Source organism: Sciurus carolinensis, chromosome 8 (assembly GCF_902686445.1).
Source record: "Sciurus carolinensis chromosome 8, mSciCar1.2, whole genome shotgun sequence".
NCBI lineage: Eukaryota > Metazoa > Chordata > Mammalia > Rodentia > Sciuridae > Sciurus > Sciurus carolinensis.
Genome location: NC_062220.1, coordinates 2725665 through 2848195, shown reverse-complemented (window position 1 = coordinate 2848195; position 122531 = coordinate 2725665). Strand labels below are relative to the sequence as shown.

Here is a 122531-nt window from a genome sequence, read left to right as displayed (position 1 = left end):
GTGATAGATGATAGACAGGTGGTGGGTAGGTGTCTAGATAGTGACAGGTGATAGACAGGTGGTGGATAGGCGTCTAGATAGTGACAGGTGATAGATGATAGACAGGTGGTGGGTAGGTGTCTAGATAGTGACAGGTGATAGACAGGTGGTGGGTAGGTGTCTAGATAGTGACAGGAGATAGATGATAGACAGGTGGTGGATAGGCGTCTAGATAGTGACAGGTGATAGATGATAGATAGGTGGTGGGTAGGTGTCTAGATAGTGACAGGAGATAGATGATAGACAGGTGGTGGGTAGGTGTCTAGATAGTGACGGGTGATAGATGATAGACAGGTGGTGGGTAGACATTTGAGAGGGAGGGAAACATTCACACCATGGAAAGGTGAGCAAGGCTGCTGGCGACTTCTTCCTCCAGCCCTGCTCCAGCCTCTCCCTCTCCACTTCCAAGAGTCCAGCTTCCCCCCAGGACACACTAGGGTCTGGGGATGGCACCCACTTGTTGGAAGCAGTCGGTGTCAAAGCTGGTCTTCTCCATCGACCGCATTCCGCCTAGCCGAGGGCCAGGCCTGGCTAAGTCAGGGAACTGCTTGGTGACATTGGGGGAAGGCCGGAGGGCAGCCTTCTCTGTCTGCTCCTGCTGTCCTGGGCCCTGTCCTCCCTGTCCCCAACCCCACACAGCCCTTCCCTAATGGCTGCCCGTCGTGTTGGGTGGGGTGCTGCGGGAGGCCCCTGCTGCCCTCTGCTGCCCACACCGCCCGCCTCTTCTTTCAGGGTGCTGTCTTGTCCTCTGGCTGCAGATGCTGAGATGGAGTTGGCAGGAGTCCTGCGGGGAGGCTGGAGCAGGATGGGCAGGCAGAGGCATGGCGAGGTACAGCTCACCCAGCCTCCAGCCCCGCGGGAGCCCGGGCCGTGATACCCGTTAGAGGTGCCACGTGCCACAGCCAGCTGCTGGCGTGGACCTCCTTGGGGAGGTGCCCCTGAAGGTGGAGGCGTCTGGGCTGCCCTCCCAGTGGCTGGGAGCAGGGCTGGGGGCTGTGTTCTCAGCGTGAGGCTTTGTGGAGACTCCGACCCCGGAGGCACGTGGCCCCCGCCAGGGCCTGCCTACTGTGACGGGCCCCGTGCACTCTGTGCTTTACTCTTTCCTCCACTGGTGCCTGGTTCGGGCAGTGAGTCTGAGGTGAGCTTGGGCATGGTGCTGCACAGCCTGGAGCCCCTTAGTGGCTCCTCTGCCTTTTTCCCGCCTCCCCCGACAGTGTGGCGTCAGACTGCTCCGAAGCTTACGTTCAACATGCTAAGACAGTAATTACCGATGACTTGTGAATTTGTCCTCCAAACTGCCGAGAGTCCCGAGGGGCAGGCAAGTCCCTTGCTTCGTCTTGTTTTTAGCCTCCTTTTCCAAGAACTGGGGCTCACTGCTGCAGAAAGGGGTGCTTCTCCTCCCAAGAATGAACCTCTGGTGAGATCGTGGCTGACTGCCTTGCACCTGGATGGCAAAGGGTGCGGGAGACCTTTGCAGCGTCCCTCCAAGGCCCCAGAACCACCTGACACAGGGCTGCCCTCTGCCAGCATCCAAGGCCTGCTCCAGGCCCAGCAGGCTGAGCTCAACCTGGGGCAGGTGTTCGCTCGCCGGATACGAAATCCATCCTCAGCGGTGCCAACTGGCCCGTCCCCATCTCTGTGGAAGGTTGGGCCACCAGCTCTGCATGCAGGGCAGCGGGGGCGGAAGGGTGTCTATTCCCATATGGACACGCCGAGCTGTGCCTCCTGATCCCATTATCACCAATCAGATCTGCATGAGAGGATCGCCCTCCACCTAGAGAGGGGGACACATGAGGGGGGCCGTGTTATGTGCCACATGGGTGCAAGGCCAAAACCCACGCACACATGTACCAATGTACCTGTGTTTGTGCACACCACAGGACACACACATGCAGACCCACACATGTGCTCACATGAACAGGCGTGCTTATACACACACGTGCACATACAGCCATGAATGTGCTTGCACACATACACCCGTTCACATGTGTGCATAACACTCACATGCACAAGGTGTGCACATTCACGTACATGTATATGTGCACACAGATATCCATACGTGCATGTATACTGCACACTGTGCATCTATGCACTCACGCATGCACATACATGTGCACACACACACACACACACACACACACACACCAAAATGCTCTAAGCTCCAAGAAAGCAGAGCAACTAAACAAAAAGCATGAGGCACATTTCAGAGACCAGGGTCCTTGGCACCAGTTAAGTCCCCGGGGCCGGCAGGGCGGCACTGAGCCGGGGCCGGGACTGGCAGCTGCGGGAGCCTGCAGCCTCTTTAAGAACTCAGCAAACCGGGACGCTGGGTATTTCGTAAGGAATTCTATTGCATTTTTTGAAAGATACCTTTCTTCTGTAAGGCCTCCAGTTTAATAAATATCCAGGGCTTACCCTCAAATTCACCAGGGCTCAGTGCTAAGGACTTTATGACAGATCTGCCACTCGTCTGAGAAGAGGCCTGAATCCCGGCTGTTAGAGCTGATAGATTTATCAAAGCTCACTGGGCTCCTGAGCAGGAGAGGAGCACCAAGAGCCCGGCAAGACGTGAGCGGAGGTGTGGGACAGCGAGCGGCCAGACGCAGCCACCTGGCAGGAAAATGGGCCAGGGAAGGGTCTGAACATGAATCTCCGGCTGCCGGGCAGGACGCAGGCTTCCCGCTCCCTCTGAGGCATCTCCCGGGGCTTTGGCAAGCCTGAGCGCCTAGGTCCAGGGTTCCGAGATGAGCAGCTCTGCAGACCAGCCCCGGCAGGGTCTCTGCAGAGGCCAGGATGCAGTGCTACGGACCCAGCAAGGCTGCCTCTTGCCCGTGGCTCCAACTCCACCACCCAAACCCCAAACCCCAGGGACCCGGGGCCCCTCACAATCAAACCCCTCGGGGTGGAGAGGCCCCTCTTGCCCATGGTCTTCTGCACACTTCTGGCTCAGTCATGGGTTGGTCCTATCCTCCCGCCACCACTGCCCGGTTCTCTTGCCACCAGCACCTCAGAACCACACGGACATGTGCAGGCACACAGCACACGGTGCCTCTGTGCACACGCATGCTCTGAGAGGCCTTCACACGCCCACCAGCCATGGGGCAGCTCAGCTGACGTCTCCGCCTGGACCCCAGCCTCCTGCGTCTCCTGCCCCTGCGGGTGCCCAGGGAAGCTCTGCCTTCCACCTTGGTCTTCTCTTCCTAAGCTGCTCCTCTGCCCAGCTTTGCCAATGACCCTGTCCTCCAGGGCTGTCCTCCACAGCAATCTCCTTCATCTCCCCAGTCCAGACTGCTTTCTGAGCCACGTGGCTGGGCCTTCTCCATCTGTTCTGCAGACGCCCTGCAGATCCTCAGGTCCCGTGCTGCAGGACAGTGGCTGTCATCAGATGTGGACACTGGAGGAGGCAAACGGTGCAGTAGACCTGTCCTTCTCGCGTGTTCAGTAACAATAACCATGACAAACCTGAAGCCAGCACCTGCCCTGTGTGGGTTGCTTGTCTTCTGTCCCCAGCTAGCCTTGCTCTTTTGTATGGGGAGCTTCCTCTGAGTTGTGGCTTCAGGCAGCTTTGCAGTCAACAGAGGCAGGGACAGAAGACCCACAGCCACTAGGATTTTCAACTCTGGAAACAGAAGGGTCTGGATTAGGCTCCTGCTCACCAACTGTGTGAACGAAGTCAGGTAGTTTAAACCTTCAGAACCAACAACTTCCTTATTAGGGGGAATAATAATAGAAAGCCTGTGAGGCTGAAACAGTCGTGTAGAACATTCTTGCTGTCTAGCGCGTAGCAAACACTCAGTGGACACCAACCACCATGCCCACTACCATCATGGCGTCCACAAAGGACTTGGGCAGCTAACAAGACTAACTCAAGTCCGCCCTACCCTGCCTGCTCACACAGTCACACTGTGCTTGCTCTTGTCTAATTGTAAGTTTGGACCTGTTTCTGGGGTTTCCCTGAGGGTTTTGGTGGGAGCAGGAGACCCACATCCTGGTGGAGCAGCATGGACTTTCACAGACCAGCAGCATGGGTTCCTAGGATGTAAGAGACCATCTGAGCCATTACCTCCACAGTGGAGAGGCGGATGTTGAGGTCCCCAGGAGGGACAGCTAGTATGAGAGCCATATCTCCTCTGAGCTCCACGATTTGTATGAGCCCCACAGCAGTGCTGGCCAAACTGTTCTGAGGGCCTGGCATCCAAGGTGCCCAACAGCCCTGTGGGAGCACTGCCCAGCTGTAGGCCATGCACGCAGGGAAGGAGCAAGTGCCTGTACCACCTAGACCCTCAGCCGCTGTCAACGTTACCCTTCTAGCTTGTCCAGAAAGTACCGAGGCTCCTGCAGGAGACACTGCCACCCGGGGCTCCCAACTCCTCTGAACACAGAACCCTTCCTTATGAGGAGCAGTGTGGGGTCCTGCGTCCAGCAAGACTCCAGGGCTCCCACTGGGAGAGGAAGGGCAGGACGGCAAGGCCAGAAGCACGTCGCAGGACACGGCTCAGCTGATTCTGCTCCCAGACGGAGTGGTCTGGGAAGCGCGGCTGGTAGCTACCACAGCGCTCTTCAGCAGGGCCCTCTGAGCCCTCCCACATGGCACCAGACGCTCGCGGGGACACGCTGGGAAACAGCCTCTACTCCAGAGGGCACACTCCCAATGCTCAGGTTGGTTCCCATATTTTGAGTCTTAAGGCATTTTCTGGGTTATATTTTGGCTGGATTCAACAAATGTAGTTTGGGTGCTAAGTGCTGGGGTGCTCTGTGCCTCCCGGCAGGAGGGCCTCCTGAATTACAATCCTCCACTGAGATGCTCGCTCGACATTTGGAAATTGAGATGTCAAACTGGGTGCATGTCAACATCCATGGTCATCTCGGGGCTGCCCGGTGGAAAGAGGCTAACGGTGGATTGCGTCACCCCCACCTCTGCGAGCCACAGAGAGCGTCCGGCCAAGCCACCTGCCAGCGGGCCAGGCTCCCCACTCCCAGGCAGCCCAGGCACGCTCAGCCCGGTCCCCAAATGCTTCCTGAACTGTACCTGCTGCCGCAGCATCTCGCTGCTGCCATCCCTGTGTCCTGCAGAACCCCGTGGAGCGTGGCCGCTGGGCTGGAAAAGCCTGGCTGGGATTCTTTAGGAAGGCAGTCGGATAGGGGCCCCGCTCCAGCCACACTCTGCAGCCAGGAGGAGTGGGTGGGGGAATCGGGGTGCAGATTCGAGTTCAAATCCTGGCCTCGCTTCCTGTAAATGAAGTGACCTTACACTGCTCACTTCACCTCCTGAACCTCAGTTTCCTCGTCTGTAAAATGGGCGGCAGATGCTGAGGCAAGGAGTGGTGTGCAAGTGACAGATTCAGAAAATGACCACCAGGACACTGGTCAGAGCATGGGCACAGAACAGGAAGGAAAGGGAGCTGGGCAAGGGACCTGCAGAGGCACTCTGCCCAGCCCTAAAGAACTCTGGGTAAGCAATGCCCAGGGCTGTTCTAGGGGAACGGGGAGGTGACTGGACACCCACAGCAGGCAGCACCTGCCATCATGGGTCAAGGGCTCCTGCTAGGGGGAGGAGAGAGCTGGTCAGGGGTTCCCAGCCACCGCCAGAGTGACTGAGAGGCTCCAATGCCTGAGAAGAGGTCTCCAGGGAACTGTCCCAGGTGCTGATTTCCAGAGCAGAAAGCTCAGAGGACCCGACCAGGAGACAAAGCATCAGGGTGTCATCTGGCATGTGGCACTGCATGATGCTGGCCAGGACTGTGACAAAAGCCAAGGAAGTGGCATGGCCTCTAGCTGAGAGCTGGCAAGCGGGTGCCCCCCCTCGCCTTTGGGAACTGCCTTCACCTCCGGGGACACCTCGATTATTCCAGGCCAGCTTCACCCAGATTAGCAGGTCAGGGTGGGTGAGCCCTCGCTTCCCAGCCTGCGGAAGTGAGTTTCATCCCACCAGCAGGCTGACCTGCGCCTCGGTTGCCCCCTGCCCATCGTGGGTGTGCTTGATGGAGACATAAGCCCACCTGCCCTGGATGAACACCTCAGCGACAGTTGGGGCCTTGGTCCCACTCCATGGGAATCACAGCTGCTCCAACAGTCCACGTTCCAGGAGGGGGAAGCTCCGAGCAGCACAGACCCGGGCTCTTCTCCTGAGCCCGGCTCTGCCCCCATTCCCTGAACGACCTCATCACCATGGCTTGCTTGTAGACCACTCCACAGACGGACCACCACCAGTGAAGTCCACTGGGAACCCTGCCAACCTCCCATCAGTGTGGGCTCCGGGGAGCACGGTGTCTGAGACACCTCTGCCTCCGGTGTTTGCGGGGACGGTCCCTGGGCTTAGGGGAGGGGCTTCTGGGTCCTGGCCCCAGGTTGGTCATGAATTGGTGGTAACGTGTGGTGGAAAATGATGGCAAGGCCAGGGAACGGAGGCACTTCTAACCCGCAGCCTGCTTTCTCTTTACAAGAATGAACAGTAAAGGTGAGCATGCTGCTGCACACCTGTGATCCCAGCTACTTGGGAGACTGAGGCAGGAGGGTCGCAAGTTCTAGGACAGCCTTGGCAACTAGCGATGCCCTATCTCTAAATAAAATAGAAAGGGCTGGGGATGTAGCTTGGAGGTAGAATGCTCCTGGGCTTAATATGTTCAGTATGAGAGAGAGAGAGAGAGAGAGAGAGAGAGAGAGAGAGAGAGAGAGAGAGATGGAGAGAGAGAGAGAGAGAGAGAGATGGAGAGAGAGAGAGAGAGAGAGAGGAAGAGAGAAAGAGGGAGAGAGAGAGAGAGAGAGGGAGAGAGAGAGGGAGAGAGAGAGGGAGAGAGAGAGGGAGAGGAAGAGAGAAAGAGGGAGAGAGAGAGAGAGAGAGAGGGAGAGAGAGAGGAAGAGAGAGAGGAAGAGAGAAAGAGGGAGAGAGAGAGAGAGAGGGGGGGAGAGAGAGAGGAAGAGAGAAAGAGGGAGAGAGAGAGAGAGAGAGGGAGAGAGAGAGGAAGAGAGAAAGAGGGGGGAGAGAGAGAGAGAGAGGGAGAGAGAGAGGAAGAGAGAAAGAGGGAGAGAGAGAGAGAGAGAGAGAGAGAGAGGGAGAGAGAGGGAGAGGGGGAGGGAGGGAGGGAGGGCGGCAGGCTGGCGGGTGAAAGCAGATGAACTGCCAGGACCTCTGCAGTCCTGCCGCTTGGGGATTCGATCCCAGAGCTCCGGCTGCTTCAGATCCCTGTCTGGGGTGGAGAGATCCCATCAGTCGTGTTCAATCAACCAACAAACACACCCTGTGAGAACGCTGACTCGTGGCCTTGCTCCCCGATAGTAGACCTCGCTGATGGCCTCATGCGACTTGTCAGGGCACCACTGAGGGGACTCAGGCACCCCCAAGGCAAGAGCTGTCCTGGCTCCACCCGCACACTCCTCAGTGAGAGTGTAGGACCCACGTCGAGGGCGTACAAGACCTTCTGCTGTGCTGCTTCCCTCAGGAATGGGCTGTGAGTCTGTCCTGTCACTGTCCAAAGTACCGCACAAAGCAGGAGGCGACGTCCATGCTGGGCTCACAGGTTCAGAGGCTCAGTCCACAGTCAAGCAGCTCCACGGCTCGGGGCCAGCTGAGGGCAGTGCGTCCTGGAGGAAGGGCAGGCAGAGGAAGCTGCTCACGTGCCACGGCCGGGCAGCAGGCGGAGAGAAGGAGCGTGGGGAGGGCCAGGGGCAAGACAGGGTCCCAGGGCCCTGGCCCAGCCACCTGCTTCCTTCAGCCACGCCCGCCTGCCTGCCGCTGACACCCAGGAATCCATTCACATCACTAATCCATCAGCGAGTGATCCACCCACCAGGTTACAGCTCTCAGGACCTCGTCCTTTCGCCTCTGATTGTCCCTGCATTGCCTGTCACGGGCGCTTCAGGGGGACGCCTACCTTCCAAACCATAACGTGACCTGACCTGAACACAGATGCCTGAATGCCACCCACCCCTCCAGCACCTGTTAACCAAAGGAGCACCTGCCACCGGCCTCTCAAGGTCCGGCCACGGTGGTACACAGAAGGGCACCGAGGCTGTGTAGCCTGCTGGTCTGGGATCGGGAGGGCCCGCCTTCCTCCACCATGACCTTACCTTAACTAATCACATCTGCAACAACCCCACCATCCAATCATTCCTGTGGTTTCGAGCTGCCAAGTTTGTGAGTCTAGGAAACTAATATCAAGTTTCCCAGAACCCCGTGGGGAACACATTTAAAATAGTGTCCAAGCCCAGCTAGGGATCCTGCCTGACGGCTGCAGCTGGGACCAGGGTCCTGCCTGCTGCGTTGCTCATCTGCAGTCGGAGGCAGCGGGCTGGGTACGTCGTGATGAAGCACGGGCCCTCTGCTGGGGGAGACCACCCATTGGCCTGAGTCTGAGGTTTCCTGGTGGGAGCCAGTGCCCCTGCCCTGTCTTACTGTCCACCCAACTCTCTCTTGGTTCTGACCATGGGTCACTTCTCAGCACCACCCAAGCCCCCACCACAGCCCAGAGCCACAACACTGTAGATTCCTCTGAGATGGTCTGAACTGGCTGATCTGTCCACTCCTCCCTCTGTGTATTCAGGAACCATATCACACCTAACCAGTAGGTGCCTCTGTGCCCAAAACGGAAAATTAATTAAGTTTAAAGGCTCCAGGTTATGTAAAACAAATTAAGTCTCTGCTTCATCAATTTAAGTCCCCAAACCTTGACACTAAGTTTACATAGGATGTAATATCTTTCAGTAAAATAACACAGAGCTTAAAAAATGGAAACCATGTGTATATAGAGATTACGTGAACCGATTCAACTTTAGGAACTAGGTCAAAAATCAGGTTTTTACCCCATGTGTGGGAGAACTGCTTGGCCGTTGAATTATTCATGCTAATGTGTGCGCCACTGTTTTACACAGACAATGGAACATTGGTTTGGAAGGTCATTAACACCCAGGAAAAATGCAAATGGTTTTTCCTTCTTTTTAATTGTCACAGCCTGGAATTGCCCCCACATGGAAATGAGATGAAAGCAGGTTCCCTCCCTGGTGGGGAGACGGCTCCTGCATCGGCTCCTCTTGGATGAGGCCGGGAATGTGTTCCCGTGGGCGGCTTCTCCGTGGAGACCCGCTTGATGGGTGAGGAGGTACTATTTAAAGCCTGTCCTAATACGTGACTAATAAGGACTCTTCTTCTCAGAGAGGGTGGAATTGGGGGCAAAGCTCAATTAGCCTAGAGACTGTCCCCTCAGCCTGACCACTGTGAGCTCCAATGATCCCGGTGGGATCCCTGCAGGGGAATCTTCCCAGCCCTTCATTCTGGAAACCCCAAGACGGGGTGGGACTTGCTTGGGGCCACCAGCAACTTAATGACAGGGTGGGAGCCAGAGTCCCTTCTGGTCCCCAGTCTAGTGCTCTCCTCTCCCTGCTTTCTGTCCCCGGGGAAGCTCAGACCTGAAGATTGTGCCTATTAACACCTAACATCAGCAAGGGCAGCTGGAGAGCTTCCTTTCTGTGCCCCAGTCCTCAGGAGGGATTCGGAACAGGAATCAGGTTTTCGTCCCTCAGGGCAGTGGTGGAGGGGTCCCACGCCCTGAGCGGGCCACACAGCTCAACCTCGTTGGGGTCCCCAGCTGGGATTTCCTTTTCCTCAGCTGCCATTGCCAGCCCTGGCAGCCAGGAAGGCGGGTGTCCATGAAGCACCCTCTGGGCAGCAGGTGAGTCTCCGTGGACAGAGCTGAAAAGACCCTTCCTCTCCTGGAATCACAACCTGGCCTCCAGAGACAAACAGAACCACAGGCAGTGGGTGCCTGGGGTTGGGAGGGCCCTGGGATTGCGAGATTCAACCCTGCTGGTCAGCAGCTCCTTCTGCCCGGAAGAGCAATGGCCAGATCTGAATGTGCCCAAAAACTGCCCCAGAGGCTTGTTAACAATGCAGATTCCTGAGGATTCCCAAGACTCAGGAGTGGAGCTTGCGGTGCAGCGGACCTTTGGGGAGACCAAGGTCCTGCTTCCTAAACAACACCTGGACCCTCCTCCAGGCCCAGCAAGAGTTCGTCCGAGGGTCAGAGAGGCCACAAGAGCTCTAAGCACTCTGATGGCACCAGGCGGGAATAGGAGAGACGTCCAGAACACTCCCCGGGTCCCCGCAGATCCACCATGAAGACAGAATAACGGCCCCCAAATGTCCACGTCCCAAACCCCCAAACCTGTGACGGTATCGCCTGGCACAGCAGAAGGGACTTTGCAGCTGTGACAAGATGGGAAAATCATCCTGTGCCTCCTCACCGATGTGACCTGCTGTCCCAATGCCAGCCAACCCAATGGACAGGAGGCTCAGGGCCCACTGGGCAGCGAGCTCTGGAGCTCCAGGATGGGAGGCGGCCGAGACTGGGGCACAGGTAGAGGGTCGGCGGATTTTACTCAGCACCCAGTCACTTCACATGCACTAAATGAGCCATTTCAAGCTCCCGTGGGCAGTGCGTCAGAACGTGTCCCCTGCAGGCAAAACAGCTGATGCGTGAAGGACTGGGGTCACTTGTCCCCCATCGTGGTTTATATTAGGTGTCCCCCCAAAGCTCGTGTGTGAGACAAGGAGAAAGTTCAGAGGTGAAGCGGTTGGGTCCTGAGAGCCTTCACCCAATCAGCGCATCAGTCCCCTGATAGGCGTTAACTGGGCGGTGACGGGGTAGGTAGGGTGTGGCTGGAGGAGGAGGGCCACTGGGGTGTGCATTTGGGCACGTGTTTTGTGCATGGTGAGGGGGTCCCCCCCTCTGCTTCCTGGTACCGTACTATGAGCAGCCTCCTCCACCACTCTCTTCTCACAAGTCCCAAGGAATGGAGCTGGTCACCTGTGGACTGAAACTCTGAAACCCTGAGCCCCAAATAAACTGTAAGATTGTTCTTGTCAGGTCTTAAAGTCACAGCAGCAAAAAAAAAAAAAGATGACTGAATGTCCCCGCAGTAGGCAACAGGGACTCTGATGACAAGTATGTCTCCAAGGCCAGCCTGGACAGAGCCACCAACCCCACATATAGGTGGCCTCACCTGGGGTCCTGCCAGGTGGTGCTTCAGGCAGGAGCCACCCTGACCTCAGGATTCCTTGGCCCAATAGGGCAAGTTTTACCTGTGTCCACAGCTGCGCACACACCTGCCTGCACACTACGCTGCCTTGCCCTGCCCGCCCCGACCTGAGGGTCCGCTAGGTTATTCTCAACAGCATTCAGAATACGTCTGACCTTCAGGCTGTGCCCAGACTGTCTAATGGTGAGTGAGGCTCTTGGGTAGCACCTGCTCTGGCCACTGCTGTACTCCAAAAGGAACTCCAGCTTCCAGACTGGAAGCACTTTGCTCAGGTCTGCTGTGCCCCCAGAGGGCCGGGGGTGGGGGATGGGGACCGAGGGCATGAGGTCACCTTCCAGGTGTGTTCATACACCTGGGCTCCTGTGGATCCCTGTGGACCCAGGGACCTGGATCTGCAAGGGCCCCCTGCCCTTCCCTTGCTCTCCATCCCTCTTTTGGGTAGACATTGGCCAAGTCCCACCAGCACTGTCCACCAGCAATCATGATTACTTTTGGTTTGGATTAACACATGTTAATTGTACATATTAATGGGGTTCAGGGCAACATGTCCACACATGTGTACAATGTGTGCTGATCAAACCCACTCCCCCACCTTCCTAACCTTTAGTAATCACTAGTCTGTACTTGAGTCTCCTTTTTAGCTGGCATGTATTAGAGGGACCACAGGGCACTTGTCCTTCTGATGACCTGTCTCATTGCACACAAGGTCCTGCAGCTTCGTGGTTTGGCTGCAGATGTGGGACTCTGCTCTCTGGAGCTGGTTAATATCCCATTGTGCGTGTGAGTCACTTCTTCCTGATCCATTTCCCCACTGAGGGGCACCGAGGAGGACTCCATTCTCGGCTGGCATGACACCATGGGCATCTCTCTGGTCTGCTGCTTGCGTCCTTTAGATATATTCTCAAAAGTGGGTAGCGGGTCGAATGGTCCTTCTTTTTTTTGTTTTTTGAGGAACCTCCATACTGTTCTCCCTGCTGGCTGAACTAATTACACTCATTACTTTTAAGAAGTTGGAACAGGGGCCTGGGCATCCCTCAGGCAGTGTGTCCCCCTGGACTCATGTGCTCTGGGGCCTCGCGTTCCCCGAGCCGGCCCGCCCCTCCTCCAGCCTGTGAGACCTGCAGGTCCCAGAGTGGGCACAGGCTGGGGCAGCAGAGGATGGGGTCACAGAGACACAGCCTAGCTGGAAGGGGCAGCCCCTTCCTCCTGATTTGAGAAGCCTGCGCCCCTCCTCCACCCCCGTGTCTCCCCAGCAGAGCGGGTGGGGGGCTTTGACATGAGTCGCCAACTAACGGAACTGCTGGAGGCAGTGGGGCTGAGGGTTGAAAGCAGCCAGGTGGGGGACGGGACAGGCATGGGCCCCCCACATAGGTCGGACAGCCCCAGGGACGTGACCAGCCCTTTCTGCCTGAGGCGGGGAAGCCGGCTCCTCCGCGTGGCCGTGGGGACACTAACTGGGCATTCCCAAGACAGTGGCAAGCCTTCAGAGGCACAGCCCAGCGCTGTGGACAGTGCAGGACAAGCAGAGACACAGGCGTCGCCCAGCCTGAGGCCGGGGAAGCGCTGTGTCCTGAGGCTGTGGGGAGCCGCCAGTGCTCGCGGAAAGCTGCAGCGCAAGGGCAGCCCCGGCCTCACTTCTGAGCGCCTTGCTCTCCCGGTTTCCCTGGCCCAGTCTCGAGACCTGCCCTCCCTGGCTGGCCTCCTGGGGACCTGCTCCTGGTCTCACCTAACAGGCGCTTAGACCACGGAGGCCTCCTGCTCAGCTCTGGTCTGATGGGTCCGCCTGGAAAAGCCCCTCCCTCCGTCAGAACGCCGATTTCCACCCTCTCCTTTGCTCTGCTCTGAACTCCACCTCCTGCCTGGGCTTCGCCAGAGTCCCTTCCTCTGCCCTCCCCAGGGCCTGCTGGGGCTGCACCAGCCCACCACACTGGATCTCTTCAGAGCAGGCTGCACTCCCGTGTGGCAAGGACCTGGAGAGCAGCCTTGTCATTTGCCAGGGACAGGATGAAAATGCAAATTGGAATGTGAGAGGAAACGACGGGCACCTGGCCTCCTGCCCAGGACTCCTCTGCGGGTCTGCTCCACCTCCAGGCCGCTTCCGCGCCCTCGGCTCAGCTCTGCTGTCGCCCCCACCCACCAAGACTGAGCTCCCTGGACGGCCGCAGTGCAGGCGGCTGCCCACCCACTCCACCCCTGGCACGGACCCACCTGGCAGGGTCCCTCCTTCGCAAGCATCTCTACATTCCTTGCTTCCCTTGCTCCAAAGGTTTCCTCCTACCAACTCCAACAAAATGCCCTCTTCTTCCCTGGATGCAAGCGTCCGGTCACAAGACCTAAACCCAGCCCGGCCTCTCATTCCTGGCCCAGGTCCCTGCTGGGCTCTACGTGACCTGGCCCCCACGCTTCCCACCCTGCCTCTGCCACGCTCGGCTTCTCCGGGGCCTTCTCAGGTCCCACGCCAGCCTTAGCTGGCTCGCTCTCCCCCTCCGAGCCTTTGGGACCTGCTGCCCTCCTGCCTAGAGTAAGTTAGCCCTCAGGTGTCCCCACACCACCTGGACGGCCACTGCTGTTCCCTTGCTCCTAAGCTCTTTGCTGCATGAAGCTGCCTCGTCTGCTGGTTTCCTCGCATGCTATCTGTCAGGGAGCAGGAGGAAACCAGAGGAGGGGCCGGTCTCTGGAGTGGCCCCGGTGGCTTAGGCAGCATTCAGCAGCTCAGAAAGCTCAGAGGACGAGCGAGTGAGTGAGGGGTGGCTCTCCTGGCCCCTCGCCTGGGGACTTCCAGGTACAGCGAGGAGCTGCACTGCCCAGCTCAGACGGTGCAGTTCTCACCCCGAATTCTCCCACAAAGAGCCCCGCAGGAGGCCCCCACAGGATAGAAACTTCACAGCCGGGGAAGGGTGGTGACCTTCTCCCGGGGGACACAGGTTAGCGAGCAAGATCAAGCTGACCAGGGCCAGGGAGGGAAGCCCTGGCTTGGCCAGACCACTGGGCACAAGCAGGGAGGTGGAGGCAGGGCCGGGTCGGCGCTGGGTCATCGAGGCAGGTGGGGAGCGCGTACTCTCCGTGGGTTGTTGAATGTCTGTGGCCAGAAGAGCACGGCCTTGGGATGGGGGGTCCCCGATGCAGATGGGTCAGACTCCTCTTGCCTCCCAGCCCTTGAGAGCAGGGCCCGATATTTTCAGGGCTGGTCACCATTCTCAGGTTCCATTTGCAGCCTGAACCTCGGCCGTGGGAGCCGGGGGGTGTCATTTTCCTTCCCAGCTCCTCCTTGCTGAATTGTGGGCTTGACTGCGATGTGAAGGGCCCATGCGGGCAGCAGGGGATGGGATTGGCCCATCCTATTTGTCTCCTGTGTCCCCCTCTCTTCCTGTTTGACTTGTGTGTGACCAATGGAGTCCAGAGGGCTGGAAAGAACCGGATCCTTGGTGCTACCCTGTAGCCACCAGCTCCTGATGAGGGGACTCGGTTTCCTAAGGAAGCCACTATTGAGCCTCTGCTGCTAGCAGGTGACAGGTTCCTGAGTGGCAGGTTACAGAACGCCCACTTCTCTGCAGGACCAGAGCCATCGCAGTTTTCAAAGATGGAAGCCCTTCAGCAGAGGACAAGGGAAGTTCTGGAATATCTTATACCGGCTCTGTGGGAACAGGCCCAAAAAAGACTTGAGGGCTCATAGGCTCTCCCCAAGCATGTGGACACAGTGAGCCTTCAACAGGAAACACTGGAGGGCCCCAGGAGTGCGCAGACCTGGGCTCCCAGCGCCCTGCTGTGTGTCTGAGCAAGACTCTGTGGCAGGCAGAGAGCCAAGCCTGTTCCCCCCTAGGGCCTGCAATGAGGCCCTGAGGCTGCCGGAGGAGAGGGATAAAAGGGGACATAGGACGGGTGCAGGGGGCGCAGAGCGTGGGGGCGGGTGGGCCGGCTCAGGGTTCCCGCAGCCAGTACACCAGGAAAGTACTTATCCCCTGGGACAGAGCTTCGCGGCAGGCACCCTGCTGAGCCCGGGAGTGCTTAGGCCTGAAACCGCGAGATCACAGTGGAAGGTCTGGGCCGCCGTCTCCTGGTTGCATCGTTGCCGAGGGTCTTTGCTCCCTCCCAGCCCTGCACCCTCCCTCAGAGGACGCTCCCCTCCCACCATCAAATTAGCGGTGTGCCCTGCACACAGCAGGCAGGTGCACGCTGGCACGCACACAGGCTGGCCTCTCCCGCCCCGGGGCTGAAGACGCCTCTGGGTGAAGGAGTCCTTTTCCTCATCGTAACTGCTTCCCTTCGTCCCCCTTGTCCTGGAGCCGAGCTTGGTCTCCTCTAAGTGTGCGCCTGTGTCTTGCTCTGACAAAGGAGCCCCGGAAGGCGGGTCCACAGTGCAGAGCCTGGAGTAGCCAGAAATAGGGACCCTCCCAGGTCAGCACCTCTCTGTCCACCAAGGAAAGAGTCAGGCAGGGGAGCAGGGACAGAGCCGGCAGGTCTTCCCAGCCTCCTGAGTCCACAGCCCTTGTTGGCTCTTCTTGGCTGATCATCACGGCCAGGCCTTGGGCCAGGCGCTGACCTTACCTTGAGAAGCCTGGCTGGGGGGAGGAGCAAGCGGCCGGATCTAAGCTCATATTCAGTTCTTGAACCAGATGAAAGCCAGCTCAGGTGGCCACAGGACAGGCGGGCCAGGTAAGGAGGGCACGAAGGTCAGCTCCAGGCCCTGCAGGGGAAAGCGTGCTGGTCCCGAGCTGAGGATTTGCAACCAGCCAAGCTCACCCGGCCAGCACGCCAAAGGGCAGAGAATGAGTCCTCCTATCTCCAGCCCTCCCGGCCACAGTGGAGGACTTCTTATTCACTGGAATAGCCAGTGAAATGCATCAAAACTAAAAAGGATGGCCACCCGGCTCAGTGGTACAGTCCAGGGGAAAGGCGGTTCAGAACCACGCTTGGGCGTGTCTTCTCACTCTGACCGGCTGGCAGGCCCCGCCAGGCTCTGGCTCTGCAAGCTGGGAGCCCCACTGTCCCCTCACCGTCATTCTTGGGTGTTTTAAGTAAACATGATACCTTCACAAATAATCCAGAACAGTTTGCTGCCAGTATACACCCGGCCAGAACGGAACCCTCTTCAGGGGACAAAGCACACAGCCCCATTCAGCCAAGCTCAGACGCGAAGTGCTCAAAACAGACACAAAGGCAAAGTGCGCACAGCTGGGCAAGCGTGGACGCCGTGTGCTTTTTTGGTCCACAGCAGGTGACCTGCTCCAGCAGTGGCCTCCTCCTTCACCACCGCCTGGAATCCAGTGTCTGCACAGAGGAGAGGGACCACCCCCCACCTGGCCAAAGGCCATTTGATTCAGAGGAGACCTGGGCTCCCAGGGACGGCTCCCTCCTCTCCACCACAGAACAGAGCAAGCAGAGTCCTTTGGAAGGAGTGGATTGGCAAAGCCTCTGCAGGAGACAGCTGCCGGTGCCCGGGGCCACCGCTGGCCTCTGCCCTTCCCTCTTTTCCTGAAGTTAGGTAAGGACATAGCCTGCACATGTGGGGACACTCAGGGGGTGTCAACAGCTGGTCCCAGGGAGAGCTGCAGGGGCAGGGAGCCATGCTGTCAGGGGACCTGCTCCCTGGTGTACACTGGGCACAGGGAGAGACCTGAGAGCCACTTCGGGTCTTCGAATCCCTAATGTGCTTTGAGGAGGAGTGTGCTCTGGGCAGGGGAGGACTTGGTGTCTGTCCTCTTCCAGGCCCCTGACTCCAATCGGCCCAAGGACCCCTTTCTAGCAGCCCCTGCCTTGATGACAGCCATCAGGAGTATTTGAGGGAAGTGACCCATTTGTAGAGGAGACCCACCACAGTTTCGAGGCCCAGCACCACCAGACCCTGTGGAGAATGAGGTAAAATGAAGGTCTTGTCTCCCCCAGACAGGGAGCTCAGAGGTCTGGCTCGCCTCCCCTCCTCCGTGCAGACCACCAATGCTCTCTCCCACCCTCATCCCAACTTCTGCTGCAGCTGGGGAGGGCTCCAGAAAGCCCGAGCAGAAGACTCGGCCCCATGAGGCCAGTGTCCTGCCCGCATACAACCTGGGAGACCCTTTACTATCCTTACATGGATAGCACAAAGAATGCCACCACCCGTGTGCAAGTCTTTTGAAAGCCACACGCTGGGGGCTGGAGGCATGGCTCAGGGGCAGAGCACTCGCCTAGCATGCTTTAGGTTTTGATCCCCTACCAGCACTGTGAAGAAAAATCATGTTATTATTTGCAACAAACTATTGAAAAATGCCCTCCGTCCCTTAAAATTAATGAGAAATACTTGGTTACACTGCTTTTAATTCTATGGATGTGCCTGGTCCTTTTAAAGTTTTAACAATATTGGATTGAGAAGTAAGAATACAATCTACTTTTGTTCTATTTCAAAAAAAAGTAACATTTTCTCCACAAAAATCAAAATATTGCATTAGCAATAGTATAAAGGACAAAAAAAAAGCAACTGGTAATAAAATAACAGATAAATTCTAATGCATGAAACTTAATTCACACTGGACACACATTTCCACATGTAAACACTCAGGCACGTTCACATCAGAGAAAGAGACAGCCTCAAGTGCAGAAGGACCCAGGGCTGTGCTGGCCACTCAGGCCCTGCAGGTCTCATAGGTGGAGAAGGACCTGTGCAGAATGACTGGCAGCCCTGTGTGGTTCTAAGAGAGCCAGGACCATGCCCAGCACTCTGACCATGTGTCATGAGCACCATGTTCCCTCCTCTAGTGTCCATGGGCCACCCATCTGGATGCCAAGCAGGTCTCACTGTGAGGGTCTCCATGCATTGCTTGGAAGAGGCCCCACCTGCTAAATGCCACCAGCACCTCCCATAATTGGACAAGTCTCCCTAGGACTCATGTCTGGATCTTGCCTTATAAGGCACCTAATTCACTGTTCCTCGTTCCCTTGGCTAAAACATGGACTCAAAAATAGAGCCCTCCTCACAGGTGGCAAGGAGTACACCTTTCTGCCAGAAAGGTTGGACTGAGTCTGGCCGCAGGCATGCTGCCCTTGGTGAATGCTAGGGTTATAACTGCAACCACCCCTAGGTGGCCAAGGGTCCATGGGAATCCCTGTCCCCCAACTGCTGCTCAGCAGCAGAGCCTGACCCCTGCCAGGGTCTGCACCCAGCTCTTCAGGCACCTCCCCTGGGGTGTCCCACACGCACAGCAAATTCCAGAAGCCAGAGGTTCATGGTTGCACCCGCCCCGCCCCAGGGCCTAAGTCTCTGTTATCTCCTGTCCCAGGGCGGGTCCTGAGAGCTCTTCTTTCTGCTGACGGGCATGCTCTCTGTCGGCGCTGTCCAGTACTGCAGTCACCAGCACATGTGGCTACTGAGCCCTTGATGGCAGCTTTGAGACTGAGCGTCTGACTATGATTTTATTGTGTAATTAAAAGGTAATCAGCAGCTGGACACGGTCGTGCATGCCTGTAATACAGCAGCTCAGGAGGCTGAGGCAGGAGGATCATGAGTTCAAAGCAATTTATTGAGGCTCTAAGCAACTCAGTGAGACTCTGTCTCTAAACAAAATACAAAATGGGGCTGGTGACGTGGCTCAGTGACTGAGTGTCTCCGAGTTCAATCCCCAGTATGCATTCCCCCCGCCAAAAAAAAGTAATCAGCAGCAGGTTGCTAGTGAATCATAGCATGGGACAGTGCCTCTGAGAAAGTGACCTCTCCTCTGTGCTGCTCCCTCTGGCTGCTGGGAGGTGTCCCCTCCTTAGCAGAAGCAGGGGCAACAGTAACCAGCCTTCCTGCAGCACTCGCCATGGCTGTGCGCGTTGTACACAGCCTTCTCCCTGCATCCCATCGGTAGAGGCAAGCGCCAATGAGGAAACAACACAGAGGCTAAGGAATGGGTCACAGAGGGTGACACCAGACCATAGGACTCCACGTTCTGCCCAGCTCCCTGTTATGGGTCTAGTTGTGTCTCCCAAAGTGTTGCTTTGGAGTCCTGACTCCAGGGCCTGTGAGTGCCAATCCACATGGAAACGGGGTCTTTGCAGCTGTAATGAGGTAAGACAGGCACTAGATTGGGCCCCATCCCATGCAACTGGTGACCTCTTAGGAACACAGGGACACACAGGAGAGAGCACCACATGGCAGGAGCTGGCACTGGAGTGCTGCCACCAGCCCAGGAAGACAGAGGACCCACAGTGGGACCAACAGCATCCTCCAGCGGTCAGAAGAGCAGGAAGCAGCCTCTCCAGGGCCTTAGGAGGGAGCAGTCTGTCAACAGCCCTCCGACTCCTGGCCTCCAGACTTGTGAGAAGAGAATGCTGAGAGTTTAAGTCACGCTGTCTGTAGAACTTGGTTATGGCAGCACAGGAAGTGAATGTGCTCCCAGAAGCCACAAGCCCTACTCCCACCTCAAGCGGCAAGCACGCCAGACCTACATGCTTCACCCGAAAGCCCACTCAGCCTGAGCCCCTCTGGTGTGCCGCAGCCTGCCTTCAGGTGTTCCTGCCTAATTCCTAATTCCTCCGGAAGGAGCTGTCCAACAGAAATGAAGTGTGAGGTGCACGTGTGCTTCAAGGAGAAAACCAGGAAGAAGCAGGTGAAGTTAATTGTAGCAATATGCTTAGTTAACTTGATATATCCCAATATTATTTCAACAAGTAGTAGATATAAAAGTTAATGAGATCATTGACATTCTTTTTTCCTTCTAATTTAGGATTTCCAGCATGCATTTCATATTTTTAGCATTTCTCAACTTGGTGCTAAGTTTTCACTGGAAATAGTAGATGTGCACTTACACTTGATAAAGTTTACAGGTTGAAAGTGAACTCACATCCCCAAGTTGTTTCAAACACACTTGGGAGTTTCCGGGGACCTGAGCTGAAAATCGGGTTTCAAAGCTGCACTTCAGTTAATTAGAATTGAACTTCAATTCTTCAGTCCCACCTCTGACGACATTCCAAGAGCTCTCTGCCACCTGTGGCTGGTGGATGTGCTGTTCTAGACACACCACAGGTGTGACCACCCTTAACAGGCCCCATGAGGACCTCCCACCCCTCTCCCCAGTGCAGCAGATGGAGTGTGTACTGTCTGTCTTGGAGCTTGGAGCTTGTGCACGGCTCTGGCACTCACAGTGCAGAGCCACCAGGCTTGGATCTCAGCAGCCCCCAGCTGGGATGCCCCCCAAGGACAGGCTGCACAAAGAGTGTTGGAAGCACAGAAGCATAAACTCTCCTGAAGAGAGAGGAGAGGGGCAGGCATTGGTGCAGGGTGCTGGAGCTGGGCTGGGACCGGGATGCTCCTCAATCAGGGGCATGGGGTGTTTCATATAGAAGGAACATCGTCTGCTAAAGTCTGGAAGTGGACGTCAACTCACCCCTATTAAGATGATCACCAGCTAAAAAAGAAGGGAAGAAAGGAAGGGAGGGAGGGCAGCCTGGGGGGTGTAGTTCAGTGGTGGAGGTACAGTGTGTGTCTAGCATTTATAGGTTCGATCCTGGCACGGGTGCACACACACACACACACACACACACACCACCACCACCACCACCACCATCACACACAGCATTCAAAGTGCTGGGGAGGTCAACAGGTATCAACGTAATGGAGTTCACTGACATGGTTTCAGATTCCATCCATAAACAACATTTAAGAAACTGCCTCTTGGTGACGAAGTCCAGTGTCACATCAAGGAAGAACATCCACAGCTATCTGACAAGGCAAATGATATGCTCCACCCTTTCCAACTACATACACGCAAAAGCCTGGACTTTCTTCCTATGCTTAATCCAATCAATGAATTCCACCAGCAGGAATAAGAATCTAGAAGGCTTAGGATGTGTGTAGAAATGTAAAACATAAAAAAAAGAAGAAATTTTTTTAAAGAAATGTAAAATCACATTCTTCACTCTAGAACTAATTTTGGTTTCTTAATGTAGTCAATACTCATTAAAATACGGTAAGCAAACATGGAGTATGTTTTTAGTCATTGTAAATGAATGAACTGATCAATATAATTTTCATTTGTTTCTAATACAGGATGTATCAATAGACAGATTCCAAATAAACAAAAGCTCTTTAGGGTCCTCAGTAACTTTCAAGGATGTGAAGCAGTCCTAAGACAACCGGAGTGTGAGGGTGCTGGCTTGGTGCACCAGCTCTGCTTCCAGGTGCAGGGCCAACGCCAGCAAGGACAGAGCCAGACAGTTAGCCAGAACACACCAGGGGCGCTTCAGGAGCCTTAGCACGAAGAAGACTGTGACTGGGGAAGCAGGTGTTTTAGACAGCCTTGGACGGTGGCCAGTCTGTGTCCACAGATCTGAAGAAGGTTCCAGACAAAGGAAAGAGCTAGGACTAAAGAAGCCCCCTACAGGATCAGGGTGCCTGGGTTTCCTCAGGGAAGCAAGTGGTATGGCCTCCATGCAGCAGGGGGCATCTTGCTGGTCCTAGAAGGGCCTTGGGAAAAGGTGTGCAGAATTTTCACTGTGTGTGGAAATCACGAATTCTAGCCAAGCATACTGTGTGGTGTGGTAGGGAACACAAGTTAGGTGGAGAGCTGGCCAGGACACTGTGGTGGAGGCACGCCCTGGACGATGGTAGAGGAGGAGGCCGTGAGCTGTGGGACACCTGCGGAATGTGGAGCCAGTGGGCTGGAGCAATGGACTGGGCACAGCCAGGAAGGGAAAGTGAGGAGCCCAGGGTGTGCCTAAGTTTCGCCAGAGCAGTCCAGGAATGGGAAAAACTGGAAAGTCGGGGGACAGGACTCAGGTTCTGATTTGGACAATGAAATTCCAGATGCCCTCTAGACCTCCCAAGGGAGGTGAGCACACACAGGAGCCACTTCAAAGGTGGAGACAAACCCTGGTAGCCATCAGCACTCAGGTGGTAAGGCCAATCCGTTCCCTGCTTGTGGAAAGTGGGCAGAGGAGTGGGCAGGGCAGTGGGCAAGAAGGAGGGTCAGCTGCAGGAGGAAACATCAGATTCGAATTTTCTTCTCTCTCATCTGGGCTGCCACAGCATCAGAGCCCCTCTTGTGGCTGAGAAAGTGAGAGGGGCAGGTCAGTCTCCTGCAAGAATTGATTGTGGGGAGCCTGGGGAGGGGAGAAGCACAGAGGAGGGGGTGCTCCCAGACACTGCCCAGCTGCCCAGGAGGAGGCAGGACCCCTTGCAGGCCCCTGGAGAGGACCCTCTGTTCCCTGGGCAGGGCGGGGGCTGGGTTGTTCTGAGAGGTAACAGGAGGGAAGTCAGTCTAACCTTCATCCTGCAGGGGAGGGTGCCTCCTGGGGTGACCTTATGTCTTCTGGGGCTGCCTGGTGTATTTGCCAATCCTGAGGGCCTCTACTCCCCTTCCACTTTGCCGCCTGGCATTTAGGCATTTAGACTTTACCATGTGTGTTCATTGGACACAGGCCTTCCCAAAACACTCATTTCTACAAGATGTGGGATCCCTTGCTACAGTGATTTCCCCCTGGGCCACTGAGGATGAGAGGGGTCACTGAGCAGTAATCCTTCCTAACCTCTGACCTGTCCCTCCTCCCCTCCCCCTTCTCCAAAGTTCTCCCGAAAAGCAGCGCACAAATTCAAAATGTGGGTAGGGCATGCTTAGGCAGTGAAGGAGAAACGCCTTGCAGGTGCCAGCCTCAGCGGTGCCACCGAGCCCTACGCAGCCCCTAGCAGAGGCCAAGCACTTACGCGCGCACTCGCTTGGGTCGATATTGCTGATCGATTCCTCTCTGAAGAGGGGGCTCAGTGCGTCTGGGCGGGTGAGGTGGAGAGGCAGCGCCCCGGCTCCAGGCACACTGGGGTTGCGGCTCCTCCCGTCCCCTCCCCAGCGCCGGGAACATCAGGGAGGCCGCCGAGACGCATATGACAAGGTGGGAGCGTATGATGGGCGACCTTTCAGTGACAGGGCTACTCAGGAAAACGAATCCAGACGACCCACCGGCCTTGGAGACCCGCGCCGCGCCGGGAAGCAACCGAATCACGTCTCGGGCGGTGATCGCCCCCTGGGTGCCCCGGGAGGCGCGCGCGTGGGGGAGCCGAGGAGCCGCAGGAGAGCTCTCAGGGACAGCCGGGAGCCCAGAGTCACCGTAGCGGCTAGGAGCGCCTTTGGCTTTGCCGGTGGGTGGGGGTGGGAAGCGATTCTGCACACCTTGCCGCCCGGGGCGAGCCCACCCTCTCCCCGCGCTCGCACTGTCGGCTTTGAAGTCGCTGCCTGTGCTGGCGCCCCCCCCCGCAGTCCCGCCTGCGAGGAGCAGCACCGCCGAGTCCGAGCAGTGCCCCCGCTTTGTCGCTAAGCACTTATTGCAGCCGCTCATTGGACCACGTTGGTGGGGCGATCGCAGCCCTCTGATCTGTGAGCTGCAAAGAGCTCAGGGGTTCATTCACGAATCTGCGCCCGGCGTTCCCCGGACGCTCAGGGCGCTGGGGAGGGCCGCTCCCGTCACGCCCTTCGCCTTGGGGAGCGCCAGGCCTTCGAGGCGCGGGATTTGGGGGATGGGGAAGCAGGATTTTGCCTCGGAGAAAAAGTTCTCCAACCAAGTAGCCTTAGATCCTAGTTCTGACTCCAGGGCCTTCCGCGTCAAATCTAGTCCCCTCGGGGCCCCGGGGCCCTCTGGATAGAAGACGGGCCGCGGCCCGGGCACATCCTCAGGGTCCTTCTCCAAGCCAAGAGGACGCAAGTCGAGACACCCGCCTATAGCTCCGCCCAGTCACGGAGCCCCCTCCCTCCTCAGGGCCTCCGGGGCACACAAGTCCCTGGAGTTACCCTTGAAACTGTGCTCATCCTGGGGTCTCACGCATGGCTCGGGGTGGAGGCGAGGGTCCGATTTCCTCCACGCTTACAGGAAACCGGGGACCTGCTGGGAGTCTAGCGCTGGACGTTTCGGTGCAGGGGCCCCCCGCCAACCCGAAGCCGGGGCGAGGAGGGAAGGGGAGTTTGGAGAAAGCGGGGCCGCGTCTCCCACAGAGGCTGGGTCCCGACGCTGTGAGCGAAGGCCGGCGCCTCCACCCACCCTCCACCCGCACACCCTTCTGGCGCCCAGCGGACTCTGCCCGCTTCCGCCCAGTGTGCAATGCAGCCAGGCAGAAGCACTGAGCGAAAGCCCAGCGTCAGCCCCGGCACCCGGGCCTCGAACGCTGCCTCAACGGTCCCGGCGGTCTAGCTCCCCGCCGGCGGAGGAGCCCTGGGTGGTGTCCGCACAGCGCTGGGTCGTCCGGGCCATGCCGGCCCCTCCCCCTCCGGCTCCGCGGAGCAGACGGTACCGCCCAGGGTGCCGGGGGATGCACCTCCCCCTACCCAAGGCCCACAGGGGCTGCGCTTGACGACACGAGCCCTCTCCCCACGCACCCCGACCCCTCCCGCGAGCCCGCGAGCGCGCGGAGCCGGGTTCCCGAAGCGGGAGCTCTGCCTGGAGCAGACCCACACCGCCGCTTTCTTTTCGTCTGGTTTTGTTTTCGAGGAGTAGTTTCCACTGCGGAAAGGAGATTCTCGCCCGGGCAGAAGGACTACAAGCCTGCATTCGGCCCAGCCTCGGACCCTGGCAGATGCTCCTCTCTTTGGGGCTCCTGATCCGAAATCCATTCCTGCGGCCGACTGCGGAGAATGTCCCCGGAACGAGGTTTGCAACCCATGGAGACACGTTTCCAACTTCTGTTTTCAAGCCTGGGATCTCAGGACTGCTTTGCATGAAGCAGAGCTGAACTTGTATCTGCGAAGACAGAAAATCTCAAATGTCGCCCAGTGCCTATCAAAGTGAACTGCGTTTTGCCCTGAGAACGTGCTGCCAAGTCTTGGGACCAAACTTTCCCGTCCAGGCCCATGAGTCCTCCTCCCACGCCACCCCCGCACGCACCCCGCCCCCCAACATCTGTAACCCAGAGGCTGCGCGCTTGCTAAAGTCAGCCCTGGCAGTGCGGACTGAGAACTAAAAGCGAGCAGTTAATTAAGAACAGCTCGAATTTCTCGCCCCTGGTAGATGGAAAAGTGTAAATCCAGAGGAATTTAAGGGCATTAGCTACATACGTGGGGAATCCTTGCTCAGATCCCGTTTCTTTCTCCTGGCCTGTGTTAATACTCCAAATGGTGTAGAGTTGCTGAGCTTTGCGGCGTCACAGAGACTGTTGTGTCTTAGGGGATTAACTGATGTGATACACTCACAAAACCCTGAAACTCCACAACATAAAGCGCAGCACAGAGAGGCTTCCTGGAGAGAACTGGAATATTTTTTGGAGGGACAAGAGAGGGGGGAGGAGGTTTTGGGAAGAGAAAGAGCACTTCCAATACTGGACTTTGCCTTCGGTGGAGCCAGAAGTGCTGAGTTGGAGGTGGAAGGACCCGTGCTGTGGGAAGGAGAGAGGGGTTCTGTCCTAATGCCTGTGCGTAGGGATGGCTGCCCAGGGAATGGTAATTGGGCCTTGGTAAACACTAAGGATAGGTGCCCCAGATGTGGGTGTGACATCCAAGTGTAAGTCCATGAAGGTCATTGCTGAGGCTTTGTGCTTGTGAAGTGTCGCTGCGCTTCAATCCAGTACACTTCTGTAGTTAACGAATAAATTGATGGGGTGCAGGGTCCCCCCACATTCTACACATTTAGGAATGCATGCCAATCAAAGATACTCATGCTAAAGAAATGACCCGCCTTGTTGAACTCAGAGGAATGGATCAATATTTTAATTAAGTGCAGGGGATGTCTGAATTTAATTCACAATTTAGTCACCTTTTACATAAATGTGACTATTTCTATTTGATAATGGAAAAAGAAATCCATTATATTGTTTGTTTTGTTTTGCTTTGTTTTTTCTTTTTTGGTACCAGGGATTGAACCCAGGGGTGCCTAACCACTGAGCCACATCCCCAGTCCTTTTTATATTTTATTTTGAGACAGGGTCTAGCTGAGTTGCTTAGGGCCTCACTATGTTGCTGAGGTTGTCTTTGAACTCATGATCCTCCTGCCTCAGCCTCCCAAACCGCTAGGATTACAGGCATGCACCCAGTTCATTATATTGTTTTAACTTATGCTTTTAAAAAATCTATCTCCCCGCAAGTTACCCAGGATATAGCTCTACACGTTAAGTTCCCCTCACTAAGCACTCTTCAGTTGGTGCTAATGTTGGGAGTGAGGAGGTTGTTTAGATATTGACTTCCTTACATGAAACCTACCCTAACTGGTTATCCACTAACTGTAGTAGTTTGGCTGGTCTGATGTAAACCTGTACTTACCTAAAATTCTGGGTCTGTCGTCACTCAGATCATATTTCACAAAATGTGGAAAGTCAGCACGTATGAGTTCATGGTACCCTTACCTCTGTGACACCTGTGGTCTTCAGAGACAGAAAGCAAAGGAAAGAAACCTCATATTTTATTAGCAAAGCAGTGTTTCAGGCGTTTCTTTTGAACATCTTGTATTTTTCCAAAGGTCAAAAGGAAGATGGTGAGTAGACACTAGAATTTCTTCCTGCTATAAACAGTCGTAAGATTAGAGAAGGTGCTAATTTTTTCAAAGCTCTCCACCCTTTAGATGTCCTCCTTCCTGTTTTGGTATGCTAAGCCAGCTCAAGCCCTAAAGGCCACACTTCAAATCCCTTTGCAAACCAAGTTTACTTAATTCAACTCTAGATTATTTGAGAGAACCACTTTCTTCTGGGTGGATGCAATGGGGTTGGGGCATTTTCCTTAAAGTTGAGGCATTAAGGTCAAGGAATTATCTGTGCACTCCTGACCACGACCCTCCTGGAAGATGCAGCCAGATTCCCACACCAGATGCCAGAATGGAGGTGTGTTTGAAAACACGGTGCCCACTTTCAGGGGAAGTGGGCCCAGCTTCCGCAGGGGTCCAGATCTTATCAGGATGAAAACTAGCAGTTAAATAGCGTGATGTGAAGGGAAAGGGAACAGGGAAGTCAGACCCTCCCAGGTCTGCCCAGGGATCCTGGGTGGTGGCCCAGGGAGGACTTAGTTTAGGTGTGGGGCTTTCTAGCCCAAGAAAAGCAGGTTGTTTTCACATTCTCTTCTGAAGCATCTGCCTTGAGGAGGAAAAAAAAAGAAAAAAGAAAAAAGAAAGAAAGAAAGGTTCTGCTCCTTTCTCTCCGCTCTGGATAAATGTCCATTGTGGGCATCCCCTGGCTCTCTCTGGCCAGCACTCGGTGGCTAGGAAAGGAGGGCTTCCCAACACCGGGAGAGCTTTGAGCACAGGCAGCCAGCTGGGACGCAGGCGGCAAGCCTCCCCCCCCAGCACCCTGACCTAGCATTTCTGCCAGCATTGGTGCCCCTGGCAGGCCTGGGTGAGAGAGGCAGGGGCCTGGCGTGGGGGTGTGTGTCCCCAGTCCCCAGGGCGTTCGGGTCCTTTTCCAGACCGAGCCACTGCTGCATTTAACCCCTTTCTTCTTTCCGGGCGGGGTTCCTGACCCAGTCTCTGAGTCCGCCTGCGGTCTGTGGGCCTGTGCTTCCCTCACAGGTGAGCAAACAGGCCGCCTCAGTGCCCGCGGCCCACACCAGAGCCATGCCCCTGCCCCTCCGTGGCCCTTCGTTTTGTCCATTGTCTGCAGGCTGGGTGACTGTCCAGGGCAGCCTCGTTTCTCACATTCAGCCCCAACTGCCTGCCTGGCGCCTGGGACTCAGAGGTTAGGGGTTTTTCCGGGGTCCGGGCATAGATCTTGCCTGGTCTGGATTTTTCTGGAATCAAGATTTTGCTCTCTGCAACTGTTGGGCATCTCTACCGAGGAGTGACCAGGAGCGCTGTGACTGAAAGCTGCTCAGTGCTTTCGTTATTTCCTACTGTTCCCATATCAATCTAGAGAATCCGGGGAAGCGTGGGGACACAGGAAGGGTCGGGGAAGTCACCCTCCTCTGGCTTCCTTTCCAGAGAAATCGTGCGCTGGATCGGGAGCCAGGCACCCAGCGCCTCCAGAAGCACTTGGACGCAGAAGCCGGCGCCAGGGTTTCATCTGCGGCACCAGCGTCAGCGCCACTGAGTACCGGGTGTGTGGGCGCCTGCTTCCCTTTTGTGCCCTCCCAGCCCCTCTTTGTGCAGCTGGTTCACAAATGTGGAGGACACTTCTGTGCATGCGGGTGGTTTGCGGGCACACTCCTGGCCCCCGGTGAAGGTGGAAGGGAAACCGGGCTTGGGGGGCCATAGCGTCACCCTTAAGTGAGACGAGGAACAGATGTCCTGTGCTGGGTGGTTTCACGGAGCAGCGAGGGCGGCGGCCATTCGCTGCAGAAGGCTGAGCAGCGGCAAGCCTGTGCAGGGCTGCGGGCCCAGAGGCAGCTAGAACTGGCACCCCAGCTCCACCAACTGCGTCTGGAACTGTTGCCTCCCCAGAAAGCAGACCCTGCCCCAGAAGGAGTGGGAGACGGGGCTGGACCTCAAGCACACTTTAGAGGCTCCCTGAAACAGCTCCTAGAAATTCCTGTTGGGGAGACTTAGGAACCCCCAGACCTTGGGTGGCAAGCTTCATCCTAGACCCCCCTCCTGCCTTTGGATGGTGCCTCCTGCCTTTGAAGGGTCACCCTTCCCCAAAGTTCTTTTCATTTTGGGGCCTGTTTTGGGTGGCTCCATACCTCCTCTAATCCTCTCCTTGCTCCTTGCCCCCACCCCAACACACACCTTCCACCTCTCTTCTCCCTGAAGTAACCTGGGAACTCCTCTCCTCCTGACAGTAGCCTGGAGCCCCTGGATCCCAGCCATGCCAGGCCAGGTCTGCCTGCAGATAGCACTGCTTTGCGGAATTCATGCTACAACCATGAGCTGGGGCGTGGGGCTCCCAAGAGAGCATGACTCAAGTCCAGCACCTTGGGCTCATCCAAGGGGAAGGCAATCAGAGGCAAAGTCCCCAGAAATCAGGAAATTCCTGTTAGGAGATGGCCTCATTGGTTTTCATGGGATAGGTGAAGAAATTAACCTGGGACAGCTTTGCAGGGAACTCACACCTCTGGGTCCTCCCTCTGCCCCTCAAATTTTAGGAGAAGAATTTGGACTCTTCATTCCCTGACTGGTGGTGATTACAGTCCCCAAGAGTTGGCAGGAAATTTCTCCCAAAGTCTAAGCGTGTGTAACTCACCCTTACCAGTTCCATTTTCCCGGAGGCAAGTGGACTATGGGGTTTCATTTATATAAGAGCCAGGCAGGACGCCTATCAGGCATGTGCCTAGACACAAACTTTGGTGAAGACCACTCCAATGAGGAAAGTGAAGAGGGCAGAAGGGAAGTGGGCATCACCCAAGCAAGGACCGAGGCACCTATCTGCCTCCAGAGCCCACTCACATGCAGGCCCCTCAGAGCCAACCCTGGGCTTCCTTCCACTGACCAGCCCCTGGGGAGCGGCACTTGGGGCACTGCTGCTTCCTGTCCCACCCCTGCAATACCTTCAAGCCTTCCTTGTGGCAGAGGGGTGCAGAATGAGGACAGCGGCTGGGTGTGGGCTTGAGAACAGTTGGGGAGGACACCACCTTCCAGCCTGAAGAGAGCTCTGCCAGTCTCACTGCCTGGCAGTGGGCTGCCTGCCCCAGACCCTCGCCTTTCACTGAGGGCCTGTCAGCTTCCTGCTGGCTGCCCCAGCCTGGAACTCAGTTAAGGTGGGCACCCAGGGTCAGTCTGCCCAGAGAAGCTGGGCTGGGGTCTCCCTCTGCTCCCCTCCCCATGCTGGTCCACCAAGAGTACTTTCATTGTACCGGTGCACTCAGAACTGCCATTTTGGATGTTTCTCAAAGTTCACAAATTTCCATAAAAATGCATTTTAAATGATGGACAGGCGAGCCTGAGCTAACAAGACTGTTCGGCGGGAAGAGCAGAGCAAACAGGAAGGTGCCTGAGGGAGGAGGGAAAGAGAAGAGGAAAAAGCAGTTTGAGTTGGACATTCTGACAGCAGCTGGAGGGAGTTTAGACGGGGATAAAGGAAAAAGCAGGGCGACAAATCGGGCCCCCACCCTGCCATCAGATTCCTGTTCTCCTTTCAATTGACCGGCTTTCCTACGAAACTAGTTTAAAGGATTTAAGACAAAGAAAACGAGATGAACAGCCTGGTGTGTATGGAGGGGGGGGGGGCGGGCGCTGGAACGATTGGACCGGACCAGAATTGCGGGGCCAGCTGCCCTCCGGAGTATTTTTCCTCCCGATGGTTTTGAGGATTTGGGAGAAGAATCGGCTCGCCTCTTCTTTCCAAAATAGATTTAGTGATAACCGTCTATGCTCATTTATTTCTCCTTCGATGAACGGCGCCCCAAACTGTGTGCCCACACTGCTGCGGATCTACGTGCATGCATCCATTGGACCGGCGTCGCCGGGTACAATTCCACCGTATGCTCGCGCCTCCCTGCACACGCACACGCACACGCACGCACATTCAGAGTGTCTGCAGGAGGAGTGTCCTGAGCACCCGCTCCGCGTTTAAGAAGGGATGCTGCCGGGTTACCAAAGTCAAACGTAAGTGATAATTTTCCTCTCCGCCAGCAAGGAAAGCGGACTACAAAAGTCCCTTTGTATCACAGCAGCTCATTTAATATTATTTATGCATTTTGTGCAAGGAATTGTGGGATTTCTCCCCACGGTAAACAATATGGAAATGTTAAAAATAGCAGTCTTACAGCGTGTGTCCACATATACGCACCAGGATGACCTGGCCAGGCTGTCGTACGGTTCCTGGGATTCCTGCACCAAGAAGAGACAGGGAAAAAGCGAGCAAGCGCAGAGGACTTGTTCTGGGGTCTTTCTGGGTCGGGGATTTCTGCGCCAGGAGCCGGAGAACACGGCCACTTTAAGGGGGGGAAGGGAGGTGGTGGCGGGGGAGGGGCAGCAGGCGGCTCCTGTCACCAAGCGGCCGCCGGCGCGTCACGTGGGTGCGCAGCGCGGCAGCCATTGGCCCGAGGCACGTGTCCAGGAGACCGGCCCGCGACGTCACTCGAGGGGGCTCTGTTAAAAATAAGAACAAAAATCCAGAGTGAAAGTGTCTCAGGTTGCGCTAAGTGGCCTGGAAATTTCCTAAGCCCGCGCGGAGGCCGAGGCGGCGAGCGCGCGCAGACGGCGAGGGAGCGCGGGAGGCCCAGCCCGGCCCGGCCCGCGCCTCCCGCCCCTCACCCATGCGACTCGGGCCGCGGAGCTCCGCGGGGCTCGGTGGGGGCGCAGCCGCACGCCGGTGGGGCGCCCCGGCCCGCAGCGGGGCGGCGGCCGTGCGGAGGGGGCCCCGAGACCGGCCGAGCGCAGCGCGGGCCCGCGGGCCTCCATGTGCGTGCTGGCGGCTGCGGGCGCGCTAAGCGCTCGCGCCGCGCACCCTCGAGGGCCGGCCGGGGCGCGCGGGTGGAGACGGCCCGGCGGCGGCTGCGGCCGGAGCTGGCCCGGGCGGGCGTGAGTTCCGGGGAGCGCGCTGCCTGCATGCGCGCAGCTCTAGCCCAGGGCGGCCGAGGCGGCGGCGCCGGAGCCCGAGGCAGCTGGACGTGTCGAGGAGCGCGGAGCCCGGGAGGCGACCCGGATCCCCACAGGACTATTGTGACTATCTAGAACCGGGTGACCTGCTTCTTTTGAATCTCCCGGCATCCTGGAGAGAAGAACGACTCTTGGTGTTTTCTAACCCGCTCGTGGATTCGAACGTGGCTCTGCTCGTAGCGCAGCCGCCCATTCGTAAGATCCTCGCCCTGGCGGTGGCCGCCGCGCACACCCTCAGAAGACTTGTTGGGGCAGGAGCACTTGGGTCTCCCTGTGCGCCGCGGGCGGGCCGAAGCTTTCTTTGGAGGAGGGTCCCAGGAGAACCAATTTGGGATTTACTGTGAAGCATGGAGGAGAATGATCCCAAGCCCAGCGAAGCGGCGGCGGCGGAGGGGCAGCGGCAGCCGGAATCCAGCCCTAGCGGCGGCTCAGGCGGCGGCGGCAGCAGCCCCAGCGACTCCGACACCGGCCGCCGGCGGGCTCTGATGTTGCCCGCGGTCTTGCAGGCGCCAGGCAATCACCAGCACCCGCACCGCATCACCAACTTCTTCATCGACAATATCCTACGACCGGAGTTCGGCCGGCGAAAGGATTCGGGGACCTGCTGCGTGGGCGTGGGTGTAGGAAGAGTCGGCGGATCCGCCGCCGAAGGTGGCGCGAGCGGCGCAGAGGGAGTCGGCGGCGCAGGCGGCGCGGAGCAGCTCCTGGGGTCCGGCACCAGGGAGTCCCGGCAAAACCCTCCGTGCGCGCCAGGCGCCGGAGGGCCGCTACCCACCGGTGGCGGCGACTCCCCGGGAGACGGAGAAGGCGGCTCCAAGACGCTCACACTGCACGGCGGCGCCAAGAAAGGCGGCGACCCTGCGGGCCCCCTGGACGGGGCGCTAAAGTCCCGAGGCTTGGGTGGCGGCGACCTGTCGGTGAGCTCGGACTCGGACAGCTCGCAGGCCAGCGCCAACCTTGGCGCGCAGCCCATGCTCTGGCCGGCCTGGGTCTACTGCACGCGCTACTCCGACCGGCCTTCTTCAGGTGAGCCCGCGAGACCCGGTGCCCCAGCCCGCCCTGGGGAGGCCAGCGGGACTGCAGGGGCGGCCCTGGCGAGGAGACTTACCGGAGGAAAAAGACCTGTGTCCTCCTCCCTACACACCCAGCGACACTGTGTGGTTCAAGCTGGCCTGGGCAGTGGCCAGGCGGCGGGAACAGGGTTGATTCCAAACAGACTCCCTTAGGATGGCAGAAGCTTAAAGGCCTTCGCTTTTTCTTTACCCACCTCTCTGGACCCCTACTCCCGCATGCGAGCGGCCCTGTGCTCCCCGTTTAGTGGAAACAGGGGTTGCTGGAAGACAGGCCCAGAAGGGTCGCACTCTCAACCCCTTCCCCCATCGTCCAATTCGGTCCAAATTAGGACGTCCCAGCCACCCCCAGGCCCCGAGTTTTACGACCCAGTTACCCCAGGTGTAGTCATGGAAGAAAGAGCTGCTCTCATTTGGTATCTTCGACCTAGGCTGACCAGGGGAGAGGAAGAAGGACTTGCAGAGAGAGGGACCGAAACAGAGGCGCCCTTCCCCTGTGCTGGACCTTATTTGCCGTCAACCTTCCTGCACAAAGCTTGGAGCAGGGGAGGGGCACGGAGCAGGGACGCAACTGTCCCAGTACCTGTTATCTCCCAAAAGGGGACCTTCTCCGAAAGGTTTGCTAGCCCTGCCTGGAGGGGGAAGCTGCAGCCTTGGGGGTGTGCAGTTACAGGGTCTAGTTTTTCATAGAACTGTTGGTTTCCAAAAGCTCAGTCCTCGTCCTTGGAGAAGTCACTAGCTGCACTGGACACGGGCTGTGACTGGGAAGTGCCATCAGGAGAGGCTCCATTTGTCCCGAGCTGGCAGCAGACCCGCTCTGCCCCCAACCCTCCACTATTTTGCGGGAGTCCTTTATCCAGATCACAGCAAGACTTAGTCACCCTTCAGCTCCTTCCCAACGAAATGTGTGTGAGTGTCTTTCTGACGAAGTCCACATTTCTCCGGCTAGACCTGAAATTTGCTCCATTGTTCTCGCCTCCCTCCTTTGTTAATATTTAATTAACATATAGGCTCACAATGTCGGTCGGCTGGGAGCCGCGGCCGGCTTTGTGCAGCGCCCGCGCAGGATCCCTGCCGGGCGGGCCTGCGCGGCTCGAGCGAGCAACCCAGGCGCTGGCTTTGCTGGGCTTCAACAATCCCGCCGCCCCCCACCTTCCAGGAACGTTTCTGTTCCGGGGTGCTTAGAAAAGAAGGGACAGAGAGAAGGCTCTTGGGGGGTTCGGTTCTGTTTCCAGGAATCCCGTGTTTGCATTTGAAAGAAAATCAAGACAGAAAAGGGAACTAAAAATTGTGATTTTAAGGAAATTTTCTTTCCATAAAATCATGTCTTTCTGAGGCTGTTTCATGTAGTCGAGAACCAGAGTGCGGCCAGAGGAGTTTGAAGGACAGGAACTGTGCTTTTGGGGGTGAGGGAAGGAATGGAGACCCAGGATTTGATGGGGAAGGCGGGAAGGCGATGCTAGGGTCGCAGAGGCCGGGCGGGCCTGGGAGACTCTTGCAGTCCCCTCTTCTTGCCCCTTCACGGTCCCTGCCAGGTCAAGCTTCCTCCCCTGAATCCCCACCCCCACGTCAAAGCCGAGCAGAGCCCGCGCCCTCCATGGAAGCGCGACAGTGACCAGCCGGTGGGTGAGTGTAGGTGCGTTCTACAACTAACGGGGAGTCTGTGAACGGCCCTCACACCCCTCTCATGCCCATAGCCCCTCTTTCCGGTTTCGCCTCTTGGAGAGGCTCCTGCAAGGCTCAGGTGGCAGCAGGGGTTCTCCGGCCCACCTTGAGCTTCCATTTGGTTGGCATCTCGGGAGGCATGGCCCTGCTGCCCTGTATACCTCCAACCTGGCCGGGATGCAGCCCTGGCCACCTCCTAGAGAGGTTTCACCTCTGCCTCTGCTGCATGAGGGGGCAGTTCCTGGCCCTGGCAGTAGAAGGGGCCCCCTGTAAAGCTGAGTGTCCCCAAAGTTGAATCATACACCTCCCAGATGGGGAAACCCAGACCAAAGGCCACCACTACCCCAACGACCTTACGGAGCACAGGGGACCTCCTGGGTTTGAGCTTCCTGGCACCAAGGGAGAGAAACCACTTAAGCTGCTTCCCTTTGCTCTTGTCACCCTTGACCCCTAGTTGCCACGTCAGAACCTTCCCACCACCCTCCACCCCTACCTCAAACTCTTTGGGGAGTAATGGGTGGCATCTGGTCAGAAGTTGGGATCTGTTCAAGGTGAGCTGGGCCATCTGTGGCCTCCTGGGAGGTATCCCCAGGTGGGGGGGATGAAGATGACCAGTCACCGTGGTGAGCACACAAGCAGAGGCCCGGCCCCCTCTCCTGGACAGGGGACTGGGGAGACCTGCAGTGGACGACGAAGGGCTGCCAGGGGCTCAGTGCGCCTTCCCTCCCTGGGAAGGATGCACTGGTCCCAACGGGTCCCAAGGGAAGAATGAACTTAGACCCACAGGGCCACAGGGGGCAGCCAGGAGGGCTCTGGGCTGGTGGCCGGGGGGCTTCTGTTCTCAGGAGCCTCTGCCCCTGGCTCCTTGTGAGGTCTTCCCTGGGGATTCCCCTCCTTTTCTTGGGTGCCTCACCCCCTTTTTCAATCTTAACCCCTCACCTCTCTCTCAGTACCTGCCCCACCCCTTATTCCTGGTCTGAGATTCAGGAAGGACTGGGGGTTCAGGCAGAAAGTTTTGGCTTTTTTCTTTCCTCTGGAGGCCTCAGTGTGTTGATGGCCTTTCTACCAACTCTTCCCTGTACCTCATGCCCACCCCACACCCACACGTGCCTCCTCTACTGCAGAGTCGGTGGCTGCCATGGCCGGCCTGACTCGTCTGTGCTCTGGCTGCTCAGCCTGGAGACCTTGGGTCAGTCACTTCCCTCTGGGAGTCCGTGCCCCCACCTGGACGAGGAGATAGTTTGCTGCCCACCTAACCTCTGTTTTCTGCCTTCCATTCCCACCCAGGTCCCAGGTCTCGCAAACCAAAGAAGAAGAACCCCAACAAAGAGGACAAGCGGCCGCGAACAGCCTTCACGGCGGAGCAGCTGCAGAGGCTCAAGGCGGAGTTTCAGACCAACAGGTACCTGACGGAGCAGCGGCGCCAGAGTCTGGCGCAGGAGCTCAGCCTCAACGAGTCCCAGATCAAAATCTGGTTCCAGAACAAGCGCGCCAAGATCAAGAAGGCCACAGGCAACAAGAACACGCTGGCCGTGCACCTCATGGCCCAGGGCCTGTACAACCACTCCACCACGGCCAAGGAGGGCAAGTCGGACAGCGAGTAGGCGGCGGGCGGGCGGCGGCTCTCAGCCGAGAACACAATGCAATAATTCAAAATCGTACATGAAGGGCCAGTGTATAAAGATTATACCAGCATTCACAGTGAAAATATCGTGTATTAGGTATGGTTCTGCAATATTCTCTGTATATATGATTTACAGGTGGTGTAAAATCCAAAATATCTGACTATGAAATATTTTTTGAGTTTTTTTGTGTTTACGAGATTATGCTAATCTTATGATTTTTTTTTTTTTTTTTTTTTTTTTTTTTTTTGCAAAGGGGGCTGCTTAGGGCTTCATCTTTTTTAATCCCCTAAGCTCCATTATGGGACATCGGACACTTTTATTATTATTATTATTTCAAAAGAAGAAAAAATTAAAACAACTTGCTAAAGTCCAAAGATTTTTATTGCTGCATTTCACACGACTGTGAACCGAATAAATAGCTCCTATTTGGTCTATGAGTTCTGCCACTTTGTTTGTGTTGGCGTGATGAGGACAGCAAGAGGCCCCGAACTCGGAGCCTGGGCCAGCACCCCAAGGCCCTCTCTCTCCTGGCTGGGAGAGGAGCCGCCCAGTGTCTTTGGACAGTTCCAGGTCTCAGCCTAGAGAATCTGCCACTCCGCGATGTAGGGCCTGCCCCCAGCCCAGGCCGGCAACCTGCGGGTGCCTCTCCTGCCCTGCCTCCTGAGGTCTCTCTCCCCTGCCTCCTCTGAGGCCTGGCCCCAGCCCTCACCCTGGTGTATGCTTGTACTTCTGTCTGCGTCTGTGTCGCTGTCCCATCCCCTGTCCCACCGCAACCCCGCGGCAAGTCTCCAGCGCCAGCTCTCCAGCCCAGGCCCGGCCTGAGGCTTCCTGCTGCAGTGACAAACAGCCCTGGCCCAAACTAGACCAAGGTCTGTGCGGATGGGCGGGCCCAGGGAGTTGGCGTGGTCTTCCTTCCCTTTTTCTTTCCTCCTTTTTCTTTTCATTTTTTTCTTTTGAGTGCCCACTTTTGCTATAGTGAACGTTTTTCCAAGATCGATGTATGTGTGTGTACACACTTGTGTGTGCATGTGTATGTGCACACACCAGGCACGTATGGGGCCTCAGTTTTGGAACCTGTGGCTATGCTCACTTTCAAAGGAACTAAGAACATTCCAGGATCTGGAGGAAGGAAGAAAGTCTGTAAATAATCATTCCTTATCACTTTTTTGTCTTTTCTTGTTTTTTTCTTTTAAAGAAAATATACATTTTATTTTTTGAAGGTGTGGTACAGTGTAAATTAAATATATTCAATATATTCCCCACCAGTTACATATATATATAAACAAACACATTATCTCTTTATATAAGTCCACACTGTCTTCTGTTTGTTTGGGGAAAAGGTGTCCAAATGTCCATCGGGCCAGGAGGGACAGCCCAGGGGGTGTGCCCATGGCCAAGCTGGGGTCAGGCTGCCTCCCTGAGGACTGGGGGTGGACTTCTCTCTTTGCCTTAAGCCTCTTTATTTCACTGCAACAATAGTTTCATTTTGTACATAATAGTGTAAACCTTTTTGAAAAGGAAACTATAAAAACAAGAGTTGTAATTTAAAATTCTGTGAATAACCATCTGCTGCTTAGGAAACTCAATGAAATGATATGCCTTTTTAGCAGGAAGCAAATCTTTTTTTTTTTTAGTTTATAAAATGTGCATTTTACAGTTTCAGTATCAAATATTTATAATCTTATGAGAAATGAATGTTTCTATTTACAACTGTGGTTATCAAAATTGTGAACATTCCCACCCCTGCATTTTTGTGTGTTTAAATTCTTGAAAGTTACATTAAATAAAAAGAAACACCTCTTTATTATAAAGTACTGATGGTCCAAGCTGGCATGATGCTTTTCCTAAGCTGTTTCTGAGCCAAGGGGATTCCGCTCAGGGCTGCCTCCCCAAAGCTCAGGTGCCCCTGACCTTTGCTCCAGGCAGAGTGGGTTCAGGGCCTGTGCTTGTAATAGCATTATTATTTTAATGACATTTAAAATATCCCGCATGTGAGCACGGAACCATGAGAATTGCGTCCACATTTCAGCACGAGGAAAGTCCTTGGAAAATGGAACTGACATTCATCGACTGAATTTTTTCCATCCTGCAAAGTTCAACAGGTTCAAAGTCCTTCCTCTCGCTGCTCACTGGCTGGCTCAAGGCTCATGCGCGGGACTGACCAACCCACCCTGTGGAGGAAGAACTTGAGCTCGCTTGCTCGATGTGAGACAAAGAGGCTCCTCAAGTGCCATTTTTGTTTACTTTTTTTTTTTTTAACTCCCCAAAGCAGAGGATATGTACATCACAGGCAGACTGGGGAAAGGACTGGCTTTACGGGTGCTGACCCTCGCCGGGAGGGGTTGAGCACCTGAAGGCCAGGGTTCGAGGCCCTTGCCCCCACCTGCTGTATTTCCAAACTTTCTTGGCTTGAGGGAAAAAAAAAAAAAGTTTTCTTCTCCCAGTAAAAGAAACGCAGAGGCCCTGGAAGATCAGCTGTTGCCAAGGGCGACCTTTTAGGCGTTTTCTATTTGGCGCCGGCCAGCTAGGCCACTGAGCTCCCCAGGCGGACACTGGGCTGTGGCCAGGGTGGCGCCGGCAGAAGAGGCCTGTGGGCGGTAGCGGGAGGCTCCTGGGACAGGCAAGGATGGGTGGAGGGAGAGCTGGGTCCCGCAGTGAAGGCTGAGAAATCCCCCTACCCCAGCCCAGGAGCACCCAGGGTCACCACGAGGGGCCAGCATCACGCAGACCACCCCCAGACCCCGGCTTCGGCATACCTCTGAGGGTTTTTAGGTTAAAGACAAAAGTACCAGCACACTCCTACTGCCCTCTTGACCTCCCCTCATTTTAGTGAAAAGACAGTATAGTGACACAAAGCCATCTTTTTACTTTAATTTGTTTTTAAATCATAACACTGGTGAGTTGCGTGCAATGTACAGCTTTGTGGGGGTAATGAGTTCCCCAGTCCCCAAAGTTCTTCAGGCAAAGAGGCTCATGGTGACATGGAAAGTTTTTCTTCCGCGGCTCTGATCCGGGACTTGAACTGAATGAGTCCTCAGATTCTTGAAATGCTGATTCTCTGCTCCTACAGGTTACTTTAAAATTCAACAGCATGTAACATAAGCCCTCCTGGAGAACCCCTGCTGGACCACCACCAGCTCACCAGGGGAATGAGGACCAGCGTCCAGCCTGCAGTGGGGAATGAGGCTCCTTCCTGAGATCCTGTGGGCCTCTGGGTTCCACCCAGGCCCCCAGGGCGTGGAATGCTTGGGTCTGGATCCAGAATGCTGCACTTTGACATCAGGGAGTGGGCGGGTTTCCCAAGTGTGCTAAGAGGAGAGCCCTTGCTCCTTTGAAGTGAAGGACCGCCTGCCCCAGGCTGGAACTGAGCTCACAGCCCTTCATAGCTCAGCACAGACTAGGTGAGAGCCTGGGATGCCCGGCCTGGGAAGACCCGCCTGTGGTGCCCAAGCCTGTTGGAGTAGGCGCCCCTCCAAGGGTGCCACCCATAGGGTCCAGCAAGACTTCTTGGCACTCAGATGCCCTTTCCCCTGCTGTTGAAGGCCTTGCAAGCAGGAATCGGTGGAGTAGGTCTGGCCCCCAGGCTGAAGTCAAGATCCGGTCAATTTGGCCAAAGCCGGCAAGTGTGGACCAGCCTTGCACCGTCTCCAGGAGACGCGGGAAGGAGCCACTCTGGGATCTCGGCTTACTCAGTAAGAGGGCTCTACCTCTTGCCCACCCGCCTGGAGTGAAAAGTGCAGTCGACGGGGGGTTCAGGCCGCAGGCACAGGTGCGCCAGGGTCACAAAGGTGTGCCGGGGACGACAGCACACACCCAGACACTACGCGCGCAGAGGGCGGACTGGGAGGCAGCATTCGTTTCTGTCTCTCGCCGGCCTACTGTCCGACTTCCTCCGCCTCTACTCTCCTAGGCAGTCCTCCAAGCGCCCCGGGAGGGTCCCGGCTCGGCCGAAAACTGCAACCTGCCAGGCGGAGCCGCGCGCTGGGAGGTTAATAGCGACTGACCACAAAGAACCTCCGCGAAGTTCCGTGGCACCAGCCCGCCAGGAGGTGCAGAAAGCACACTGCGGAGGCTGGTTTTTCCCATCCGGACGCCCCCTATTCACACTACATCCCCACCCCGCGGGGCCTCAGAGCCGGCAGCGAATCTCTGCGAATCTCGAATCTCGTTGTCATCCCAGAGGAAGGCCTGGCTCTGGCTTGGCCTTGAAGTGGGGAAGGGAATAGCGAGGTGGGTACGCGAAGCCGCAAGCGGAACACGGTACTTGTGCGCAGGTTCCTGAGCGGTGCAGGTGCGCCTGGCAGCTGAGCAAGGTGAACCCGAGTAGGCCTTGCTGTTATTAGTAATCTCAGATACCTCGTTCTACTTCTGTTGCCTGCCCATGGAAAAGTCCATTCTTGAAATCTCTTGAAATGTAATAATGTTCATTAAAGTAGCTCCTAATTATGTGATTTAATCAAGCGTGGTGGGCACACGCTCTTGGCTCTCCTCGGTAAGGAAAATGATGATGGTATTATTATTGTTGTTGTTGTTGGTAATGGCTTCGTACTAGCCGCGGGGGTGACAGCCAGCTCTTCGGCTTGGGCCCAGTCCCCTCCGAAGGATTTGGGGAGAGCTCCACTATGCTTCTCCTGAAGGATTCTGCAGCTGCGAGGAACAGGTGAGCCCAGGCCTTCTCGGGCCCCAGGCCTACACCCATGCAAGGCCCAAGCAACTCCTGACGGAGGGTAGGGCTTTCCACAGAGTTTTAGGACCCTCTGTGTTCCCCGGGGACGCCTGCGAGGCTTTCTGGGAAGGCGGAACGTTGGGTCCAGAGCCCAGGACCCGCCCCATCGGCTGTCCCGCCCCCTCCTGCGCTGAGCTCTGCGCACGGCCGGGAGCTTTAGAAACAAAGAGTCTCCGAGATCTGTCTCCCAGGCTGCCTTTTCACCCTCTCAGCCTGGAAGGCGTCCCAGAGAGGCCCCTGGCCCCAGCCTCCCCGGAGACCCCGGAGGGCAGAGGAACCGCAGGCCCAATGGGCCTGCGCTGCCACCCCGGCCGGCGGCACTTTCTCCTCCTAGAGGGGGTTGGGTGGGAACGCTGGCGGGAGGGACCTGCTCTAGCAGAGGGTCCTGCGTGGGCCGAGGAACCATGAGGATCACTGTTAGCACCGACCGTCTGGAAGAAATCGGGGCGGGCCACGGACTGACCCATCTGTCGAGACGTGAAACTTGGCCGCTCGGCCCGGCGCGCGCTGCCTGCGGAAGGGGCCGCGAGCTCCTTTCAGCGAGCGCATTCGGGGTTCTCGCCTCCCGCCAAGCCCTTTGTCTAGAAGGGGACTGTCAGGCTCTGTCATCGTGCTTTTCCCTCCTCCTTTCCTCAACCTCTACCCCCTCCACCAACTTTCCTTTCTTCCTTTCTCTTTTCTTCCCTCTTTGGATGGGTAATCACAGGCTGCAGCTGCCAAGCCCTGCGAGGAGTTGCCGCCGGGTTGCTGTGTGCCGCCCCTCCCAGCAGCGGCCTGGCCGCTTCTCCAACTTCTCCAGGACTCCTTGGCCCTGCTTGGCCTCGCTTAAGGGAGTCCTGGGATGGGGCACCTGAGTTTTCTCTTTAGGCCAGAACTTTGTCTCCTAGGCTTTTGTTCGTTTGTTGATGACTTTGCTTTCACACTCTCAACGTGTGATTTCCGAAAACTGGCCTTTCTTTAGATCTGAACAATAAGAAAAATGGAAGAGCCAACTGTCCTTGCAGAATTCTGGTCCTGCCAGGGCTGGTACTATCACCACACCCCCCACACCCCCGCATTTCTCTTTATTGTGGTTAAATACACTTACCAAAATTTATCACTGTACACTTCATATAAACAAGATGCCACCGCGACCATAGCCACCATCATCTCCATTATTCTTTTCGTCTTGTAAAACTGAAACTCTGTCCCTTCTAAACACTGGGTTTCCCCTTTTCCCTTCCCACCCTCAGCTCCTGGCAACCACCGCCCTAGGTTCTGTCTCTATGACTTTGACAACACCAGGTACCTCCTACAGTAAGTACCACTTAAGCACGCCTGCCAGGAGATTCCCTAACAGAGCATTTCCATTGCGACGTGAGGGTGCATCCCTGCCTTCCACTGCTCACACGGAGAGAGAGACGAACACGGGACTCCCGGTCCCCCACAGGAATGCTGAATGGCTCACTCTCTGACATACATCTGCTCAGGGAAACATCAGGTTGAGCTCATCTTCCAACATGCACAGGCTCTTTGCCTCACACATTGGCTTTCCAGCAATTCAGGTTCCATTGTGTGTGTGTGTGTGTGTGTGTGTGCACGTGCACAGATAATTCTATAGCATCCCTTGGCATTGAAAGAACTATGGTTCAGTGGAAAATACAGAGTTTTGACAACAGACAGCCCTGTGTTCAAATCGCAGGTCCAGTGCTCACTAACCGGGCAAGCGTGTTATTGACTCCCTGGGAGCCCACCCATTCTTCTCTCAAACAGAAAGAACATCTACCTAATGGGTTTCCTGCAAGGGCTTTTTGTGAGGTAATGAAGACAAAGGCCTGGCTCTGAATGGGGCCCGGCAAGTGGGAAGCTTAACCCTGCTCTGCCTGAGCCTATGGACTTGCTCAGCACCCGTGCCTCCAAGCACTGGTGCCCTTGTGCTTCGGGCATCCATGCCTTGCTTGCTTCCGCCAACCAGTGAGTTCTCTGTGCAATTGTTTGGGCAAAGGCCGAGAGAAGGTAGGATGGCGATAAGAGGCAGTATCTGCGTGGCAATAGAGAGTGGAACAGCGATGGGGGTGAGGGGAGAGTAGAAAACGTACTGCCAGCGTAAGTTCAGGACTTTCACTGCCTGCCCCCAACCAGCGACCTGTGTGTTTTGTGAATGCAGGTGCAAACATTGCACCCCTCTTCATTTCAGGATGTTTTGGGAGTGCTGGGAATTGAACCCAGGGTCTTTCTTGTGATAAGCACACCTCAAACCATTGAGTTACAGTCTCAGCCCTGTTTCAGGTTCCCCCCCTACAGTTTTTCTCCACCTCAGAATATGCAAGACACTCTGCCCTGGGTTTCTATAGAAGCCCAATAACTTTTTGCATACCCTATTTTCTGTTCTGAACAGTGAGTGTCATTGAGATACAGTGGACCTGACTCAGCACAGCAAAGTGGGCTTCTTCCCCATCCCCAGGCCCCAGAGAGGCAGTGAGGGCTGGAGGTGGCTGTGGGCCCTTCCCGCGGGTTACAGTAGTGTGTGCACACCCCTCGCGTCCGCAGCCCCGCCTTGTGGCTCTTCCTCCAAGAATGAGTGGGCGTTCTCATGGCGTGATGAGCTATTTTGTCTAAATAGCGAAGGGTCTAAGTAACCCTTTTAAATTAATTGCTATTCCTATAGCTAAAAGCATAACAGGCTTTGATTACATGCTAACTAGAATGAAACATAATCCTGAGTTAATTATGTGGAGATAATTTTATAATTATATCATTCAATTTAAGAAGCAATGTGTTGTTCACCTCCAATTTTAACAGGAATGACGATTCAAAACAAAAGCAGTCACAAATCTACACCTTTTAAAGGAGCTCTCAGGGCCGTCTGTCCCTTGTCCTCAAGTGGCTGACAGGGAGCCCCAGTTACCTGTGTGTGCTCCGAGAACATGGAAAAGCTGGAAAATCCCAGACAAAGGGGCTGTCTGAGGAGAGCATTTCCCAGCGCTGACCTGCTCTCAAATGCTAAAGAAGCCAATCTGCATTTCTATTCTGTCCAGCTTGTATGTGGAAGTAACGCCCAACGGTCGAGCTCCTGAGCCCAGGGAGACTCTCAGCGGGTGTGAAAGGAGTCTGAGGCTGGGAGCTTGGGTGAAAGTCAAAGCCCAGCCACCCAGCAGTGGCCTGTTCCCTGTCCCAGACACTGGTGCCCTGGGAGAGGGTGGCCGCTGACCCACAGGACAAGGTCTGCCCAGCTCTGCCTCTGCCTTGCCATGGATGGTCCTCCCCCCTCTCTCCCTCCCCACCACCCTATCCCTTAAGTCATACAGGAAGAAGCTTCCGGTGCTGCTGGAGGCCAGGTGACATAGCGTAGCGGGTGCCACACTGGGGCAGACTCAAGGCCCACTCTGATGGCTGGCTGACCTTTCCAAGAAGTTTTGGGAGATTTATGTTGAGCTGGAGAGCGGACTATCAGGTTAAGTGACCTGTGCATACACAGGGAAAAGATGCCTTCCGAAGCTTTGGAGGGGAATGCGGCCCAGACCCACCAGAGGCACAGTGGACACAGCCCACCATGCGCTCCAGCAGGGGCAGGACACTGGCCCTGGTGCCTGGCGCCAAGTGGAGAAGCTCCGCCACTGGGGCCTGCGTTTCCACCCAGGTAAGGACATCAATGGGGCACACCAGTGCTGGGCTCCTGAAGTTTGCTCCATGAAGATCTGCAGCCCCCAGCCCACCCCTCCCCTCCCCCCACAGGGGGGTTTCATGTGCACTTTTTTAAAAAATGCTTCCTAGTCAAACTTGAATATGCAATGAGGCGCTAGAGCTTTGTGGCGGAAATATAATTAAACTGGTGAAAGATGTAAAAGATGAAGAATGAGGATGACATCAGGCTGATTTCACACTTGGCAGTCGGATAGCTGGGCCCAAGCCGCGCTCTTGCCACGCAAGGCAGATCAAAGTGCCCTGCCACTGCTGAAAAGGCAAAAGGAGACTTAAGTATGCTAATCCCCAGGACAAATATATTTTAATCTTGTTAGAATACAAGTTAATGCTGCAGCGCAGTGGCTGAACTTGGTCAGAGGTAGAGACCCATTTTTATTTTAGCTATGAATGAGATGGACCTCTTGGTTCATTCATCAGTAATAAAGTAAATTCACGGAAGGAACCCCTCTTTGGGCTGTGTCACCCCCACCTTGAGCTTTGCTGGCGCGGGGGCGGGGATTCCAAGGCCTCGGGATGGGACTGTCCTGACACCGTTCAGTCCTCCCCTGTCTTTCTGCAGAGGGTCCTAATGGCCGAGAAAGAGCTCAACTCATTTGGCAGAGGAAAACGGGGAATCTCTGAAATTAATTAAAAGATTCTCCAAAGCAATCTGTTTCCCCGTAGGCCTGAGGTTTGACAAGCAGACCAATTCCTTTCTATCAGCCCTCTCACTTTAATTTTTACAATGTCGATTTTCATTACCATTAAGTATTTGCTGAGCTCCAACTGTCGGTGCGGCGTGGCGCTGCTCACCGCGCGCTCGGGTCCTGCCTCAGAGTTTCCATCCCGTGTGTGCGCGTGTGGGCGAGAGGAGAACCGTGGACACGCCTGGAAGGAAAAACAGCCGTCTGTGGTGCTCCCCAAAAGGTTGCGGGCAGCCACGGAGCCGCCCGAGCCGCCGAGCGCGGGCGGGTGTGCGAGGGGGAGGCACGCGGGGCCTCCGGGTCGCGGAAGGTTAAACTGCCGCAGCACCTGCCGCCGGATATTGCTGATGGCAGCCGGTGACGGCGATCCGCGGTCTCTGCCCCAGTCTTGCCATTCCCTCCGCCTGGGGCTGAAAGCCTGACTTCCTCTAAGAGTGCGCATCCTGCATTCCAGGCGCCTCGGCCCCAGCAGGGCTCGGGTGCGCCAGACTGAGGCGTCGCCCCCAAGGCCAGACGCTGTCAGGCCGCGGGGAGGGGCGGCGGTGCCCGCGCCACCGGGCCTGGTTTCCAAAAGTCCATTCCTGCCCCGATTCTCCGTGCGAAGCACACATGCGCCATAATACTGTAAACACACAGCTGGAGACTGGCAGTCTTCAAAAGCCCTGGGAAGTCAACCAAATGAAGCACGGTGGCCAGCAGCCAGGGACCCCGGAAGGGCAGGGAATGTCTGGACTCCCTTCCGCCGGCCCTCCCCTTAATCCCATTAGGGCTTGGTCGCCTTCAGGACACTCTGTGCTTCTCTTGCCCCAGACGTTGGTTGTTATACCTGTCACAACAGTAATGATACCGAACATTTATTGAGTCCTACTATGCGCTGGAGTCTTGGTTTGCGAGAGCCGCTATAACAAGGCATGGAAGAGCGGGGGCTTGAGAAACAGGCCTCCCCTCCGTGCCTTCCGCAGTGCCCACCGCTGTCCTGCCTCCTCCTGTCTGCGGGTGTGGCGGGCAGTTCCTTGGCTGGCAGACCATCGTTCCAGTCTCTGCCTCTGCGGCAGCATGGCCTTCTCCTGGGTCTGGGCGCACAGTTCCCAGTCATGTTGGACGTTGGGTCTGCCGAGCTCATGACCTCCTCTTAATTCATTTACGTCTTCAGGGCCCTATTTTTACGTCATTCACAAGTTCCAAGGGACATGGATTTGAGGGGATGCCACTGAATCCAGGATGACCAGCACTGGACATCTAACGTAGACGGCCCTAAACTAACTCTCCCTATCATCATGGCCCTTGGTGGGGACACCGGAACTCAGAGAAATGACATTTTGCTGGCACCCATCGAGCAGCAGTCCATGTGGGCTCTCAGTCTGTGTCCTGTCACTCTCTGCATCCTTGGAGGCCCTCTGTCACCTGTGGCCTAACCCTGGCCTGGCCTGTGGGCAGTTAGACTGTATAGTGGGTCCCGGCAAGACAGGGTCCCTCCCGTGGAGCATGTATATGAAGTGCCTCGTGATGTGCAGGGGCTGCGGGGATGCAGCACCCTGCTGTTGTGCCCGGGGTTCCTGCTTCTCCTCTCTGTGCTTGGGTCTCCTCATCCGGAGCCTGAAGATAACAGACCCCGGCCAGCGGGCGTGTTGTGAGGATCACGGAATGCGCATGCTCGCGCCCCATGATCTGCCCAGCACACCTTGCGCTTCACCGAGGGTCCATGCACAAGGCTCCTGTTTCTGTTGGCCACTGTCAGCCAGTGTTCTCTTTGTAAAAATACGCAACTGTAAGCCCTCGTGTGTCGTCCTCGAGCCACTCCAGGGTCGTGTGCAAGGCAGCTCCTCCTCTTGCCTCCCCGAGAAGGTGGAGTTCTTCACGTGACAGTGGGCTGGGGCTGGGCTCCGGCACAAGGCGGACCTGTCTGAAGTCTGTCCTGCTCTGGTGAAGCCCCCCCCCCCCAGGGCTCTCCCCAGTGCAGGAAGGAGAGTTAGACCTGCTGCACGTAGTGTAGACATGATGCACAGAACAAGCCTGCCACAGAATGCCTGCTCAGTTCACACAGCAAGGACTTCCTGAAGCAGGGTCCAATCCTTATCCTCCCATGCAGCAGGTCCTGCAGATTCAGGGTGCTGCTGAGCTCCAGGTTGAGTGCACCCAGTAAGGAGCACACAGTAGGCACTCAGCACATCAGCAATATGTTACTATCCCTTATCCTGCTTGACTACCTTCCCGGGTGAGGCACCCAGTTCAGATGAACAGACCAACAGAGCCAAGGCTCCTGGTGGTTGGGGCGGAGAACAGAGGCAGATGCTTGGCTAAAGCACTCAGGGAAAGCTCAAGGTGGAGGCCTCCCCTCTGGGCTCCTCAGATGCCCTGGTGCGCATCTAATGTAGACGGTTGAGGGACATCCTTGTCTGTGCTCTTCGGCTTCTTTAGGGCTCTGCCAAGCAGCGGCCTCTGGTGCCAAGTGACCAGAAATGATGCATTCACCCCATCAAGTTCAAAGGGCCCCAACATGATCCCCAAGAGCAATGCCCCAACATGATCCCCAAGAGCAATATGTGTGAGCATTTGTCAAATGTTTGGGACAAAACACTTTCCACAGATTGTGTTGCTTCATCCACATAGTCCAGGAGCTGAGTCCTGGGGCTAGCATAGTATTAGAGAGGCACGGAGGGACAAACCAGCTTCCCAAAGCGACAGAGCAGTAAATGATAGACCTGACTTTTATCCCCCAGGAGTGACCATGGATTTTTACAGAGAGGTGGCAGGGGAGCAGGTGCGGTGCTAACCTGGGAGTGGCCAGCCTGCAGAGGTCAGACATTGGCCAGCGGACCCTTGGGCACCTGCATACTCCTCATCCTCCCTTGTCATTAGAGGATTCTGGGTTTTACTGCCCAACAGTCTGGGGAGCATGGTGACCCTCTAGGACCCTCCAGTCAAGGCCCTTAAGAGCAGTGTGTGTTCTCTAAGTTCTGCCTCCGCAGCTCTGGACACCTCAGGTTAGGTGGTGGGTGTAGGGCCGTGTGGCCCATAGGGCCTGGACCCCCGTGTGATATGGAGGTACACAGTGCCTTCCAGGCTCTTTGGACACATAGGCCAGCAAGATGGTGCACCTGTCTCAGTGCAGCAGAGGCCACTTGCCGGGCCATGCATGACCCAGCTGGAGCCCTGCACATCATCCTCAGTGACGAGGCCCCGCCCCATGTTGAGAGAGGACAGGTGTCCCCCTGCCTCTGTCTCCTCATGTCTGTGTTCTTCCTCTGGTCCTTTCCCAGCTCTCCCTAGATACCCAGACCCAGGCACTGTCTGTATGCAAGGACGACAGGGCCGCTGAAGATTTTGCTTCTAGGCAGAGAACATAAAGCGAAGGACTTTACATTAAGGAGTTAAGGACTATGGAATGTGAGTTCTGCTCCCTTCAGAGCCGGCTGGGTAATGGCGTACACTCTCCCTCAGTAGGGGCTCTGAGGCAACACTTGTTGATTCCTACAACTCCGGGACAGTGAAGATTCAAGACTGACCTGGGTCAGTGTCATGCCTGTGCCCATCACCCTTTGCCAGTGGAGACTGCTCAATCTGGATGATATCTGTCCAGATCAAAGAAGTTGGCAGTTTTGTTTCCACCCACTTGGTGTTTGGGTGGACTTTCCTGAGCCTTCCACCCTAAAATATGAAGTGGTTACACACTACTAGATGCTGAAGCCCTGAGACTCTGCTTTGTGTGTTTAGTTTTTCTAGTTTTTCAGAGAGCATCAGTTGACCAGCATTTGGAGTTGCATGTTATCTTGCAGGACAGAGACAGGAGGTGGCAGAGTGACGGGCTACCATGTATGGTGGAGCTACCTGCCCAGGTGCTTAGTTAAAACCCAACCTGTGTCCTGTTTGCTGAGCTCTGTGTCCTGGCCTAGGGTCGCCAACACCTCAAGGAAGGAGTGAGTTTCTCCATTTCCGCCTTTTTTCAGTGCGAGGTGCCGCTTCCCACAGAAATCAAAACTACCACAGAAGAAACACTGGCGTCTTCAGGAGACAGCCTGAGCGCAGTGGACGCCACGTGGAGATGGTGACTCTAGGGTGGCTGAGCACTGCCTGGCAGGTGGAGATGGTGGCTCCAGGGTGGCTGAGCACTTCCCGGCAGGTGGAGATGGTGACTCTAGGGTGACTGAGCACTTCCCGGCAGGTGGAAATGGTGACTCTAAGGTGGCTGAGCACTTCCCGGTAGGTGGAGATGGTGGCTCCAGGGTGGCTGAGCACTTCCCGACAGGTGGAGATGGTGGCTCTAAGGTGGCTGAGCACTTCCCGGCAGGTGGAGATGGTGGCTCTAAGGTGGCTGAGCACTTCCCGACAGGTGGAGACTGTCACTCAGGGCACTAGCTTGGCTGCAGGAACTGCCTGTGCCAGACGCTGGCTTCAGCCCAGAGCAGGCTGAGGGGTTGGGAGGCTTCAGGTGTGTGGAGGTCACGTCCTGTGAGGTGCCAGGGAGGGTAGCTCAAGGTCACACAGGAGGACGAGGTCTCTCCCTTCACCCCAATCCTCGCGTCCTTCATTTCTTTGAAAGTCAGACCCAAATTTAGGGCGACTTTTTCTTCCCACTTCTTTTTAAGGCCGTTCTTATCATAAACTGAGTCCTGGCAGGAGTCCCCCACCCTACCCACCTCAGTCCCAGCCCCCACGGTCCCGTGTGCTCCCTCGGTACCCTTGGCCTTCTTCCCCACAACAGGGCTCTGTCTTAATGCCTTCTTCCCAGTCAGGGGGCTGCAGCCAGGTGGGAGCACTGGGCAAGGACATGGGGAGCTGTTGGCGGGTTTCCTTCAGCAAGACCTGCCTCTCCGTTCAAGTAGGAGCAGATGTGAGGGGAGTCCGACCAGAGGCAGCCCCTCCCATCTTCACGATTTCAGCGTTTGATGTAGGTGATGCTCCGATCCCTGAACAGCGAGAAGGACCAAGTTCCCACTCATCACCTCCAAGCCTCGTTCTACGATCCTCAGGCAGGGCTTCTGGGGTTAGGCACATGGGCATGTGTGAGAAGGGCCTGAAGCCACCCTCCACTGACCCCACAGAGGACGAACAGGGCGGGCACCCAGGCCTGTGCAATATGGGAAGGAAGCAGCCCCAGGACCTCAAGAAGTCAATCCAGGGAGCCCAGCAGACTGCACTTCAGAACTTCCTGGTCCACCCAGCCTTTGACACCCACCCACAAATGCAGGCTCTTCCTAGGGGGACGAAGACCAGAGCACGTCATCCTGTCTATTCAGCTATAATTCCCTGGGGCCATGAGATCCACCCAGGCCAAGCACGGGGGTCTGTGGTGGGCACCATAGCAGCCTGGGCTTCCTCAGTGCTCCATCGCTGAGCTGGTGGCATGCGGTGCAGCCTGAGGGCGGGAGATCTGAGGACACTCAGCGGCAGGAGCACAGCAGGACTGGGGTGGGGAGCGTCAGGCAGCCTCAAGATCAGGCCACAGAGAGGTGGCATCCCGCCACCCTGGAGCAGGAAGATGGCCCCTGTGGGCACAGCAGATCCCGGGCGCTTGGCAGGCTGTGTGTGCAGAAGGCCATGTGTGCGTGTCAGGCTCTGCTTGGTCTAGTGCTTGTGTTTGGGTCACTTTGAGTCTGAAATCAAAGCCATTTTGTAGTAAACAGGGGAGGACGCCTCATTTTCCCACCAGCGTTTTGGTGACGAAGAGGATGCTGCTTAGAGTCCCTGAGATTAGAACATTGGGATCTCACTGTTTCAGGACCAGAAGGGACTGAGTGACCACCCCAGTCAGTGGGGCTGGGGTGCAGGTCCCAGGACTGACACCAGGGGCCAGGCCTCCCGTGGTATGGTATCTTGGGGAGGCCACAGGGCTCACTTGCTGGGCTGGGCCCACAGCTCAAGCATTTGGCTGAGCCCCTAAGCCCCCAACTTTGGGAGTGGGGAGGAGAAATCAAATTTGGAGACAATTCTGTAAAGTAGCAATGAGTCCGCCTTTTTATCCTCCTATATGAATTCTGTTTTTCGCCATCTGGCTGACTCTGGCTGCTAGAAAGTAGGCCTCCCAAGCATCGAGGACAGGAGGGCCACAGCACAGGCAGCTGTCCTTCACCACCTGTTCAAAGGAATATGACCACGCAGGGTGACCATCCATCCGAGTGAGGATTTAAAGGCTGTGATCGCAACAGGCAGCCTCCAAGGCCACGGACACAGCGCTGCTGTCTGAAGGAGAGGCCTTTGTTCACCAGCCTGGAGGCACAGCTTCCTGTCCAGTGATGCTCCCAGTCAAGGTCACAGAAAGCCCAGTGCAGACCAGCCTAGACAGCAAAGGGGGTGCTTATCAACCTTCAAGCCCTCAAGTCTAGCAGTGGGATGGCTGCAGGTGGGGCTTGGCCAAAGCACCAGGGTCACCAGGGCTGGTTTCTTTCGGGCCCTTCCTTCAGTCTTCATCCTATGGCTTCTCCCTGCATAGATACACGTTGGCTTTGGGCGAAGCTGAGGTCGTGGACTTCCTGGTTCACGTGAAGTGGAAAAAAAACCTCACCAGGTTCCATCAGCTCCCCGGAACATTGCTCCATGCCTTATTGGCTCAAGTGGGGTCATGTGCTTTTCCTGAACCACAGACTTTGGTGACGTGTGAACCTGATCAGGGACCTCCCCTGGGCTGGAGGCAGGGCCACCTTTGCAACCCCCAGTCTTGCTTACAAGGAGGCTGACCTGTGACTGTCAGAACCCTCGGTCCTCCTCTCCAGTGCCTGGAGCCCCTGCTGCATCTCAGAAGGAGCAGAGTCCCTTTCCACCTGCATTTAGGCTCAGATTTAAGGACACTTTGCGGACCTATAAAATTTACCTGGCCAGTGCTCCACTAGGACTCTCTTTGACTTTAGGAAGCCAGCAGGTCCTCTGTCTCCTGGTGCCCTGAGTCTGGGGGTTCCCTACAGCTGGCTTGCTGTCTCTGGGGGTTGCTTGCCGTCACCAGTGCACTGCAGAGCTGCAGAATCTGTCAGGCCAGATGGAATCCCAAACAGGGTCAGAGAAGAAAGTCCTTCATGAAGGAGAATTCTTCTGGGGCATGCAACACCCTCATCAGGTCCTCTGACCCAGAAACTGGCTGCTGGGGCTCCAGGCCTGAAGGAGGTGACACACAGACAGGGCATCAGTGAGATGCCCCTGGACAGAGCTGGGCTCCGTGGGTGGCGTGCTTGTCATCAAAGCCCAAGAAGGACGGTGAATTATCGTCACTTAGCAAAGGTGTTTGGTGACCTATACAAAATTAATGTCCTGTCTGTCGCTGCAAATTCCCAGGGGGTATGTTCACACATCAGAGAGAACCAAGCACACAGTTCCCACGTGTGACAGCTGAGCAAAGGCCTGGAGGCGGGTGGGACGCAGGGATAAAGGGGGAGTCTGACTTGGAAGTGGCAAGGCCTCGAGAAACCAGATGCCCTCTGTTTAGAGCTCTCCACTCTGCCCTGCCACCAGGGAGGCCAAGGGCACAGGGGTCAGATCATCTGACTGTGAATCTTGGGTGTAGCTGTGTGACCTCAGGAGCCGGCCTGACCCTATCTGTGCCTCAGTTTGCCATCTGTGAAATGGGGGCTAGGTTGTAGTACTTCCTTCATGGAGCTGTTGGAGGACCTGGACACCTGGGGACTCTTGCCTGCTTCAAACATCTGCCTCCAGAGCCAGGCTGGGGCCTCCTGTCCGGGACCCACACCCTGCAATAGCACCAGGGGCCAGGGCTCCCAGCAGCTGCAGCAACCTCCTCTGTCCTCCTGCAGGTCCGCTTCGCTCTCAGCTGGCTCAGTGGTCTCCACCTTTCCAGGTGGAAAGAAAGCCTCCGAAAACGTTGAGATCTGTAACTGGAAAGGATTATGCTCCCAGAACTCCAGGCCCTTCCCAGAACCTGTCAGAAGATGAAAGCGGCTCCAGGTTTGCCTTCCGTGGATCGCATGGCACCGTGTGCATTCGAGGCCGAATCCGCAAATGCGTAGATGCCCCCTGCCCCGCCACGTGCATTTCGGTAAAGCTGGCGGCCTCCACCAAGGGGCCCCAGGATGCTGCGACTCAGGGGACACCCCAGCTTATTTCTTCCTACACTCTTGCTGTCCACAGGCCCCAGCCTGGGGGTGACTCTGACAGGGGTGACTTAGAAACCCTCCCTTGCAGCATCGTCCAGTAGAACTTTCCACATGATGAACAAGTTTGATGGGACTGTAGGACATGGTTCCCACTACCCTTATGGCTACTGGGCACTTGAAACGTGGCCAGCACAACCAGGGAAGTGGAATCACTTCAGTGAGCTTCATGGGGCTCACGGCTGTGGTGCTGGACCCTGCAGCTCTTCCCCATCCTGGGGCTCAGGCCCAGCTGCCTGTCCAGAGCTGGGAGCTACCTCCTCATCCAGACTCACCCAGCTCAGCAGGCAGAGCACAAGCCCAGCATTTTAAGGCTGCTGGAAGGGGCTGACCTTCCATGGGAGGGTCTGGTCACAAGGTCAAACCTCGAGGAAGAGGCCAGGAGGTGCTGTCCCCACCACACCTTATGGTCATGCACCCTTCTGTGTCTGGTGTCTGCCTTTCTTCACTGAGCAGTGGACATGGGCGTGGAACCCAGTCCCGGGTTGAGCCCAGCCATTGGTACTGGGCCTCTGACAGGCCACCCTGCTGGTGCCTTGGTCTCCTCAACTGTAAAGAGGCACAGTAGTGCTACTTTTGCAGATTACTTTCATAAACCTGTGCAGGTGGAAGGCTCAAAGATGCTGGCTGTGGCTGGGGCAGGGCTCTCGTGCCCTGCTTGGCATCCCCAGGACCCCCCAACCTACTGCCCACGAGTCCCTTCTGCTCCCTGGCCTGCCCTGGGGTGGGGCACTCATGCTCCTGGCCCCCACCTTGGTCTTGCCCTCCCTCTCACGTGGGTACCTTGCTTTGAGCCTCAGTTTACTGACAGTCTGGTCTCCTGCTGCACCTTGAGGAGAGCTCAGTGAGGGATCCTCTGGTCACCCACGCCCTGCTGGACACTGACTGCAATGCTCTGTTAAAGGGCCTGTGACCCAGGAAGAGACCCCTAACCCAGCCCAGGCCAAGGGGGTCAGCATGAGTGCATATTTGGGTTGGGGTCGGCCTTGGGCAAGGCACACAGGGCACCAACCAAAGTGGTCTTCTTTTCCCTGAAAAATCAACTTTTTTTGATGATAGGTGCTGCTGGGCTGGCGAGAGGCTGGGGAGAGGCTGGGGGAGGCTGGGGGAGGCTGGGGAGAGGCTCTGGAGAGGCTGGTGGCTGGCGGGCTTTGTAGCTCTGGTGGCGGCTGCAGCTTCTGCCTGCCCCAGGAGTAGGTCTGGGATGGTGGCCACAGGCATGCAGGAAAGATCCCAGGCGTCCCTGCTCGCCCCTTGTGGACCAGGTGCTGCTGGCCCTGGACCTGCTGCCTCGGGGACTCACCTCAAGGCCTGGAGTCAGAAAGAGGGCGTGAGAGCTTCGGGTTTGCTCCGTCTTCTGCTCTTAGGCCTTTTGTGGCCGGCTCCTTCCACCCTCCTGCGGCTGGGAGGCCCCCTTCCCGGTGAGGACAGCCTCTGGGGCTCCGGGGCTGTGATGCCGTGCGATGGGAAGCATCTCCAGCCCCAGACACACTGCTCTCCGCCGGCTGCCTCACTGCTTCCTTGGCACCTCTGGCTATGCCCTGCCTCGGTCCTCCATCGTCCCAGAGCCCTGCATGCCTGCTTGCTCGGCTTGCCCTCCTGCCAGGCCCGAGGGGGCTGATGGGAAGCCCCGTCGATCACAAGCTGAGTCCATGCGTGCAGCCCCTGCGTCTTCAGTAACCAGCGCCAGGGAGCCTGGTGCAGGTGGCTCAGCCTGTGCCTGCAGCCCTGAGGTGACCAGCAGCCCCCAGGAACAACGGACCTTGCCGCCCCCATTCCAGGTTTGGGCTGTGCTTCGCCATTATCTCCTTGGACCCAGATGCTGTCTCTGTCCTGCTGGAGTGGACACTGAGGCCCCAGTGTTGGCTGGGATCTGAGGGTGGGCCTCCCTCCTGGTAGGCCACATGTGTGCTGAGTGGAGCCCTGGACCAGCCTTCCCCATGGGATGCTTTGCAGGGACTGGGCCTTGAACAGCATCATGGCCGACCCTGTGGGTTCCTGAGCTGGCCCTCATGAGCAGGGCCCTGGACACCAAGGGTGGACAAGGGTCTGTACTGTGGAGGTAGGCTGCAAGGCCAGGAAGGGGCAAGGAGGTGCTGCCTAGGGAAGGTCACTTGGAAGACTGCAATGCCCGGTGTCTAAAGGTGACACACGGAAAATAAGGCTGGAGGAGGGAGAGGAGGGAGGCTTATTTGGGAGACACTGAGAGCCACGGTGGGCTTTCCAGGGCGCTAGGATCAGAGGCATGCTTCTGGGGGCTTCCGGCAGCAGACCGAAGGATAGATGGGATGGAGGTGGCCCCTGTGGGGATTGGGAGGGAGGAGTGAGGGTCTGAACTGCATGAAGGCATCATGGCTGAGCGCAAGGACACCAAGGGCCATGGGCAGAGCAGGGCTTGGTGGCTGTGGGGTCGGCTGGCTCCTGCAGAGCCCTGGGCTGTCTCTGGGTGTGGCTGTGTCCTGTTTCCTGGAGAGTGGGAAGGCCTGCTCCAGAGCCCCTTCCCGTTCCCCTGTGGAGCAGCGCTGGAATATTTGTGTCACAGTGATGTCAAAGGACAGCATTTTGGGTCACTGTCATAGGTGTCCCTGCTCCACGTGAGCAGGCTCTCCCAGCCACAGCCCTGGGCTGTCAGGAGCAAGATGGGAATCCTGCAGGACAGAGAGCAGAAGCCCGGAAGCAGGAGCCCCCAGCCCCTCAGCAGGAGGGAGGCCCTGGTGCTGCCCCTTGCAGGATCGTCCTGCACATCACTGCTGGGCTTCAGGGTTCAGAAGTCCCAGAGGCAAGGGGTGCTCGCTGGGAAGGGGCTGCACGCACAGCTGCGTTTCTGTGTGCACTGTGTCTTAACAAAGGAAGCGCACTGCCCAGAGAGAAAAGGACGGCGTCTCAGGAACCAGAAGCCAGGGCTGCACTGTCCTGTCCTGCCCAGGGTGGAGTGGGGACGATGAGGGGGTCTGGGCTGGGCTCCCCCAAGGAGAAAGCCAGGGAGCAGATGGAGCAGGCAGGACGGGTGCCCTTGGTGAAGGCCTGGGTTCTCCCCGCCCCTGGGTGGTGCCAGTGCTGGCTCTGCCCCGTGCTGGCACCGAACGTCACCTGCAGACACTCACAAGGACCTGTGAATTTTTAGCACCAAATGGCAATGATGGGCCAGGCCTGTCTGTCCACCGTCTGAGGCTCCCTAAGCCTCGCAGCTGCCTCAGTGTCCAGGACGATCTTCCTTTGTCCCCTGGGAGTCCGGGTGCTCCTGTAGCCCTCTCTCCACGTGGAGGGAGGCTGAGGCGGAGGCTGTGCCGCACAGATGCCAAGGCTGTGCGCACCCCCGGCCTGCGTTGCCATGGCTGGCGGCAGGCATCCGGCCGCTGGGAGGAAACAGGGCTGTGGGCTCCTGCAGTAGGAGGGGACGTCGTAAGCAAGCACAGAGACAAAAGGAAGACAAGAAGGGAGACACGCACCCAGGCAGCAGAGCAGGGAGGACGGACGGGGCAGGAGCGTCCTGACGCGGTCCCCAGGATGGGGCATCAGCACAAGGAGGGTAGAAGTGGATGTGGGAGCAGAGGCGGGGGGACTGCACGTCCAGGACTGGGCAGAGGCGAGGGAAGGACCAGGAGGGAGGCAGATGGTCCAGGATACCAGTGTGAGAGTGGGCTGGGAGTCAGAGCTTGTGGTGATGGAGGAGCCCAGAGCCACCCTGTCCACCTGCACTTACCAGGGAGGACGGAAACCAAGGCTGAGGGGTCAGGGGACGGCTGAAGCTGCCAGGAGCCTGCCCTGGGGCAGGTCTCTGCTGCCCACTCCTCCCCTGGCCCCCAGACGGGGCTGCACGTTGGGATGGAGACACTGGAGGGAGAAGGCGCAGGGCGAGCAGGTGGCGCCAGCTGACCTGGGAAGGAGCACGCGGCGGGACTGGAGGCGGAGAGGGCAGCGCTCTGTGGCTGCAGGGCCGTCTTCCCACATGGCACTGGCTCCCGGGGTGAGCTCACACCCCTCCAGGATTAGTGTCACCAGTGTGCATCTGACTCGGGTCCCCCCACTGCCTGGCGGGGGCAGGGATGCCAACACCCCGGATGGGAGAGCGGCCACCAGAGAGGCAGAGCCTGGGTGGGGGCCTCCCCTGGAGGAGGGGGCTCCAGGCACACTCTCGGCCACCGTGACGCCACGGAGGACAAGTGCTCCCTGAGGACAAGTGCTGGACGGGGAATGCCAGGGACATGCCACTTCAGACTCATGCGAAGGGCGAAAGAGGCAGGTTCACTGCCCTCTCAGGGTTCCTGGGACAGGGAGTAGCCACGTGCTGCTGCACAAGGTAGGGTGCACCTTCCAGGGAACTGAACGGGTCCTCCTGGGCCAAGAACTCGGGCAACACAGGACCCCAGGACCCTGTGCTCACACCCCCTGCCAGCAGATGCAGCAAGTGGGACTCATGGCTACTCACTCGCTGTAAAGACCTTCCTTCTGCATCTGGCAGCTGGCTGGAGGGTTTCTCTAGGGAGGCTCCTTACTGACTCTTAGCACTTCCAACAGTGAGTGCCAGAGATGAGGTGACCGAGAGTCCCTCTGGCCCAGGGAGTGTTCTAGGTCCCCACTCAACAATTCTGTTGTGTGGCTCAGGTTTTATATCATCAGTAACTCTCCCCTGCTTCCTAAAAGGACTTCAGAACTTGTCATTTTTACCAAAAATCTTCATTGTTTTAGTAATAAATGTCATCAATTAAAATTTTGGAAGCATTCTGGGACAGAATCTTCAATCTGGAGTGCCATCCTCCTGGCACCCTGCTCCTACGCTAGACCCGAGGACCGAGGCACATCTAGGGCCGCGGCACATCTAGGGCCGCTGTATTGAAGGGACTTTCCACCCAGGGAGGCTGGCACCAGGTGCTGCAGCCAGCAGGCCTGGTCTTCAACCTTAGCCACTCCAAGCCCCAGCCACTCTGTCACAGGATGGAGGGAACAATGGTTAGAGTAAGGATGGGATAAAGCATGGCCTGCAGGGTATCTGGGAGCTGGAAGGAGCAGGACCATGCTCAGTGCCACCGCAGTGGCCTCAGAGCCCTGCAGCGCTCACGGAGCTGACTCACCTGGCAGGAGGCTCAGGACCCTCTAGGCAGGGCTCTGGGCCAAGGCTCTGTGTCCTTCACCTCAGGATAGGGGATTTCCCAGCAGAGGCAGGACTGGTACAAGTCCTCTTCTGACACTGGGACACTCTCACTGAACCCTCAGGAACCTGAACCCAGGTCTCCTAAGACCTTCCTAGAAAGTGAGGAACCTGGGCAGAGCTGCTGGGCAGAGCTTCCCCTGCTGCAAACCCAAGGCCTCCCACAGCCTCCCACAGCTGCCCACAGCCGTCCACAACCTCACTCAGTCTCCCACGGCCTCCCACAGCTGCTCACAGCTGTCCACAACCTCCCACAGCCTCCCACAGCCTCCCTCAGTCTCCTACAGCCTCCCTCAGTCTCCCACAGCCTCCCACAGCTGCTCACAGCTGTCCACAACCTCCCACAGCCTCCCACAGCTGCCCACAGCCGTCCACAACCTCCCTCAGTCTCCCACGGCCTCCCACAGCTGCTCACAGCTGTCCACAACCTCCCACAGCCTCCCACAGCCTCCCTCAGTCTCCTACAGCCTCCCTCAGTCTCCCACAGCCTCCCACAGCTGCCCACAGCCTCCCACAGCTGCCCACAGCCGTCCACAACCTCCCTCAGTCTCCCACGGCCTCCCACAGCTGCTCACAGCTGTCCACAACCTCCCACAGCCTCTCACAGCCTCCCTCAGTCTCCTACAGCCTCCCTCAGTCTCCCACAGCCTCCCATGGCCTCCCACAGCCTCCCCGGCTGCCCCATGTTGCCAGGGCAGCTCTCCCACATCTGCAATGCCAGACCAGGGCAACTTCTTGAATTTGCTAAGAATTTGGCTACAAAAGTGAATCCCTCCACTGTTCTTAGTAGTAAAAAATGAGAATAATCTCAACAAGTAATGTAGGAGATCGGCTTTTTAAATGTGGTGTGTCATATGTGAAATAAATACTTTGCAGCCATCAAAATGTGTGCTGTAGAGAGCACCGAGGAGCCCGCCACACACTGAGCCAAACGCCCAGCCACGCACTGTTGGAGAGATGTGACCCAGCTCACAGGCACATGGGCCTGGTACCTACCTGCACAGGATACGGGCAGTGACCTGGGCATGGGGGCCAGGAAAAGTCTTGTTCCATTATTTTTTTTAAATCCGTATTTTCTAAATGCACATATTCTTTTGTACTTATAAGAAAAATAGAAGGTTCTTTGCATTTCCCTTTTGTTCGGTCAGACTTTAAAGGAAGAAACCTAAGCTGAGGAGGCTGGTCCCTTTCCTCTGCAGCTTTCCTGCCTGGGGCAGCAGGAGGTGGTAAGGGACCTCAGGCATGGCTAGGCCTCCAATGGCCCCATAGCCACGCCCTGGAAGGGGCCCAGGAAGGGTCTCTGAGAGTGTCCAGGACAGGACATCCCCATGCGGGCGAGGGAGACCCCTAGGTGACAGAGCATGGTGCCTCTGATGAGTGGAGGAGAAGGAACCAGTATTAAAAATATCACCCGACAAAAGAGCACCCACTGGCCATGAGGCACTCACCTAGTGGTCCTTGGGAGGGAGAAGACAAGTCCCATGCCTGCATGAGATGGCCACACAGCACACGCGGCCACCAGAGCAGGGCTCCGTCTCCTCTCTGCACCTTTGCCCAGGACTACAGGGTCTGTCAGAAACAGTGAAATGGTTCCACTCTCCTGACCAGCAGCAAAAATGCGTGGATTCCATCTGCAAGGAGAGCTGGGTTGAGTTCGGGATTCAAATGACACCCACACTCCTCAGCACGGGCAGCCAGCGGCACTCCTCGGGCACACCCAGCTCACGCACGGCCCCGGGATGCACACCGGCTTCCTGGGGAGGTGTGGGGATCCCGATGTTCCCAGTCCTCTGAAAAGTCAAGAACCAACCTGGAGCCTGGAGAGCTGTCATGCAGCTCAGGGAAACGCTGGAGTGGGTCCCTCCTCTCCCCGACAGACTCCTGGGCTTTCTGGGGGGCCCCTTCCTTCTCAGAACAAGAGATGCAGAGGGACAGCACTGCCTCTAATGGGGACAGGTCTCGCCTGGCTTCCTTCCCTGGCTCCTCCTGCTGGCCCTGACCATGGCTCTCCGAGACGCTCACCCAGGCTTGCTCCTCTAGCCCCCGCCCTCCTCTGCATCCACCCTGCCTAAAGCAGGGCGGCCGTCCAGTGTGAGCTGCATCTCGCCAGGTCTCTGTGACTCCCCACCCCTGCACATGCCTGGCTGCTGAGGTCGTCACACCCAGTATGGCCTTGGAGGTTCCTGCCCCACAGGGACTTCACGGCCTGTCTGTGGTTCTCCACATCCTTCCTGGACTCGGCACAGGCCTTTCCACACCAGGTGGTCTGTGAACATGGGCCCACATGAGCACAGAGCCAAGCAGGACAAAGGGCCTTGTCTCAGATCCCTGGTGTGGGCACCCAGAGCTGCACGGCATTCAGGATCTTCACGGGCAGAATTAAACACACAGGGATCGGGGGCGACGGCCACAGAGCCATCCACTGCTTCCCAGTACTGCAGCGAGACCCCAGCGACCTCGCTGCGGCCGCCCCCAGCAGGCCTCCTCGGGGCAGGCTACACACGCGACTCCAGGAAGCCTTCCTCCAGCTGCCGCCTATTGATAACTCCCATCACCACTCAAGGCTCGGACTTAAGCGGCGAAGAGCGCCCAGAGCTGTGCTCAGGGCTTTTCCGAGGTGCAAATCGATGAGAGAACACGTGGGAAGGAGAGGAGGCGGCCCCTCGCTCCTCCTCAGACAGGCTTTGTGCAAGCCTGCCGCCGCACTGGCTCCTCTGGGACCACATTGACCGGCGAGGACAGCCTGTGCCCTTGAGAACAGCTCAGAGCAGGACACAGGCAGCAAGGGCACCGCGCAGCGCAGCAGCACTGGGCCGTCCAGGCTCCTGCTTGCTGCAGGCAGGGCTGTGGTGGCGGCCCTGGTCCCCTGCTTCCTGCCTGGAGGCTGGAGGCAGTTGGTAAGGTACTTAACTCTCTGCACAAGAGGAAACTCCCTTCTTCTGGGAATAAATCACCAGTAATTAGAAGGGAAGAACAGAACAGCAAACCAAGGTTTTCCCGGATGTGAGACTCGCTCCTCAGGTAGAGGGAAAAGCCTTTCTCATAAGCCAGATCCAGATGTGTTCCTGCTCGGGCCTCCAGGCATGGGTTGAGTGTCCCTCTGGGCCTTCAGGGTGTGTCAGCCCCGCCACCCCGGGACTCACAACCGCACTCTGGGTGGCCAGGTCTGGTGTGTGAGAATCGCCACGTGCGCGGGCAGCCTGAGTGGGGACCACAGGGGGCTTCCCAGGGGGCTTTTGCTCCCAACGCTGGCCCAGAGCTGGCACCTCCAGGTGTACCTGGAGGAACCATCGGGTCATTTTTCCTTGCCACCACCAGGGACTATTGTGGTAAAAGACACAAAGACCCTCCCACATGCCTACAGCCCGTGCATCCCAGGGCCGCGCTACGCAATCAGGGCTTGTGTTGCATTTAAAGTCGGGGTGAGGCTGAGTCCACCCGAAGGTTAGAAAGTCAGCAACACTCTTGGAACCTGCATTTATATTAGAGTTCACTATTTTCCTACCATGTTGCTTTAAATAGGGTCCATTTTTAAAAGGGATCAAATCGTCTATTTGGTGCTCTGCTTGGAGGGCTTGGAGGAGCTTCACGGGCCCCTCTGGTGAAGGGCGGCAGAGCCTCTGGGCTGGTTTTTACAGAGGATGGCGACCACCTCCTTGAGACCTCCCTTTCTGTTCTGGCAGCACCACCTGCAGGGCTGCAGTCCCCCTGTGCTGGCCACAGCCTGCTGCGGAGGAATTCCCACTTGCTCAAAACACTTGCGGCCAGGAGGCAGGCCCTTCCCGTGGGGTGTCGGGAGGGTGTCCTGACAGTCCAGGCACCAGCCTTGCTGGCGTGAAGTCTGAAGCTGGCGTCACTGTATCACTTGTCGCTCCTGGGTCTTCCCGCACCCCCGTCTGCTCCATCAGTTGACACTGGCACCCAGGACCCAGCTGCAGAGGCCACCTTCCTCTGGTAGGAGAGGAACCTCGGATGCCAGCAGCTCCCAGGGCAGGCTGCGAGGGCCTCAGAGGTGCGGCCAGGGTGGGCGAGCTTGGACGCAGGCCTCCCCTGCCCATGGCCTATTTAATTGCCTGTTCTATTGTTTGGGCTCCGGCTTTGTGCTATAGCTTTTGGGGATACAGTCTGGCCTGACAGGATTCTGGAAATCCCTGTTCCATGATCACCACACCATATGAGATGCTCATGCATTTCCACTGTAAACTCATAGCTGTTTTGCTTTCCAGAAAATTCTTAATAGACTGAATGTTTGCAAATATCTTGCTGCTGTGGGGTAGGATGTTTTCTATTTCTACTGCAATTTAGTGTATTTTGTTGTTGTTGTTTAATGGGACTCTCGAGATAATTTGTCAAGACAAGAGTGTAGGAATGATGTGTTTTCTGTAAGGAACTGAAGAACTTTACAGGCACTGTTTGTCTGAAATCTCTAGCCTACAGAGCCCTGGCGGCTTCCTTGGTCCTGATTTCCTTCATCTGGGTGTGCGTGTTTGAAGGCCGCTGTCTGTGTATCTAGGTTTCTGACCTATCATCCATCCACCCACCCATCTCTGGACTTCCCTGGAGAGCCCGAAGGGTGAAGGGCTGCCTGGTGTCTCAGCCTCCACTTCCACAGCCCATTCTTCTGCAGCAAACCCCGTTCTTCTGGTGCAGACCCTGCAGGCAAACAAGCCAGTTCTGTATCAAGCACAATCCACTTTTCCTTTGCTCCTCAGATCACGAGAGTGGACAACAGAGTGGCCCCTTCCTCCTCAGCAGGTGCAAGGTCAGGAAGGGGCCACCAGCACAGCCCTGGAGAGAACAATGCCATTCACTGCATCTTTCCTGGGTGACTTAAGGGCAATAAACTTCTATGACTTCCATATTTCAATTTCACTTATTGAGTTTGATCTTTTTATCCACTTAGTTCTTTACTCTTAAAGAAAATAACCTGAGGACTGAAGAAACTTATAAAGGGAGCTGGGACAGGGACACACACTTTTAAATCCCAGCGACTCCGAAGGCTGAGGCAGGAGGATTGTGAGTTCAAGGCCAGCCTCAGCAACTTACAGAGACCTTGTCAAAATAAAAAGGACTGGGGATGTAGCTCAGTGGTGGAACATCCCTGAGTTCTATCACCAGTACAAAAGAAAAAAAAGAAACTTATAGAGGGACATTAAAGCGTAGGAAGAGAACCACTGAAAACACACTGGCATCTCACAGGTGCATCTGTCCTGCGGTGACATGGCGCTGCTGCTCACTGCGTCTTGGTCCCAAACCACGCGATGTCTATTGAGTGGGCTGCCACACATTCAAGATTAGCTCGCAGAGTTGTGTTGACTTTAAAAGCAGAACATAAAATCACACCAAAAAATGGCTTTTCTTCACAATGTTAAGACTGAGATGTGGTTTGAACTTTTTAATTCAGGTAAAGCTTTCACATATATGAAGAAACATCAACCCACGCTGAGGAAGAATAGGTATAAAACAGAACCAGCTAGATACTGATGCTCTCTCTGTTTTTCAGGGCTCATCTCAATAAATAAAACATTGCTCTCCCATTTGGGATGTGCTCTCGAGTCCACACTCCACTCCTCGGGGACATGGATTCACTGGTCTCGGCTGATTCCCAGCGACTCGTGATCCACGCAGCAAAGGTGCTCTGCTCACCTCTGTACTGTGGTCTTCTGGTGCTGAGGACAGGTCCACGTGGGTCTTCATGGAGACCCAAACGAGCCATCCTACAGAAGCCCCACTTGAAACCACCGGCCCAAACATGCCTCCCTCACTGCTTTAATAAGCACCCTCTCCCCTTGTTTCTCCAGGGATTTTCCCTTTCCTTTTCTTTTTTCTCTCTTTTTTTAGGTTCATTCCTATCAACTCTGAGAAACTTATCTCTCACCCTGAGTGTTACTGCCTTTCCTTTGGTGTTGTTTGTTGGGTTTCCGTCCACCCTGGCTTTTTAATTTAATTTGGTTTTGGTTCTCAAATGTCTTCTAAAAGGCAGGAACGTGGTTAGGGGGTGCTAGGGAGAACAGCCACTCTCGCGTACCAGCAAAAGCAGCACAGCCTCCCAGGCACAGGGCAGGAGAGTCCTGCCTGCCTTGGGAGTCCAGCGGTTTGGGTGCTATTACCCCAGGAGTCTACGCAGCAATGCAGTGAGCTACGAATATTTACACAAGTTCAACAACCTTGATCTGGAAAGAAAAAATATCAGGTCACCAGATATCAAAAATATTATAGGCCACAAGACTGTTTTACTGGGAAATCCAAGAAAAAATACTTAAAAAGCCGTATGAGGGAGAACTTGGCTATTTGCTACAGAGTCTCAAAGCAGAAGCGTCGGTATCAATGAAAACAGCCACTAGGGAGGAGAAGGTGACCACAGTGGTCAGTTGGAGCGGGAGTCCACACTTTAACTCCCATATTCGAGAGCCTTTCGTGATTCCTGAGGTGTGGAAGCCGGGCAGTGCCACTTCTGCAGTTGCCGGGTCACCTGCTCACCCAGGCTGACTTACTCTCTCCAGCCTGCTCCTGAGACACCCCTGTGCTTTAAGAAATCACCTTCCGGCGCAGTGCACATACCAGGAGAGCTAAGCTGGGCCAGGGCTACAACTCACTGCTTTGAATGTTTCATCAATCTCAGAGGTAAGCTTAAAAGGGGAACAGACTGTTTAAAACAACGCCATCTTACCACCTTGCTGAACGATGGGCCACTGCCCTTAAACTCGGCTCCGCTGCGAGTCAGCGCAGGGCAGGTCTGTGGGTGTGTGGGCTCTGCAGACCTACAGGGCAGGCACACCAGGACAGCACCTGCCTCCTCGGATCCCCAAGTAAATACAAGACGCCGTAACCTAAGAATCTGACCTTTAATAAGACTGGGGATGGGGGAGAAAAATAGAAACCGCTTCCCTTCGTTTTGGTAAATTTTCCTAGATTGAAGAATTGTTTCCTGCTGAAGAGCCAGTTGAAATGTGAACAGTGTACTTTCTAGAAAAATATTCAACAATGTAGCCTTTTTGGTACAGAATTTGCAGCATGCTACCCATTCAGTTCTCACGACAACAGATTTCTTTACTAAAACAGGTGTTCACTACACCCTAACATGCTGAATAAAGTTGGGTTCTGGTGGAGGTAAATTTAACAGAGACAATGAAATACCCAAGAGCATACATTTTGTATTATATCAAAGAGAGTCAAAAGGTAATTTCCCACTACATCCCACCTCCCCTTCCATCTCCACACCTCAAAAAAAAAAAAGAATCCCTGTCAGAAGAGCGACAGGGTATTCAGTAGTAGAAGCCACACTCTGAATGTTAGCAGAAAAGCCTTAGGAACGAAGCCTGGGGAGCTCACGGCATGAGACCCGGCCACTGCGCCATCTTTAAATACATGATGTCATGGTAAATGCACTTCCCCAGCTGTCCGGACCCAGAATGCATGCTCCAGAGACCAGTATGATAACCTTCACTGTCGAAGTATCCATTTTTTTTTTTTTTGCATTCTACTAAATTTTAGAGTCAAAGTTTTAAAATATATAGTTTCCAGACATTTAAATTTCATTCCTGATAAAAGTGGGGTTGTTCAGTTCAATACCATTTAGAACCCTTCAGAAGACGAAATTTTAAGTTAGTTTGCAATAGGTTTCCCTAAATTTGTTGCCAATTAAGTATTAAATTCTTACCAAATAGCATACTGTGCCTATATATGTGCGCATGCATTTACTAGAAGTGTACAGTATAGATGATTAAATCCCTTTTTAGTTCATGAAGTGGTCTCACTTCTTTCCCACAGCCAGATCTAATGCTTTATTGCCAAGGCCATTGCTTGCAGATCTGCAAGGACACTCGGGTTTTCTGAACTCCTCAGCTTCACCTACAGGAAGACTTGGGTTTGTTATAATGCCAAACAACAGATTTTTCATAACAAAATCATGCTCTGTACGAACAAGACGAAACTTCTCATCAAGAGAGACACGCAGACACAGCACAGATGTTGACCTTTGACCAGGGACTCTGCTCCTCTCTACCCATAGTCACGTCATGCCTAGAGTTCAGTATGATTAGTGGAAGTTCCACACAGACCTGGAAAAAGAATTAGAAACCATTACTATCAATTAGATACAAGGCTATTAAGTCATGTACATACCACAAAAAGTATATGATGGTGGGAGTATATTTTTGAAATTTTATAATGGGAATTTCCAATATGCACAGAAGCAGAAAGAAGAGCATAATCAGGTCCCCCACATCCCAAGCCCAGCTTCCACAGTGGCTGATCTCTGCTGGGCTTGGCTCATCTGCCCACCTGTCTTGGCCAGAATATTCTAAAGCAAGGCCAGGTATCGTGTCACTCACCAGTGACTGAGGGAGTGTTTAAAGAAGACCCACTCAGCGTCCATAGCTGGGAAGGGCCACAGTGCCCTGGGCATGTGATCCAAGAGCCAGCAAGGTATTGTACTCCTACTGCTTTTCCAATTAAAAGTGATTAATGCCAATTCCATTTAGGAAGGCTATGGATCCTGTGTTCACATAGGAACACACGACCAGTGTAACTCCACCTCACATATAACCACAACGGGAAGTCCTACTCGATGTACGTAAGATATGTCAAAATACACTCTACTGTCATGTATAAGTAAAAGAACAATTTTTTCTTCAAAAAAAGAAAGGCTATGGATTCTGTCAGCCAGAGTTTGTTGGACATGTAGTGTCCTTTAAAGGTAATTATTTCATATATTAGATTTTAAGTTCTCACCATTTGGGTTAGGAAGACTAGACAACAAGGTGAGAATACTTTAATGTTACATGCAGGCTACACAATTCTGGAGCCTTGATGTCTTATTTCATATGCTGCATTAAAGATGGTCATGTGGCATATTCTTCGGTTGTGATATTTTTCAGTGTTTAAGATTTGATCTCAAAGCAGATGATATATAAAGAATATATTCATGCATTTCTCTTTTAACTCTCCACACAGTCTATCTGACAAATACCTGCACAAACATAAGAGGAACCAGTCACATATAATCTGCAGCAGTCTGCTTTCTACCTTGAGCAGAATATAGTTGTACTTTAAATCACACCCTAGGACATATTACGATTTGAATCATTTTCACTCCAAGACATCAAAATGACCATCTGGTGAAGCTTGGGTTAAATGCCACAGAACATTCCACAAGGAAAATCTAGTGAACTTTTAATTTTGCCTAAATGAGAGATGATGTGAGGTAAAGCCCTGTTCCTCTCATTCCAAGAGCAGAGTGCACTCGGTGGCCTACCTACTAACTGCAGTGCCACGCATGGGCCATGCGAGTGCCGCCGTCACTGAGATCCACCTCACACCAGAGATGACACGTATGTTTATGAAGTCTCACTCTGTACCTGCCGCTCCTTCATTTGAACATGGCCATCTTAAATGAGACACCTGTTTTCTCCATTATTCCCCATTTATTTTTGTGTTGGGGGTGAACATTCAGACCTTAACATTTGGAGAACTGTGGATGTGGCCACATCTGCTCACGTGTAACTCTTAACAAATGAAATGAAACAGTCTACAGTGAATGGAAAAAGGCAAAATCCATATATATGCAAAGTGCATATTAAATACAGACGGTAAACTTCCATCAACTGTCTAGTTCTAGAAGCATCTGTATTTTAAATAATTACTGATCTCCCTATAAGCAGCAAGTGAGCATTTTACCAGCTCTTGGAGAGCATGGCATGGTGAAGCTGTGGCAGAAGAAACCAGCCAGGGCTTTCCCGACCCTAAAGAGCAGGCCCGGCCTGCTCGGGCTAAGACTCACTGCACCTGTACTGCAGGAGCCGGGGGAGTGCACCTGGCGTTCTGTGTCGTGAAGCCTGGCCCTTCACACAGTGGGGAAACCACCCCGGGGATAGATGGGCCTCGCTTCTCTGTTGCCACTGCCGTGCTTCACTGGAATTTGTACCACTGGGGTGTGGCTTTCATTTTTCCTGGTGAGAATGTTCAAATCTGAAAACTCTCTACCTTGCAATTATAGTATTTACATCAACAGTTTTTCTAGTCCCTTTTCAAGGTAAATACACTCTGTTTTTAACTCAGGAATGGTCTGCAATACGGACCGGGCGCTTCCTGGGGAGACAGCTTGGAAGCACCCTTCCACCTCACCAGAGCAGCCAGGAGGCTCCACGCTGCTGGGAGGACCCTTCCCTCAGCACTCCTGCCTGTGAGAGGAAGTGGCTTTTAAAAAGGCAGATGCAAATTAAGAATTATCAAGTGTTTTATCTCACACCAGCAATATGTATATAGCTTGGGTTTATTCTGCAAGTTTTGGCTTTTTTTCAAGGTTGATGTTAATTGTGATTTTCAATTATAATTATGTAGAAGGAACAAAGAGAGGTTGTTAATGCTATTGAAACCAAGTCTAGCTGCTGAACTTGGGAGCAGAGTTTTCCCCAGAATCTGGACTTGGGGGCAACAACTGCAGTGGACGGGGGTGGGGGGACACTCTCCAGACTCCCTAGAAGGTCTGTGTAGGGTTTCAAGGGGCAGCTGACTTGAGTTTGTCACTTCAGAGGGGCAACAGGAAAGCAAGTATTTTGCACACTGCTCACCCATCTATGCTGGCATCTGAGAGCAAACCTGTGTAGGTGGATTGTTTAAAAACCTTGAAAGTGACTTTCTCTGGAAGGAAGACTATGGATTTATGTGAATTTCACACACTCTACATTAAATGTCCAATGTCAATGAGAAAAACTCAAACTGCTGAAGAATCCCCATGTCACGTCACTGCATGGGTCCGCAAACTCCCAATGGACTGGACTTTTAAACAGAAGACAACCCAGTTGTCTACTCAGTGAGGAAACTTTCACTGTCGTTAGTGGGGGGTTGTGACCTTGCCTGATGACTTTGACGACATAGATATTATCTCTAAATGTACAGTTACTCTCATTTTAAGGACTTTGGCCCCCTAAAGTTGCTAGAATGGACATGTGTATATTAGACTTTCTTTTGAACACAGCTAAATGCTAAATGTCTCAAGCTCCCACATCTTAGAAAGCACTGCACTGACTTTAAATCTCCATCTTTTTATATGTCCATTCATTCCCTTCCCAAAGATATCTGAAAGGAATGCACAACGTGTACCACATCCCTGCACTGTATTAGACACATATCAAAGCAATCTGACCGGATGAGTGGCCAGCCACCTACGAAGGGGCCAGGGGCAATGGGCTTTGCCTTGGTATACAGCAAATGGCCATCTGCTCACTTCTGTCTGCTTCTATGTGGTGGGGTGTCTGTCTAAGAAGATGAGTCTTGTTATTTCCCACACTCTGATCCAGAAAAAAACCTTTTAAGATGTAGATACTCTGGAAGAGAAACCTGAAAAAAAAAAATAATCCAGCCCCCTCAACAAACAAACCAACAAACAAAAAACTTCAACATTTTCTTACAAAATAAAAAATCCCAACTTCTGCTGGGAGAGCCAATACTTCAGTCACAAAGAGATTCTCCTTTCCAGGGACAGGATGGAAAATCCCATTTTTAATTTTTTTTAAAATCAAGTGCTTTGGAGTCATCTGAATGGGCTTCATGGGCAACAACTGGAAAGCAAGGGCTTGCCTTCCTTTGAACGCAGGGGAGGGAGGCGCAGGGGAGAGCCGCACAGCCCTGTGGTTTGCAGGATGCGTCTCCCTCCCATGCGTCTGATGCAGCGGAGACCCCAGGAGCCCACGTCAGAGCCCCGGCTCACAGGGAGGCAGCGGGGCTCGGTGTACAAACACGACAAGGCTGAGTGAGGGAGAGGCACACATGTTCCATCAGACACAGTACCTGATTCCTTGCTGCACAGCCTGTCAGCGAGAGAGCGTGCCTCCTGGGCGATGAGCGAGAGTATCTCATCTTCGTACTCTTCTATTATGGTCTCGCACTGCAGAGACACAAAACAGCACACGTGTACCACGCTGGCAGGGCTCCTTCCCGGGGAGGGCTTAGCTCCACAGCATTAGCGAGGCGCAGGGACGCTGTAAGCAGGGCGGTCCATTTCTCTTAGCCTTTGGTTCAATACATCATTGCGTTGGATTAACCCTCTTCCCAGAATGTTAATGGCATCATTTTCCTGGGACTTAACTAAATGATTAGTGGTGCTGAAAGACGTGGGAAGATGAGGAGGACTTCTTCCCATTTATCTCTCCTCCTAAAATCGGAATGCCAGTCATAGGAAGAAGTAGGCTTCCTAGTTAAGGAGCTGAGAAGTCTGAGAATTCTATTTGTAAACACCTTTTAAAGAACACAACTCCTTGAAATGGTGAAACCAGTTTCCTTCCAATTCAACATGACAAGTCATTTTGTGGTTTGAAAGTATAGAGACAGTGAGGGCTTTTCAGCCATCAGAACAAACACATCTTCAGTTTCACTTTGGAGAGTCTGCTGGCGTCACCGAGGGAAGGGCCTTTTCAGAGCATTTAGAGATCCACCCAAAGCTCACTTTGGGTTCCAGAAAGGAAGGAAGGAAGGGAGAAAGAGAAAGAGAGAAGGAGGAAAAAAAGACATTTCAGAGGAGGGGGAGCTCAAATTTGCCCCTGCATCTGAAAATCTTACATTTCTACTGGGGTATGTTTTATCATTAAAGAATGACCAGGTGACACTTTTAGGAATGGTGACATTACTGAAGGGCATTCACTATTCTTGGAAATCATTTTCTAAGTTCACTAAGCCAGTCTCTAAAATTTTTAAATGGCACTCAAAAATATTTAAATGTCACCATAATGTGTTTATTAAAAACCTGTGAAATACCAACAGCAACACTGCATTCCTATTCCATGATACTTTTAACTCTGAATTATCGCCCTCACCTTTTAATTAAAATGAAATCTCCAAATGTCAGCTACATCCTTCATTTCAGAGTTTCAGCATGCCTGACATTTTGGCCAATGCATGAACTTAATACATCTTTTAAGCAGGCCTGCCCATCACTTTGTGGGATTCAACAGTATTAAGGGAAATATATTGCCATATATTTCACCAGGCACATTCTCGCAAGCTGGAGACCAGCATTTATGTAAAACAAACATTATACTGGAAGGAAATTTGGCACTATGCCACATATCATACCTAAGCTTTTGTCTAACTCAGTTTGTGCTAGAATACTTGTGCTAACCTGGGAAAAGAACTCTTCTGTGAAGCCTTGGTGGGGGATGATTACATCACTCTCCTATCACTTGGCTGTTAAATATCTGAAAACAATATTCGTTTTCATTTGGATTTTAACCTAGAACCCACAGCCCCTGATTCCTTATGTGCAAATCTGTGAGACTTCCCTTGGCAACAGGATAGGCTGAGGTCCCCCTACACAAGCAGAGTGGTCTCAGCAAATAGTGCAGACGGTCTTAGAGTCACAGGGGTTGGGGGACAGCAGCTGATGTAAGATACCACTTCAGCCTCTCCACTGACCACCAGAGACCTCGAGTCCTCCGGGCGCTTAAAGGCAAGTTAGGGAGTGCACATTGGCACTTCCCCAGAGCAGGACACCCGAGAGTGGCAGGGTGACATTCCACTGTGCATCTTACTGTTCAGTGTCTGGAAACTCAGCAAGGGTCCGAGTGGGAAGGACAAAAAAGAGTACCAAAAACAGGCTCAGCCTTAAGTGATTCTTCTTAAAAGAAGAGAGCTTACCGCAAATTTCAAAGGTCTGTAGGCATCAGAATAAAAATAGAACTTTTTATATTCTTTGTATATTTTGTCTCCTTTTCTTGGCGCATATCTCTTGAAAGTTTTCTTTTGAGTTACGGGGTCTTTTTCGAGCTGGTAATCGTTCATTCGCTCGCACACTTTATCCAGAAGGTCGGTCAGGAATGCCTCGGACTGGGCCAGGGGGACCTGTGAAGGGAAGCATGCCGTGCAGGTCACTCGCCTTCATATTAACCCAAGTGAAGCTGGTGAGCGGCACGCGGGAACACTCGACCCCGCTGCTGCAAACGCGTCCCCGTCCTATCGCAGCGTCTCAGCGACATTTTTTACATAATTAAGGGTCGCTTAAATTCTAGTAGGAAAAAGGATATTCGAAAGTGGACAAAAAAAAAAAAAAAAAAAAAAAACGGAAACTAAACCTATCCCTATAACTCCTTAAAAAAAAAAAAAAAAAAAAAAAGTCATTGACCATGCAGAGAAAAGTTCGAAGCACAGAAGACGGCTGTTTATCTATCTAGAGAGAGAGGGAGAGACAGAGACAGAGAGAGAGGCACAACGCCCCTGCCCGGGAGCCCTGCACCCGCTCCCGGGGAAGCCAGAAGTTCCGCGCTCCACGTCCGCGCGCTCGGCAACAGCCCGCGAGGTGCGCGGGGCTGGGAACGCGGGCGCCCCTCTCCCTCCGGGGTGCGGCGAGGGTCTCGGGGCCCTCTGGTCGCCACCTCCGCCCCAGGCGTGGGTCAAAGAGCACCCCGCGCCCTTGGTAACCGAGACAAAACCCTTCGGGCCGTCGAGACAGGTCAAGGTGCAGGAGGCTGCGTCCCCGCGGCTCCTTCCGGAAGGGGGCGTGGAGCCGCCAAGGGCGCCCGGCCCGCGCCCGGCCCGCGGCTTTGCGGGCTTTCTCCCTCTCCACCCTCCGCTGATCAAAGTAGGAAGTTTGCATGACAACCGCGGTGAAAGGGGCTGCATCACAAATGAACTCGGTCTCTGCAGTGTTGATATATCCAGCCTCCTTTGTCCCCTTTCACACGCAGTGTGAACCCTTCCGGTGCCAGCGACCGCGCGACATTCAGAGGCGCGCTCGGGGCGCACAAAGGGTCTCCGCGCTTCACCGCCATCTGGCCGCAAATCTCATCAGCCAGAGCGGCGGAATTAACATGAAAGCGCAGGGCGCGGGGGTTTGTGTGGTGCAGACCCGGGCGATTAGAAACCACCCCGGTGTCGCCACCGTCGGCCCCGTTCCAATAAGGAGTCAGCCCTGTACAAATATCTAAAAGGAGCATTGGAAGAGGCGAGAGTAAGGGACGCGCCGCCACCCACCAGCTGCACTCCGCGTGCACAGGTAACGGCCCCTCCCGGCGGCGCAGACAGGTGCCCGGCTGCTCTCGGGCGGGTGCGTCCACGTTTGCAGAGAGAGGCGGCTGGACTCGCGCCGCAGCCCTTGGTTCTCACTAAATACCACGCTTTCAACTCACGACTGTCTTCGTTTTTAAAAATATCCGCTGTCAAAAACTGGTTCAAAATAAGCTCTCCAGATGCATGCTGGCGTTTTCCAACGCCTTTATCACGCCCTTCGAACTTTGTAAGTTGTAATAAGATAAACGCAGGCTCCCAAGCCTAACTGAAATCTGCTTATTAACTGAAACCAAGGAGTAAACATGTATCGTTCACTGGAAGTTACAAATGCAGAGGTCAGTTCCTAAATCGCAACCAAGTCAGCTCTTAACGGAATGATCAGGGTGGGTTTCCTGCAGGGCAGGTGTAGTGTTTCCTTATCTGATGCCTACAAATACATTCATAGTTTCTGGATGTCAACGAAGCCGCGTTTTACTTGAAAGTGAAGAGTGGACGCTTTGACTTAAACAATCTAACTGTAATCAAGAAATCCATTCTCTCTCTCTTCCCCCTCCCCCTCTTGCGCCTTTCGGGAAAGCAAACATACTTGATGCTTGGGGGATGGGGACCTCGTCTGGGGGCTGGAGCCCGTGAGAAGCCCAGCCCCCACCCCAGGGTGCCCACAGCCCCTTCAGCCCGGCCTGCCTGTGGAGTCGAGGTCACTCTAGAACTCGATTTTTAAACACTCAACACGCTGAGCTGTGCAAAATGTGCTGAGCCTGTACGTCTGGGCCTGCTAACCCTGGTCTTTGAGAGCCATTTTGTGTCCTGGATTGCACTTTTTGAAAACAATCTTTCCCATTCGCAGTGGGTTGTTTTTCTTATTCTGGAAGAATAATTTTATATACTAGAATCTAGCAACATTGTGCCTATTTTAGCACAAATAAGTGATAGAGAGGGATCATAGTGAATTTCTGTAGTTTTCTAAGTTCAGGGAGGCTGACAGGCTTTTTGATACAATTAGCCCTGCTAAGTAAAGATTCTTCAAAAGCAGGAAATGGTTGCTGGCAGCTAGCTCAAAAGACTCCATGTTACCAGGAAAGGGAACGCATCCAACCTGAGACTAGCAGAGGTCTTTTCACTGAATATTAAAAAAATATTTTGCTTTTAAAATTCCAAAGCATCAGCTTTCTTTCCCAGAAAGTATTTAAGAAAAAGCAGCTTATCCTTGTGTCTCTTTGTACAAGTATTAAAAATGTACATGAATAGAGTTTAAATTGATTCTACTTAGCAGAACTACCTTCGATCAGTTTAAAGACTGTCGTGGAGTGAGCCGCTTCCCCTCTGGGATTGTTTCAGTTCTGAGAGTGCAGGAAGTACTGGGACAAGGGGAGCCCAGCCGTCTTTCTCTCTGTGCTGTGAGGATTTTGAATGGTAGTTGTCAATAAAGCAACTCCTATTGTAACCTCGGGAACCTTGCCTCTGCCCTCCCAGGACAGCCTCAGAGATACCAGCCTCATTAAAATATGAATGAAAAGGCCACCGTGGCCACCGATGTGGCAGGAGAGGATTCACTGGCAGTTTTCTTATCTGCCATTGCTTTTGCTTGTGAGCTCCTCGGGTACAAGTCAGAAATGTAAAAATGACCCGTGAGAATTTCATTGCTACCTTGGAGTACCCCGGCTGAAGTAAACCCTAACTTCTCTCAATTTGGAAACCCAACCACAACTGAAATCATACGATGTACATGCAGGGTCTGTCCCCCACCCCCACCCCGTTTAGGCTTCCCTTGCGGGTGTGCTTGTTAAGTGAGCACTGGTTGGGGGCTGGGCAATCTCCGTATCCCAACTTTACAACCCAACAGCCAGTGAAAGTTCTGGCTTTGGTTTCTTTAGAACACTGCAGCTAGGGAGTTTATTACTGGCCACTGCGACACACTTTAATAACAGTCAATTACAGGATGCTGCCCGTGTTTTTTCATTACTGTGTCCCTGTTAATCTTGTAGTGAATTTCTTGCTTGATAGCTATCACAATCAGGCAGGAATACAATTATATCACGTTGCACAATTAGACCTGGAAACCATTGTGTGGGGTGACTCTTTCATTACAGCTTGACAGTCGCCAACAAATTTCACTCATCTTGATCATTCTTTTGGAGTTGCCTTCAGATACGAAACCAGTACTTAACCTGTTTAGGGGCTGATAATTAATTTCACATTGTTGCAAAGATTTCCTTTCTACAGGGTGAGTTAATGTAGAAATTTTAATTGCATTATAGCAAATATTGCATCTAGTTTAATCACTAACTTTTCATCCATAAAAAATGGAATCACTCCTGATATTAGTTAAAAGTCAATATTTAGAAGTGAAAATTCCAAGCCCCTTGCTTTAGGCTACAACAGAAGCATGAATTCAGAAACTCTTGTAAGCTGATGAGATATATAATTAGCCTTTATGTTAATTGACTGCTATGAGTTTGTTGTCTGACACTTCTTCATATAATATGCAAATGGCATTGACTGCTTAGTTTTATTAGACAATATAATTAGAAATCTGAAGGAGCTTGTTTGGATGAAGAACAATGAAGTCTGACACATTTCGTTTTCTGTGTATCGGAAGCCCTGAGTGGTGTCTGGGCATAGTCCATAAAGGAGGTTTTAGGTCACCTTTCTTTAGAGAGAGGAATGGCGGCAGGCAGCCGACCTCACAGCGCCCCCAGCACCAGGAACTTCGTTTGAACAGGTGACGCTGGGTCATCATAGGGTCTGGGAGGAAATGTGGGAAGACTTGGGACAATGCACCACAAATAACAGTGTACCTGTGAAAATAGCATCTGATTTCTGCCTTCTATAATTTGAATAATGGAAACAAGTCTTTCTTATTTATTTAAATTAAAATATTCTGCCAGTGTTTCCTGTTTTTATTATTCATAGACACAACAATAGCATATATACTCAGCTTGTTTAAAAAATGCTAATAAGATGAGGACTATGTGATTTGGGGGTAAATTTTTCCTGGGATTCAATATCATTTTTTATTTTGGAGACACTTTCCACTCAGTGACAAAATGGAAAAAAAAAATCCATAATAGGCAAGCATTGAATGATCACCAAATAAGGATCACCTAATACTATCCAACTTTTCCTGAAGTCAAAAACATACCTTCCTCTCATTATTAAATGTGAGGAAGTAAAGCCATTATTTTCACATTTTACAACAATATTCTGCTAGTCTTCCTAAAAGCTTATTAAATTCCAAGCATCTTAGGTAAAAGTAAAGAAATATATCAATGCGCATGAAAAATGCTATGGTATTTCAGCCTCTGTTAAAAATCATCTAGGCCACAACCTGGGCACTTGCTTCAAACTTGCATCTGGCTTTGCCCTGGATTGGTAAGGCTCAGGGTGTTTTCCTCATTCCAGTCCTTTTTATTTTCTTATTTTGAGAAAGGGTCCCACTAGGTTGCTTCTAGCTCACTAAGTTGCTGAAGGTGGCTTGGAACCTGTGATCCTCCTGCCTCAGCCTCCAGAGCTGTTTTGCTCATTCCAACAACAACTAATAGAAAAAAGCAAGAGACCTGAAAGGGCAGGCAGCAGCAGCATTGCATTAGTGGTAAATATGACCTTCTTTACTCACTCAGCAAGTCATTCATTCCTGAACTCCATCATGTTAGACATCTCTAATTCAGACTTTGTGAAAGAGGACTTCTCCATGATTGTCAATGAAAATTGTAATGGATTTCTTAAAGAAAAAATGTGTGCCTGTGGAGGCTCAGAAGACACTGATACATGATAACAGGGCTCTGTCGACTGAGTTGCGGACTACTTAAATTAGAATCTGTTTCCATGCCGTACAGTTTTCTATCCAACATAATTGTCTTCCAGCATCTTGTTATTGAACCATCATGGTGCATACATAGCTGCCTGTCAGAGGTCACCTCTTTGTAACACCTCCCCAGTATAGAAAATGCTCAAGTCACACTCTGGGAATCTGTTGCACTTCCCCACCCTGTTTTCTGAGTCCTGTGGGTAAAGTAAGGAAATGGCAGGATTTCCCTGTGCAACATCAAGAGGAAAGTGAGCTGGGTGAGAGTTAAGGAACTCAAGGTATTACATCACTCAAGGTGAAAGCAGGCGCACACACACGCGCACGCACTCGCCTCCATATAAACATGCGCACGGGTTATGCAGAAAGCACCAGCTGCCTCAGCTGACAAGCAGACATTTCGTGCTTCTGGGTGTGGCCAGAGACGGCTGCAAGCAGAGGGCCTGCAGGGATCCTGGCCCTCTGCTCAACCTGGCCCTCAGGGGGTCTGCAGGATCACTGGCTCCCATCGCAGGAGTCCCCGCTCACCAGGCTCCACACCTGTCCTGGTCGGGTTGCAACTCCCATGGCCTTTCACATGAGAACAGGCCTGCATGACATGATCAAGGGCCAGCCCACCCCCCAGACCCAGGCAGAATCTGAGGCCAGCCCTGGAGAGCGGGTGCAGGGCCCTGGATGCCACCATAGGAACCATCTCCTCATTCCTAGGATGGACACCATTCACCTCCTATGCAAGGGACCTGGGCAGCAGAGCTTCTGTGTTCTGGGACTTGGGTCCATGATGACCTTCACTAAGCAGGGAGGCTGGGGTGGGGGAGACAGAGACCCAACTGCTGCGAGTCCCTCAGGGAAACCAGGGCCACTGAGGTGGCCTCTAGGTCCTGTCTTTCTCAACAGGTTTGCCTAACTAAAAACAAGGGGAAAAGAGAGGAATGCACCGGAAGGCCGTTCTAGAGCAGGTGGACAGAGCCTCTTCCCAGGGACAGTCCTTCTGTCCTGGGTCCCAGCCACCAGAACAACAGCTCTTCCTCTAAAAACATTTTTAAAGGGAGAAGGTAACACACTTACTTGATTTCTTTTTGAAAAATTCCAAAGGCCCAAAAGGGTAGAGTAAAAGATAAAGCTCATTCCTGCCCCAGACCCTGCCCCCGACCCCTCAGGCCCCAGATCTCCTTCCCCCAGAAGGAGCCCCGGTGTGCGTGTACATGTGTGTATGGGACACGCGTGTGCGCGGACTTGCTGTTGTGCCTGCAGGCGTGTCCCGTCTCCCGTCTCCCAGGTCGCAGTGCAGCGTGTGCTCTGGTGACCTGTTTTCCTCCTCACTTCACAGACTCGGGCCCTCGGGCCCAGTCCATGTGTGCGACACTGGCCGGAGGAAGGCTCAGAAGTCCATTGCAGTTCGTGGGAGCAGGCTCAGGTGTGCGGAAGGGCATTCCCTCACCCGAGCGAGTGGCGCGGCTCTGCCACAGTGCTCGCTAAAACCAGCCATGCGGGTCGATGCTTTCCCAGGTGTGTGTGGATAAATCCCGCCTTCGTCTGTCTCAGAATAACAGTTTTGAAGGAGGCAGGGCAAATGTTTTGACCCCACTTCCAGATGAGGACCCAGTGGGGAAGGGCTCCCTGGGGGCGAGTCTCCCACTGCAGCTGATGGGCTACCTCCTCCAGTGGCCTTGGCCTACGTGGCTGTCTCTGTGCTTCTGCCCCATCAGCAGCTCAGTGTGGTACTGGACAGACTCCGTAGCAAATCCTTGCTTTTCTGATGGGGAGAGGGAGGCACAGAGAGAAGTGTCATAAGTGCAAAGAGGGGACAGCAGCACAGCTGCCTGCTGCCCCCAGCCTGGGGCTTCTCTGGAGCCTCTAGAATGTTCTGTGACTTAACTGGAACAACTGTGACTGGCCAAAGCCACAGCTGTCTGGGAACTCCTGATGACCATGCAGAGTGCCCTCCCTCAGATCACAGTGCCTCCAACACAGTGTCCTCTCCAGAAGTCTCCTGGTCCCTTTGGTCTGTCCTTGTTAGAGCTGAGTCCCTCGCTGTGCCTTGCTCTCCCAAAACCTCAGGGCCCTCGTGGAAGCCAGGGATGGGAGCCATCATGGACTTGTTTGGGGAAGGCAGGTGCCTGGCTTCCTCACGGCCCCACCTGAGGTCTTCTCCACGTAGAGGTGCCTGTCACCCTTGCCTTGCTGAAATGTGGCCAGTGTGTCCCTGAGACATCTGTTCCTAGCCTACACCAGCAGCAGCTGCTATCACCAGGCTGTCCAGCAGTCAGCAGAGTGGGGTACTGCTGGGGGCTGAACTTTGTCCCCCAGATCCACAGGTCAAAGTCCTAACCCCAGCCTCAGAACGTGATGCATCTGGAAGAGGACTTTAAAATGGGGTGACTATGAAATGAGGCTATGGGGTGCCCTTTCCCAGCCTGATTGGGGTCTTTGAAAGTAGAGATCAGGACACACAGCAGGATGCCCTTGTGATCGCTGCTGCGGCCCAGGAGACCATGCCATCTGCAAGCAGGGAGAGAGGCCTCGGGGGAGCCAGCCCTGCCCACGCCTGGGCCTCAGACTGCTTGCCACTTCTGTTTGTGGGGTCGTTGGGGGGACTCTGGTGGTCCCTGCTAGTGCACACAATCCGCCTCCAGCGGTGCTGGACGCAGCCCGGGCCCATCAGGCTGCAGCCTCACAGAGGGTGACCGTGGGTGACTGGAGAGTGGCCACCCCAACTCCCAGCCCCAGGAAGGTGTGCAGCTCTGCCTGCCTGCTCGCACTGTGCCTGGCCCCCTGCACGCCACGTGGCAGTGCAGCGCGCGCAGGGGCAGGGTCTATCGTTCGCCCCAGCACGAATCCTAGACTGGCTTCACTCCGTGGCCAGGCCTGGACAGCCAGTGGCCTTCCTGACTCAGTGTCCTCTGCTGGGAGTGGGGGCGATGATGCAAATCTCAGGCATCCCTCGAGTTAAGTCGCTGAGGGCAAACCCTGCAGAGGGTTTGGCATGGCACGTGGGGCGTTGCTGTTATTTTCTGTCTGATGGGCCACGGTATTTCGGATCTGCACATCTTTAGTGACGCCAAGCTAAGGAGCACAGATGGGTGGGAGGGAGGGGAGGCGTGTCCTCTGCAGGTCCGGAAGCCCGGCGGCCATCAGCCCAGGTTGGTGTGCCACCCGCTGCCCAGAAGCTCTGGCTGGCCACAGCTTCTCCACTCCCCATGTTCTCAGGATTCCAGAGCTGCCAGCATGTGCGTCGAGGCCCTTGGCACTCAAAGCGTGGTCCATAGACCAGCAGGCCTGGCTTCCCCTGGGGACCCCAGCCCCACCCAGACCTGAGGCCCCCAGTTGGCCTGTGTGTGCAGCCGAGTGTGAGCAGTGCAGGTTTGGGAGGTTGAGGGTGAAGGAGGAGCAGGAAGCAGCTGCCTTCCACGACTTTTTTATTATCTGCTTCCTCTGGAAAGATCAGGCCCGCGGAGCCTGGAGGAAGGGCCACTTAGGCAGACACACCCCAGGCTGCTGCTTGACCACAGTGTGGGGCGAGCCAAGAAAGCCTCCTCCATGCTCGGGTCCTGGGGGTCACAAACACTGACACCGCAGAACTGGGCGGGCGGCAGCATTCAAGACCGAGAGCGGGGCTGGGTGCCTAGCGTGCACCAGGGCCTGGGTCCATCCCAGCACCGCGAGAGGAAAAATTAAGTGCTTACTAAAGAGGGGGAGGCTTCCCTGGTACTTGAGGGAAACCAAGGCAGAAAGGAACACGTGGGATGCCCAGCATTCCGGCACTGTCTTGAGACCCGTGACATCACAGGCTGACTGCTTTCTCCACAGGGCCTCAGTCCTGAGCCATTGCTTCTGTCGTGTTTTGGCTTCTACAGAGCACACTCAGGGTAGTGTGCGAGTCCAGGGTGTTCTTTGTATGTGGGGTGCCTTTTCCTGTCGGGTGATTTTATCAGGACGTGTTGCTAGCTGTGAGTTCCTGGGGCGCTCACTCTTGGTCTGCATTCTGTATGCCTTGTCTCACATGCTTGTGTTTGCGGATGGGGTGGGAGTGGCCCTCTGCTAACCGGCATCTGTCAGGGAAACGCTCCAGATCCTAGGACCATGTTCCTCAATGCTTCCCCCACTCTGGAGTGGAGCAGCTGCCACAGGGCAGCTCACTACCCAGGGAAGCTCAGAGCCTCCCGCCGTTGCTTTCCTTCCCTCAGGGCCCAGAGCCAACCCTGGAAGCCCCCAGGGTGTGAACCCCTCTTTATCCTTCACATCGCCTCTTACCACTTGAGCCCTGCTAATTTTTTAAAAGTTGATAGATGTGAGATGATTTTGCTCTACTCAACTTCAATTACTTATTCACTTTTTAGGAATTAATCCCAAGAGATAACATTAGATCTCTTTGTCTTGACACTGTGCATCTAGATACCTGTTTTCTTTCTGCCAGTTAATGCCTAACCCTTAGAAGAGGGCTACCCCCCTTAAAGCTGCAGAAGAGAACTTGGAGCGTCCTCCAGGTGTGCAAAGCTTGCCGTGTGTGGAATGAGTTCTCTGGGTCACCGCGGGTCAGGTGCTCTGACTGTAGAGGCCAAGCGATTTTGATAAACTCTGCTTAGGAGCTCTGTGCAAGAGATGACGGAGACGGAAACAAGCGTTGTATTCCATGGCCAAGTCCAGGCTGCTTCTGGTGCAGGGTATTGAAGAATGCTGTGCCAACATCTGACCTTGAATTAAGAGTGCAGCACAAGTCCTTGACCAGAACCCTGAAAGGCCACACTTAGCCGCCGTCTCCTGAGCTCCGATCGCCTGCTAGGAGCATGCTGGTTCTTACACTTTACAGGTGGGGAAAGGTCAGATGAAAGCACTCTTCTGTGGGAATCACATGACACTCACATTCTGCACCCACAAACACACTTGTTCACTTGAGTATTGTCCATGCTGAAAGGTTCAGGAGGATCGTGTCCCAGAGGCTGCACTACCCATGCTTTGCGGACACCCCCGCTTTCCTGCCCTGCTCCAGGTGGCCTCCCACATGGGTCACATCCTGTGTGAGTGTCCCACTGCCCACAGGTGCTCCCTGGCAACTCCTCCTGACTGCCACACCCTCTTCTCTTCTCTGGATGCCAACGGCCTTTCTCTCCTGGAGGTCACAAGTGCAGTTCCTAGGTAGGTTGTGCACACACACACGCGCACACACACACACACACACACACACACGCGCGCGTGCGCACTTGCGATGAGAGCCTCATGGCCCCGAGTGCAGACAGAGCTCTGCCCAGCCCGGCCAGGTCCTGGAGCAGCTCTGCACACAGGGCTGCTAGCACTGATTACCTCCGGACTACACCTGGGGAGGTGGGCAGTACCCCTCCTGTGGTGGAAGCTGAGGCTGTAGGGGAGGCAGGATGTGACTGACCACCCAGGCCATGCCCCTGCCCTGGCCCAGCCAGCTCTGTGGTGGACATTCAGCCAACATTCCTGTCCCCGCCCTGGCCCCCCACATGATCTCTTTGACTCTGTCTTTGGCCAAGGCCTGACAGGGCCTCCATCCTGCTCATTCACCTGCCTCACTGCAGGACTTGGGTTACAGCCTCCAAGACGGAAGTCTCTTGCCAGAAGTCACAAAATTTATATGCCGACACCCCAGAAGACAAGCCAGATCTGGTGCCAATGTCCCTCTCCACGCCCAGGGTCCAGAGGGTGAGCACTTTCTGGTCTAGGTGGAGGGCACCCAGATTCCTCTGCAGTCCCTGGTTCCTGCATGTGTCCACACAGCCCTGCGCCCGCATGGGGCGGCCTTCCCACAAACCCGTCCCAGTCAGCCCAGAGCCATGGACCCAGTGACCCTGCTCAGAGACCTTCCTTCAGACCATCAATGCATCATTTCTGCCAGAGATTCCATGGAAAGATCTATTTGCAACCAACCAGATGCGAAGCCCGAGCATGTTAAATCCAGCCTCCCCCTACTGGAGCCGTGGTGCCCACTGCCCATGGCTCCCTTTATCCTGGGAGAGAACAGTGGCAATCCTCTAAATGCATCCCCATTATCCCCCATTCTTCACCCGATTTGTGGATTCGAACAATTCTTATTCAGTGGAATAAGGAGCAATTAACAGGCGAGGGATTTATTAAGGATAAGTCATGCCAGACAGTTTTGACAGCTTGTTTTGAGTGTGACAGAATTACAAAATCTGAGGCTGGAAGCATTGTGTGCTTAGACTTGTGCAGCATCTAATTCTAGGCCTGTGAAATTATCCCTGCCAAGCGGTCTGAACCTCGTGGCTGAGAAATTGCAGGCACCGGAAACTGACCGGGAGATCCGAGACAAAGGGCCAAGGACACCCAACCTCACGCCAGATGGGGCCAGCAAGGGCCCGGAAAGAGGTTTCATGAGGGGCCACAGAGGTCGATGTTAGGGTCTGTTTGCCAGAACACCTTCCTTATGGGTCTGGGGGAGAGGCATGCCGTGGCCGCTGGGCTGAGTGAGAGGGTGGAGGCACCAGCCCCTGGGACGTGGTCCCCTCCCTGCAGCTGCTCAGAGGCCAGAAGGACTAGAGCAGCAACGCGGCCTGAGTTCCCCGCCTAGCCCACCCCCAGGAACACCCCATGGGAAGGCACGATGGGGCGAGGAGCCCCTCAGCCCTGGGGAGTCAGGGTGGGGTCCCTGGGGTCACACAGCTCTAGCCTGGAGTGGGCCGGATTGCATCCCCAAAGACAGACGCTCGAGTCCTGACCTGCATGCCTGCACGTGCCTCTGCTGATGTCGGAGTCTTGGCAGACTAAGTGGTAAGACGAGGCCTGTGTCAGGACAGGTTCTAACCCAAGGTGACCAGTGTCCTGGGAGATAAGAGAGAGACACAGACTGCAGAAGCAAGGTGGCCGTGTGCCCACAGAGATGGGTGACACAGCCCAGTGCAAGCAGTGCAAGAGCTGGCCACCACCAGGGCCTTGAAGGTGTCCTGGGGTGGACTTCCTTCCAGGTCACCAAGAAAGAGCCAGTCCCGGAGCACCTCGGCTTTGGCCTTCTGCTTCTGGAGCTCGCGGGCGTACGTCTCTGTCTCAGCCAGGGTGTGCTGCAGTGTGTTAGGCGACCTCAGGGAACGGAAAGCCCCTTTAGGAACGAAGAGTCAGCGACTGAAGTCCTCAGGCCCTGTCCTCCGTCACAGGGCTGGTGGTGGAGCCCCGAACCAAGACACTGGAGGATCACATGCATGTGCAGGGTGGGGATTCATTTACCCCAAAAGACACCAGGGACAAAAGAAGGGTTTCTGTGCTCTCCTGGGCCCAGGGAAGGCTGGACCAGTTGGGCGGCATCTAGCATGGCCGTCAGTGCACCCTTGGTTTATATTTATGAAATGAAGCGCCTGCGTGGCCAGCATTTGCTTAATTAACCCTAATTCTGAGCTAAGCTACCATAATCTTTAATTCTCTCTCATCACTGCATACCCTCCAATAATTATTGTCTTTATCTGCCCGGGAGTACCGAATCATCTGTTCCATTTCTTCTCCCCAAGGACACTGGAGCACAGAATCTTCCTACATGCCGAACGCATGGTCTGTCTCCTGGGCAGCGTGCTGGGTGAGGGGGCACGGCGGTGCACCCTGCTGCACACACTGTCACCAGTTTTCAAGTTCGTCCTGGCCAGAACCAGTAGAACCAGGCTCTGCGGAAGAGCAGTGAGGCAGTGGGTGGCACCCAGGCTGTCTTCCCAGGCCACCCTTCTGCCCAGCCGGGCTCCCTGTGCCAGTGAACTCCTCTTGGGGCCAAGGGCTTCCAGGGTCACAGAGCCATGTTTCAAGTGACTTGCTCATGAAATGCCATCTCTGGTCCCAGAGCCTCCTTTTGCATCACGCTAGATGTGATCAGCTAAACCCTGAGATGGAGACACCTGGCATCAAATGGAATACCCAGCAGGTGGACAAGTGGCCAGCTCCTCGTTCTTCCTCAATGGAGTCTTTTGCTTTCCTGGACTCCTCAGCTCCAGACCCCTCGCAGGAGCAGCTGAGAAGCAGCAGCACCGCCACAGGCAGCCACCGATCCCCTCCTGGTGTACTTCTCAGGGACCTGGAACACGCGTGGAGCAGTGTCGGACCGTGTGGGGTGGTGGGCGGGGCCACAAGAATGCACTGAACACAGGACTGAGGGCAGAGAGGCACGGCGGAGGACAGGCCTGGATTGCACAGGTTCCAAAAAAGCCACAAAAATACTGTGAATGTTCAGAGCGTGTGAGGCAATGTCTGATGTGTTTCCCACAATTCTTTTCAAGAAGATGACAGAGTGTCATTCCAATTCGGAGGGGGAGTGAGGTTTGTTCAGCAAACAGTGCCAGCGCTGGACCTGCTGTTCATCTGGAAGGACAGAGAGCTGGACGTGCTCTGCATGCTTTATCCCAAAATATGCTCCACACAGATTCACCATGCAGGCAGGAAATAAGCTGGAACTCTGGGGAGAAAATCCAGAAAACATTTGCATCCTGGAGGCTGGGCCTGAGCACAGGGTGGAAGGGGAGGAGTCTGTGGGATGAGGAGGCCAGCCACAGGAAAGTAGTAGCAGGTTCACGCACAGCAGGCAGGCCAGGCAGGGTCCCTGTCCCTAAGGAAGACTTTCAGAATAGTAATTATAGAAAAGATGAACAAACCAATAGAAAACTGGTTAAAGGCCACAAGAAAGCAAGCTGAAGCAGGCCACCTACATGAACAGCACACTTGTGAAGCCATGCTGACTCCACTGGAGGCCATGACTAGGGATTTAAGACAGTGGTGAAACACCTTTCTTATTATATTGCCAAAAGTCAAAGAATGACATTATCCACTGCAAATGAAAATGCAAGAAAGCAGCTTCTGTCAAGCATGTGAGACATGCAGATTTGGGGAAGTAACCCAGCAGCAGGAACTCGAGTTAAAGTGCACACTTCAGGCCCCAGGCTGTGGAGGACTGTGCCTTACAGAAATCCGAGGGACAGGACTGGGTACGGCTCAGCGGTGGAGCCTTCGCCTTGTGGGTAGGGGCCTGGGATCTGTCTCCAGCACTGCAGGAAGGGAGGGAAGGAAGAAAGCAGAAGAAGCTCTGTGGTCAGGAGGTCCTTGTGCTGTGGTCCTGCAATGGTAACAGACCAGAGACAGCAGGAAGTTCACCTGCGGGAGGAGGGTCCCAGTCACGGGCACACGGCGCTCGGCAGCGTACAGAGGACTCAGCCTCCAAGGGCTGCCTTGGAGGTGTCCAGGCACCCCTTGTTAGGCCGACACCTCCGTCAGTTGGGGCATACCAGGGGCTCACACAGCACTTTGGCTCCCTCCTCTGGGGGCGGGGTTCAAGGTCAAGGTGAGGATGCTCTTGAACACTGCGTTCACGCAGCAGAGTGAGCTCCGGGGTCTCTTTGTTAGGCCACCAGTCTTGTTGGGTCAGGACCCAACCGAGACCTCATTTGGCCTCATTTGACCTCTTCACAGGCCTCCTCTCTAAGAATAATCACATGGGGGTGACAGCTTCATCACACGAATGTGGGGACATGACTCAGTCCCGCTGAGGAAAGCATGTATACTTGACCTTAGCGTTCCTACGTGCTTCAGAGGAAAAATATACACGTGGTATGATTTTACTCTTTAAAAATGACCAAAGCCAAAAAACATGAACTAGGTATCTATCTGTTCAGCAGTGCTGGAGTGAGCGTGGGGACAGCAAGGACAGTGGCTGATGACCTGAGGGAGGGAGCAGGGCACGGGGCAAGCCGGTCACAGTCCTCTTCCCTAATACAGCCGTCCCCCATCCGACAGACCTGCCCTGTGTCCCCAGACCCCACAGAGGGAGCCACACCCTGCACACACCATGCTTGTACATGTACATACCTATAGTGGTCTTCAATTTTCTTATAATGTGAGTGTGAATTAAAGGTCAGAGGTAATGTCCACCGCAGAAGTTGAGAAGGAAAGCTGCAAAATTACAGCACTCTCCCCGGCAGTTTGTCACAGCGATGGCGGTGCACAGCGAGCAGAAAGCAGGTATGCAAGGCCATGTGGCCCCCTGCCAAACCTCAGAACCACAGACCTTACGAGAACGCTCTTCAGATAAACCCCTGTAAGTCTGATGCTAGATGCTACATAGCCTAAACAAATACCCTGTCAGAATAATATCAACATCAACATTTGGAAATGACAACTCGTTGAGATCTTCTTAAAATATGAGTCCTAGGTACGACGGTCTTTTGTAACAATACTGTACGAAACTCTTCTCTCAGATCTATTCCAGAATTTTACATTTAGTGTTTTTGGACCTTGGTTGACAATGGGCAACTGAAACTGAAGAAATTGAAACCACGGATAAGAGGGGACTATTTTATCTCTAGTTAAAAGCATCATGTATTACTTTGGTAACTTAAAGATTTTAAAGAAGAAGCACTTAAAAATATAAAATGGATTCATTGGATGCTTGAGTATTCACTTAATCCATGTGCGCGACCTGGACGCTCAATCCAGACAAGAGCCCCTGTCCCTATTGGCCCTGTCTGGGGATTTTCTGGGAGCCCAAGGAAGCTGTGGAAAAATACCTGAGAAAAACAACTTATGTGGAGGAAAGGCTAATTTGGCTCTGAGCCCGAGAGGTCTCGGCCGGTGGTGACCTGGCCCTGTTGCTTCTGGCCCTTCGGTGAGGTGGAACATCTTGAGGAGCACATGGCAGAGGTAACTGCTCAGCTCATGGTGGCCAGAGGCACAGGAAGGGGCAGGGCCCCAGTGTCCCTCGGAGGACACCGTCCTGTGTCCTAACGTCCTCCCACCAGGTACCCTTTCTATGGGTCCCACCACCTCCCAACAGTACCACAAGTGGGGACCAAGTCCTCAGCACATGGGTGTTTGGGGACACTTACTCAACCCAGAGCAGAGACCCAGCCTCTGCAGGTGTGGCCTCGACCCTGGTCAGGAGCTCCTGACTAGGCCCAAAGCATCAGAGCCGCTGGAGAACCCCTTGCTGAGTGGACAGCCCGTAGTGGAAGCAGGAGCCCTCTACAACCTCAGGGCTGACCCTTCCTTCTACCTTTCCACACAGAAAGAGGAGAGCTCTAGCACGCCCAGCCTCGGACAGTTCTGACGTGGCCGGAGAGGACTTCTTCCCACTGATGTTTCCAGAAAGTTCAGCGGAAAGGGCATGAGTAGGGCCCAAAGAGCCTAATTATTTTTTTGCCCGACTTAAGCAGTGTGCAGGAGAATAAGGTCCCTTTTAATATAAGGTCTTAAATCCCTCTTTGGAGCCCAGTCCATACCAACATTCCTTTAATTGCTTAGAGTTCATCTTATTGGACTTGCAGGACTGCTGCCCAGGGCCCCGGCCTGGCCCAGCCCCATCCGTCCTGGGCATCTGCCAGCTTGTCTCCTGGTCACAAGTCACTCCTCCTTCCCCGCACACATTAGGCAAAGGAAACTAGCTGCTGCCACCAAGGAGGAGGCCTCTCAGTTCCTGGAGAGCGGGGAGCTCCATCCAGCAGGAGGGGTGGGCAGCTCTGGTCAGCCCCTGCCCCCCAGCTCTCGGCCACAATGGCTCCCCTAGCACCAGTCCAAAACACGGAGGCGGCCTTGTCTACCCCACAGAGGAACGCACGCCCCGTTGGGAAGGTAACTTCATACTTGAAACTTCCCGTCCTTTGTTAGAGACCTGGTTGTCCATCGATTGTCCACCTGTGCAAGCACACCTGGCCAGCAATGGGTATTCCAGGCCTGGGAGACCACCCTGCAGGGGACCGGGCTTGAGGCAAGGGGGGCCAGAGGAGTGAAGAGGCTCCTGATCCCTCATGAGAAACTGGAAATACAGCTCTTCATATGAAATCTCTCATCACACACACGCACGTGCACACACACACACGTACACATGTGCACACGCACGCACACGCACACACACGCACACACATGTGGGCACACCCTCACAAAGGTGCTCACACATGTGCCTGCACCCACACCCACTATGTAGTTTGTCCAGGTTGGACCCTCTCCGTCGTGAGTCTTGACATCTTCCACCTACCAACCCAGCCCAGAGCAGCCTGACTGTCCCCAACAAGCCGCAGAGTCCCCGGAGACCCCGCATGCCCAGCATGTGGCCTCACTCTCCCCTCCACCTGTGAACAAGCTTCTCAGAGCTTCTTAGTCTAGGTGGGCTTTTTGTTTGTTTGTTTTGGTATCAGGGACTGAATACAGGGCACTTAACCACTGAGCACATCCCCAACCCTTTTTGTATTTTTTAAATTTAGAGACAAGGTCTCTCTGAGTTGCTTAGAGTGTCAATAGTTGTTGAGGCTGGCTTGGAGGTCACGATCCTCCTGCCTCAGCCTCCTAAGCTACTGGATTACAGGCCTGCCCGACCATGCCACCATGCCCGGCCTCAGTCTAGACTTTTTGAAGGAAAAAAAATTGGGCCCTGGCTGCCAGAATTCTTGGCCATTAACTCTCTCTACCATCTCTGCTAAATGTTGACATTTTTAAAATCAAAATTCAAGGAATCTGGTCCATACGAGGCTTTGTGACCTGATACTAAGCTCAGTTCAAGGACTGTCCCCCACTGACCCTGGCCAGTTGTGCAATGGGGCACGTAGGCGATCAGCCAGCTGTGAGGGTTGGATTCCGGGGGCTGGACAAGCAATTTAGAAGGCTGAGGAAGAGTTTGATCAGCAGAGGGGGTGCTCAGCCCTGAGGCAGCTGGGGGTGCGGGAGGCTTCTGACGGCTGCCTCCTCCCTCCCTGCCCTCCCTGGTCCAGGATGCCGGTGCCCCCCATCCGTGTGGGGGCCGTGGTGTGACAGCGGCATGCAGCCAGGGGATAATTCCTTATTTGTGTTTCTGTTTCCTAAGGGCCGCTGGGTCGACCCTCCGACCCTCGAGCCCTCGCTGCTTTCAACTATGCACAAACTCACACAGCAAACAGGAAATCCTGGCAAGAATGTCAGGCTGAGGTGAGGGTCTGTGGGGAGCAGGGCGCACAGGCTCGGGGGCCTCGGAGGGGGAGGGCATTGTTCCTGTTCAGTCCACTGAGGGACATATCGCAAGCCTCTGCCACCTCCTCGCTGCAGCATTGGGTGGAAAACCAGGGAGAGATCAACTGGATTCCAGACTGACAGCGAGAACGCCTGTTCAAGAGGACGATAGGATCCCGCTCAGATCCACGCCTGTGGGCTGCTCCCCAGCAAAGGTGGTCCTGGCACTTAGAAAAGCACCGGCTCTGAAGTCCCGCTTATCTGTGACAAAGAAGGTTCCACGGATTCCACTTGCGGAAGGGTGCTGGGCCTCAGGTGGTGCACCAGGCTGTCTCTGGAGTGCCGTCCTGTAGACGCCCTGGGAGCTGCTGCCCATCTTGCCAGACCCAGGACGCCATGTGATGGGCTTTATTCATCCATTCGCTCCCCCTCAGTAAGGCCGCACGGTGCCTCCTGGAAGCCAACGTCATCGGACATCACGCAGAGCTGGAGACTCGGTCTGGCGACAGAGAAGGCCTCCTGTCTCCCGGCTGTGGAAGCACACCCAAGGTCCGTTCCCTCAGGAACACCTGCCTCACTCGGTCGTCAGGAACCAGAAGATGCTCTCTGCCCTTGTCACTCATCAACTGCCCCAGGTCCCAGGGCAGGTCCTTTCACAGTCCTTGCGTGCACGTAAGGTTCTGGACGTCTCTGGAGACTCTCCTGCTGCAGTCAGGATAACTAGGAGTAAGCCCCACAGCCACAGCCTTGGTGTGGGAGATGCAGTGCCCAGGTAGCACAGAGGTGGGCTTCTCCAGGTGGCTCTCCCTGGTCACTGGGACCCTGCAAACCCAGGGAACCCCGGCAGAACCTCTGGGGCGTCTCTCCTCCAGCCTCCCGTGCGCTTCTGCATGGGGCAGAGGGTGTGAGAGGTAGGAAAGAGCCGCGATGGCCCTGGCTGCCCTGGTGCCCAGGCATGGAGGGTGCCCTCAAAGAGGGAGGGAGGACTAGGAAATGGGGCCATCTTCAGATGACTCTTAAGGCAAAGCGACTGCGTGCTCACCTCACTTATATGCTCAGAGACGCCTGTAAAATCGCCTGCTCACAGCTGGATGGAGAGCCCTTGGCAGCCACTCAGAGCACATCCTCGCTCCCCGGGCTCCCAGGACTGGGCTGCGAACGCTGGCCCCGGTTGGAACCCACAACGACGGGCAAGGAACCTCTGAGCCCCTGTGACCTGGAACTAAACTAAGGCGACTCTTTTCCAGGAGAAGAGTGGGCACTTGTGATCACCTGCGCCTGGTGGCAGAGGCCTCCTCATGCTTCCGTCAGCGGACGCCTGGCCTGGCTCCCTGCACGGCCTTGACACCCTGAGAGAGTTAGAAATAATCTCTTTCCTTTTTCACTTGCTGTCACCTTCTTCTCTCACCCCTGGGGACTCCTGAATTTTAATCCCTGTGGTTTGGGGAGGGAGGGGGAGAGGATGGCCGAGGTGGCCATGGAACAGGACAACCCTGGGGGAAAGGTCCCCCTGCTGGCCCCACCAGGAAGAGCACAAGTTGCCCAGGCTCCTGCCCAGGCAGGCAGGGGGACAAGTGCCTTCCCTGTCCCAGCCCCTGGGGGCAACAGCCAGCCTCCTGGCCACTGGAGGTCCCCCTCTGGCCGCTGGCCAGCTGCCTGCAGGGCTCCACGGCCTCCCCATCAGGAGCAAGCCCTGTTTCTGTTCCCTCTGCTCTGAGCCGTGTCTCCCAGCTCTGCTGTTTGTTTCAGGTTTGGTGTTTGTTTCAGGTTTGGTGTGTGCGTGCTCAGACACACGTGCGTGCTCAGGCACACAAGCGATGCACACCACCAACACACACACACATCCTCAGGCGCATGCAGACACAGACAGACACACACCGCTGCTCCTGCCAGGCCTGGTCCACGCTGGCCTGCCTGGACTGCAGGCTTCCTGCAGGGGGCGGGGCAGGAAGGTGGACTGGCTGCGGGGCACCACTCAGCAGTTCCTGGTCCAGCCCGCGCGGCCTGCCTCGACAGACCTCCAGGCGGCAGAGCTGACCCTCCAAGGGTGTCCCCTCTGGGAGTGGAATGGGGCTGATGTGGAGACTGGAAGGACACGGGCTCCAGCCTCAGGGGAGGGTGGTCGTGACAGTTCCAAGTAACTCGCAGGGCCGAGGCGCGGGGCGGCACAGCCTGGGCCGCTGGTGAGCCAGGAGCAGGCACGAAAGCTGGAGGGCTCCCCTCGGCCTCCCTGGAGGGTGACTGGGGAGCACTATTCTCTGGGCTCAGTGGGCGCATGGCCTAGGCCTGGGCGAGGAGGCCAGGGCAGCCTGGCTGCTGGGCGACGACTGGGCTGTGTCTCAGCAGAGGGCGGTGGGTGGGAGCCCCTCGCGGAGGGGGGTAGGACTCCTCCACCAGCCACACGGGGCGAGGGCCGAGGCACCCCCTCAGGGGAGATCCGCAGCACGGGCCAGCTGTTGGCAGGCTCAGCACACAGATCCCAGGACAGCCCCGGTGCTGGTGCCACATTCTGTCCCACCTCAGCCTCCAGGGAGGTGCACATCGGTGCCACACGGGCAGCCTGGGGCAGGCGCTCCTCTTCCTTGCTTCTGTTGCCAACGTTTGAGCCCTTTGGAGGAGACGGAGCACCGACCACAGAGGAACAGAGTCCCCAGGATGGGGAGCAGCAGCCAGCAGGGGGACAGAGCAGGTTCAGGCAGGCGTGGGCCCCAGGGCATGTGGGGAGGGTTGGGCACAGGCAGACCCACCCAGCACAGGCTGCCTCCCTTCCCTGCAGCAGGCCAAGGTGACCCTGCAAGGCTGGTGCATGTGGAGGTGACAGTATCGCCCCCCCGCAGCAGGGTTGGGTGCAGCACAGCCTGTGCCCTGAGACCAGGTGCGGCTCCAGCGCTGGCCCATCCAGGTCTCGCCAACCGACCATCCACCTGTGTCTGGGTAGCAAGCTGTCTGCCTCAGTCTGCTGCTGCCTCTGGGAAGCACGGCCGTGCCTAGCTTGCCCCAGAGCCGCCTCCAGTGCCCGTCATGGCTGGTGTGCGTGGCGGGGTGTCATGCAGGGCAGAGGCAGGGAGCAGGCTTTAGCTTGGTTTCTTGCAGGTGCCGAGTGAGTGGGCCAGCGCAGTCAAAGCTCCAGCAGATGCGCTGGGCTGCTGGGCCCGGACCCTCCTGCCCTAGACAGCACCCGTCGCTGCCTCTGGACCCTCCTGTCTCCAGTAGGCAATAGATGCGGCCCACCTGATGACCCAGGTGTGCAAGCTCCACCCTGCATCCAGTTCCTTCCTGCACCTGGCGGCTTACATGGTCGTGTGTCTCCCTGGCCCCCAGCTGCAGACTGGCGAGAGGGGTGTGGGCAGCTCACCTGCAGGGTGACCGGGAAAGGCCGGCATTCGGACTCAGCGGGATCCGGCTGCCAGGGAAAGGAGGCCCACACGTCTGTGGCATGGCATGGCAAACAGGGCCTCGGGCTGCCACCTGTAGCCAGCTGGAATTTGTACCCGAGAAGGTGAGGTTCTGTTGGCCTGCTGCAGTGGACGTGCCTGTGTGCTGGGCCCACGCTGGCGCTCAGCCCGTTATGGCTGCCTGTGCTTGAGCTCTGGTAGCAGGTCTGAGGAAGCTTCGCTCCAGCCTCAGGATGCCCCCAGGGACACAGCCAGTTGCTTCTTAGTCCCGCGGGACCAGCCTCTGCCCTGCGGAGAGCGCAGCTGGCACTGCCGTGGGGTCCCCACACTCCACCCTTCCTCCTGCTCCCCGGGTGCACCTGCAGCCCCTCCTGCAGCCAGGGAGGATGTGTGGCAGGACACCTGTGTGGACGTGGCAGACATCGGGTCTCACTTGTGAGACTGCCCTCGGGGCTCCCAAGGCGCCCTCCGTGCCTCTCCCCACCCATTGCAGACGGACAGGGCTCTGAGGACAAGGAGATAGAGCCCGAGACACAAGAGCCTGGGTCCCCGTGTGGCCAGGGGGAGTGTGACCAGGGCCAGAAGTCAGCTCCACTTGTGGGCCAGTGCTGACACTGGAGGACCTGCGGCCACTGACCTCTTCTGAGAAATATGATCCATGAGGATGGAGGCCAGCCTCCTCCCGCGGTGCAGGTGACAGCACTTCTCCTCAGAAAAGCAGAGAAGGAGGGAAGCGGGAGGTGACAGGAGGTGATGCACCTAAAACCACTGGACAAGTTAAAAATGCCACTTGCACACGGCCGTTCTGCAGTCTCAGAGGCCAGAGCATGGAGGGCTGGTGGGCGGATGGATGGATGGATTTGCTCTTCTTTGAAAGGGAGACGAGCGTCAGAATCGAGGAGACCCACCACTGTCTCCGTGCATTCTGACATCTTCCACCTCCTGGTGCATGGCTGAGAGACTGGCCTGCCTCAGCATAGTGGTCCTTGGCCAGCCGGAGCCCTGGCAAAAAGAGAGAGTAGCCCCAGGGAAGGTGAAGGCCACCCTCCACCCTCCTTCCTGGGACTCCCGGAACACCAGGGGCCAATTCGAGCAGCAGAAGCGGGATGTCGCCCAGGGTCCTGATGATGAGAAAGGCCAGCTGACCACTGAGCAGAGCCCGGGACATCAAGACAGGGACATAGCACAGCTCTGTGTCAAATGTTTTGTACAAAGAGAATCACATGTTCATGTGTGTGGCTTTCCATCCTAAGTGAGAACGATGGTACATTTTCGAGTTAGAATCTCTACATAGCACAGAGTTATTTTGATTTCCCAAAAAAGAAAACCACCTAAACACTTTCTGGTTATGTGAAGTGTCAGGAAACAACATTCTCCTTTCGAGTAAAATGCATCTTATATATTTTTTCCCATGCTGGTGACACTCCACTAAACTGATTTTATGATCCACTAGTAATAGCAAAATTCCTGATGGTCTGAATCCCTCTCTGCCTCCTGACTGGCCTGTGACAATGGCCTGCCTCTCTCATTTTGTTAGCAAGCAGGGCACAGGTACAGTTGTGCAGGTTGTGTACCATGTGACTTAAGGAGGCAATAGGCTCCTGGAGGTCCACAGCACATAACGGGATGGGTGGCTCTGGTGATGGTAAATGACATTGGGATCTGTCTTAATTGAGCTATCAAGCAAATGAAATGAGTGCTCGCTTGTCAGAACTGAGTCACTAGTGGTCCCTAGCCCATCGTTTGCATTTCTAAAATGAAGTCAACTAACGTGGCTCTGTTTCCTGCCAGGTAGCTGTTTTGAAAGTGGGATAAGAAGGCATTGGGCGCTGGTCTAGACAAGCCCTCGCTCTCCTCGGCATCCCCTGGCTGGTGGTGCTTCCTCTGCTCAAGCTGCCCCAGTTTCCAGAGTGGCCTTGACTCTGCACTCAGCGGGCAAGCCTCACTGACACGGTGCTCTCACCACGGTCCACTGCCTGCGCCCGGGCCCCACGAGGTCACCAGCGGAATCCAGCACCGAGGGCTTGGGCCTCCCTGTGAAGACAGGCCTGAGCCCAAACTCGGCCCCAGACCCTGGTCCCCGCCGAGGACAGCTGCTCCTCTGCACCTGCACCCTGGAGGTCTGGCCTTCCAAACTAGAGGAGGTGGGTGCACACCCACTCCAGCCGGGCGCCTGGCGCTGCGCTGCTGCTCGTGTCTTGCGGGAATGCCCACGGATCCAATCTGGGCTTGGGGCTTGTTGTGCTGGTACTGGGGATGGAACCCAGGGACGCTTAGCCACTGAGCCACAGCCCAGCCCTTTCCATAGTTTTTTTAGAAACAGGGTCTGGCCAAGTTGCTCAGGGCCTTGCCGAGGCTGGCTTTGGACTCACTCAGCCTCCCTCGCTGCTGCTGCTGGGATCACAGGCGTGCACACCCGCCCTTCTCCAGTCGTTGTTCACGAAGCCCAGAGACGTCACCGGGATGCTGCCTCGTGCGCTGCCTTGTGCAGGGGAAGTGCCAGGGGAACAGCCCCACTCAACACAGCCACCGGAGCCGCTCCCGTCACGGACCCCTGGGTGCCCCAGGGGACAGTTCTCTGAACCCTGACTTTAGGGCACCTGCAGAAGCCCCTGCCCCTTCGCCGCAGGGCAGTCTTCACGAGCGGAGGACAATTACTAGCATATCAAAACATTGAGCACAACAACGCTCCATGGGAATTTCATTTCTTCTTTTAAAAAGAGAACGGCAGGAAGAGCAGGGGCCAGAGAGCAATTCCACGGAAGTGAGGCAGGCGGTCGCTGGGAACGCAGGGTGGCGTCCGTCGGGTATGCTAAACAGCTGCGATTTCCATCGCCCTATTTTACGGGCTGTCCCTAAAATCAATACCATGGAAGACCTCTGAGCTATCTTGAGGACGCTGCCAATTAAAATAAATGAGGCTTCTTTCTAATAATTCCCAGAACCACACGACCTCTCCTTCCACCCTTCTCGCCTGCTCGAGTCCGCCTTAGGTCAGGGGCGGAGACCACACGTTTGGCCTCGCGTCCACTGGGCGCGGAGCTGTGGGCCCTGCTTGGGAGCAGCTCAGGAAGAGTGCAGACTGCCTCCAGGGTCTGGCCGCCACCCAGGCCGGATGGCTGCTGACGGGGCCACGCCCCCGTCCTCCCCAGGTGCCACTGTCACTCCGGCTGGTCTCTGTGATCACCTCTCACTCACAGAGGGCAGTCGGTTGTGGGCCTTTGGCACCGTCTCAGACAGGTTCTCCCAGGCCAGTCTGTTGGGAGGCTCTGGAAACTCGGAGAGAAGGGGAGACCTTCAGGAAGGAGCCCAAGAGGTTGCAGTTCCAAGCTGCTGTCTCTGGGGGACGGAGCCTAATTCCACGGGGACACCGAGAGGCAGGTACAGGACAGGGTCAGAGGTGCTCCTGCTGGGCGGTCCCTGAGAAGCCCTTTCCTAGGACTCCAGAGCCATGTGGCCCCTCAGGACCCTGGCGGAGCGCCAGGCTGGCGACAGCTGTGTGGCCAGGGAAGTCGCTGGAGCTCAGGGAAGGGAGCCGGCCACCTCGTGTCCACAGGGCACTTGAGGCTCCTCGTGGATGAGGCCCCCATGGGAGGCTGTTCTGGCCACATTTGGTCAGCAGCTCCCAAGGTCAGGCTCACTTGGGGTGGCGCAGCTCTCCGGGCTGTGACTTTGAGACTACCCTTGGCACTGATCGGCACCAACCAGCGCCCTCGGGTTACTTTACGGAGTGTTTTTGGCAGATTTGGAAAGTGATTTTGACTTGATCATGTCAAAATGGGACACTGACAACAAAGACAACAGCCAGCGGGGGCGGCTGGTGGCCCGTTTTCTTCAGGTAAATTGAAACCACTTCTGGGACTAAACACCCTGAGAAAGCTCAGGCCTCCTAAGTGTGGGGTCCTGGGTCAAGTTACCCAAGGACACAGCCAAGAGGCTGGAGGAGGAGGCGGGGAGTGGGGGCTGGCACCTTCCTAATCCCTGCCGGCCTTCCCGCCCCAGCACCTGAGGCACAGGCACCTGGCTCTTGGGTTTTCATCAGTAGGATGGGAAGGTAAGCTCCATAGGGCCGTGGTCAGGAAAAGGCCGTGGAGCAGCGGCTCCCTCCTGGCCTCGCAGCTCCAGGCAGGAGAGACCCCTTCCTGCTGACAAGTCACACAGCCCAGGTTGCAGGTCACTAGAACACGCAGACTCCATTTGCCCGAAGTCAAGCTGGCTGGTGCCTGCACACATGCACCTGCCCGCACGTGCACCTGTCCTGGCCAAGCTTGACCTGGGGAGCCAGCTTGCAGCTGGTGCCCAGGAAGGACATGCCCCGAGCTCAGGTGGCCATGTCGGGTTTTAGGTTTCCTGGGTGCAGGTGTCAGACCTGCCAGGGAGCTGCCCCAGGTCCTGCTAATGACATCCTCAGGAGCCTCTCCGAGGGCTGTCCCCGTGTGTGCCTTTGGGGAGGCAATGGATCCCAGAAGGACCCCTGCATCCCCAGCTCTCGGGGGGTGCGACCTGAGGGAGAAATCCCCTCTCGCCAACTAAACACACAGCATGTTTCTGTGAGGAATCCCTGACTCCACCATGATTCAACACGCCACAGCTGCCCCTGGATCTTCCTCCTTCCCTGCTCCCGTCCTCTCTGGACAGGGACACCTTCCAGGAAAGTGTCCCTTCCACTTGCTCTAATGCAGGGGGCACTCACAAGGCAGGACAGAACTAACTGCAAGAACCCAAACCCACATCCACTCAGCTTTGCGTGACATGGTGGCAGGACCCTCTGGATGCTGCTTCTCTCTAGGGCATGGAGACGGGCGGTGTGTGCTGGCCACCTCGCCTTGCAGAGGGCTGGTATCTCCCAGACGTGCCGGAGCCCGAGCCACCTCTGCAGGCCCCTCTTGATTCCTGCAATTCCCCTGCGGCAGCCCACCCCCGACATCAGATCCCCAGGGTGAGCCCCCCTCTGCTCTGGGGCAGAAACGTTTCTTCTTTCGCGTTGGCCAAGTACCCAAGTCTGTCCTGGGAGGTGGGACTTGCATCCTGCACCCCCAACTAGAAATCTGTAGATCTCAGAGGAAGGAGGAGGTGCCTGAGAGGGTGGTGCCCACCCCTTCGCCTCCCTGGGCCCCCTGCTGGCCTTGCCCAAGAACCATGGAAGTGTTATTTTTTATTCTGATGAACAACAGTGCTGAAATGCCTTCCAACTTGACAAGACACAAAATTTAGGTGCTGAGAGAGATACTTCAATTTCAAGCTTAAAGATTACTTTGGGTCCCTCAGGACTCAGAAGCAATTTAGAGCTGATACCCTGAACAAGAGAAAGGTTAGGAGATTAAGACCAACTGCTGTTTGGATAAATGGTTGGTAATTGCCCATATCCGCAATTATACACTGGCATATAATTTCTTTTCCGCTACCTTTCTCCTCTCCTGCGTCCCGTCAGGGTTGATTCGGAAGGAGCCCACCTTGGTCTTCTTCTGCCGAGCTTTGGTGACATCATACTCCACCTCGTCCATCAGGGCCCTGCATGCTAAAGAAGACACAGACAGCTGTGACCAGGGAGCGGCCTTGGGAGGGCAGGGGAAGCCCCCTCTGCTCGACCAGCAATGTGGACTCTGGCTAGGAATGGGAGCTTCCGCCCTCCACAGCCTCAGACGTAATCGGACCAAGACTTGGAGACTGCTTTCTTTGTATTCCTTCTGTGCGCTTCGTGTTTTGAAAACCATGTTTCGCATCTGGGCAAGTGCTCTGACCCTGAGCTGTGCCGGCAGCTCTGATTTTTGTTCAGAATATGCCGTCTTTACAGAGTGAAGGTGCTGGCTCCCCCAGCCTGTGGGACATCCCGAAGTCCTCTGGCTGCATTCGTCAGACCCAATCACGCTCTGCATTGCTCAGCCCCCAATGCATCCTGTTCCTGTAGACTGAGTTTTGCTGGATTTGAAGTCTAAGGACATAGTGCTTTGTCCCCCTAAAATCCCTTTTCCCCTCTCAGGATGAGACTGCCCAGCTGGAGACCCGCCAGGTGCAGCACCGGACTGAGTCCTTGCAAGTGGAACGTGGACCGGGTGCACCTGCCCTGTCTGTGGACAGGAACCAGGACAACGCGCCAGCTGAGGGGCGCTGGAAAAACGATGGGCAGGTCAGCGCCCTGAGCAGCGGGGGAGCCATGGTCCCCCAGCGTGGACGGCTTCCCTGGCTGCTGAATGACACATGCGGCCTGTCTTAGCCCCGCCCTGTGTTTTGGAGTCTCCTTGTTGGGAAAGCATTACCTTTATGTATGGTTGGCCTGACCTTGGGTTTGGTGCTCTCTTCTGAGAGCACACCAGAGCATGGCGGCCGGTGGCACGGCCTGCGCCGATTGTGACAAGGCCTACCGTGGCCATGGAGTGAGCTGGCTGCCTTCCAGGACCCTCCAGTCCCATGGCCCTGCAGCAGTGTCTTGCTGTGACCCTGCGAGGGCACCCTGGGCTGCCCATCTTGCAGACATGGCTGGGAGGGATGGAGAGGCTTCCCTGGGGTCTGCTGCCCACTGCATACCCAGATCAGCAACTCCCAGCCACCCTCCGGGCACCTGGACCCGGAGCTCGGCCGGGTGCCGCACAAGCCGGGCTGTCGTCCTGAGCCTGCCCCTTAGCCAGTCTGAACTGGCACTGCCACTGCGATTTGCCCTCTGAGTGGTGAAGCCAGTGGCAGCGCTCAGTGCTTCCGGGTCGGGAGGGGACGGAGCTCTGCTCGCCGAGGTCGGAGGCGTGGAAGACTGAGGGAATTGGCCCACCCTCGGCAGGCTGCAGTAGGCAGAGGCAGACAGCAGCCGCCCTAGAGCAAGCACCGCCCCCAGCGCCTCCCAGCAGGGCAAGGCCCGGCCCTTCCAGTCCTTCCCTGAAGAGCCAGCTTGCCCCTTGCCCCTCCACCCTCCTCCCGAATGGTGGACACTGGCTGCAGCTGTCGGGAGCAGGGCACTCTGGAATATGTCAGGTGAAGGACGCTGGGGCAGGGGGCTTTCAGGGAGCTGCTGTGGCCCTCCTCCCAGGTAGTGGAGCTGAGGGTGGTGGGACTGAAGGACCATGGCCTTGCCCTCGGCTGCCCCTGACTTCAGACCCCACTTCTCAGGAGTGGGTGCACGGCTCTCTGAGCTCCTGGCACTCAGCTGCTCGTTCCCTGCTGTCCTTTCCCTGCCCCTCTGGATTCTGCTTGGAGTCCCTGTCTGGGCATGGAGACCAGCTTGGGACTCCCGTGCCCCAGCATCTCTGCTGTCCGCGTCTGCAGAACCAGGCCCCGGGCTCAGGCCTGGCTGCTGCTCTCCGAGCCTGCACGCTTGTTTCCCGGGTTGGTTTGGGGGCTCTGGGTGCTGGGAGCCTGCGGGGCGAGCTCTGGCCGCTGGAGTTGAAGGGAGCCCCCTGGGCCGGTGCTCCCCTGGGCTCAGGTCCCAACACGCTCCCTCCCCTCAGTCCCATTTCAGGGGCAATGGGACAGGCATGGCAGCACAGGACTCTAGAGGTTGATGACCACGTCATTGAGTGTCCCTATGTGGGAAATGGGGGCAGATTGGGACCCAGGCACCATCAGAGGAGAGGGGACGGTGTCCCCAGGAGGCAGGAGAGAGGAGGGCAGAGTGGAGTGAGGAGTGTTTGCATGACCCATGTCCTTCCTGGAAAGGGTTTGTCCCTGTGCCCAGGGACCCTTCCAGCCAAAGGCCTTGGGGTCATGGTCACCCTCCCTGGGGCAGTCCACACCCAGGGAGTGGGCATGGAAGGACAGGAAGCCTGGCTGTCTGGAGCCAGTGGGGGCCACTCTGGCAGGCCACACTGGGGCCCACAGGACGTCCCTCAGTCCACATCACATCTCCTGACTGATTCCCCCCCCTTCCACAGGAATTGACCCGTTGGAGCGTCCACAGCAGCCCGGACAGGGACTAGGAGGCAGGGCTTGGCCAGCCTGGGCAGGGGCAGCGAGAGTCTTCCCAGTGGAGCCAAGGTGCCCGCCTTCCTTCCTCTCTGGTGCCAGCGGCTGGAATCTCAGCCCCCAGGTGAGGACAGCACTCGGGGTCAGGTGCAGCTTCTCAGGGTCAAGGCGGCCCCGTCCTCCCTGAAGGCACCAGCTTCCGGACAGGGCGGGCGGCGGGTGGCGCCGGCTCTGCCATCCTGACCTCCCCACGGAGGGGCAGCTCTATGAGAAATCATCATTTTAAATTTTCGCCCCAGGTCACAGAACAAGTTAACGGAGAGTCACATCAGCGACCTGGGCTCCAGATTTCTAGTCCGGCATTAATTTAAATGTTAATCTGAAATCTTCACTTAAATCACTGGAGTTTAGAGTTTATTAGAGCAGGCGGCGGCTGCAGCCTCCTGGGGGCGCGGGCAGGTCACGCCGCCTGCCAGAGGGCACGCCCCTCCCAGCTGGGCCGCCAGCTCCTCCATCCCCCAGTCTCCTTCTCCCTCCCGTCTCCCTCGTCCTCCCTTTGAGGAAGATTTGGAAATGGGGACGAGAGGCTGGGAGACGTCAAGGCAGACTCTGGGGCCCCTGGAGGGTGCGGGTGTGGGGCGCGGCGGCGTGCCCGCTTCCCAGCTCTGCGGCAGCGAAAGCATCCGCACATCAGGAATGGGCAGCGCCACAGACCGGCCGCTGCGAAGCTGCCCTTCTGCCTGCGCTGCCCAAGCTTCCAGTGAAGTGCGAGGAAGTCACGAGGGGCTCACAGCCCCGCCCTTACGGAGCTTAAGAGCAGGCAGTTCTCAAAGGGGGCGTAGGTTCCTGCCTCCTCGGGCACAGGCACCGGGGAGTGTGCCCTAGAGTTCTCTGTGCCACAAGTGCAGTCAGAACCAAAGACCCAGCTCTGCACCAGGGGAGGGGGCTGGGCCGGCCAGACATGCAAACAGGTCGCCCTACTGAGAGCCAGCACCAGAGCCGTCTGCCCCCTTCTCCAACCTCTCTGGAGAAGAGGTAGGAAGACAGGGCTCCTTCTCTGGTGCCTCAGAGAGCGTGTCTCACTTCTGGAACAAATCATTTTCTAGAACTCTCTATGCTAGGTACGGGGAGGGCCGCACTGCAGTGCTGGTCGCTCAAGGACCAACCTGACTCCCAGTGTCCAGCATGCACCTCCTGCTTGGTTGTGCCCGAGCTCCTTTGCAGGAGCACAGAGGAAGCCCTGGACCCACAGCGAGGCAGGAGGCCAGCCGCCCAGGCGTCCTGAGGGGCGACCCCGCTCTCTGCTCTGTCAGTGGACCTTTCTCCTGCAAGTGGGATGGCTGATGCCGGAGTCCTTCATCAGAGTCCTGGTCACTAGACACTCCAAAGCAGGGCAGCCTCCAACAGAGCCCCGGGGCGGCAGGTATCAAGCTGAGGGGCCGGAAGAGAGTCTGCTCTGAGACCTGCAAGGCCTAGACGTGGCCATGTGCAGCCTCCTGGTCCTCCCACAGGAAAGTCTGGGCACACGGTCCAGGGCTCAGCAGGCAGGAAGGGGCGGGTCTTTGGAATGGGATCCGGGCGCACGGTGGCCGGATGGAGCAGCTCCTCCCTCCCTCTTCCCTCCCCCTCCCTCTGTCATGACTATCGTGTCCCCAAATAGCATGTTGAGGTCCCAACACCAAGCGCCAAGCATCTGGGACTGTGGCCCCCGTCCAGTGCTGGGTGTCCTTGTGAGAGAGAGCAGCCAGCAACAGGGGCACAGGGAGGGAAGCGTGTGGGGACACCCAGGAGGACTCTGACCCAGAAGCAGGGAGCCAAGTAGCCCAGCTGCAAGCCAGGGCCCGCAGCAGACTCCCTGCAGGACGGTCCACCCTGCAGCTTCCTAAGGGCCACCAGGGAGGCCCCGGGAAAGCCAGGTGGGACCCGAAGGGTGAGCCGACCCTGGGCAGGGAAAGCAGCAAGCGGGATGTGGAGAGCAAGGTGGGCTTGAAGGGCAAGAGAAACCAGGGCCCTCCCTGGGGAGAAGAAAGAGGGGCTCGTGCTATGTGCCCAGGCTGCTGAGGTGGGGCACGGGCCAGGTCAGCTAAGGTGGCCTTCCTCCAAGCCAAGAGCAGCCCCCACAGTGGTCTGACTCAGTGAGGCTTGATGAGACTCTCAGAGATAGTTCAGACTGCAGTCGGAGAAGAGATGGGAGAGACCAGCGTGTGTGGGTGAGCGGCTGGTGGGCTACTGCAAGGAACCTGGCAAGAGACCACTGTGGTCTGGATTACAGTGGTGGGCGGGGGACACCCAGGGAAGCGATGAACTCAAGAGCTCTTGGGAGGCTGGGTTGGGCCCCACTGTAGCCTCCCCCCATTCCTGTCCCAGTGCAGCTTCTCTGTTAGCAAATCACCCATCAAATCCAGTTCCTGGCCTCCTCCCAAGTCACTGCACCACAGCAATTCTGTGCATCCTGCCAACTGTTGGTTTGGGATGGGCACGCCTCATCGCCATGGTGATGGGGCATGCGTGAGGGCCACCGGCATCCTGCTGGATCGCTTTCCCTCTTGTGCAAAACTGACATGTGGGAACATGTCACCTCGACACCTTGTTCCTGCCCCTGGACTTGTCCTCTGCAGGTGATAGCTGGAAGTGTGGCAGCCAACCTGCATCATGAGGCTCGGACTAAGATCTGCACCAACAAGCTGCGCAGGGCAGGGGGAAGACAGAAGAAACCAGAGCTTTGATGGCATTGCTGAGGCTACCATGGCTGTTTCACTTCCTGAATTCATGAATTTCCTCCTTCATGTGGAAGCCGCTTTGATTAGGGATCATGTCATTTGTTTCTGCTTGGTAACGTATTCGTTTCCCAGGGTTGCTGTAACAAGTACCACGGACTGGGGGCTTAAACCTCAAAAATTCCTTTCGCACAGTTTGGGGCTGGGTATGTGAGGTCAGGGTGTCCCAGCACTGGCTCCTCTGCTTGGCTTGTGGACACCAGCTTCTCCTCTGTGTCTGTGTCCCGTTGAGACGAGATCAGGCTGCCACGTTTCCCTTCAATGATGTTGTCCAAGGCCCCACCTCCAAGTCAACCACACAGGAAGTCAAGGCTTCGGCCTGTGGGTTTAGGGGGACAGTCCCGCCAATGACAAGCAGTAGGGAACGTGTATTTCCACCTAGGGAGGAGTGGGCTGCTGGCCCCTGCTGGCCCTGCGTGTTTGCCACACTCTCTCTCCCCGCAGGTCGCAGGATGACGCTGTGGTTCTAGCCTCAGGTCCTCGCCCCCTCACCTGTCAACTTCCGCTTGTAGGGAAAACATTCCCGGATGCCCTGGAAGGCCGCCCCGACTGTGACTGTCCCTGGCAGGACTGTCTTAAGGCCTGGCCCAGGCCAGTCACACGTAAACACAATCACAACCGCTCACAAACGCGGGGCCAGGAAGGACAGGCCCCTGCAGCACGTGACCCCGCCTTAGCGGGACAAAACCAGGGCTGTCTTTGCAAGGGCCTGCGGCAGGGCCAGGAGCCGCCTTCCCGCGAGAGTCCAGCACTGGGCAGAGATTCAGGGAGCAGCAGGTGGGAGGGGGCTGCGGGGAGGAGGCTCCGCCAGCTGGTGCAGACAAATCCAGGCCCCGGGCTCCTGCCCGAGCGGCAGGCCACGCGTCCCCCACACATCTCCACGGCAACCCGCGCGCGGGAGGGACTCCCCATCGAGTTTTAACCCAAATTATATTTTCCAGGTCTAAAATCAGAGCTATTGTGAAAAGAACTCATTTTCACGACTTCAGGATGCTCTGGCCGTGTGTTAACGAGCAGGGCTAGAGAACAGAGGGAGGCGCCTTCTAAACACCTTTTAAAAAGGAACAGCTGAACCTCAGGTACGCAGAACACAGCAGGAGAGAGAAGCGAGATCAGGGTTGGGGCTGCGGGTCTGTTTTCCAGGGCGTCTCTACAGTTCTGTTTACCTCCGGTCCTGATGGCCTTTGCAGTTCAGGACAATGGCTGCGTGTGGCTAGGGAGGGACTGTTAGAACACACTGTGTACTTGGTCAGAAACACGGATGAGCGTTGTGGGGTTTTTTCTTTCTTTTTTTCCCCTAATTCTGAGAGAAACAAAACCCACAGACAGGCTCTCTGACCAGACTTCTGGGTCCCAGGGTGCACTCGGCCAAGCACTGCACTAAGTCTCCCTCTCGGTGTCTTTCAGTAGGTGATTCCGACTTGATGACTCTTCGAGTTCGCCCTCCACGTTTCCTGAGTACTGTGCTTCTCTTCCGAGCAGCGACTCATCAGCAGCTCTCTCAGGCTGGCTCCCGTCCCTCAGGCCCTGTCAGTTAAGCCACTCACTACGTGGGATCAAAGGCTCTCAGGGACCAGGGGTGCCGCGGAGGCTGAAGCTGTGGCTGCACTGGTGCAGCCGGTGCCCACAGACCCAGTAGACACCGAAGGCCTCTGAGCAAGTCCTCGGACAGACACCCGGTGAGCTGCCCAGCTGCAGGGTTACGCTTGCAGCAGGTGAGCACCCCGTCGCCGGCCTCACACGCGGCTGCAGACCGAGAGCTAAAAGCCGGCGCCCGTAGGGTCTGGCCACCCTCTACCCAGGCACCTTCTGTGCATCCGAGCTGCCAATGGGGTTGGCGCGTCGGGTCCCCCCAGTCTGTGGTGACAGCTCACTCCTAAAACCACGTCCTGGTACGCTGGGCCTGGGGGAAACTCAAACCAGCACTGACATTTTTGTCCTGAGGAGCCTGGTGGTAGCAGGAATCTTGCACGCATGCCTTGAGTTGGATAAACCAGTGGAGAAACCACCAGGCCGCTTGTCTTGTGTCCTGTGTGCCCAGGTGCCTCCGCCAGGGGCTTCCACCTGGATGGGAGGCCTTCTGACCCGTCCAGAGGCAGCTCACCTCCTCCAGGGACTCTGGCACCTGCCCTGCCCAGGAGGGAAAGGATGTTCTAATACTGAAGTCAGTCCAACAAAGATCATGGCTCCCTAATGGATGTGGAGAATGAGAAATCCCCAAGATAATGAGGCCTGAGAAGAGGGAGTGGAAACGAAGGCCGGGCACTGACAGCCTTCGCCTCCCAGACAGAGGTTTCGGGGTGCGGCTGCAGATGGAAGGAGGCGTCTTACACCCCTGGAGAACCAGTCTCTAGGGGGCGCTGACCTCCGCCAAAGTAAGTCCTCTCAGACACTGCCCACCGACCCCCGACCCAAAAAGCCCAAATTCCCGAGTGCCCGAGGAAACCGATGTGCACACTAGACCCCCCTAAGATAACCCACATAAACCAGCCCCTTTCTTCGTTCAGTGGCTCATTCTCCACCAGGAACGCGGGTCCACGGCGCCATTTCTTCCCTGCAGCCCCTGTTCCTGTGTGAAGCTCCGTCCCTGAATGAACAGCCGAGCTGACTCCTGAACTTGCGCCCTGCCTGGTCTTCCTGTGCTAACACTCCCCCTCCTGAGGGAGGCGCTGGCCAGGACGGCTGGGCCCAGCGTTTAGCGAGGTGACCCACACCGTGGGGAGGTGGCCCGCTGTCGCTGGCTCTGGGAGACAGGCACTGTGAGAGCAGCTTGGTTGTCCCTGTGGAGAGAGCCCTCTACAGAAGGATATGGAGGAAGTCATCGCCTCCCTGCTGCCTCTAGCAAGGGTGGCCATTCCAGTGTGGACTCACAGGGGGTGCCCATGAGCACCTGCTGCCTCTGCAGACAAGCCACTCAGTTTCCCTGTCAGCTCCTGCCTGGACTTGCTGAACATGCTCAGAATCCATTAGACCTGCCCAAGGAGGTTGGAAAAAAGCTGTTTCTGCTCAAAACTCCCAGTGGAAGTCAACTCCCAAGACATTCCAAAGCCTGCCTCAGCTGGTCAGGAAAAATTGGTCAATTGAGATCACTCAGAGCAGAGGGAGGGAGGCAGGGAGGACGGGAGGACCAAAGAGAGGGGCCATCTGGGCCAGGGTCAAGTACGTTGGCTTCACTGAGCCAGTGCTCTTGGGAAAGGCTCACTTGGGTCCAGAGCCTCACGGGACAGCGTCCATCAACACCACCATCTCTGAAAACAAAACAAGGTCGCTCTGTAGTTTCCCTCCTACCCAGGTGAGTAGCCATGGCTGGGTCCCCACTGTAAGACACCAGTGTTCCGCTTCCAAGTGTGGATCAAAGCAGGGAAGCAAAGGCCGTCAGAGCAGGCGCTGCACAGGGTTGCATTTAAAAACAAAGCGGGGGACGCAGGGAACCATGGTCAACAGCGCCCTTTCAGGGCCTGCTTTGGATCGGGACACTCACAAAGCAGCCCTCGCCCCAACCCAGGGGTGTGAGAGCCCCAAGAACCATACACCACTTTGCCTAGAGGTAGAAGGCCCAGCTAGAGGTCCCAGGAAAGGCGCGGTTCCGAAGAAGGGATACCAGGAAGGACCCCAGCCCTGCTCAGAGAAGCCCAGGTTCACCTGCCAGGCAGAGACAGGCTCGGGAAAGGGGTTCTAAACCATCCTGGGGTGGTTAAAGACTCGGGGTGAACAGTGCAGCAGGTCACACCATTTTATCCAACTGTCCCGGATTCTGAACCAGTCAAGAGACACACCTCTCATCCCAGAGGCTCAGGAGGCTGAGGCAGGAGTTCAAAGCCAGCCTTGGCAACAATGAGGCCCTAAGCAACCTAGTGAGACCCTGTCTCAAAATAAAAAATAAAAAGGGCTTGCGATGTGGCTCAGTGGTTAAGTGCTCCTGAGTTCAAACCCTGGTACCAAAAAAAAAAAAAAAAAAAAAAAGGAGGTTCCAAGTCCTTTGCTATGTAAATCTTTAGTCCTTCTCAGCTCACTCCTGGGTTGGGTCCAGCACTATGACTTCAGGGGACACAGTGGGCCCTCCACATCCTTAGGTTCCACATCCTCAAATCAATCAACAGCAGACGGAAAGAACCTGGGGAACCTGCAAGTGTACTGAGCACGAACAGCCTCCCGCTCACGTTACTGTTCTCAGCAGTACGGTACGGCAAACCTCCAGAGCTCGCGCCGCGTCACGCTGGATGGTGAGGAATCCGGAGGTGACTTAAAGCACACGGGAGGACAGAGGTAGGCTGCATGCAAATCCTGCACCGCTCAACAGAGGGACTTGAGCACCTGCAGACTTTGGAGTGGAGGTGGGGGTCCTGGGTCGGGGCCCCTGTGGCTCCCAGGGAGGCCTCATGGAGGAAGGAGTAGCCCACCAGCTCTGAGCTGGCGCCTCTTTGGGAGCTCCAGGCCTCCTCTTGCCCTCTGCTCCTCTGCTGTGCCATGAGAAGAGCACCCCCATCTTGCCCGCCAGTCAGAGGGGAGAGTCACATGAGGGACGGCACAGAGCAGCCAGCTGAGCCCAGCCGAGATGCTGACCCCCAGCAGCTGACGGAACAGGAGGACAGTGCCACCGAGACTTGTGCTGCTTGTTACAGAGCAGTATCGGAGGGACGCAGCACTAAAGAAAGCAATGGAGTGTGAGCAGGGAGGGGATGGGCAGAGGTCGTAGGCAGGGCTGTCCGGTGCATGCACCCACAGCGGCCCCGTAGCCTCAGACGTGTTACTGGTCCCATTAGGGAAACACTCTTTGGAATCCTACGCCCAAATCAGCTAAGCATTTGGAAGCTGGAGGCTGGGGAGAGGTGCCAGACGCCGTCTGTCTTCATGTTGGCTTTTCAGGTCCAGCGACCTGTACAACAGGGAGCACGTGTGTAGACCACCAGAATGACCTTGCTCCCTTCCGCAGATGAGGGCGTCTTCTCGGACGTCCACAGGGAGGCCATCAATGCCGCTGGGCATCAGGGAACTGTGCAGACGCGGCACCTCTCTAGAAACAGGAGCCCGTGCTCTGGCCACCTCGCATGTTTTCACAGGTGGTCCAGCTCTTGGTTCCCAGGTGCCCAGGAAGGTGGTGCTCTCTGGCCACTGGGTTTGGGTGGAGCCAAGTGACTCCTGAGTGGAGCACTCCTCCCAGTCTGTGGTGAAGCTCGTGTTGTGACCATGACCCTGACCAGCAGCGGCACGCCTGTCCCTGCTACAGGGCAGAGGAGCAGGGCAGGCTCAGCTCACCGGACGGCGCTAGTGACAAGGAGAAGGAGCTGTCCCCACACGGACCCTAGCACACGGGCCCCTGCTGCGTTGACAAACCTGCCTGCTGAGACCGGCACGGGCCATGCCTGTGGCGTGGGAAAACATGTTGCGACAGAGAGGAAGGAAACTGCACGTCATGTGACTAGCTCAGTGCGACATGGGGCAGGTATATGGGGTTTGATTTTCAGCCCAGTCAATGGATAGGACCCACCTGTGGGAAGCAGAGGGAACAAGTTCATCGGGCCCACCAGGCCCAGAATCCAGGGCTCTGCCAGGCCTGGTTGGGGAAATTAAGGGCCTCTAGAAGTAGTGTGTGGCCAGGGCACCTTGGGGGACACTCCCGGAAGTCCTGACACCAGCCATCCACATCCTCAGCCAGCTCCTGCCCTGCAGTTCACAAACAGCCTCCAGGACCTGGCAGCTGCAGGAGACCCCGTGTTCACCTCTACAAGCTGCTGTGGTGGCCCGAGTTCTTCCTGGTTGTTGAGCAAGGCCCTTCGTTTCTTTTTGCCAGGGGTCCCGCAAATCATATAGCCTGTCCAGCCAAGGGGTGCTCAGTGGCAAACAGCAGACCTCCAGGTCAGGACAGGACCAGAGCCGGTCCATTCAGGCTGCCCTGACAAACCCATGCGCTGTGTGAAGCAATAGACCTCGACTTCTGGTTCTGGAGGCTGGAAGCCCAAGGTCCAGGTACTGGCAGATTCAGTCTGGCAGGCCCACGTCCTGGCTCACTGATACAGTTTCCTGATGTGTCCACACTGAGGTTCACACTGGGGTCTTTTCTGTACACATGAATCCTATTCATGCAAGCCCCACCCTGGGGACCCCCAATACCTCCCAGACTCCACCTCAGTACCAACACAAGTACTGGGGGACACAAACAGAGCATGGCAGCCAGCCCTGTGTACCATGCCTCGCCTGGGGGAAGCTGGGCTCAGGAGAAAGGGCTCCAAGGCCAGGGAGAGGACTGAGCCTCCCACTTGGATGGCCAGCAGCAGTTAGAGCTGTGTGGCTTAGTCGGAGCACTGACCGTCAGCCCCACGTCCCCGCGGTCCCTGCCTTGGCAGTGTAGCTCATTACAGGGCTGAGATGAGAGGAGGAGCTCCCAGCACACCAGGTGCCAGCTTCACCAGGAGACTTGCTGGATACGTGTTGTCCCCATGAGTAAGAGCATTGCCCACTCACTGCATATGGAGGCCCAGAGGCACAGGGAGTGTAAGCCATTTGCCCAAAGTAGTCAGGGCTCCAACAGGTCTATGATGGGCAAAGACCCAGGGCTGGAAGAGGCAGAGAACCAGGTGAAAAGGCTCAGACAGGAAGGCTGGATGGTCCAGGAAGGGGATGCTCAGAGCCCTTCAATAGAGGAGAGAGGGAAGGGGCAGGGCCAGGGATGAGGGGCTCTGATCTCAGCTGCCATCTCTCAATCAGAAGCGCTGACCAAGGAGAGGCTGGGCAGAGCTCCCAGCCCTCTGGCCTCCTCAGCTTAGGCTGCAAAGCACAGCCTCACAGGTGGCTCTCGTCCAGGTCTCCAAAATGTCATCCTCCTTTAGGGAACACCATCAAACCAAGCAGATCCTTACCGTTGCCTAATTTCGAATGAACTTGTTAAAGCATTTTTAGTGTAATGAAAACATTAGAGCGACTCCTAGCAGGGGCACTGTCACTAAATCAATAGCCTGCGGAGCCGTCAGGCTGAAGGCTGACATGCAGGGAGGCCTGCCAACAGCAGGGCCACAGAAGTGCCCTCCTCGAGTGACCGGGTGGGGCAGAGATGGGAGCCTGCTCCATCTGCTGTGCGGAAGGCTGAGAAGAGGGAGCAGGTGGGTCTGAATGTGGCTGAGGTCCTCAGCTCCCCAGGACGGTGGTGGGGCCGCCTCGCTGTGGTGTGCAGACGCTGCACCTACAAGACTCTCACACCCAGGCCCCATTGCACGGGGAGAGCATGGCAGAAACAAATGCAGCCGAGGTGAGCGCTAGGGCCCCTGCAGGGCAGGGCTCCACTGTCCAAGGGAGCCGTCGGACACGCCCACCATGAAGCATGGGGTTTTGGAACCATCAAGCTGCACATTTGGGGCTTTCTTTTTCCTTTTCCTTGGCAGTGCTGGGATTGAACCCAGGGCCTTGTGCTTGACAGGCAAGTACTCTACCAACTGAGCTATGTCCCCAGCCCAACATCTGGGCTTTCTAAGAAGGGGACAGTCAGGGAGGACAAGCCTGTTATTCGGCATCCCAGAGCATCCAGGTGAGCTGCCCCAAAACTACCCATTCTATGCATACACACGCCCCTACCCGTGCCCACATGCTCTATGGGCAGCACCTGAGAGGGAATCAAGTTCACTATGGGATGAAGACAGAAGCACAGAGGATGCAGAGCCAGAGCCCAGCAGAAGGGGTGTCTGCGTGAGCCTGGGGACCCCAGCAGCTCTGAGCCCCGAGGAAGCGTCAGATGAGGGTGTGAAAGTCCGGGGTCTAAGGCAAAGTGGGGAAAGAACTGTCTGGGGAATCAGAACGAGCCAGAAGGGGAAAAGCGTCACAAGATGTGAGCAAATTAACCCGGAAAAGGTGTCAGAGCACTGAGAACCCCACACGCCTCTAAAAGGAACGACCCTCCTACAGGCACAGGGGGTCAACTGCAAAACACAGGAAGGAGGCCTCCCTGGTGCTGGCAAGGCCAAGCAGCAGGAGACACGCAAAACCAACGCGCTCCAGGCAGGGACCAGTGACGCCACCGCCTCTACCTCGTCTAAACCCAGGCAAGGCACAACAGCCGGTGAACTGCCAACGGTGGCTCCAGGGGTAACAGTGAGTCAGGCAGAGCCACAGCTGTAACAAAGGGCGTCTGCTGGGACATCCACCACGGGGACTGTGCCTATGGGACTCCACTCTCCACTTGGTTTCTATATGAACCTAAAATTGCTCAAGAAGCGAAACATGCAGGACCTATGTCAAGAAAACCTCTAGCTCTAGTGGGAGACAGTGTAAAGATTCAGGTGAAGTAATTTGCACTCAGATAGGAAGAGTAAGTACTGTGCAGATGTAAATCTCTGCAAATTAATCTATATTCATCCAATGAGATCACAATCAAAATAACAAGAAGATTTTTCTGACCTTTGTAAATAATTAAAGAGCTAATGGAAGCTGGGTTCAGTCCCCAGCACCACACACACAAAAAGTTAATAGAAAATACAAGTGTAAGATGGGATATTGAAACAAAGCAGGGCTGGGATGCGGTGTGACAGCAGAGCACTCGCTGAGCGCCACACGAGGCCTTGGGCTCCACCCAGTGCCCACCAAACACGTCCATGGTATAAGGCTATGGTAAGAAAAAGAATACGATAATAAGAATCAAATACTGGTTAAAAACAGCAGAGTCCAGCAATAGACTCCAACACATAGAGGGGTTAATTATAATATTTAAAATAACAGAAGTGGTAAAAAGCAAACACTGAGCATGGATTGAATGCCAAAAGTCAGTTCATGAGCCTTGATTTCTGCTGTGATTCAACACCAAAATTAATTCCAGGCGCAACCAAAATGATTTTAAAAGCAACTTCAAGTGGGTTGTCTTTATAAGCACGAGATGAAGCCAAAAAATCATAAGGAAAAACACTAATAAATTATGTAGTTACAGTATGCTGATTTTATATGTTTTGGATGCACACCAAGGAGGGTGATGGTTGGCTCCCTATCGTGCTACATGTAGACCGATGTTTACAGCAGTACCATCTACAGCAGCCCGGCCGTGGAGCAGACGAATGGACAAAGAGAATATGGTACATACACACAACGGAGTTTATGCATCGTAAAGAAGAATGCCATCGATCATTTGCTGGTACCTGGATGGAACTAGAGAACGTCATGCTGAGCGAAGCGAGCCAGACTCAGAGAATTAAGAGTTGAATGTTTTCTCTCATCTGTGGAAGCTACAGGGAAAAAATAATAGAAGGGGGAATCTTTGTGAAAATAGAAGGGAGAGCAGTAAAGTAAGAGGCAGAGGGGAACCGAGTTCATCGAATTGTGCTGTGTGCATGTGAAACTATGCCATGGTGCACGCCGGTCACGTATACGTAACCAGGGTACACCTGCTGGGAAATAAACAGGGCTGGGCTGGGCTCAGGGGCAGAGCGCTTGCCTTGCACGTGTATGGCCTGGGTTCCATCCTCAGCCCCAGAAAAAATAAATAAATAAATAAGACAGAGGTGTTGTATCCACATACAGCCAAAAACTCAGAAATAAAAAAATAAATAGAAGGCAAATAGAGGAAGATGGATAGAGAGGAGTAAGGGACAGGGGGAGGGAGGGGAGGGGAAGGGATAGTACGGGAGTCGAAATGGAAAAAAATACATCACATGAATATACGAATATGTCCGAATGAACCCCACTATTGTGTATGACTACAATGCACTAATTTTAAAAAAAAATTTGTAGAGAAAAATTGCCATGGACAAATTTGAAAGATAAATGAAAAAATAAAAGAAAATTTGTAATACATATGGAAAAAGCTATTTTTTATTTTCCCCAAGACTCCTCTAAATCATTGAGGAATAAATAACAAGCCAATAGAGAAAAGGGCAAAGCCAGGTTAATTTTAGAGAAGAACTAGTAAGGAGGCGTCAGCGAGGGGGAGTCACACCCAACCTTGCCATGACCTAAGACACAGAGGAGACCAAGGGACTAGTTCCACTTAGATCGCTGAAAATTTAAAGTCAGTAGACGGTAATATGCAATGAACGGTCATATGCTGAATTTGAGATGTGTAAGTTGGTATTAACTTTGAAAGATTCACAAAAACTGTCAAGAAAAGATCTTCAAGACCTTGTTAGTGAAAAGCACAAGGTAGCTAGGTGCAGTGGCACACACTGGTAATCCCAGTGGCTCGAGCTAAGGCAGGTGGGTCAAGAGTTCAAAGCCAACCTCAGCAAAAACAAGGTGCTAAGAAGCTCAATATGACCCAGTCTCTAAATAAAATACAAAATAGGGCTGGGGATGTGGCTCAGTGCTCAAGTGCCCCTACATTCAATCCCTGGTGCAAAAAAAACCAAAAAACAAAAAACACAAGTTAAAGAATTCTATGTAGAGCCAGGTGTGGTGATGCACATCTGTAATCCCAGTGACTCCAGAGCCTGAGGCAGGAGGATCAAAAGTTCGAGGCCAGCCTCAGCAACTTTGTGAGGCCCTAAGCAAATAAGTGAGATCCTGTTCCAAAATAAAATACAAAAAGTACTGGGGATGTGGCTCAGTGGTAGAGCACTCTGGGTTCAATCCCCAGTACCACAAAAAATAAACAAACAAAACTCCCCAATACCCTGCCAATCACAGCCTACTGTTAGTATGAGGGCCACTGCTGAAATGACAGGCAGTAAGAAAGGGTGGTGAGGCAGAGGAATCAGAGCCCTTGAGCACCGTCGGGAGCGCGAAGGTTCAGCCCTGTGGAAAGCAGCTTGGCGCATCTGCAAAGGCAAACTGGAACACAGCTACCACCTGGACCAGCAGCCTCACAGCAGGGCACGCACAGGACAGCCAGGAGCAGGACGGCACAGGCACCTGCAAGCCCACTCGCAGCCGGCTATGCTCCTCCCTGTGCCCTCGACAGGTGGGCATGTGGACAACCATGGGCTTCCTGCAAGGTCACATGACCACCTGGGAGAAAATCTGACTTGTGCTGTGAACCCAGAGGGTGCTGTGCAAGTGAAATGAGCTGGTCACAAAGGGACAACGCCGCGTGCCCCTTTCAGGCGAGGCACCAGAGCAGGCAGACTCAGAGGCAGGAAGTCCAGTGCCGCTGGCAGGCTGGGGGTCAGAGTGTCAGTGCACAGGAGGGACGGTCCTGGAGGAGGACAGGGGTGATGGTTCTCAGCAAAGCACACGCCCCTCAGTCGTGCCCCTCACAGGGCAAGACGCCAGCTCCACGTGTGAGCCAAGAACAGACCTGCCCCATACGCCTGTGCCGTGCAGGTGCTGCTAAGAGTATGCCTGCCTTGGGAGGCCAGGCTGGGGAGGGCGCAGAGGCTGGACATTCACATTTTCCACAGTCACGTGTAATTAAAGGGGAGGGACAATGTACCTGCAGTGGAGGAGACCAGCACAGCCAGGCTCTGCTCAGGGAGGCGGCTTCCGAGAGCAGAGGAGCTGGGCAGTGACCGCCCCGCTCTCCTCCTGCTCAGGCACAGCTCTGCCCCTGGTCCACATCTGCTCCCTGGCTCCTCGGTGGCTTGTGGCCTCCTCTTGGAAGTGATGCCCCCTTCCCAGTCCCCGGAGGTCCTAAGCTTGGTCTTCCTGACTTCCAGGCAGGGTTTTCTCAAATGCTCCTCCTGGCTTTATAATGCTTCCTCCATCCACACCCCACAAAGTGACAAGAAGGCAAGGGGTGCCACTGCTTCCCCAGGACCCCCGATCTGCAGGGGAGACAGCTGCCCCCTGGCAATCACACTACCGGCTCTAATGGATGGTGGTGAGGAGAGAGGGCAGCTGCCGTGGTAAGCAGTCTGCAAGCATCGTCCACCATCCCCAGGAAGCCTGCTGGTTCTCAGAGCCCAGTGCTCTATCCTGGCCCTTCCTGCCAGACCCCAGTGGACTACGAGTGGAAGACAGCCTCAGACCAGCTCACTGAAGAGGCCACTAGCCACTGGGAAAGGCTCTGGGAGGTGGCCTGCCTCCTGACTGCAGCCTGGCCTCAGGTCCTCCTCTCACACCCCACAGAGACTTCTTGAAGCACCTGGCCCATTCTTCCCTTCAGCAAGTGTCCACCTGGAGGCTGCAGGTACCCAGGGCACGGCAGTGTGCAGAGAGGTTCACCGTCATGCTTTGGGTCAAGCCAGGGAAATTACAGCTGACTGGCCATCGCATAAATTAAGACGACAGTGAGGCCGTCGCTCTGAAGACACTGGATTATGAGAGGGAAAGTGATTCTGGCAGCGTCTCCTGGAGAAGGTCACGTGGAAGGCGTCTGTGTGGAGGCACTGCCAAGCAACGGTGCCTTCGGGACTCCAAGTGGAATGACCTGGACACAGCAGAACATGTTCCAGAGGGTCAGAGTTCAGAGGTGAGAGGTCCTGGACTGGGGCACAGCTCTGCCATGTGACAGGTGGCCTCTGCCTACGGGTCCAAGGTGGCTGCTCCAGCCAGGGGAGCAGGAAGGAGGAATGGGAGCTGCAGGTGTCATGTTGGATCCCAGACCACATGGCAAGTTAGCGGCAGGGCGAGGAGCTTCTGCATCAGCAGATGGTCGTGTGTCCTGGACGACTGGGTGGGTCAAGTGGGTTTCAATTACCACAAGGAAAATGTGGAATGGCGGGCGATGAGGAGCCAAACCGAAGGCAAGAGCTGAGAGGAGCCTCCGGGAGCCAGGCGAGCTTGGCAGCAGGAGGGCTGGAGGCAGGGGCGGGGCTGGGCAGCGTGGGGGTGGGAGCAGGTCTCACGCTTGGGCCGGGCCCTGGATGGTACTCTACGAGCAGTGGCAAGCCACGGACAACTCTGCTTTGTTCATCATTATTATTTCATCCACTTATTTCGTCAGCGCTGGACCTTGAACCCAGGGCCTCTTCCAGCTGGGCAAGCGCTTTACCACCTAGCTCCACCGTCAGCTCCACTGATGACTTTCAAAAATGGGAAAGAACGATCCGACTGAGGTTTGTCTGTTTGTTTGCTTGCTTGTTTTAGCAGTCACTTCTGCCTCTGTGTGCAGAGTGGACGGGCGCAGCAGGAAGGACATGGAGGCCGGACTCCAGGGGTTGCAGCTCCCCTAGGCCGGGGTGGCAGGGGTGAACCTTGCCAGCGTCTTGGGGGCAGAACAATCTGATGGGGTGAATCCTGGGAGGTGGAGGAAGGAGTGACAGACAGTGCTCCACAGTGCACAGGCCAGTGAGCCTCAGGCGGGAGCCACCCGGAGACTCGGAGACCAGGACCAGGGGCGCAGGCAGGAGCAGCAGCATCAGAGGCCCACTCTGGACAGGCTGCACGTGGGCCATACTAGACGTCAGGGAGTATCCAGTGGGCATCTGTGCTCGTGAGTGTGAACTCAGGGGAGGGTCAGGCTTGGAGAAGGACACCCAAGCCCTTGGCCTGTGAGGGATGTCCAGAGCCACACCTGTCAGGGACCTCCTTCACTGGGCAGGTGCTCAGGTTTCCTATTGAAAGGCAGAGCTGCTCATTCCCAGGAGAGAAGAGGGCTGCTGTCCCCTCGGCTAGGGCATCTTCACCCTCAAGCAAGGGACTACCCATCTTAAACTGTGCCTCTGGTCCCCAGGGCCCAGCAGGGAAGAAAGGAAAGGTGGCCGAGGAGCCCACTGCCTCTGAGAGAAGAGACAGTGCCTGCCGAGGGGCAGCTTGGAATGGCATTCACACCGGTGGGCTCTGCTGCCCCGGGCTGCAATGAGGCGGCAGGGCCAGCTGGGTGCAGCCACCTTCCGTCCTTCAGGACAAGCCATGGGGGCAGGAACCCACAGACATCAGGGCCACTGTATGTTGTAGGTGGGCGGACCGATGTGCAGGATCTTCAGACACGCCCGCAATCTACACTGTGGGCTGCACTGAGGTCAGACTGTCCCAGCCAGTTCCATGGCAGTCGCCACAGGCTCTACTGCACCACGGGTCCTTCTGACCTAACCAAGGAACATGTCTCCACAACAGCTTCACTTACAGGTCCTGGGCACCATGAGGGGCTATCCAAGAGGACCTGGCACCAAGACAGTGGGCAGCAAAGGAGCTCACCTGCAGGTAGCCCTGAGGCTCTAGCATGGAGAGGGGGCAGCTGGGGACAATCAGCAAGGAAAAATGGAAAATGAGGAGCCACACTGTCACCGAGAAAACCCACAGGGCTGAGAGGCCAAGAGAGACTGGCAGCATGGAAGCCACGGGGGCAAATTCTTCCCTCCTCTGAACTTGATCATCTTGATCATTTGACACTTGCAATGGCTTGTGGGTGTCCTTGTTTTTCTAAGCTTCTCCCCCACGCATCTATTACTTCTGTCCCCGTGGCACCTGAGGGTGCTCCAAGGCACCAGTGTTGGTTGGTTGAACAAACCACCTAGCGATGCAAGACGGCACAGTGCCCCAAAGCACAGACATGGAGCCAGACCACTGGCCTGGGCCCACCTGTCCCTCCCCAGCTGCACAACCTTGGAAGAGGCTCTCTCAGGTTTTCTGCTGACAAATGAGGAGAGTGGGTCCGTCTACCTGTCGGAGGCTGAGTTCCCCAGGACAAAGGAGTGAGATGGGAGCATGGGGAGGCAAACAGGAGAGAGAGTGCAGGGTGCAAGCCACCGAGGACCCACCCCAGAGGGACCTGGAGACTATACAGCTGCGCTGGGCAAACCCTGGAAGAGATCTTAAAGGAGAAGGCCCTCACTGGGGAGCCGGGGTGACGCGGGTGAGCAGAGAAGCTGGGTCTCCACCTCTTCCTAGGCTCCCCGCTTCTCCACTCAGTCCCAGGTCACCAGCACTGCACCATCTCACTCCTGGGGAGCCCAGCTCTGTCAGTCATCTGACCAGCTGGACTTGACTCTTCTCCAGAGGCACCAGGGCCACTGGAACAGGGAGCGGGGACGGGACCGTATTTGCATTTGAGCAGGAACTTTCAGAACACTGGGTCACAATGAGGGAGGGTGTATTCTGGGTGGTGGGATCTCTTGCTGCATCTGGACCACTTCTGCTCAGGGGAGCCTGCTGATGGCATGGGCTGGTAAGGAAAAGGCTCAGCTAACACCCTGGGGACAGCCCCCGGAAGAGCCCCTGACTCACACACCACACATCCAAATCCCACCCCTCCTCGTCTCCTCAGCCCCTGGCCCACACTCCCCCTCTCTACTAGCTGCCAGGACCTTTGGTCCAGGCAGTGTCCACGGGTTCCCAGCATCCTCCTCCCGTCCTCAGTCCCTTGTGCTCACACAGTGCACTGCACCAGCTCCCACCGCCTGGCCCCAGAGTTGGGCTGGAAGCCAGCATGGTCAGAAAGTCAGCCTTCAACTTCCCAGGCCCAGTTGACCGGCCCCAATCCAAAGACCCAACGGTCATGCCCACTCCAAGGGGAACTCGGACATGCAGGCAAACAGCAGAGAGGTCCACCAAGACTCAAATTCTACCAAGTCCCCGGGCACCTGGAAGCACCAGGGTGCTCCTGTCCCAGGGTCCACATGTACCCTACCCCACTGGTGACCAAGCTCCGCCTTGTTCATTCAGTCCCGTCCTCTCTCGGATCACCTCACTCTCCTAAGGCTCCTGTGCACCAGGCTGTTTGTAACCAGAGTGACTCACAGAAGGTCTGTTCTGCCTTGGGTCCTCTCAGCAACCAGACCACCTTGAACCCTGTAAGTCCCCAGGACAGCCTACACCCAGAAAACCCGATGCACCCCTTTAAATCAACAGTGTGGGAAGCCCCTCAAGGTCGGGGCTGCCTTGCGCCTGCCTCTGTCCCCACAGCTCACTCAGGGCCTAAGCCCACTCCTCACTGGCCTGGAGAGGTGAGCCGACCCCAGGTCCAGGGGGCCAGGGCAGGCAGAGGCAGGGTTGGAGCTCCGCAGGACGCCAGAGCAGCTGCTGACCAGCTCTGGACCCAGCCGGACTGGCGGGCTTGGACTGGCGGGCTTAGTGGGAACCGTAAAGGGCTTCTCGGTTGGGTACCCAGGGGCGGGGACTGGGGAAAGGGGCTTGGGGAGGGCTCCGCTGCCCTTCCTCAGCGCACTCACCTCCGCAGACCACATCCGGGTCCTGGGCGCTGCGGGACAGCGCCGGCCCCAGCAGCCCCAGCAGGGCGGGCAGGAGCAGCAGGGCCACAGGCAGCCCCATCTCCTTGCGATCGCGACCGGCAGGGAAATGGCATGCAAAGGTCCGCGTCGCGCCTGGAGACTCGGCCGCGCGGCCCCGCCCCGGCAGGTGCGGCCAGGGGCCCCGCCAGGTGTGGCAGGGCTACCTCCGCGTCCCCGCCCCTGGTCCTGCAGCCTGGATCCTCAGTCACTTCCAAGTCTTCACAACCATCTCAGGCTTCCTCACCCCAACCCGGATTCCCACCCGCTCCATCCCAGCCGCCACCCTGGTGTCGACCCCTACAACCCGCCCAGTACCCGCCTCCAGTCCCTACCCCGTCACCTCCCCCGAGGAGTAATGCCAAGTGGGCGGCTGCTCTGCCTGGTCACTGCCCAGCCCCACCCCCACCCCCACTCACAGCTGGGTCCTTGGTCCCCACGGCTCCATTTCTCTGCTCTGAGAGCCCATCTGCCCTGCTGGCGGCTCTGGCACCCAGAGCCCCTGACCTGCAGGCAAAGGTGTGAGTTCCCTGTCAACTCACACCCCTCCCAGGCTGCCCCAGGAGGGCTCCTCCTGAGAAGTTCTGGCAGGGGTCTCTGCCAGCCTGCTCCTGACTCCCTCAGGCCTTTCTTCCTTTCTCCTCTCAAGATCTTCCATGTCCAAGCAGCCCCTGTCTCCTTCCCTTGTCCCCTTCCCTTCCCACCTTGTGGCTCCACCCACCAGCATGAACAGTGCAGGGCCGGTGTGGCATTTGCCTCTTAAGAATCAGCAGCCCCCAAACATGGAGAAGCATGGTCACCAGGCGCCTCTGCCCTGCCCTCCGGAGACCTCCACCCAGGTGGAGGCCACTGTGGGTCACCTCACTGAGCATACCAGGTATCAGGGGATGCCGAAGGGCCAGGGGGGCTGGAGAGGAGAGGACAAGTTATTTGTGTAGCGAGCGTTTCCTTCCAGCTCGCCTGGTTCTTTTCTTCTGTGAGTGCCTAGGAGATAGGAGCTCTGTCTGTCCCTTAAGCCATGCTGGCCCACTGAAGGTGACATGGAGGCGGTGAGAGGGAGAGAGAAAGAGGAAAGGACAGAGAAAAGAGGGAGGGAGGGGAACTGTCCCAGCAGCATCTTGCACTTGCCCTGTCCCAACTTAGCTACTCTTTCTAGGAGCCTGTGTCTTTCAGAGGAAAATAAGTAGTACTGGGGACCAAGCTTGGTGCTGGCTATGCGCATGCCACCAGTGTACTGCTCGCTGGGACAGAACGTGCACAATACACAAGTGCAGCCTGACAGCTGCTTCCTAGGTCCGAAGATGCATGTGAATGAGTGGCAGCACACCTGGGGCCGTCCCCTCAGGGTCCCTTCCAGCCTGCCCTTCCAGTATTGCGAAGCCCCTTCTCCAGCAGCAAGCTGCTGGCTCCCGAGGTCCTTGCAGTGCTTGTTTGCTTGGTTTCCCTATCTCCTGGATCATCTGGTCACCTTTTTGAGACCCTGCAGCCCATCACTGCTGCCCCACCACTGTGCCATGTTCTCAGAGATCAGAGAAAGGCACCTAAGAAGTGACAGCGTTCTGTCCTATGTATTGGTAGCTTGCTGTGCACTGGATCTGTGCTTTATGTGGACATTCACCTTGAATTCACTCCAGATCCCCTCTCTAGAGATGGGAAACCCAAGCTGAGGGAGTTTAGTATTCCGCTCACACATACAGTTTGTATGTTGAGTGACGTAACTTTAAGTCAGGGCAGCAATGGGCACAGCTACAAGATTGCATCCCACTTACTTTTCTGCTAGATATGACCCATGAGAAGCAAGCAGAAATTGGTGGGTGGGACTTCTGGAAAACTCTTTACATAGGAAGTTTGATTTCCTGGGTTCTTTTTGCCTTTGCTTTCTTCTTCTGCATTCCTCCCTGGAATATAGATTTGATGGCTAGAACTCCTGCAGGCATTCTGGACCCTGAAGCAGTCTTGAGAGCAAAAACACAGACTTATTCTTAATGACTTTGTGCAACATCCACGCCAACCCTTAACTGTTGACTTGTCCCTCTTTTAACATAAGAGAAAAATCGCTTTCTGCTAGGCTGAAGACACTGTTGGTTTTGAAGCATTACTAGTAGCTGAAGGGGTTCCTAACTGAAAAGGCAGAGAGGTGCTTATGTCCCCCCATTAGAGAGACCACTTAGTCCACAATGCAGAACAGCAACCCTAGAAGCCCAGCCCTGACCCCGCTGATGGGAAAAGAAGGGCCCACTCAGCAGCTGAGCAGCCATTGCAGCCGAAGGGAGGAAGCCCAAGGGCCATTCTGAGGAGCCAGTGGGCAGCCAGGAGAGGCTGGGGGAGAGGCCATGGAGCCCCCAAGTGTGAGGGGCTGGGGGTGCTGACTGAGGACCACCAGCAACTTGGGACTTCAGCTGGGTCCTGTGAACTCTGTGGGTCTTTCACAGCCCCCAGCTTTTTAAGCACCTGCAGCGCCCGCTGTGCACCTGCCACAACCAGAGACGTAGAGGTCGTCACCCTCAGCACCCACCTGTCTGGAGGCCCCCCCTCTGCCTTGGTGCCTCCTCTGGGTCCGGAATGGATCCCCTTCTCTGCAGC

At 55.6% G+C, this 122531-nt stretch overlaps 2 protein-coding genes and 1 long non-coding RNA gene across 9 annotated transcripts; 2 read left to right on the top strand and 1 right to left on the bottom strand.

The window, feature by feature from the left end:
- Window positions 1-31793: 31793 nt before the first annotated feature.
- Window positions 31794-37612, top strand: En2 (engrailed homeobox 2). The gene is made up of 2 exons (XM_047561627.1): window positions 31794-32475; window positions 35472-37612. The coding sequence occupies exons 1-2, from the start codon at window positions 31797-31799 to the stop codon at window positions 35786-35788; spliced, it is 996 nt and encodes a 331-aa protein (XP_047417583.1). The 5' UTR covers window positions 31794-31796; the 3' UTR covers window positions 35789-37612.
- Window positions 37613-64973: 27361 nt separating this feature from the next.
- On the bottom strand, window positions 64974-120193 carry Cnpy1 (canopy FGF signaling regulator 1). Of its 3 annotated transcripts, XM_047562618.1 has the most exons (6): window positions 119892-120193; window positions 98671-98783; window positions 71780-71983; window positions 69938-70034; window positions 66124-66207; window positions 64974-65998 (listed from the first exon to the last, which is right to left on the bottom strand). In XM_047562618.1, exons 1-5 carry the CDS (start codon window positions 119989-119991, stop codon window positions 66170-66172), a joined length of 552 nt encoding a protein of 183 aa, XP_047418574.1. In that variant the 5' UTR covers window positions 119992-120193; the 3' UTR covers window positions 64974-65998; window positions 66124-66169. The 3 variants fall into 3 exon arrangements, with proteins under 3 accessions (XP_047418574.1, XP_047418573.1, XP_047418575.1); XM_047562617.1 differs by having other exon boundaries at window positions 64974-66207; XM_047562619.1 differs by lacking the exons at window positions 98671-98783; window positions 119892-120193 and adding an exon at window positions 72560-72680 and having other exon boundaries at window positions 64974-66207.
- On the top strand, window positions 104888-113467 carry LOC124991816 (uncharacterized). 5 transcript variants are annotated; one of them, XR_007109952.1, is made up of 5 exons: window positions 104916-105011; window positions 105340-105647; window positions 105974-106307; window positions 106493-107224; window positions 108006-113467. It is a non-coding gene; the product is annotated as an uncharacterized LOC124991816 (long non-coding RNA). The 5 variants fall into 5 exon arrangements; XR_007109953.1 differs by having other exon boundaries at window positions 105340-106307; window positions 108006-109375; window positions 109724-113467; XR_007109951.1 differs by having other exon boundaries at window positions 104888-105011; window positions 105343-106307.
- Window positions 120194-122531: the final 2338 nt, after the last annotated feature.

What these genes read in the sequence shown, in the direction of transcription:
- En2 (XM_047561627.1), top strand. Translation starts at nt 31,797, where the DNA reads ATGGAGGAGAATGATCCCAAGCCCAGCGAAGCGGCGGCGGCGGAGGGG. An exon ending in CTCCGACCGGCCTTCTTCAG is followed by an intron (nt 32,476 to 35,471) that starts GTGAGCCCGCGA and finishes ATTCCCACCCAG; the next exon opens with GTCCCAGGTCTCGCAAACCA.
- Cnpy1 (XM_047562617.1), bottom strand. Translation starts at nt 119,991, where the DNA reads ATGGGGCTGCCTGTGGCCCTGCTGCTCCTGCCCGCCCTGCTGGGGCTG. An exon ending in ACAGACCTTTGAAATTTGCG is followed by an intron (nt 70,035 to 71,779) that starts GTAAGCTCTCTT and finishes GTGTCTCTGCAG; the next exon opens with TGCGAGACCATAATAGAAGA. An exon ending in GCTGTGCAGCAAGGAATCAG is followed by an intron (nt 66,208 to 69,937) that starts GTACTGTGTCTG and finishes TTCTTTTTCCAG; the next exon opens with GTCTGTGTGGAACTTCCACT.